This window comes from Desmodus rotundus, chromosome 8 (genome assembly GCF_022682495.2).
Source record: "Desmodus rotundus isolate HL8 chromosome 8, HLdesRot8A.1, whole genome shotgun sequence".
Lineage (NCBI taxonomy): Eukaryota > Metazoa > Chordata > Mammalia > Chiroptera > Phyllostomidae > Desmodus > Desmodus rotundus.
Genome location: NC_071394.1, coordinates 55,362,026 through 55,506,204, shown reverse-complemented (window position 1 = coordinate 55,506,204; position 144,179 = coordinate 55,362,026). Strand labels below are relative to the sequence as shown.

The 144,179-nt window shown below is 37.9% G+C and overlaps 2 pseudogenes; both read left to right on the top strand.

Annotated features, from left to right (window-relative positions):
- Nucleotides 1-68,338: 68,338 nt before the first annotated feature.
- LOC112320794 (protein FAM161A pseudogene) lies at nt 68,339-139,859 on the top strand (annotated as a pseudogene).
- Nucleotides 139,860-139,867: 8 nt separating this feature from the next.
- LOC139440256 (protein FAM161A pseudogene) lies at nt 139,868-141,085 on the top strand (annotated as a pseudogene).
- Nucleotides 141,086-144,179: the final 3,094 nt, after the last annotated feature.

Genomic DNA, 144,179 nt, shown 5'->3' with positions numbered 1-144,179 from the left:
AGGATGCCTTCTTCATCCCAGTAGATGAACAGGCTCAATCACTGTTTCCCTTTGAATGGCAGGACCCAGAAACAAAAGCCATGCTCCAACAATGCAGGACTGTGCTGCCACAAGGATTTAAGACCTCCCTGACCATATTCAGGGAAACATTGGAAAAAGACTCCAAGGAATATCCTGAAATCAGCAGTTCTTTTACAATACGTAGATGACGTATTGATAGCTAGCAGCACCTAAAAGGACTGTCTGCTCAACACTATCACAGTCTAAATCATTTGACAAAAAGGGGATGCAAATTTTCACCTCATAAGGCCCAGATTTGCAAACAGGAAATGGCAGACCTGGGATTTCAACTGAAACAGGGTACCAGGAGCTTGATGACAGATAGAAAGAAAGCCATTGCTACATTAAAAATCCTAGAGAACTGAAGGCAGCTTCATGGGTTCTAAGGGATTATGTGGTTCTGCTGAATTTGGATTCCAAACTTTGTAATTATAGCAAAACTATTGTACAATTCTTTGAAGTGTCTGCACTCTGAACCCTTCAAATGGACAGAGGATTGTCAGGTAGCATTTGATACCTTGAAGGAAAATCTAGTTTCAGCTCCTGCATTAGGATTGCCCAATTTACAGAAGCTTTTCAAATTATATGTCCATTGAAGAAAGGGTATTGGACTGGAGTTACTATCCCAGACTCTGGGAAATACTCCCCAACTCACAGAAAATCTTTCAAATAAATTGGATCATATGACAAAGGGATAGCCATCATGTATTTGAGTAGTAGCAGCTGCCCGTGACATTTTACAGGAAGCTGAGAAGTTTATTTTAGGACAGCTCACTACAGTACTGGTAATATACCAGGTCCTGACTCTATTGGAGCAAAAAGGAAGGTATTGGCTGATGACAGAGTGCATGGGGAAATACCAGGCCATTCCATTGGACAACCCAAATGTTACCTTGCAGACAACTACAACCTGAACCCAGCCAACCTACTCCCAAATATGGAGGGAGACTTAGCCCTCCAGCATGATTGGAAAACATTGACCAAGTTTATTCTAACAGGCCAGATCTGCTGGACCAGCCACTGGCAGCACCACACTGGGAGCTCTATACAGACAGGGGCAGCTTTATGGACAATGGTCAACAATGAGCTGGATACACAGCAGTCACCATAGACAAGGTAAAAGTCAAAGCCATTCTACCGGGAACCTCTGCACAAAAGGCTGAACTGATAGCCCTCACAAGAGCCTTAATACTGTCCCAGAGAAATAAGGTTAACATCTACACAGAGTCCAAATATGCCTTCATTGGAGGCCAAGCCCATGAAGCAAAATGGAGAGAGAGAGGACTCTTAACCTCGGGTAACAAGGATGTTAAACAGCAGAGGATATTTTACAATTACTAAACTCAGTAAATCTTCCATACTTGGTTGCCATAATGTACTGCCCAGGACACCAAAGGGATGGTTCCAAGACAAGCCAGGCAGCCAAAGAGCTGTCACACCCGAGGGCTTTGATCCCCTGTTTGGACTTATCAAAGTTTAAACCCCCATTTACACAGCACAGGATGAGGAATGGGTCCACAAGTAGGGGTTCATCAACATTGATCCCGATTCTATGTGGAATAGCAACACCCATGGTATGATCTTACTCCCTGAGGCTGTATATCCCATCCTCAAATACCTACATGAAGGGACCCATTATGGAAGGAATCCATTGATGGACCTCATTAGGTCACATTTAAAGGGCCCCCACTTGCAAAACAATGTTCAAAGGATCACACAATCCTGTCAAATAACTGCCAAGAACAATTCTAAAACAGAGCATGCCCCAACAAAAAAGGAAGTACAATATAAAGGGTTGTGTCCATTTGAGGACTTACAGGTGGACTTCACACACATGCATAAAACCAGGAAGAATTTCAAATTTTTGTTCATCTTTGTGGAAACATTTTCTGGATGGGTAGAGGCGTATTCCACTAGAAAAAAAAGGGAATTGAGGCGGTGAAATTTACTTAAAGAAATAATTACAAAAATGGTGACGAGATAGGTGGGAGTGGAGTCCATTTCCCCCTGCACACGGGTGAAACACCTAGCCGATCTACTGAGGAACAAAGAGAACAGCCAACAGTACCCCAGCGTTTATGAAGATAGGAGACCAAAAAGTATAGAGGACACTGAAAAAACAGACAGTAAGGGATTGCTTCAGGACAATAAGGTCCCTGGGACCAGCGCTGGGACCAGGGTGACTACAGCCCCAGGCCCGGTGGCCCCCAGGCCTGCCACAGGACTCCCCTGCCAAACCAGGTTTGAGCAGCACCAAGAGAGATCTGGTTGCTTAAAGTCCCAGGGAGGGGAATAAGGATGAAGTGGTAAACACAGGGAGACTGTGAGAGCAGGCTGGGGAGAGTTGAGACTTGGGCCGTGTAGGGCCCTGACCCGGACAGTCCCCAGTCTAGCTGGAAAGGTGGGCTGCGTGAGAGGACAGGCCCTTCCTTGTATGGAGTGGCAGGATTGAGCAGAAGGAAATTCTCAAAAAGAAAAAGTGAAAAAAAAGAGACACTCAGCGGCAGTTTCGGGAGTTGTCCTGCAGCAGCAGCTCCAGCCTCCTCTCCACCCCGCCACAGGGTGCTCCCGTGGGGGTGTGGGAGGCACCAAGCCCGCATCCGAGGCTCCAGGGAGAGAATGCACCTTGGCATTTTTGTATTTTTCTTCTTTCTGTTTAGTCTTCTTCACTTGACTGGTTAATTTGCACTGTTTGACTGGTTTCCCCTTGTTCTGTCTTCCATAGTGCATTGTTAGTTAACTGTCTTTCACTTCACTTGTGTTCCACTAGCACACTACTCTGGGACCTATACTCCCCATTCTAGATATCCAGATCTCATAGATTCCGTCATATGATTGTTGCTCCATTACTGTTGTAAATAATAGCTGTTCCATACATTTGTAATACTATACAGCACCCCTCCCAGATCTCAGCCCACTTTACTGTTTCCTGAGCTTTATTCCTGGTGTGGTTAACTCTATTCTCTCACACATTACACCTATTTTCTACCCTTTACTCTCACTTTACCTCATAATCTGACCTCCCACCAGCTCACAGCTTTTTTGATCCAACTCACAATCCTCCCCCCTCTGACCTACAACGAGAGTCTTATCTTCTTTCCACCCTTTCTAAAAAGTGGCTAGGTGGGTGAATTATCACAGTTAACACTATACATATCCAAAGGATGGCCTATCTCTTCTCTAAGGGCTGGTACTTTAAATACCATATAATACATTCCTGCTGTCTTAAGCCATTTCACCTTCCCCCTACAACCTATCACAAAAAAGAATAGGTAGAAGCTGTGAACACCAGAATACCTCCTGGAAGAGGAAACCCACCAACAAAGGAACCACCAACAGCTAAGAACAGAAGAAGGTGAAGGAGGGAGTGGAAGTCACACTAACTCAACCCAGGACCTATCTGGAAATACAATTAAACAGTGGAGAAATTACTCAGAATAAACAATGAACAAGAGTAAGAGAAAAGCCTCAAAACCTTGCACATATGGAAGAACCAGCTCCAACACAACCTGACCACAACTGCACAACAGAAAACAAGAGGTGGGGGACAGACCGACCCTCAGATAACCAGCTGGTGGGAAGCACCCACCAAAGAAAGACCCAACAACAGCCAAAACCCAAAGACATACACAGAGCCAACATAAACCACAGCCCAAAATCAGTAAGCTCAGGAGATCAAGGAGACTGTACCACTGAATCTCACAGGTATTCTACCACAGAAGTTTACACCACAAACCCAAGGGGTCAGAACAGAGCAACTTAAGAAGCAGAGGCTAACAGGAAGAGTCTCACAAACAATGGGAAGACAAAGAAATAACCCCCAAATGAAAGGAAAGGGGGAAGTCTCAGAAACAATGACAAATGAAAAAGAGGCAAGTCAACTTCCAGACGTTGAGTTCAAAGCATTGGTTATAAGGAAGCTTAATGAGCTCACACAGAATTACCAAAAACTACAGGGAAACTACAATGAACTCAATGCAAACTATATCAACATGAAAAAGGAAATAGAAACTATCAACAAGGGCCAAGAGGAAATGAAGAATACATTTTCTGAACTGAAGAACACAGTAGAAGGAATCAAAAGCAGGCTCGATGAAGCAGAGGATCAGATCAGCGAACTGGAGGACAAGGTAGAAAAAAACACCCAGAATGAGCAAGAAAAGGAAAAGAGGCTCAGAAGAATGAAGAGGGGTTAAGGGAAATGCAGGACAACATGAAACGTAATAATATCCAGATAATAGGGACACTAGAAGGAGAAGAGGAAGAAGAGCCAGGGATAGAAAACCTGTTTGAAAAAGTAATGATGGAAAATTTCCCTAATTTGATGAGACAAAAAGTCACCCAAATCCAGGAAACACAGAGAGTCCCAAGCAAGAGGAACCCAAAGAGGCCCACTGCAAGACACATCATAATTAAAATGGCAAAATTCCAACACAGAGAGAGAATCTTAAAGGCAGCAAGGGAGAAACAGGAAGTAACATACAAGGGGGCCCCGATAAGGTTAGCAGCTGACTTCTCAATGGAAATGCTCCAAGCCAGAAGAGAATGGCAAAAAATATTCCAAGTAATGAGAACCAGAGGCCTGCAACCAACACTACTTTACCCAGCAAGACTCTCATCAAGATAGAAGGCCAAATAAGGAGTTTCCCAGACAAAAGAAGTCTAAAAGAATATACCTCCACCAAACCAGCTCTGCAAGAGATGCTAAATGGACTGCTTTAAGGAAAGGAAGGAAGAGAGAGAGAGAGAGAGAGAGAGAGAGAGAGAGAAACACAGGTACAAAAAAACCAGCAATGAATAAGTACCTATCAATAATAACCTTAAATGAAAATGGATTAAATGCTCAAATCAAAAGACATAGAATAGCTGAATGGATAAGAAAGCATGACCCACACATGTGCTGCCTACAAGAGACCCACCTCAGGAAAAAAGACCTACACAGACTGAAAGTAAAGGGCTGGAAACAAATTTCCCAAGCAAATGGACAGGAAAAGAAAGCAGGGGTAGCAATACTCATATCGGACAAAATAGACTTCAAAAGAAGGGCCATAAAGAGAGACCCAGAAGGTCACTTCATAATACTCAAAGGAAGAATCCACCGAGAAGACATAAACATTGTAAATATATATGCCCCCAACATAGGAGCACCGAAATACATAAAGAAAGTCTTGGAAGACTTCAAGAAAGAAATTGACAGTAACACAATTATAGTAGGGGATTTTAACACCCCACTGTCAAAAAGGGACAGATCTTCCAAACGAAATATCAACAAAGATACTGTGCCATGGAACAATGCCCTAGATGAAATGGACTTAACTGATATATAGAGAGCCCTTCATCCCAAAGAAGCAAAATACGCATTCTTTTCTGATGCACATGGAACATTTTCAAAGATAGACCACATGATAGGGCACAAAGCAAGCCTCAACAAGTTCAAGAAAATTGAAATAATATCAAGCATTTTCTCTGACCACAAGGGACAGAAACTAGAAACAAACCTCAAGGAAAAAAAAAAAAAACATACACTCAAAAACATGGAGATTGAATAGCATGCTATCAAACAATGAATGGGTGAAGAATGAGATTAGGGAAGAAATCAAAAAGTTTCTGGAAACAAACAAAAATGAACTCAAAACAACCCAAAACTTATGGGACACAGCAGAGGCAGTCCTGAGAGGGAAGTTCATAGCGATACAGGCCTACCTAAAAAGAATAGAAACATTTCAAATAAACAACCTAACCCTACACCTACAAGAACTCGAGGAACAACAACAAAGACAACCCAGAGGAAGTACAAGGAAGGAAAGAACCAAGATCAGAGCAGAATTAAATGGCATAGAGACTAAAAGCACAATTCTAAGGATCAATGAATCCAGGAGCTGGTTCTTTGAAAAGATAAACAAAATCGACAGGCCCTTAAGCAGGCTCATCAAGAAGAAAAGAGAGAGGATCCAAATAAACACAATCAGAAATGAAAGAGGAGAGATTACAACTGATACCACAGAAATACAAAGGATTGTAAGAAATTACTATGAAGAACTGTATGCCAAGAAATTTGAAAACCTACATGAAATGGACACATTTCTAGAAAAATATAACCTTCCAAACCTGAATGAAGAAGCAGCAGAAAGCCCGAACAGACCAATAACACCTGATGGAATTGAAACGGTAATCAAAAACCTTCTGACACACAAAAGCCCTGGACCAGACAGTTTCACAGTAGAATTCTACAAAGCCTTTAAGGAAGCGGTAACCCCTATCCTCCAGAGACTATTCGAAAAAATCCAAACTGATGGAAGACTCCCAAACTCTTTTTATGAAGCCAGCATCATCCTAATCCCCAAACCAGATAAAGACACAATGAAGAAAGAAAACGTCAGGCCAATATTGCTGATGAACATATACGCTAAAATTCTCAACAAAATACTGGCAAACCGTATCCAGCAATACATTAAAAAGATCATACACCATGACCAAGTGGGATTCATCCCAGGGATGCAAGGATGGTACAATATTCGCAAATCAATAAACATAATACACCACATAAACAAAAGAAAGACAAAAATCACATGATCATATCAAAAGAAGTGGGAAAAGCATTTGATAAGGTACAGCACCCATTCATGAAAAAAACACTCAGCAAAGTGGGAATAGAGGGAGCATTCCTCAACACAATAAAGGCCATATATGAGAGACCTATAGCCAACATCATACTCAATGGACAAAAACTTGGAGCTTTCCCACTAACATCAGGAACACGACAAGGATGCCCTCTCTCACCACTCCTATTCAACATAGTATTGCAAGTCCTAGCCACAGCAATCAGACAAGGAAAAGAAATAAAAGGCATCCAAATTGGAAAGGAGAAAACAAAACTGTCATTGTTTGCAGATGACATGATAGTGTACATAGAAAATCCTCCAAAAAACTCCACCAAAAAACTACTCGACCTAATAAATGAATTTGGCAAAACAGCTGGACACAAAGTCAATACTCAGAAATCAAAGGCATTCTTGTATACCAACAATGAGACATCAGAAACAGAAATCAGGAATAAAACAATCCCATTCAATATAGCAACAAGAAAAATAAAGTACCTAGGAATAAACCTAACCAAGGAGGTAAAAGACCTGTACTCAGAAAACTACACAACATTGAAGAAAGAAATTAAGGAAGACACAAACAAATGGAAGCATGTACCATGCTCATGGATTGGAAGAAATAACATCATCAAAATGGCCACACTACCCAAAGCAATTTATAGATTCAATGAAATCCCTATTAAAGAACCAATGACATATTTCACAGATAGACAGCAAACAGTTCAGAAATTTATATGGAACCATAAATGACCCAGAATAGCTGCAACAATTTTGAGAAAGAAGAGCAAAGCAGGAGGGATCACAATACCTGATATCAAACTGTATTACAAGGCCACTGTAATCAAAACAGCCTGGTACTGGCACAGAAAACAGGCACATAGACCAATGGAACAGAACAGAGAGCCCAGAAATAAACTCAAGTCTTTATGGTCAATTAATATTTGACAAAGGAGGCAGGAGCATAAAATGGAGTAAAAACCGCCTCTTCAACAGATGGTGTTGGGAGATCTGGACAGCTACGTGCAAAAAAATGAAACTCGATCACCAACTTACACCACACACGAAAATAAACTCAAGATGGATAAAAGACTTAAATATAAGTTGTAACACCATAAAAGTCCTAGAGGAAAACATTGGCAGGAAAATCCCAGACATTCCATTCAACAACATCCTCACAGACACCTCCCATAAAGCAAGGGACATAAAGGAAAGAGTAAACAAATGGGACCTCATCAAAATAAAAAGCTTCTGCATGGCTAAAGAAAACAGCACTAAATTACAAAGAGAACCAACAGTATGGGAAAACATATTTGGCAATGATACCTCAGACAAGGGCCTGATCTCCATAATATATAAAGAACTCACACCACTCCACTCCAGGAAGACGAACCACCCAATTAAAAAATGGGCAAAGGACTTGAACAGACACTTCTCCAAGGAAGACATACAGAGGACCCAGAGACATATGACAAGATGCTCAGCATCACTAGCTATCAGAGAGATGCAAATGAAAACCACAATGAGGTACCATCTCACACCAGTCAGAGTGGCCAACATAAACAAATCCACAAACAAATGTTGGAGAGGATGGGGAGAAAAGGGAACCCTAGTGCACTGTTGGTGGGAATGTAGACTGGTGTGGCCACTGTGGAAAACAGTATGGAATTTCCTCAGAAAACTAAAAATGGAACTGCCCTTTGACCCAGCAATTCTGCTGCTGGGATTATACCCTAAGAACCCTGAAACATCAGTCCAAAAGAACCTGTTCACCCCAATGTTCATAGCAGCCCAATTTACAATAGCCAAGTACTGATAGCAACCTAAGTGCCCATCAGCAAACGAGTGGATCCAAAAACTATGGTATATTTACACAATGGAATTCTATGCAGCAGAGAGAAAGAAGGAGCTTATACCCTTTGCAAGAGCATGGATGGAACTGGAGAGCATTATGCTAAGTGAAATAATCCAGACTGTGAGGGACAAATACCATATGATCTTACCCTTAACTGGAACATAATCAATAGAAGAAAAAAGCAAACAAAATATTACCAGAGACATTGAAGTTAAGAACAATCTAACAATAGCCAGAGGGGTTGGGGGAAGGGACAGTGGGGATAGGAGTTTTCCGGAACTACTATAAAGGACACATGGACAAAACCAAGTGGGAGGGTGGAAGCAAGGGAGGGAGGTGGGTTTGGCTGGGGTTGGGTAGAGGGTGGGGAGAAAATGCAGACAACCATAATTGAACAATAAAATACTTTTAAAAAGTAAAAGAAATAATTCCTAGAGTTGTACTTTCTTGCATTATTCAAAGTGACAGTGGCCACTGTTCACTTTGGAGATCTCCCAGAAAGATGGTTAGGCACTGAAAATACAATGAAAATTGCATTTTGCAGATCTTAATCTATGGGAAAGACTGAGAAAATGAATCACACGATAAAGAAGACCCTGGCAAGAACACGCCAGGAAATGCTTTTAAAATGGGACCAGGCACTCCCCATTACTTTATTTCAAATTAAGGAGGCACCCAGAAGTGGACTTAAATTGAGCTTTTTTGAAATAGTTTATGGGAGACCCTTCCAAATCTCTGTTTTAGGAAAGCCCCCTTTAGATGTGGAGCACAAGTCAAGAATTAATCAATTTTTGCAAAATTTAGGGTGAACACTAACCATTTTGCACAAGTTTGTCCATTGCATGTCTGCCTACCCATCTGATCTGTCCCAGCACCCATTCCATCCAGGAGACTGAGTCTTTCTAAAGACCTGGAAGACTCAAGACCCTGAACAGAAGCTAGCTGAACAAGGGACTTCTCCCTATGTTGTCCTGTTGACAATGCATTCTTACCTAAAGCTGGTAGGAATCAACCCCATATCCACCACACATGGATAAAACAGGCACCACCTGAGGAGGATGCATATCCTGCTGCTGTGGTTGATGCTGAAAGGGAAAGCTGGACCTTCACTCCTGAGGGAGATTTGAAATACTTCTTCTGGAAAAGGACAGTGAACCTCAGTGCAGGGTGACATTGTTTCTTTTACTTTATTCATGTGTTGTAAATCTAGGGAGTTTCAATTGCCACATACAGAGTTTGAGTATGATCCTCCCCAGCGTGGAAAAGAACAAGGATTGCAAGTGGATTATGGCTAAATCTGAATGAGTAGAGGCATATATTGGAAGCTGTAAAAGTTTTAAACCTAGATAAAAATGAAACCTTACTCTTGGGTATGGTTGTTCTTTTCTTGCTTGGTTTCCTTGCTTGTTTTCTGACCTTATGGGGACATGGTTTGAACTTTGCTGTTTTGGGTGCATTGAGAATCCTCTGTCTCAGCTGTTTGGCTATTGGGACCTAGGATAAGTCATATGTGGAAATGGTTGGAGAGAATACCTTTGTCATTTGGGACCTGGGAAGGGTCATGTGGTGCTGATGGAATCTGGCTTGGGACAAAAGAGCATGTCTCTTCCATAAGACTGGGTAGTGAGAGGACATGCCTCTGCTAAGAGACCAGTGTACATGCTGGTAGGTGAGAGAGTTCCTCCACCAGTGAGGCTTGGGGCCATTTGGGACCTAGGAAAGGTCACTTGTGTGACCAGTTAGTGGGACCAGTGGAGAATGAGACAAGATTCTAAGGCTAGGTCTAGTCCCCTTTCTTCTTTTGGAACTCTATCCTTGCTTTGGATTTTGCTTTGTTTCTGTTTGGGAAGGAAACTGAGGTTTCCCAGGGAGAGTTAAAACTTCACACCAAGTGGGAAAGTGAACAATGGAAAGTATAAGGCATGGAGATGCAATTTTGATGGATATTAGAAGGACAAGAATTTTCCTTCACACTTTGTACTTTTCCTCCCTACCAGATCCCTCCAGAATTTGGTATTCCTAAAGAGTGAATGATGTCATAAGGTTTCTTTGCATAAAACCAGTAAGACCAGTTGCCATTGGTGGTTTCTTAACCAAGATTTTGATGGAATTTCATGACTGGGCTCTGGCTGTTATCACAAAGCCTTGAGAGACTGAGATCAACTTTCAAAGCTAACAAATCCCACTGGAGAAAAGGCCTTGTACTTTGGTTGATGATGTGATTCATGGCAGTCTTTCCAGAGAAGGAATGAAGGTTGGTTTCCTAAAAGATGGCAAGGAGGAACTTTAAGACACAATAGGAACTTCAAAGACTTCAGGGAAATGGGTGTTACAGGCAAAGCCATACGGCAGGTGTGTGGCTTGGCTTCTGTACCCTGAAGGGTGGACAAAAAGCTCAATCTAAATGTTCCCTTTGTCAGTTCCAGCAAAGAAGACTTAAAGATCCTATGTGATCAATCGTTGCTCTTGTTATGTTTATGTAAACAGACAGGCATAAATTAAAGCTGGACTTAATACAATCTCTTTAGTTACAATGAGGATAATCTTTAGGAGAAAAATTGTGGTTCAAGGAAAATCACAATGCTCACTGGTGGACATTGGTCTGGTGCAGCTAACTGTCTTCAAAGTTTGGTTTTCATTTGGAAGTTAAAACTGGGTTTGTGACATCATCAAAGATGCTCAATTTATAGACAAGATGGATTTGACAAACTGTCACTGCTTAGAGTCATTCCAGCAAAGGCCTTGCAACTGATGTCTTCCCAAAAGACAGTCTCATGGACTCAAGAGATTGATTTGCAGGCTGTTGTGTAAATTTACATGTGTGTTCTTCCTTCTGTTTTCATAGGGTGTAAGCCTATGATCTCCTTAGCTGGGTGACTGTTTACACAATATAGGCCTCACTTCAGAAGCCCATCTGTATCACCACCTCCTGAGACTCAACATTTTGGCTGAACTAAGTGGTTGAGTTTGTGAATTATAAGGTGGTCTGTAGGCTTCACTTTAAAACTTTTTCCTTTTCTCCCCTAATAGCTCTGATAGAAAGGACCCAGAGATGTTAAAGGGGTGGGGGGACCCTAGAATATTCCCCTCAGCCCAAGCTAAGTATAGTGGGCAAAATATCTTTGGAGAGCCTTGCACAACTTCCTTGCACAACTTCCACCAGAGAAGCCACCCTTTTCCTAATGTGGGGAAATGCAGAATTGGTCCCTACCTTTGTCATTTAGTGATTATGGTTTTGATTATGCCTTCTAAACCTCTTGCCAAATTTGTTGCCTCTAGAATATGACAAGGATGCTAACTTGTCCATCAGTGTCAACCTTTGGACTTTGAGCATGTATACCACTCTTCAGGGACAGCCAAACTAGGTCCTTCCCCTCGTGTGAAAGCCACCCTCCACTCCAGACCCCTACTCTGTTAGGCAGGGGTATCAAACTCATTTTCACCAGGGACCACATCAGCCTTGCAGTTGCCTACAAAGGGCCGAATATAATTTTAGAACTGTATAAATGTAACTACTCCTTAACTAAGGGCAAGGAGTTCGGTGCTGCTGCTGGGTAGAAACAAGGTGCCAGGCCAGATAAAACAAGGTGGAGGGCTGCACTTGGCCTGCAGGCCTTGAGTTTGCCACCTGTGCTCTTAGGGATCTCTGGACCTAGTGGTAGGTAGGACTACAGCCATGGCCAGCGGAAGTAGCTCCATATTACAAGGTTTTCACCCACTGTCCTTGTAAGATTACAAGGGTCCAGAGGTATTAAAGGGCAGAATATAATAGGGTATAGAATATGAGTCCCCAGAAAATAGGAAAACCCCACCATCTCCTCCAAATACTACAAAAATGCAGAGGGGGCAGGGAATGCCCACAGGGTGAAGAGTACAACACTTAAGGCACACTGCATAACACAAGCAGATTAACAGCCTGTGCCTTTCTGAAGGGACGAGCTATGGAAGGAGGTGGAAGCTGTCCTGGGAAAATTGTGTATGTGACTGTGAGAACATGCACTGGCAGAGCAATTTGGCAGAGTGACTTGTGACCTATCCAGGGTGGGAACTCATACAGCACCTGCGTGAGCTGCGTGGGGTAGATGCCCAACCTGGTTGCCTGTGTGTGGCTGGGAACTCTTGCCCTGACTAAACATGGCAGCTGAAAGAGGGTCAAAGACACTGCAGAGCTGACAAAAATGGTGGATACTAGTGCACTATATATAGTGCATTTAGCTGGGCAGAAAGTTCTTAACCAAGCATTTAAAATTGGAGTAGGCCAAGTAACACAATGTCTGCTACAAGGTTGGGAGGTCTGCCCGGAGGCCTGCCTGTTCATCAGTCTGGAGGACTGGAGGTCTGGAGGCCAGTTGGAAACATCCTCAGCACCCCTCCTGCACAAAGATGGCAGCAGAGCTTGTGGAGCTGCAGGGGACCTGCTAGGTACCTGCCTGGGCAAACACAGACTCATGAAAGATGCTTGGAGCTCAACTTTGAACAGGAATGCTGAGTTGCAGACTTCTGCATTTCTGAAGGACAGTACTTTGAGTGGCATATTCTGAAACTGGTCTGGCTTTGCTTGGCAGAGGGAGGCAGGGCTATTCGTTTTTGGATGATTTAAAGGGAGTGGGACTTAATGGCAGAAATCTGCCATTATTGTAAATCTGTATAACCTTTAGATAAACAACCCCTTTTCTTTTTACCAAACTCTTGCTTTGGGAGTCATGCTTCTTGGTGGCAAGCAATTGCATGCCATGGCTGTTCTATAACACCATTGGCTGGGTTCAGTAACAGAATTTCCTATGGAAAAATAGACATGAGGTTTTCATTGAACCCTAAGTTCTATAAAAGCCAAAGTGCAAGCAATAATCACAATAATAAGTCAAATTTTAAAAACTTGGCAAAAAATCTATCATCTTCTTTACTAATCAGGACACATTTCAGCAGCTTACTGCATTTTTGTATTATATTTTACAGGGAAAATGGCAAATTTGAGCAATATAAGGAAAGTAAGAAAGATGAAGGGTGTGAAAAATTATATCACATTTTTTAAAGTTAGAGAACTGAAGATATTCAGCCCAGCGAAGAGTCAAAGGGGTAGGGCACATAATATTGTCTTAAAGAACTGAAGTGTGGTAATATGGAAGAGTATTAAACTTCACCCAAACTGGGCTAGAGAACAGAACTATAAGAATCAGCAGGCAGTAGTCAAAGGTATATTCCACTCTGTTTAAGAACAAACTTTCTAAAAAGCACAGCTAGTTAATAGAATGGGCTGTAACAGAAAGAACTTGACTGAGATTGTCCAGCATCTATCTCTGCTGTGAAATGAAGTCACATACAGGTGGGAAGTTGGCCTTGGTAACCCATGTTTAACATTCAATGACCCCACATTTTCCAGAAGATCACAGGAATAATGACTTTCTGCATGAGAAGGGAATGTATTGAATCAGTACAATGGAGTAAAACAGAGAGATTTAGAGTCCAGAATCTTGGGTTTTAATCTTAATTCTGCCAATTGTAAGTTGTGTAACTTTACAAAACTCAGTGTTGTCATGTAAAAATGGCAATGATGGCAATGCCTATCCCTTTTTACACTCGTGGGAGGATTAGGGGAGATGATGTATGTGAAGTGCCCTGTACTACTTTTGAAGAGATGTAATATATTGCAGTTTTTATTACTAAATAACTATCAAAAATTAGTCTCAAATCTTCTCATTGAGAAATTAAAAACATTCTGTCCTCATAAACTTATATTCCAGGGAAAATATTGGTCTCTTCTGCTTAGTTCAGAACAAGCATCTTAAAACACCAAGTAACATGATTCCAAGCATTAATTAAAACCTTCTGTAAATGATTTTATTCTATAAATGATTCAGGATCTACTTCTTAACTTTGCCAATTGCTAAAAATCTTTATTTCACAGTAACTTATCAATTGCTACAAAAAGGAACAATATTTGATTATCATTATGTGCTTATGAAGAGTTTATATTGTTGGAATTTATTTTCCTATAACCAATAAGTACCATGTTTTTTCCATTTATTCAGTTTTGGCTTTGATGTTTTATAATGTGCTTATAAAGATCAGGTCTCAGACACAGTGCTGACTTGAACTTATTCTGCTTTTTCCTCTTTTCCTTAAAATTATCTTGTTGCTTTAATGTTTTCCAGATTAGTGTAGCTTTTCAAGAGATAGAGACAGAGAGACACAGCCCTGATATAGTTTGCTCATCACAGAACCTATACTAAGACAAGCTGCTGAGCCAGCCTGGGTGCCAGGACCATGATGTAAGATCTGTGCATACACTTTATCCAGAAAATGTCAAGCCTTTTTCTGTCATTTCCAGTGTCCAACCTGTTTGCCAATTATTTCTAACATACTTCTGTCTTATTTGTCTGTGAATTGAAGACAGAGCTGTATTTTAACATCAGGGGCAATGGATGACCTCAATCCTCAAAGTTAAACAATTATTTAGTCTTCTAATTGAAAGGTACAGAATAAAATGTAACTTAAGAATATGCTGTGTGTCAGAATCAACCAAATACCCATTTACATTAATGTTTACCTCTCAAGGTCCAGGGTGGCCTTTTATGTTTAGAGTCAGTCCTACAACTAGAAATAGCAAGCGGAGCAAAATTATATCCACAATACAAACTAAAGTCAAGGTGTTAGTACAAAATCTCTTTCCAGAGAGGCACAGTTAACAATTTCTTTTTATTCTGTGAACATCATTCATCATGGAGCAAAGAAAGTTTACTCTCTAAGTCCTTTCAAATATCAAGCAAGTATAATTTTTTTCAATGCAGAATTTCTTTCTTTTGAGGAATTGACTTGGTTTAACAAAAAGATGAATTAGGAGTTCATATACCTGTATTGTATTCCAAGCTCTATCAAGTCATTTGTGTAAACATGTGTAAGTAACTTGCCCTCTCCACAACTAGCTATTTCATACATAATGAGGGACTTGGTAAGTTTCCTTAGAAACTTCTCACCAGCTCAGATAGTCTAGGATCTGCTCTTTGGGGGATTCCATGGCATCTGGCTAAAGATAAAAATGTAATTATCCCAAGTTGATAACTTCTTATCTAAATAAGCCAGATTTGGGAGTAGAATAAAAACAGAGTTGTTTTGTCATTGAAACAGGTCAAAATAAAGCTAACTATATTTCATTTAAACAGAATAGGCAGCAAACCCAGTAAATTGTCTCCAATGTGCAACAGAAGCTTGTTTGTCTACCTAGGTAGATGAGATAATATGTAGTCCACAGCTCTTTCTGAGAGAACTAGATTCTTAATTGATATGGTCTGACATAATACATATATTAGCCAGTAAACTTTAAAAATAATCCTCCAAATCAGCTCTTTTTCATGCATATTATGAAAGGAAGCATCTACCAAGATTTTCCTAAGATTTCTTCATTTGTCAGCTGAGGAAATAGAGATTCAGAGCAATTAAGAACCATAGGTCATGAAAAGCAAACACTTGAAGAACCCAGAATTTCAAGCTCTTTAGAGGCTATGTTGTTTCTTTATTTCTCTCCCTTTCATTTTTTCTTCCTAATCCCCATCTCTCTCTTGTTTAAATATAATTCAGAAAATATTTATTGAGTACGTAGAAGTCAGATATTGTATTAGGTGATGATACCATGGAGTTATGGTTTAATAGTATCAGTTGGCATCAGAAAACATTTCCCTACCCCGTTCTTGATTCAGGATAAATAACTTTGCATGCCTTCTTCTTACCCACACCCATCATACATAACTCAAGAATATTATAAAAACAGTTTGCTTATATAAAATTAATTATCATATTTCATAATATATCCTCCCAGATATTTGGTTTCTTTGACCAGATATTTCAGCTCAGAGAATGGAGGCCAAAAGATCTCACAAGATCTCATCCCCAATGGTTCATACAATACCCAGCACCCTGATTTCACACCTCTGTTCAATCTACAATTATGAATTGGTTTTAGTTACATCAATAAGATATTATTTATGATTATATCATTCAGTTAAGAAAAAATTCTAAATACATGTCAGGAAAATATAACTGATATTACAGGGTAAGCACAGATATTTTTTTAATCTAGTTACTGAAGTTGAAGCCCAAGATGTTTCCTTTGCATCTGAAAATAAGTTTCTTGTACATTGTTCATTATTAATCAAATAACCACTTAAATCAAAACTGTTGAGTAATATACACTATTTTAGTGGGAAAAAATGAAAGCATTCCAAAAATATTTATTCTAGTTATATTTTGTTTCCTTTTTTCTTCTATTTATTATGTTCCAGTTAAAGGTGAGATCATATGGTATTTGTCCCTCACCATCTGGCTTATTTCACTTAGCATAATGCTCTTCAGTTCCATCCATGCTGTTACAAAGGGTATAAGCATTGAAGTTAAGAACAATCTAACAATGGTCAGGGGGGAGTGGGGAGGGGACAGTGAGGAGAGAGGATTACAGGAACTACTATAAAGGACACATGGACAAAATCAAGGGTGAGGGTGGAGGTGGGGGAAGGAGGGGGGTCGAGCTGGGGTGGGGTGGAGGGATGGGGAGAAAAGGCACACAACTGTAATTGAATAACAATAAAAAATTAAAATTACAAAAAATATTTATTCTAAAAGTACGAAACATTTTTAATAATTGGTAATCAAACAATAACTTTAAAGAATTTTTAGAGATTCTGGCTTCATCATCTTTCCATATATTTGAAGCTAGTATTACAAACAGAATTATGCTTCATGTGTATAGTATATATAGTCTTCTGGGGAAAATATAGCCCCTTGAAGAAAAAACTAAAACAGGTTATTCTCTTATCACACCCAAATGGGCTAAAAATGACCTAATTTCTCTATAAGAGAATCCAATAGTAATAATTTCCAAAATATTTTCTTGCAAAAATGAGAAGCCTCTTTTTTATTCTTCTTAGTATTATCTTTTCTGGCTATTTAAAATATAAACTGCCTTAGAGTCTACAATTTAATCTCAGGGGTTGGGAGTTTAAATAACAATACTTTTTGATACGTACATCTAGTATATTTTTCCTCTAACATCAATGCATAGTAATTTACTAAAATTGTCACATCAATGTAATTTACTAGTCTTAGGCCTAAGTTACCAAAACCAATAGCAACAAAAGTCAATTTTATCACAAATAGAACTGTTGCCACCATACGGAAGTGGTGAGCCTCAATGATAAACCATGGCTCAGTCAATACCACCTGCTTCTAGAGATTTGACAATAGAAAGTACTTTGGATTACTGATTATTTCTGAAATAAGAAGTCATCATACTGTTTAATTGTAAGCTTATCTTACAAAATTGTTAGAATACACAGTGGTAGGCTCCACCTGCCAACATGAAGGTTCATCCTGATCCTCAAGTTGTATCTGGAAAATATTTACCACCTCTTTATATGCTATTTACTTTTTACCTCCCAAACTGGACTTCTGGTAATAAGCCATGTATTTGCAATCAAAATAAAAGGTAAAAGGTTTGTTTAAAGGTAAAACAAACAAACAAGATGATACACATTCCCAAATCTCTTTAAAGAATAATATATTTGCTCCTTAAAAGAAGAAAAAGAACTCTACTACCTTATATGTTGTTATTTTATTAACGGTCTAAAGCCTGTTCTGCCCAATTTAGAAGCATTATATTGAAAAAGGACTATTTAGTCAGCCTGGATGAGGCAGTGTCATTCAATAGCCTCTGAGCAGAAGAGTCATCTCCTGATTACTGAGGTAAAAGCCAGCAACAAACAGGAAAATGAATATATTTGTGTGTGGGCTCCATTACTATGAAGCATGCAGAATTTCACCAGACTTTGAACAGGTCTGGCTCCCTTGCCAGTCATTACATGAGTCAAAGTCAAAGGCCTTTTCCAAAGTCAAAGTCAAAGCTCTAGCTATGACAGTTGGCACAGGTGGGTCTAATCAGCTCATGTTTTTGCAACTTCTAAATATAATGCCAAAACAAATAGGTATTGAAAGTGTATTTGCTTTTAAACTACTCAGAGATAGTATTTTGCTTAATCTATAAAAATATTTTAGAAGTAGGGAAAGATGGCAGCAGAGTAGGAGAATCTGTCTCTTACCACCTCCCAGAACCAAAATGGAAATTAAAAAAAAAAAAAAGGAACAGCTACCCAAAATAAACAACTGAAGACTACCTGAAGAAGATACAAAAGGGGCCAGCACTGCTCCCACAGGTAGCAGGCCGAGCTTACCACATAGCTGTGGAAGCTACCCTCTGTGAGTAGTGAAGCCTGGACCCCACACCAGGATCTGAAGCAGAGAGCCCCGTGGGCATCCAGCAGTAAAAGCCCAGGGGGCTTTTGTCTTTGGGGAGAGATGTAGCCTGCTGGAGACAAAGCCACCATTTTTTTTTCCTAAGGGGCTAAAGAACAGGTTTCTCATCAGCAGCCATTCACTTTAGGCTCAGGCAAGTCAAGAATGGGAGGACTGAGGAAAGTCAGAAGTGAGAGGCCTTGGGAGAGATGTGGGGAAATGGCTGCTGAGTTCCTGTGTGCCAGGGCCTACTTCAATATGGCAGCAGCCTTTTTTTTTTTTTTTTAAGAAGAGCAGTGCCTCCCAGGGAAAAAACAATTACCCCACCCTCTGGATTCCTGCTCACACTGTCGTCTGGAATACCACTGGCCCCACTTTCTGGAAACATGCTCACCCAAACCTGCATCGTTTTTTGTTTTACTTTTCCTCACCCTGCATCTTAACACCTGCTGAGGAGAAAGCAACATCAACAGACTTAGAGGTATCAGATACTGGCTTTGGGGAACAACTATTATTACATACACTTTCCCAGGAAAGAGACTGGTGTTTCCTCCTCCTGGAAGAGCCATAGAAACACCCTCCTGGTCTCCGGCAGACCAAAACTCTGGGCTCTGGAGGTCCCACCATCTTTCTTACTAGGACTTTCACCCTGCTAAGTTCAGGGAAACAATCTGCAACAGACTCAGATATGGACCACAGGGATGGGAGAACATACCCACCATCATCCCTAAAGTCTGAATGGCACCTCCCACAGAATATCCAGGAGTCCCATCCTCCTGATTCTGCCAGAAATCCTCTCAAAATCAGTTCAGTCAGAGGCTGGACTAAGATTGAGAGAAGGCCAGCATACAGAGGCAGGTGGAGGCAGATCCCATGGTGACTTCAGTCATTTGCTGACCCACCTCTGGGCCCTGTATTGATAAAAGACAGCCTTGCAGTGCAATGAGGCTCATCTCAGGCACAATCAAGCCTGGAGGAGATGGTCATAAACTTGAATCATTTGGAACTTTGAACAAGTTACTGAGGGCTAGACATGGGCAGCATCTGGCATTAACTTACATCAACTTCAGACTACATCAAAGCCATATCCAAAGGGAGAGTCCAGCAGGCAAGCACTAAACTCTGCTGAGACAAATTCCACTTTGTTCTTTTTCATTCTTTTTCTGTTGCATAGCTTTTTTATTATTTTTTTCATTTTCTTCAATTTTTTTCTGTTTTCTCTATATTTTTATTTTATACCTCTTATTTTACTCTTCCCATTTCTTATTCCATTTGTTCCTTCACTTTCTGTTCTTTGTTTTATTCTTTCTCTTTCTTTGCACTTTTTGGCGATTCCTTCTTTCCATTCCTACTCTTGTTTCTCTTTCTCTCCTTTCATAATCATCTTCCTTTCCTTTGGTTTTATCATATTCATTTTTTTCTTCTACTATTCTATTTATCTTTCCACTTTTATTATTCTTTGCTCTTTTGTCATTGACTTTGTTGTTGTGGGGAATTTTTTTGCTTGTTTTGTTTTTGTTTTTTGTGTTCTTTTGTTCTGTCAGCAACTGTACAATAGTGTACAAGGCATCGGGGGGCAGAGGTTGAGCCGCACAGTCAGCTAGCCAGAGGGGAAATCCAACCAATGAATGGCCCGACAACAATCAAGACCCAAAACAACAGGAGAGCCTACGCCTACATAAACCACACAAGGGGTATTCCTAGACCATCCATCTCAGGAGATTAAGGAGACTGCACCACTGAGTTCCACAGGACTCCTACCATATAAGGCCACCCCATGGAAACAAGAATTCAAACCAGATCAAATACATAGAAACAGAGAAAAAGAGTCAGCCAAATTGTGGAGATAAAGAAACAACCTCTATGTAGCACAGGAGCCTCAAATTGGGAAGCTGTTTAAATGTTCATGATATTCCAAAAAAAACCACCTGGTGGACTAACAGATGTGGACCAGTCATTTATTATTCACATTACAGGGGACAGCACTGACAGCAGCAGGTCATTGAGACAGAGACCACACACCTCGTTCAGTCTGTACCTGTGCTGACCAAGACAGCACAGGTACCCATTGCACAGCCTATGTGTGGCTTGGAGTTACATTACATCAGTGTGTATGTGCAGAGGGAAAGGGTCAAGAAGCAGTCACAGGACAAGAAGCTGCTCCCAAGAGGAAATAAGGAAGGGGTTATAATCCATTCCTTAAACAGTACATATTCCTCCCTCATCACAAGTGGTGAGAGAGCCATGTATTGACCCCATACCTCAAATGAAAGAAAGAGGAATCCCCAGAAAAAGAGCTAAATGAAATCAAGGCAAGCAATTTATCAGACATAGAGTTGAAAATAATGGTTAGAAGGATGCTCAAAAAACTTAGTGTGAACTACAAGGAATGTAGTGGGAACTACATCAGCTTGAAAAGAGACATAGAACCATAAATAAAACCAGCTGGAAATGAAGAATGCAATATCTGAAATGCAGAATACTCTAGAAGGAATTGAAAAATAGGCTAGATGAAGCAGAGGACTGAATCAGTGATTTGGAAGACAAGGTAGAAAAAACACCCAACAAGAACAACAAAAAGAAAAAAGACTTAAAAAGAATGAGGATGGTTTAAGGGAACTTTGGCATAACATGAAATGTAACATATGCATCATAGGGATTCCAGAAGGAGAAGAAAATGAGCAAGGGATAGAAAACCTGTTTTAAAAAATAATGACAGAAAATCTAACCTGGTGAAGGAAAAAGTCACACAAGCTCAGGAAGCACAGAGATTCCCAGTCAAGATGAACCCAAAGAGACCCACACCAAGACACATCATAATTAAAATGGCAAAGTTTAAAGAAAAAGAGAGAATCTTAAGGGCAGCAGGAGAGAAACAGTCAGTTACCTACAAGAGAGCTTCAATAAGACTGTCAGCTGATTTCTCAAAAGAAACACTTCAGGCCATAAGGGATTAGCATGAAGTGTTTAAAGTCATGAAAAGCAAGGATCTGCAGTCAAGACTACTCTATCCAGCAAGAATATCATTTAAAATTGAAGGTAAAATGAAGAGCTCCCCAGACAAACAAACAAAAAGACTAAAGGAGTTCAATAACACCTAGCCAGCATTGCAAGAGATGTAAAAAGGACTGTTTTAAGAAGAAAAAGTAATAGAGAGAAAGATTAACACAGGTATAAAGGAATGAAATGGAAATGAATAAGCACCTATCAAGAATAATGTTAAATGCAAATGTATTAAATGCTCCAATCAAAAGACATAGAGTAGCTGAATGGATAAGAAGACCTACATATATGCTGTCTACAAGAGACTTACCACAGAACAAAATATTTACACAGGCTGAAAGTGAAGGGATGGAAAAAATATTTCATGCAGATGGAGATGAAAAACTGCTCAAAATTGATAAAACTTTAACCAGGGGTAGCATTACCTATATGTAACAAAACAGACTTCAAAACAAAGGCCATAATAAGAGACAAAGAAAGTCACTACATAATTCTAAAGTGATCAAACTAACCAGAGGATATCACTATAACAAACATATATGCACTAATGTAGGAGCACCTAAATATATAAAGAAAATGTTGGTGGAGTTTAAGGAAGAAATAGATAGCAATACAGTCATTGTAGGGGATTTTAGCACCTCACTGTCACCAATGGATTGATCTTCCAGACAAAATATCAATGAAGAAAGAGTGACCTTAAATGATATACTAGATCAAATGGCTTAACTGATATTTACAGAATATTTAATTCCAAAGCAGCAGAATACATTCTTCTCAAGTGCTAATGGATCATTATCAAGGCTAGACCACACACTAAGATGGAAAATAATCTTAATAAATTCAAGAAAAATTAAATCATAACAGGCATTTTCTCATTACAATGGCATGAAACTAGAAATCAACCTCAATAAAAAAATACTCCAAAACATTCAAATGCATGGAGGCTAAATATCATTTTATTAAATAATGAATAGGTCATCAATGAGATCAAGGAAGAAATCAAAAACTACCTGAAAACAAATGAAAATGAACACAAATCAACCCAAAACCTATGGGACACAGCAAAAGCAGTCCTGGGACTGAAATTCATAGCATTACCAGCCTATCTCAAGAAGATTTAAAAAACCTTAAATAAACAATCTAACTCTGCACCTAAAAAACTAGAAAAACAACAACAAATAAAACCCAAGTGAATAGAAGGAAGGAAACAATCAAGATCAGAATGGAAATAAATGACATAGAGGCTAAAAAAATAATTCAAAAGATCAATTAATCCAGCAGCTGATTATTTGAAAATATAAACAAAATTGGAAAAATTTTAACCAGACTCATCAAGAAATAAAGAGGACCCAAATAAATAAAATCATAAGAGAAGTAACAAGTGATACCACAGAAATATAAAGAATTGTAAGAAATTACTATGAACAACTATACAAGGTCTGTCCAGAAGGTATCCAGCCATGTAACATGAAAAATACAGACATTTATTGAAGGAGATACAAGATACAAGAAACTTTATACAGGACAATAGGACAATGACTCCTTAGTCCCCTTCAAAGTAGCACCTTGGGACATCACACTGTTTTCCCAATAGCCATCAGCTGTCCCATTACATTTTCCTGAATCTCATCAACAGCCTGAAATTTCTTCCCTTACAAAGGCGATTTTATTTGGGGAAAAAAACAGATATTGCAGGGCACCAAGTTTGTAGGACTGTAGGGAGGCTGAATCACCTGAGTGATTTGATGTTTTCCAAAAACCTCTGCATGAGCCGTGATGCATGAAGGGGCATGTTGTCAGGATGAAGCTGCCAGTCACCAGTTGCCCATAGCTGTGGCCTTCTAAATCAACCAAATAGTTTCTGCGAAGGAATGTTCAAGCTCTATGCAAAATTCGAAACAGGTTCATTGTTCTACTCACGCAGTCTTTTTGAATGTGACAGCTACCCAGTACACATGCTCATTCAATGGCATCTACTACCCCCACTGACTAGTATAGTGAAGTCATCATTGTTCACACATGTGCAGTCCAGTCCACTCTCCTTGGCTGCCAGGTTACATCAATGTCACACAAACTGTTCTTGTTATATTAACAATGGCTAACCTTTCTCCCGGACAGACTTCGTAGGCCAAGAAATTACACAACCTGGGTGAAATAAATTTCTAGAAACACACAATGGTCTAAAACTGAATCAGAAAGAAGCAGAAAATGTGAATAGACCTATAACAACTAATGAATTTGAAGTAGTAATCAAAAAATTTCCAGCAAACAAAGATCCTGGTCCAGACGGCTTCACAAGCTAATTTTACCAATCATTCAAACAACAAACACCTTTCCTTTTCAAACTATTCCAAAAATTTCAAAAGGAAGGAAGACTTTCAAGCTCTTTTTATGAGGCCAGCATTATCTTAATTGAAAAATGAGGTTAATACACAACAAGGAAAAGAAACTATAGGCCAATATCCCTGATGAACATACACGCTAAAATTCTCAATAAAATATTAGCAAACCAACCCATCAATACATTAAAGAGATCATACACCATGATCAAATGAGATTTATTCTGGGGGTGCAAGGGTGGTACAATATTCAGAAATCAATAAATGTGATACATCACATAAACAAAATGAAAGATAAAAATCACATGATCATATCAATAGATGAAGAAAAAGCATTTGATAAAATCCAGCACCCATCTATGATAAAATAAAACTCTCAGTAAATTTGGATAGAGGGATCATTCCTTGACCTAATAAAGATCATATATGAAAAAACTATAGCCAACATCATACTCAATGGTCAAAAACTAATAGTGTTTCCCTCAAGATCAGGAACAGGACAGGAATGCCTGCTTTCACCACCCTTATTCAACATAGTACTGGAAGTCTTAGCCACAGAGATCACACAAGAAGAAGAAATAAAAGGCATCCAAATTGGAAAGAAGGAAGTAAAACTGTCATTATTTGCAGATTACTTGATATTGTACATAGTAGCAGGATACAAAAAGAGTACTCAGAAATCAATATCATTTTTATATACCAATAATGAACTATCAGAAAAAGAAACTAAGAAAACAATTCCATTTACTATTGTAACAAAAAATAACATACCTAGGAACAAATTTAACCAAGGAGGTAAAAGACCTGTACTCAGAAAACTATAAGACACTGAAGAAAGAAATTGAGGAAGATACAAATAAGTGGAAGCATATACAATGTTTATGGATTGGAAGAATTGATATCATTAAAATGTCCTTACTACCCAAAGCAACCTATAGATTCAATGTAATTCTTATTGAAATACAAATGGCATACTTCTCAGATCTAAAACAAATATTCCAAAAAATTTTTGGAACCCAGAAAGACCCCAAATAGCCTCAGCAATAGCTCCAGCAAAGTTGGAGGGAATGTAATACCTAATAACAAACTACAGTACAAGGCCACTGTAATCAAAACAGTCTGACACTGGCATAAGAACAGACAATAGATCAATGGAACACAATAGAGAGCACAGAAATAAACTCACGCCTTTATGGCCAATTAATATTTGACAAAGGAGGTAGAGCATACAATGGAGTAAAGACAGTCTCTTCAATAAATAGTTCTGGAAGAACTGGACTAGTACTTGGAGGGAAAAATGAAACTAGACCACCATTTTACACCATACACCAGAGTAAACTCAAAATGGATAAAAGACTTAAATATAAGTCACAATACCATAAAAATCCTAGAGGAAAACATAGGCAGTAAAATTTCAGATATCTCACATAGCGACATATTTGTTGACATATCTCCTAGGGCAAGGGAGAAAATAAACAAATGGAACTGCATCAAATTTAAAAGCTTCTGCACAGCCAAAGAAACCATCATCAAGATGAAAAGGGAACTGACTGTATGAGAGAACATATTGACCAGTGATATATCAGACAAAGGTGTAATCTCCAAAATATATAAAGAACACATACAAGTCAACACCAGGAAGAGAAAAAATTCAATTAAAAAATGGGAAAAGGACCTGAATAGACAATTACCCAAGAAGGACATACAGATAGCCCAGAGTCATATTTAAAAAATGCTGAAAATCACTAGCCATCAGAGAGGTACAAATTAAAACTATGATGAGATACCACCTCACACCTGCCAAAATGGCTATCAATAGTAAATCAATAAACAACAAGTGCTGGCAAGGATATAGGGAAAGGGAACCCTAGTACATGGTTTCTGGGAATGCAGACTTGTGCAGCCACTGTGCAAAACAGTATGGAGTTTCCCCAAAAAATTAAACATAGAATTGCCTTTTGACCCAGCAATTCCACTTCTGAGAATATAGTCTAAGAATCCCAAAACAACAATGTAAAAGAATACGTGTACCCCTATGTTCATAGCAGCATTATTTACAATAACCAAGATCTGGAAACAGCTAAAGTGTCCATTAGTAAATTAGTGGATAAAAGAGCTGTGGTACCTTTACACAATGGAGCACTACATGGCAGTAAAATGAAGGAATTCTTACCTCTTGCAACAGCATAGATGGAACTGGAGACTGTTATGCTAAGTGAAATAAGCCAGTCAATAAAAGACAAATACCATATGATCTCACTTATAAATGGAAAGTAATGAACAAAATAAACTAATAAGCAAAATAGAATCAGAGGTATTGAAACATGGAATAGATTGACAGATATAAGAGGGGATGGAAGTGGGGACTGGTTGAAAGAATGTGAAGGGATTAGTCAAAGAACATGGATCCACATGGACAATGTTGTTAAGATTGACTGGGAATGAGGGGAATGAGTGGTAAGCTGGGTGGAGGGGAGCAAAGGAGGGAAATTTAGACAACTGTAATAGCATAAACAATAAAATATTTAAAAGAAAAAATAAAGTTAAAAATATTTAATAATTTTTAGCATTCTCCAGTACCTTCCTCTGTTGCAGTTACATAGTCATTACAAAAATCATTATTCCATGTCATTATTGCAGTACTAAAAGTAAAAACATCTTCCAAATTGTAACTAAAACATGAGAACACAAGTGCTCTCAAGATAGTAATGTAGAAGACATTCACTCTTTGCATTGCAATAGAAATGCAGTTCATTATTTGGGGGTTTTGTTTAATTCTCAAATAATAATTGGAACATCCCAGAAATCTCTCTTTTCTCCTGTCTTCCATCTGCACTCCTCAGCACTTTGAGAGACTGGCAAGATGGGCTCCACATTCATGACATCTGCACTCTTTGACATTTGTATTCTATGAATTAGTACAATTTTAAAAATATATCTGAGATCTATGATTCTCTTTCTGTTATGCTTGCATATTTTATTTTTTAGATTTAATTATTGATATGTATTTGTTGCCTTTCTATTGTTCATATTTTTTATCTTTTTCTTCTTAAAGAAGACCCTTTAACATTTCATACAATGGGAGGCGGAGGGAGATGAGAAAAATAAGTAAAGGGAGTAGGAAGTACAAATTGGTAGTTGCTAAATAGTCATGGGGATACAGAGTACATCGCAGGGAATAGAGTAGCCAGGGAACATACATGAATGAGCCATGGACATGGACAATGGTGTAGGGGTTGCCTGAGGAAGTCGGGAGTGTTGGGTGGAGTGGGGCAAAGAAGGGAAAATGGGGACAATGTAATAGCATAAATAATAAAATATAGTTAAAAAATAAAGTATATCAGAGATTTCAAAATAAGAAAAGTATGTAAAAGAGTCTTTCTTCCTTAGCACAATGGAACGAAACCCTCTCTTTGTCCAAAAAATTCCTCAAAGTAGCTGTTAGGCTAGAATTAGTAGACTTTAAGATTCTTAAGAGCAGGCACTGTGTCTTGTCTATGTTTATGTCCCAGAGCCTAGTACAACCCTGTCACCTTATAAATATTCAAAAAAATTATTGATGTATAAATATCACTGTACTTTAATTTCAGAATATGGGGGGAAGGTGATAGCTGACCATCCCTGACATGAAATAAAGCAAATCTCAGAACTCATATGTAAAGACCATGTACATGGAGGCCAATCCTCTTCTCAGAGAGAATGTTATAGAGAAAGGAAAATTGTACTACAGGTCAGAAAACAGCGTTTTCTCTGCTTTTGTTGTGAGCCTGTGTAAATCATGTCGGCCCTCTGAGCCTTGTTTTCATCACCTATGAACTGGGAAGAACAGTAGTTTGTGAGTACCTCACAGCTGCTCCTGCGTGTCAAGCGAGACATTTGTCTGTATGAAAGGTGACAACATTGTCATGACATGTAGAGCACAGTCATGTGCATGGCCACTCTTTCTTCAGAAAGACAGTGGGGTCCTGCAGGATTCTTAAGCTATCAATTCAAGTACTTTTACTATATGCTAAGCGAATGCTAGGAATTAAAAATACTACTTTTGTAAATTTTTATCATAATGTTTGGAACAAAATATGGTTTTCTGAAATTATGAAGACCAATTCCCAGAAAGTACCATTCTAACTGTATTTATGAAGAAATTTTTTTAATGTGACTTTTACTATTTAAGTAGAAATCTAGCAAAACACTATGAGACATTAACATGATGTAGCCTGAATAAGAGGACATTTGACTATCTGAATATTTTAGCTAAAGAACACTTTACACCCAGAATCCCTGTCAGAAATGATGACTTTATATCCTGACTGGTAACTTGTTGAAATTCATGCCCACTTCCCAGTAAAGCCCACATCCAATGACTGATTGACACACAGCCCATCAAACTACCAGGGCAACTCTAAAGGATCAACTCAGCTTCAGAGCTCCCAGGGTGTTAGCGGAGGCCCCATGCGAAGGCCCCCAGCTCAGCTCCTCCCTCAGCCCAATTCTTTCTTTCCTTCCAAGGTATGGATCCCAAGATCACTCCCTAGTAAACCTCTTGCCTGCTATCTTCATCTCAGAACGCACTTCTCATGAAGCCCAACCTGCAGCAACACTCAAAATAAGCTTCGTATGTTTGCAAATAGAAACTACTGTGTATTCCCTAGACTGCACAATACTGGCACAAACACTGTCTTTCCTTGGTTTTGTGTAGCATTTTAACATCCATAAAGCATTTCACAGTCCTATCCTATAATGGTCTCTAAAACAACCCTTGGAAGAGGACAAAGCAAGTAGTATCAGTCCTGTATCAAATATGAGGAAGTGAAGATCAGAAAAGTTGACGAACTCAACCATGGTTACCCCAACATGTTAAGTGGGTAGGTGGGTAGGTAGTTGGTCATTCAGTTAGTGCCAACCCTGGAATCTAATCTTAATTGTTTGTTTTCTCATCCAGGCCTTGACCATACTCTTTTTCCTCAGGAAACCTTAATATGTGTTTGGGGTTCTTATCCTGTGTAACTATTACTTAATGACTCACCCATGGACGATTTGAGGAGTTCATTTTAAAACATCTTAAAACCTCTTATGAACCTGCCAATATCCTGAAATATCAAGAAATTTAAATTGGAAATATGTTCTTTGGTTAGAGATGACTTCTTTCCATGCTCTTTGTTGGAAAATCTTGGAGTTGTTTTACTTCCTGACTAATTCTTATTCATAAAAGTGCTTGGTACATTTAAGATATGTTTCTCAAAAAATGAAATGAAAACTAGTATTTATTTTCTTCATTTTTTGAAAGATGAAACCCAGCTCTAAATCTGTGTGTACAATTGCTTACTATTTTAGTCATACAAACTCTGCCCTAATTTCTCTCTGTCATACACACACATACACTCACAGTCACATACACACTTTTCTTTAGAGGAAATAATTGCTTCTTCAAATTTCTTTAGGGGTCTAATTCTCAATCACTTGGAGGCTTTTTGTTTGTTTTGGTTTTTTTTTTCTTTTCTTTTCTTTTTGGTCTTTGACTACCTATTAGCAGGAGGTAGCTTAAACAAATAACAAGGGTCTTTTTTTTTAGATTTTATTTATTTTTTTTTAGAGAAGGGAAGGAAGGGAGAAAGAGAGAGAGAAAAATTGATGCAAGATAGAAACATTGATTGGACACATCCTCTCAAACACATCCCAACATTCCAACTGGGGACCAAACCTGCAACCTGAGCATGTGCCCTGACTGGAAATCGAACCAGTGATATTTCACTTTGTGGGACGATGCCCGACCAACTGAACTACACCAGTCAGGGTTAAGTAACAGGGTTTTTTTTTCTTTTCTTTAAAAAGTAAACATTAATCTCAACAATGCAATAACAATGGTCTGGTCTTAAATTCTTAGCTCAGTAATGAGAATCAAAAGTGAACCATCTTCTCTGGCATATATCCTGTGGCAAGAAATTTTTTAAAGATAGAATATCCTTGTTTTTGTGAGACTCATTGGAGAATCTTTTCCAGAAATATTTTCAGATACAAAACTCTGACTTGTTTTTGAATTTCCAAAAGTCTCAATCTTTCTGTTTAATTCGATCCACAGTGGAATATCATGTACTCCTTTAGAGAGCAAAAAGTGAGAAAACAGGGCAAATAGTGGTGTGGAGAAGTAAAGCCAGTCATTGTCCTGTAATTAATTTAGCAAACATAAGTTGGAGGTGTCCAGGGAATATGAGGACACCAGCTGGCTGTTGATACGAGGGAATCTGAGGTGTTTATAGAGACCGAAGTGATGTGATCAGACTGGGATGTTCTACACCTTTTTCCAATAATGACACAATTAAAAGTTATTATAAAACTAAAACCCTGGTTTTCCAGGCAAAAATCTAATTCTCTTTGACTAAAGACATCCATTTTCAGACTCTTTTATGAGACCGAGGCAGGTAGCATCCGTCTACATAAGACATAGCTTAGAAACAAAGTTCCTTCATTGTTTCAGTGCCTACAAGTTTACTTCCAAGGAAAATATCTTACTTGAAGTGATGTCACATTACATTTAGTGCTTTGTAATCATATGCTGGAAGATCTTAGTAGAGTTAATTCCCATAATCATCTGATGTTAAGCAAGCTTTTTGTATTAATGTCAACATTCTTAAAATTACAACTGCCTGAAAGCCAAGATATTCAACAAGGTTAAAATAATTTGCCCTGTATCATGAATATCCAATAAGTACTAGGGCTTCAATGGAGACTTACAGAAGCCTAGACTTTTGTTCAGTGCAGAAGGTCTTTTCTACTCAAATCACAGTCCATGGACCAGACTCTTGACTTAGGAACTTACTAGAAATGCAGAACCTCAGGCCCCAGCCCATACTTGCTGAATTAGAGCCTTCATTTTACCAAGCTCCACAAGTGATTTGCATTCACATTCAAGACAAGAAGTCCTACAGTAGGTCATTTATTTCATCATATATATTACATATGACTTGGTCAGTGTGCACATGGTCTTTGTGTCATAAATTGATCTCCTGTAAAAGTCTGCTAAAATCACAATGTCAAATACCATGGGTGCAGCTTAATCACATATGGTCCACAAGCCTGGAACCTCAGTTAGAACTCATTGTTTGAGATAACGCTTAAGTACTACCACCTACATCTGCCCACCAGATATCCTCTCTAAAAGAATCCGAAACACAAATAGGATGTGTTACTTAAAGACTCAAAACTCTGGTCCAATATGGCTTCCCATGTTTATTCTCCATCATTTCCCCTTAAGAGTTTTATAATCTAACTACAACAGCTTTCTACCTTTCTTTTATTTTTTTTGAATGTTAATAACTTAGTTTATGTTTGGATTTTCACGTTTGTTCTTTTTCAGTACACACAGAATAACTAGGTAATAGATTAACTGAATGGTTTTCAAATTCACATACATAAAATGATTATTGGGTAGTGGCTACCAAGAGTCTGAGAAAGATGCTGAGTCTTCACAATAGGGTTTGTGATTGATTAGCAATGTCTTCCCTGGTTCAGGAATAAGAGAAACAGCACAAATGCATTCTTTGTTACTCCATATGTAACTCAAAAAGCAGATGGAATTGACTGGTTGTGAATACTATAGTTTAATTTTGATCATGACACTATACAGAATGTATTTTGGTTTTTTGTTTTGCTTTGTTTTTTTTCTTTTTTTCTTTTTTTTAATTTTTATTGTTATTCAGTTACAGTTGTCTGCATTTTCTCCCTATCCCTCCACCCCACCCCAGCCAATCCCACCTCCCTCCCTCACCTCTACCCTCCCCCTTGGTTTTGTCCATGCGTCCTTTATAGTAGCTCCTGTAAGCCCCTCTCCCCACTATCCCCTCCCCACTCCCCTCTGGTTATTGTTACATTGTTCTTAATTTCAATGTCTCTGGTTATATTTTGTTTGCTTTTTTTCTTTTGTTGATTATGTTCCAGTTAAAGGTGAGATCATATGGTATATGTCCCTCATCACCTGGCTTATTTTACTTAGCATAATGCTCTCCACTTCCATCCATGCTGTTGCAAAGGGTATAAGCTCCTTCTTTGCACCCCAGTGTTCATAAAAGCACAATTTACAATAGCCAAGTACTGGAAGCAGCTACCTTTCTTTTAAAAGGCTCCCATTACTATGCCACTGGGCCTTTGCTCATACCATATACTTCACATGGAATGACAGTATTGCTTAACAAAGTCCAATTCATCTTTTAAAGGTCAGTTTATGTATCACCTATAACATGATCCTGATGTGACCAAGTAAAATTAATCCCCCCTGTGCACTCCCATAGCAGTTTGGTTACACTGGTTATTTAAAAAATGTTCACAGTTGATTGTTTAGGTCAGTCTCTTCTTTGAAACTGCATATTTCCTAAAGACAGGGAATGTGCCTTACTTAAATTTGTAAACACAAGGACTACCTTAATCATAGATAGTTTTCAATGATTATTTGTTGAATTGACTTGAAATCTTATTATGTGAACTCAAAGGAACTGTCCAAATTCTACTGTCCTTTCAGCCCTTGGTTGCAATACATTTTTCCCAAGACCAACATAGAGCTTGTTATTAACTGAGGATTTTTAGGATTATAAGACTTTTGGAAGAGTAAATTTGACATCAAGGCATATAACAGAGACCACCAAATTTTGTACTAAAGGAAGAAACTGCATAGAGAATGGGAAAATTTCCATTCACCTTCCCTAATGAGTATTTCTGCAGTCCCCTGGAGGCATAGAAGAAGGACCATGATTTCCAATGCATTTAAAAATGAGCAAGTTATTATAAATAATTTACCAAAGCCATAGTTTTTATTTAGGAGGAAGCATGGGGTTTGGGGAATTTGAATCATGTCTGTGTCCATATTCCCAGTGACCTAGGATTCTTTTTTTTAGTATCCTCTATGACAGGAAATGGTCTAAATCATTGCACCTCCCACCTGTGTAAGCTAAAGATGATAATAATATCAGTTTCATCTATTTCATATGGATTTAAAATCAAAAAAGGCTGCATACAAAATCACTTTGGAAAAAAATAACCAACGAGTGTTTACTGACTGATTACAAAAACACAACTCTGTCCTAGGTCAAACCATGCCTATGAATGAACATTTTCCTCACTACTAATAAAGTTGTTCTCAAGTTGTTGACACAAATGGAGAAAGGAAAATGCTCTGCTAGCCTTTTTAGGCATTATCATAAAAACATATTTATCCTAGACCTGTAAAATGTTTTATGTAGTCAAATATTTTAAATGCATACCCAAGTACTTACTGGCTTTCAAGAAAGGTAGTTTGAACAAAGCCTGCAAAGTACACCAGTCTATTCATTGAGCACTTATTGTGTGCCAAGCTCCAGGAATATAGCAGTGAACAAGATAATTCGCTTCCTGTCTTCATGAAGTTTTACAGAATAATGGGGATACACACAAGTAAACAGAATTCTTAAATATCTATACAGTTACTCCTCATTTAACACTACTGATAGGTTCTGTGACTTTAAGCAAACTGATGTATAGTAAAACCAATTTTACCATAGGCTATTTGTTAGAAACAAGAGTTAAGTTCCTAGGGCATCTCATTAACATTATAATGAAATGATGTTGAACAAAACAGTATTATTTGAGGAACTGCTGCATGGTGTATTCTTATTTTAATTTTACTAGAAAAGAAAAAGTGATTAAATATTGATACTCCATAAATTTCTAAATTGATAATTAAGATGCACCAAAGAAAAATATATCAGTGATGGTATCAGAATTATAATAGTTGTCCAAAGGAAAATTTGGAGAAGATCAAGGTCAGCCAAAGGTGGCCATTGCTGGTTTTGAGTGCCTATGGCATAGTGAGAAAACTCTGTACATCATACAACCTTGTCTGCCTTCTTTTTCACCTGCTTTATGAATGGTTTTCACTCAATATGTTTATTTGGAAAGACACACACACACACACACACAAAAGAAAAAACAGGAAGGAGAGCCCACTGCAAATCACATAACTTTTCGGACCCTTAGTTTGCTCTCTGAAAAATAGGAATTTTTCTTTAATAAAGTATTATGCCCCTCGTGGTTCTAATGTTCACTTATCTCTCTCTGTCATTTAAATAGGAAGTTGGTATAGAAGAATTTGAAGAAAAAAATTAAAGTACTACAGGAAATAAAAGGTATGGGAGGCCTAGAACTGCTCAAAGTAAACTCCTTTTAATACCATTATCACAAAGATAAATAAACTGTTTCTTGGACTTCTGACCAAGATGGAGGCATAGGTAGATACACTTTGCCTCCTCACATAATCAAAAGAAGGACAAAAACAAATTTAAAAACAAAAAACAACCAGAACTGACAGAAAATTGAACTGTATGGAAGTCTGACAACCAAGGAGTTAAAGAAGAAACATTCATCCAGACAGGTAGGAGGGGCAGAGAGGGGCAGCAGGGATGGAGAGGACTCACAACAAGGCGGTAGCCAAGGACCAGGTTGAACAGGTAGCAGTTGGTGGAACAGGCAGTCCCACATTTGCGTGTGGATAAACCAGGAGGAACAACTGGAAAAGCAAGACAGACCGAACAGGATTCCAGTGTGGGGAAATAAAGCCTCAAAACCTCTGACTGAAAAAAGCTGTGGAGGTTGAGGTGGCAGAAGAAACTCCCAGCTTCACAGGAGAGTTTTTTGGAGAGCCCACAGGGTCCTACAACTTACACAAAACCACCTACCTGGGAAATTAGCACCACAAGGGCCCAATTTGTTTGTGGGTAGCAGGGGAAGTGACTGAAGCCTACCAAGAGCTGAGCAAGCTGCATTGTTCCCTCTTGACCCCTCCCCCACTTACTGGACCACAACACAGTGAAGTGGGTTGTCCTGCCCTGGTAATTACTTAAGGCTGTGGCCCTTGCTACATAACAGGCACACTGAGACAAAAAATATGGCCCAAATGAAAGAACAGTTCAAAACTCCAAACAAAGAATGAAGCGATGAAGGGATAGGCAACCTATCAGATGCAGAGGTCAAAACACTGGTAATCAGGATGCTCACAAAAATGGTTGAGTATGGTTGCAAAATAGGAAAAAGTGAAGGCTATGGAAAGTGGAATAAAGGAAAATGTACAAGGAGCAAATAGTGAAGGGAAGGAAACTGGGACTGAAATCAACAGTTTGGAGCAGAAGGAAGAAATAGACATTCAATCAGAACAGAATGAAGAAACAAGAATTCAAAAAAATGAGGAGAAGCTGAGGAACCTTCGAGACAACTTTAAACATTCCAACAGTGGAATAATAAGGGTGCCAGAAGGAGGAGAGGAAGAGCAAGAAATTGAAAACATAATGGAGAACTTCCCTATTCTGGCAAAGGAAATAGACTTCCAGGAAGTCCAGGAAACTCAGAGAGTTCCAAAGAAGTTGGATCCAAGGAAACACACACCAAGGCACATCAAAATTACATTAGCCAAGATTAAAGGTAAGGAGAGAATCTTAGAAGCAGCAAGAGAAAAGGACACAGTTACCTACAAAGGGGTTCCCATAAGATTACCAGCTGATTTCTCCAAAGAAACCTTGAAGGCAAGAAGGGGCTGGGATGAAAGTATTCCAAGTCATGAAAGGCAAGGACCTACATCCAAGATTACTCTATCCAGCAAAGCTTTCATTTAGAATGAAAGGGCAGATAAAGTTCTTCCCAGATAAGATCAAGTCAGAGGAGTTCATCATCACCAACCCTTTATTATATGAAATGTTAGAGACTTATCTAAGAAAAAGAAATAGATCAAAAATATGAACAGTAAAATGACAACAAACTCACAATTATCAACAACTAAACCTAAAAAAAACAAAAACAAAATGAACTAAGCAAACAACTAGAACAGGAACAGATTCACAGAAATAGAGATCACATGGAGGGTTATCAGTGGGAGGATGAGGGGGGAGAACAGGGGAAAAGGTACAGGGAATAAGATGCATAAATGGTAGGTACAAAATCAGGGAAGGTTAGGAAAAGTATGGGAAATGGAGAGGCCGAAGAACTTACATGTATGATCCATGGACATGAACTAAGGTAGGAGAATGATGGTGGGAGGCGGGGTACAGGGCAGAGGGTAATAAAGGGCAGAAAAATATGGGACAACTGTAACAACATAATCAATAAAATATATTAAATACATATTAAAAATTGTTTCTCATAAAGTATATTTATCACCCTCCATTTTTATCATTATTACCAAAAGTAGTACATTTATGGATCCCCACCATACCACCTCCAACAACATGTACATAATTTCCTAGATAACATTAAAAAATGTTTTTCATCCTTTTTCTAGGACTCTAAGGATAAGGTTAATTAATACAAAATATTTTCAAATAGCTTAGTTCAAAATAAGTTAAAGTAAATAGATATAAGCAGAGCCTGAAGGGGCCTGGCAGTCCTGACCATTGAGACACCCACTTTCTTCCAGTCAAGGAAACTGTGTATTTTCCAGACAACATGGAAGAGGGAGACCTGGTACCTACTGCTGTTCACAACCCATTTTTTTCTACAAAATCTTTTCAGTTGACTTTCTTTTTCCCTAAGACATAAGTGCTAGCATCTCTTGGGATGAATACTTGATTCCAATGCTACTTGGTTCCTGGTGAGCTCTTGTACTCGCACATGCTGAGAGCTCGCAGATAAACAGGAAAACCCTCTTGGAACCTGCTTCCTGTCCACCACAATTAACATTTCTTCCCTGCTTCTTTCACCATATCTGCCTGCCCATGTGCTTTGGGGAAACCCACAGCCACTGGTCACTAACCACGCACAGGCCAGGGGAAAACTGTATCTTGTGGACATAAGAGGGTGAAACTGCTCTAACCCCCATGTGAACCAGGTTGTTTGGTTGAAAGTTTGCCTAAACTAATGGGTAGTTCATTGTAAAGAAGTTGGAAGTCTATAACTAGACACATTTGGAAACTGAGGCTGACTTGGGACCTGCTCTTCCATGGTCCAGCCATTGCAGTAACCAGGGGCCAAATGCAGAATTCTGACTAGGAAGTCTTGACTCAACTTCAAAAAGTTACTTTATAAGTAATTCAGATGAAATGAAGCCATGTTTTACCAGGGTTTCTTTTGCTCAGAATAATGTGTTCTGCTTTCCCAGTGACTAGCCCCTTCTACCATTAAAACTCCCATAAAATTGGTAGAACACATTTAAAAGCACATTTGACTGCTGGGGCAATTCTCTTAGTATCAATAAATCTCATTTTCCCTCTCTGTCTACAAGGGCTAGAAAATATCTCCTCCAAAACCTTTATAAAAGAAAGTGTGAGAAATAAATTTTATTTATATATATATATGATAAGTGACAATATATATATAATAAAAACTGTGAACCATAAATCATAACAAACATAAACTAGTCACATCTATCACCTCACTTTAATTATGCTTGAAAGATTAAAGTAGTTCAAAAAGGAAATCATAACTTCTACTTTCTTAAAAATTTGGAACCACTGATTGCTAAATGGGTTGCTCCCAATGGGCAAGGAGGAGAGGTGGGGAGCTGTTTAATGAATTTTCTAAGATGTCTCCAGGAAGGATGACAACTAAAAGTGTTAGGCATCCTGCTTCCTTAGCCCTGTGTCTAAGTTGGAGTTCAGAGATGGGGCAGCTTCTTTGATAGCATTTACTGATCAGTGTGTCATGGTCCCGTTGCAGGTGGACAATGACCAACACTCCTCAGGAGCACTTAGTTCTGCTTCAGTTTCTTCCAAGAACTGCTAAAGCACTCCATCTACTGAGGGTGCAGCCAGGGCTGTGAACCACTGGCTCAGAGTGGCCATTGCACAGGCCACGCTTTTATGTGTATTAATAAGAAACAGTGGGAAGAATAAGAGGCAAGGGGCTGGAAGATGTTTCCTATAAATGAATCAGTAATCCACCTGTGTACATATGTGCAATTCATTGGCTACTTAGAAATAACTCTTTGCCCAGAGTAACAGTTTAAAATCATGGAAATGTGACTACAACATGAAACATTAAAAGCACATGAGGAAAAGACTGTTTTCACAGGCTTTGGGGTGAGTCCCAGTTGAACTTGACTTTGGCCTTCCCACACTCCAAACGTATCCACTCTTTTCAGAGTCTTGGCCCTGAGAACAGCTGATGAAGAAAGAATTCATTGAACTCAAAACAGTCCTTCAGAATGGAATAATCTGAATGCCTAGGATAATCAACCACCTTCCATAATTTTGTTCTTAATAACTAAATGAGGTGGAGCATGTAGCAATTCAAGTGACTGCTCAGTAAGTCTGGAAACCAGCTTGCTGCCATCTACAACGTGGCTTTGTGCATCCAAAGGTCAGCTAGCTTATAGAAGACAGGAAAAAATGGCAGTTTTAAGGGGATTAAATTTGATCACTACTGATCATTATTTAAACAAGGTCCTGCTGTTACTTGTTAGGCAAGGAAAGGTTTGGAAGCTTCCGCTTGTTAATGCCATTCAAACATCTGCTACAGACATTTTACCAATCAGGCTATGAACCAGAGAACCAACTTGTGAACGCTGGTAACACTCAAAGGGGCCCAGTAAATCGCCCGCAGGAAATGTCTTGACACAAACCTCTGCAGTTTTTCTTCAGTTGGAAGTTCGTTCGGTATTGCTGGGTCCTGCTCAGCCAGTGCTCCACAGCCTAGGCTCTACCTTGGAATCATGCAGGAGCTTTAAAAAAAATACAAATGTCCATCTCACCCCCAACCCCCAGAAACTCTCATTTAATTCTTCTGGAGTGTGCACTGACCATCGTGATTTTTAGCCACCCCTGTTCACCCACAATGATGCTAATCTTCAGTCTTAAGAACTCCTGTTCTAAACTCTACGGACTTGGTTAGCTGGAAGATGAGAACCTGGAGCCTCCCATATAATTTAATTAGCAGAGCAGATTCAGGTTTAATGGTTCTGGTGAGTTCAGGCAGTTCTCTGGGCAGTGGAAAATTTCTCACCACTTCACTGACCTTTTGCCTCCAGCCTACTGGTTCCAACATTTCATTCTCTTTTGTTACATACAGTGCCTTTCTGTAAATGCAAAGGTTCTTTTTAAAGTTTTGGTGGGGGGGAATTTCATCATATTTGATCTCATTTCCTTCACATTCTATTTCAGCTTCATTGATATTTATTCATTTCCTTGAGAAGTGTTTCAAGATTGTCTCATTCTCCTGCTAGATCCACATCATTTGCAAATGCTTCACGGTGTCACCTTGGGAAGAAGAATGGCAGGGGGCGTAGAGAACTTTTATTTTTCCCATAGCCCCACACCTCCTAGGGTCACTGACTCTTCTTTGTAACCTTCAGATGTAAAAATCATGACTGCATTGTGCAGGGAGGTGAGCATTGTGGCCTCCCTGTTTTCTCCCAGCTGTCCACTGAGCATGCACAGTGTGTATGTACCACACGAGATATTATCTAGACCTTGGTGTGTTACTTGGCAAAAAAGGAGGCACATATGATTTGTTGATAATAATCTGGCAAGAAGTACATAAAAAGTCAACGAGGAAGTTAATACCCCAGATTCTAGTGCCAGCTATAAATATACCCAATGTCCTGATGGAGCACATGCTTGGTATCCACAGCTCCCTCTCCTGGTGTCTCATTGGCCTTTCTGCAAAGGAGGTGGGGAGCAATGGTTGGTTTCAGACCAATAATTGCATGTATAGACCAACAAGCTCAGGACCAGGGTCCCAGCAAGGAAATAACAAGGAGAGATTAGGCATTAGATGCAGGAAGGGGCACTTTTTCTGCTGTGTTTACATTCACTTGAACCTGAACAAAAGTTGTTTATTGTTTTAATAAAACTACATTCACAAATGTTGCCATGGCATGGATTCTGTCAGCATTTCCATTGTAACCTTTGCTTTCAGGGGGTTTTAACTTAGCCGTAAAAGTTCCTCTGAGTTAAACTCTGGCACCAAAAATAACTTGGAATCTCTAAGTCTCAGCCATGAAGGAAATACTTGTGCATGAGTGTGTGTTTATGTACCTTTAAAAATAAATTAATTCAATGACTCTTAAAGAAACACCATAAAATATTTCCCCCTTATTTTTTAAGTGTTAAGTTTTTAATTCAAAATTTCATCTGCACTCCATTAAAGGTGACTTCATTTAAAACACTTTACCTATTCAACAAAAGATAGATGTATCTTTTTCTTTACCTATTTATTTCTCTGCTTACCTCTCAATAAATGCACTTATAGAGTAAAAAAGATTGTTAATTTCCTTGTGGTTAAATAAATCCATTCTCACAGATTATTCATGTTTATGTAGCACAAACTATGTCTGTATCTACTATGTATCCACAGCACAGTCTAGGAAATGGCATTGGCTTTTGAAATCTACCACCTGTTCATCTTTTCTCTCTCTCTTTTTTTTTTTTGGCCAGGATTCTTTTATTAAGTGAAATACAACTAACTAGTTTAGGCCAAGAGGGCTACTTCCTGGCCAATGTGCAAAGCCTGTAGGAAGGACAGTCTTAAAGATGACTGGGACCTGGAACTCGACTCCCAGAAAGCTCTCAACCTCTCTTCTCTGTAAGTCAACTTTAACCTATCTTTTTTTAAAATTTTTTTATTGTAGTTCAATTACAGTTGTCTTCATTTTCTCCCCACTCCTCCAACCCTCCCCTGCCTCCACCCTCCCCCTTGGTTTTGTCCAGGAACTACTATAAAGGACACATGGACACCTTTTCTCTCAATCATCTGTAGAAGGTATGAATTAGATCAACGAAGGGAAAGTCCTCACCATATTCAAAGGATGGCGCAGAGTGGGAATTGGAAATAATTTGAGATTTTCGTCTTATCTCTCCCTACTAACTTTATATGAAAACTCTAGCAAGCTTATAACATCCCTGGAAATTATGTTTCATTTATCAAAAGTATACATTTGGACTACATGGCCCCTTGTTGCCCATCCTAAGATTTGAGAATGTAATAACATTGGCCATTTGGGGCTGTCCAATACCAACATCCAAATGCCCCTCTTGTGGGGAATTCCAAGGAAGGTGGGAAGCAGGACCATACCTTGAAGGGAGGCAGTTCCAGCAATTAGGGGACGGATTGTCCTTCAGCAGAGTGAACCAGTGTCTCAAGCCTATGACTCTGACTTCTTCAGAGAATGATGCAAAGTTTAAAAGTTTAAGGCCAAAGATTATTTGCCACACTTATGGCAGCCAAGAATCCAACACTTTACTGGGTAGGGTCTTACAAAGCTGGTGCTAGTGGTATAGTCCTAAGCAACTCTTCCTGAGATGATCTTGGCCATGCCTTCTCTTTTGTCCTGATCACTTTCTTGAATATGGTTCCCAGCATCCCCATCAATGCTGTGAACCAGCTGATATCCTTCTAATATATTTCTTTGTCACTTAACATTACCAGAGTTACTTTAGCTTTTTTTGCGTGTGATGAAGCACCATACAACATATAACCAAAATAAACATAAACTTTTTCAGATCAAATTATTTTCTTTAGAAGGCATGTAAGATCTTGCAGGCAGAACTCAGATATTATTTATATTTGTATCCTAGACGCTAAAGAGAAATCCAATTTTTTAATACATTGCTTTAGAATTTACAAATTATTCTCATATATGGTATCTTTTAAAAAACATTTTCATTTATTTATGTTATTTTATATCCCTGCCCAGGTTACATTCTTTTTCTGGTACTTCTACTGTTTTTCGAAAGGATTAAGTAGCAAAGAGTCCAAGAAATCACCGGTGGCGTCCATAACTGAAAGTGCCAGGATTCTCACAGAGCAGGTCAGGGAGGAGCCAAAGAAATGCAGATTTGTGAGGCTCTTGTTATCATCCCCTGTGTAACCTGGGAAATGTGTATGCCATCTCCTTAAGACTTAATAACTCTGATTAAACTAGGTATTACCACCCCACTTTAAAGATGAGAAAACTGAAAATCAGGGAGATTTGTGTGTGTTACCTCATCAACCAGGTAATTCCTATATCCTGGTCTTTGGGCCACACGTCCATCTCTGTCCTGCTATGCAAGCCCTCCAAAAGAAGGTGTGGAACAGGAGCTCAGCAAATAGCAACAGAGGCTTTTTGAACATGGAGAGTTCCTAATTCAATGTTCTTAATACGCCATCATTTTATACAGTGTCTTGGTAGAAAGAACAGATGATTTGGAGTCAAAAAACTTGAGTCTTATCATTACCAAAATCACTAATTGTTTGTGTAACTAATAGTCCATCTTCTTGTAAGTTGACATTTTTTAATCTATGAAAGGAAGATGAGCATCACAGATATAGGGCTTTTATAAAAAGTGCTTGCAAAAAGGTAACAACTACATAAATTTCACTGCAGCACCATTATCAATAGTCAGGGCTGATTAGCACACCTTAACACCCATCTGTGACTTGCAGTTACAAACGAGAAATGCCTCTTAAACTTTGCCATCTGGGAACACAGAAGAGAGGGAAGACTTCTGAGCTAGTCCCATCGCCAGAGTTCTTAAATGATCTGCCTTTACTGTGTAAAGTTTCCAAAATGTGTCAATTTTCTGTCTGTTCTATCAGTTAATGAAAGAGCTCTGTTAAAATCAGCTGCTATGATTGTGGATTTGTCTACTCTTTTCCATCTGTCAGCTTGTGCTACATGTATTTTGAAGCTATGTTATTAGAATTTCGAACTGCTAGATTTTCCTAGTGGAGTAAACATTTCATCATTATGAAATGACTTTCATTATCTCTGGTAATATCTTTGGCTTGAAGTCTACTTGTCTGATATTAATTTATTTCTGCCAGCACTTTTTAATCTTTACATAGTCAATGTTTTTTCCACCTTTCATTTGTAAGCTTTTCTGTGTGCCTATATATACTTTTTAAATCCAGGCTAACAATCTTTATCTCTAATTCATTTAGTGTAATGACGGGTATATTTTGTCTTAGATATACCATCCCACTATTTGTTTCTATTTGTCCCCCCTTTTTCAGGTTTCTTTATCGCTTGCCTTATATTTTATTGTTTTATATATATATTATTTTGGTTCAAGTCAGATCTTATTACTTTAATATATTTTCTATTAACTTAGTAATTACTTTACTTTCTCTGTGTGTGTTTTTATTCTGAAATTACCCTGTCAAATAACAGCCATTAGCCACCTGTGGCTACTTAATTTAAATTAAAGGATGTTCTATTTGCAACACCATAGAGATTAAGAACATCCATTCTTAACTAAGATAAATTAGTAATTTTATCACTTTGTCATTCTATTTACTCTTCTCCAAATCATTGACTATTATTGTTGGTCATTTTAATTTATATATTTTTAAGCCCCACAAGATATTATTAGGGTTTTATACAGCCAATATTTATTCAGATTTACCTGTATATCTACCCTTTCCATTGCTCTTTTTTTTTTTCACCATCTCTGAGTTTTCATCTATTTTCCTCCTGCCTGAAGAATAATATTCCTAAGTGTTTCCTTTAGGGTGAGTGTGTTGCTAAGAAATAATCTTGTTTTGTTTGTCTGGAAATGTCTTTATTTCTCTTCTTTGGAAATTTTGCTGGGTATAGATTCTAGTTGGCAGTCATTTTCTTTCAGTACTTTGAAGATATTTCATTATCTTCTGGCTTCCACTTTCTGTCTATTGAGTGAGCTCTCGGGTCTTATTGTTGATCCTTTGAAGGTAGTCTGTTTTTTTCCCAGGTCTGCTTTTAAGGTTTCTTTACTTTATATTTTTAGACAGTTTAGTGTGCTGTACCCAGGTGTAATTTTTTATTTAACTACTTTGATAGAGCTTTCTAACTCTTCTTAAATATATAGATTTTTGTTTTTTATTAGTTCTGAAACACCCTCATTCTTTACCTCTTCAAATATTGCATCTACCTTACTTTTTCTCTCATTTTAACTTCTGCAACTCCCATTTCATGTATGTAAGATTTTTTTCTCAATATCCCTTTAGTATCTAATGCTCTTTTTGTATTTGCTACATATTTTTTTTATCTCTACTTCAGTCTAAATTTTTTCAGGTTTATCTTCTAATACTCTAATTCCCTCTTCAACTCGAATATGCTGTTATACCCATCCTATAAGATCTTAATTTAAGTTATTGAATATTTTTTCATTCTGAAGTTTTTATTAGCTTTTTCTAATACTTTTTAATCTTTTGCTGAAATTTTCAATTTTGTTTTTTTATTTCCTTGAACATGCTAAACATAGTTATTTCAAAGTCCAGTTCTGTTAACTGTCATCGATTTGTCTTGTGAATCTTATTATTAGGAGTTATTTTTCTTGGTTTTGAATTATATCTTGTCATTTCATTTGATCATATAATCACCTGAACTCACTACACAAAAGTCTATCAAAGTAAATATAAGTAAAACTGGAATTTATTCATAAAAAAATAGTGTACTTATTCTTACATGTTTAAACTTCAGTGACCTTCAAAGTACTCTTCATTTGATGCAATACACCTATCGAGACATTTTTGTCCCTGCTCAAAACAGTTTTTGAATTCATTGATTTTGATGCCTTTTAGTTCTTCTGTTGTTTTTTGTTTCACCTCCTCTATATCACCAAAACGTTTCCCTTTGAGGACTTTTTTTCATACAATGAAACAAAAAAGAAAGGTCACTTGGGGCAAGACTGAGTGAATAGGGAGGGTGGGGCATGAAGGTCATGTTGTTTTTGGTCAGAAACTGTTGAACACTCAGCGCAGTGCGGGCAGGTGTGCTCATAAATCATCCATCATGAAATGGCCAAACATGTTGAAAGAATCTTCAACAAAAATTCACTAAAGCCAGATGTAGCCTCTCACGACAATGCCAGTTGGTACACTGATACAGATGGGTTCCTAGAATACTCACCTAGCAGGGGAAGCTTGTACCACAAAGGGCCCACCCTCCAGAAGATAATTGTTTTTTGGTGAGCCTCCTTTGTATATGTCCTTTCTCATTTATGTTCTCATTGCCAATAACTGGGGGAAAAGAGCAAATACTTTGCAAGTATTTCTTTCTCTGTTCAAATGGGTGTGACATTAGCATTATTTGCTACCACTGTACATGTGTTTCCAAGTAATTTGTCTAGTTTTTTAATTTTAGATTCTATCCTATTTTTTTTTCTTAACAAATACAAATATCTGCCTTCTGAACAGCCCAAACATTATAGTGAACAGAAAAGGACCTACAGTTTGTGTTAAGGTAGGTCTTCACCTTGGGATAAGATATTTTAATTTTCTTTAATGATTCCCTCTTAGGTAAATTATTATTAACTTTAGATATCTCACTCACTTTTTTATTGCTTGTAAAATAGAGAAAATATATAGCAAGAACCTTTTCTTGAGGGAAAAAAAAGGAAATTTTCCAATGTGATTCCTTTAGCACACAAAGTCTACTACATAGTACATAATCAGACTTTCTATAATTACTTACCATTCCTCTTTGAACAACTTAGCTTTGCTCTTTGAAAGTCCCTGGGAAAATTAAAAAATACAAGGAGGGACCATCACTGAACATCAAGTCCTCCTCTGGCTCACTCACTTTTTTTTTCCCCATTTAATCTCTGTCTCCAACTTCCTCTTCTTTCTTTCCAATTTTGCCTCACATCTGCAAAATCCCTTAGTGCAAAGATCAGGTTTTCTCAGTTTAGGGTTTCTCACTTTACTCAGACTTTCATATACGCTGTCCTCATTATGAAAGGAGAGTGAAACGGGCCACTTGTTGGGATTTTTTGTCTTTAGGTAAACAGCCACGAGTAGTAAGCTTTGCCCTGGAGCTCTTTACAGCCCTTTATAGAGGAAGAGACAGCCTGAGGCATCCTCATCTTTGCATTTTCCTCCTCTTCCTGCAGTCAAATTCTTTTCTTTTCTCCATTGTTCCTGCCACCACCTTAAGTTGCTTTCACACTGTTTCTTCCATGTCACATTGTCACTCTTTCAAGTTCACACTTTTATCTTCAACTCATGTGATAAGTCTTCTTTCCCATTGTATGTATATTCCCTCAGCTATCTTTCCCTTCAAAGGGTCTGTGCAGATAATCAGAAAACTATTTTGATTATTTCTGCTTCCTGAAACTTCTTTCTTCCTGCCTATCCAGTTCTAAATCTAGCTAATTAGAGAAAGTATCACCTCCCTTATAAAATTTCCCAGCATATTTAAATTCTACCTACATACATGTCTCATTAGATGTTTTTCTAGAGCCAACATATTAACAAATTTGAGGTGAAGAGCTTAATAAATATGCATTGACTATATAATATATTTTTACTTATAACAGGTATGTGACTGTCTCTACTGCCCAAGTAAAGTATTCTAGACAAAAACAAAGGATTTGGACCTAGTCCTTCTAACTTTCTCAAATTTACCTTCACACCTAAAATTTGCCAATATATTACTCAACTAAATTGTAATACTGCATTCTTCTTTTAGCTAAGCCATCTCAAACAGCCATTGAACTTCTGGATGAAGCAAGTTTCCTCCCTTGGCCTGCACAGAGGTATTCTTTCAAAGGAAGCCATCTGTTCTCAATTCTTTTCCACATATTTTTTTTCCATATGCAGCTTTCATTGCCCACTCTTAAAGTTTACATCATTTACTTCATTCCTGACATTTGCCTCTTCTGAAGTCATCCCTATGAATCTCATTTGGCTAGCGAGTCAAACCTCATAGGGTTCCAATATTTTCTTTTTACCTGTAACTATTCTAGAAGGTCTATTCTTCTTTGAAACTCCCTTTACTTTTTCTGATCACTTAAAACAATGAGGTAAATAACCAGGTCCTGAAATGTTCCTTCTCACCTATGACTTTAATTCTAATCCAGTGGGAGCCCATATGCCTCAACTAAGAACAAATGAGAAATATATGTAGTAGAACAATTAACTGTAATATGCTACACAACAAGTTGTAATTCTTACCTGTTGATAAGAAACCAAAACTCAGGACTGCAGGACTTTCTTCAGGAACCACAGCAGAAGTCCTGTTTCCTCTAACACATTAGCATCAGGAATATTCACTACAATTATCTGTTATCTAATTGAGAGCAAGAACTTCACATAATCTACCATTTGCTAAGTGACTACTAGTGTCAGGCACTCTTAATTCCTGACGCGTGTGTATGTGAGGGCGTGTATAAACTTGTTTATTCCTCACAAAAAAACCCTAAAATTTAAGTATAGTCTTCATTTTATAGTTAAGTAAACTGAGGATTAGAGAAGTTAAGTGACTGCCTAACATCCTAGAACTGTTACATGATGAGATTGAAATTTACACCCAGGTCCATCTCAAAATATCATAATTATTAACCTATACTGTTAATTACTATGCTATACTATTTCAAGGAAATTAAACACATATTGGTTAAATTTTAGAAGAGTAAAAAACAATGGATTATCCTGAGGAGTAGGGCAAGCTTACACAGACTTGGAAGACTTGATACACACAATACTCATTTTTTTTTATTTTGAGATATCAAACAAAAACTATACCTCTAAAACTAAAACAGCATCGTTGTCTTCTGTTTTGTGTTCATAGGCAATATAGATGGAGAGAAGGGAGACATCTCATAGGATAATGAAACACTTTTTTGATGGAGTTCTCATTAGATGTAAAAAACACAATGAATGTGCAATATTATGTACTCACAAGTTGGCTAGAGTATAAAATTTTATATGGGGAAGGAAATACCAATAAAATCTTATCTTCAAATGGCTAAAACAACAGAAAATTGTTGTTCTCACAATATTTTTCCACAGTTTCGCTATGAAATAAGAGGCAATGTCTGGATTTCAAAGTAGAAATTCAAGCTCTGACTCAAAAATAATTAACTTTGTCTTGCCTCTAGTAACTACTTACCATATAGATACTTCATTGTAGTCCAACTTTATACATTTTGAGCAGACAGGGCTCTGAGGACAGTAAAGGTATATTGCTTTTGGCTAAGCATATGTAATTCCTGCTGCAATAAATTCTCATCCAACCACAAAAGCAGCATGAGTAACTTTGTAATGGAGACTGCAAGGAATACTTTATGCCAAGGTTTAATATTATCTTCGAATTTATTAACATAGAAACCTTCAACCTATGTGAAATTCCAATTCACAATTAATTTGGAAAGCAACGATTTAGCTTAAAATTTTTTTCCAGAGTCATCAACCTTGCAAGCATAATTTCCAAAAGTTAAAACAATCTCCACATTGTGGGAACAATAGTTCATTTTTTTGAGGAAAATTGACTCTGTCCTTTAGCATTTTAATTATTTAACACTTCTACTCATATTGACCAGGGGAACATGTCTATTTTCTAGTGGAATTCTTTAGTTTTATCTTGCAAAATAAAAGAAGTATTTTGAACAAACTGGACCAACTAAATAAATTTTCAAGGAAATTATTATGCCCTTGCAGTGTTTTAAAACAAGGCAACCCAAATATAAGAGGACTGGCTGGACACTAGTCCCTGAAGTGCAGTAGACACAACTTCCATTTTAATTATCATAAGCACAAACTTTATTTTTTATGCGTTCTTCTCTCTCCACCTAAGAATCTACAACTTTAAAATGAGCAACCAAAGACTTTTGATTTGTTTTGTTATTGTTTATTTTCCTTAGCGGCTTCTTGTGTTTCAATTCCTTGGCAACCTTTCAAAAACAGTTGTTAAAAATCTACTTACTAAATTACACAATGTTATTTTATACTTTTCCACTTAGGGTAATAATCCTTAGAAATTAAATTTTATGTAAAAATTGGCCTTCCCCATGAAGAATGACATATTATGATATAGCTGAAGCACATTTTAAAATAGCCTTCTTTTTAAAATTGCTTCTTTAGCTGTCTTTAGCTGTGTTTAGTGGAAGAAATGGAATCCCCACGTACTCATATAACTAGACAAACACAAATTTCTGCCCAGAGCCCAGAACAGTCACTTTTCTTTCAATCATGTCCACACAGAATTAGCACACCTGAATTATGCCATCTCTCCGTAGATCCTTCCTTTTTCTATTACCTCTACCATTGAAGCAGGTCAATAATCTTGAAGGGGCAAAAAATTACATCTTTGTGTTCAGTACCTTCTAACTGAAATTTAACATTTCCTTGAATATTGAATGTAACCAACATAGTAGAAGTGTCTTTGACTTCATCACTGTTAGAAATTATAGATCTTTTCATACTCTCTGCTACTTTAGCTATGATGGAATAATGTTTGTTGATCACTACTTTGAAGTTACAGTGGTTATTGGACCCACTACTAATTTTTATTATTTAATATATGACCAAAGCTGCACAAATATTATTTCATGAATTTTTAAAAATATTTTGGCAACTATATTTTAATACAAGTGGTTCCCTTTGCATTCCTTTCCATGGTATGTTATGCATTTTTAAACCATTATTCTAAAAGAGGTTTATAAGCCTCACCAGACTGCCAAACGGGGAAAGAACTATCTTGAATGACAACCTTTCTCCCCATCTCCATGCAGTCCAGCAGGACACAGTCATCTCCAGCCTGCATCACTAGCTGTGGCTGGGTTCTCTGCTTCCACTCTTGCTCTCCTAACATCCGTTTTCCACAGAACAAACAGAGTCACATTCTAAAAAACATATTGGATGGCATCACTCCTTTAAAAAAGTTTTAAATGGCTTCCCAATGCAATTGAGAAAAAAAAAAAATCTTACAATGATCTCCAGGTCCAGCCCTGCTTGCCTCTTCCACTTAATTTCAGCCTATTCTTTGTCATTCATTGTGTTCCAGTCACTCAAACATCACCTTTTTGGAAGGTCTTCCTTGAACTCCCAAACCCCAATGGCTCATGCCACCCCCCTCAGAGCTGTGGCCTCTCTTCTGTCCCATTCTCTTCTGCAGAATGCTTGTCCCCACCAGAAATCACACTCACCTGTTTTAGGTTGGGCACCCCCAGCAGCCTGTAACCACCATGAAGGTAGATTTTCTGTCACTCTGCCTTGTCTCTTGCTGTAGCTAACATAGTGTGAATTTCATGCGTGGGTGTGCGCGCGCATGTAAATTGTAAGAACAAAATGAGTATATCCTGCCTGTAAACCTTTAGAAGAGGTACAGCACTCCAGAACAACAACTTCACAGAGCAAACTGTGTCTGTAAGACACTAGAAGGCAGGCATCTGAAATATAACCTGTGTGTCTTTGTTTGTATGCTTTCCTTCTAATGATACCCGCTTTTACTCTGAAAGTGAGTGGCCCTCCTTTGTAAGGCTCCTCTTGGGACTTGAGTGTTGGTGCACCAAGGGCATCAACCAGCAGAGGGCGAGAGAGGACAGGCTGCAGTTCGGAAAATAAAAAGCTGTCTATGGGAAAAGACCAGCTCTGTGTAAGCTTGGCTAAAATTCATAGCAAACGGAATTGCTAAAATAAATCCATAATATTTATTCTTATGTTGTATATTATATGATTAATTTTCATTTAACTCATTTAAACTGTGTCTTTGTACTTTTCAAAGTATTTTTATAATGAGTGAATGTATGAGATATCTTTGCACACATCAATTTTACAACATAAGTGCTACATACAAATTAAACAGATATTTATCAGTTGTCTACAGTAATTTGTCTACAGACAACATTTAAACCTTTAAATGCATGAAATATTGTGTAAAGATTTATTTTCCCAAGATAATTCCATTTAAAACCAATATAAAATGTTATTATATCTCCAAGCACACATGGGTACTGGCTGGGGAAGAAGGCAGGCAGCTACATAACTTCAGATAAAGTGCTAGATTTTCACTGATAATTTTTAATTTAATTCTCAAAAATCCATAGAAGATAGGAACCTATTTTATAAATGATTAAACTGAGACTCGTGGAAATTAATAACTTGCTCATGCTAATACTAGTCCTTCAGGAAGCTGGAATTCAGATCTGGCCTACCTGTTCTTTCCACTGCAGCACACAAGAACACTGAAACCCACTGGATTTCAGACCCACAGAAACACTGGCTAGCTGTAGTAACATAATCATTGAAATGATTGGGAAGGATGTGGCTTATGGTTGATCTAAGCCAGAGACTGCAAATAAATGGCACAAATATTCTCCCTTTTCCATGCCTTTTTCAAACACGGCTAATCATTCACAACACTTCCCCCATCACCATCCCCACCATGAAATCCAGATACAGCCTCAAAATCTCCCAGAATATATAGCATGCAAAGTAACTCATTACCAATCACTTGAAGGTAACAAAGAAAACCAAAATATTTACCATTTGTCTTTTAGCCAGCAGTATATGTAACTGAGTAAAATTGAAGTGCAACTGATCTAAGATTACCTGTTTCCCAAAACAAAAATTAAACATACATCAGACACATAATGGAACTCACCACCATTTCATCCATGCTATTTCCCAACGGCACGTTAAATATTTTAGCTTACTTAACTTGCAATAAAGTTCCAAATTTAATAATTAATTGAATAATTTAATTATCAACTTAATTAAATTGATTTATAATTAAACCATTTTGTACATGTAAAGTTAAATTAATTGTCTTTCTTTTAAATGCATACTACTTTTTATTACCAATATAAATAATCAAATAATCTAGCATTCCTGAGGATTTAGGCCAATGTTTAATTTGTTTTGAAAGACACTGTTATAAAATGTATTATACTTCTCCAACTTATTTAACAGAATGTACTGAACATACTTTGTGTCCTTCGGGATGACTCTGAGTCAATATTATAAACTACATAGTTTATACATTCTTATGCACAACATTGTTTAATGTTCTTGCCATTTATCCATTAGCTATCAGGTCCACTATGGTTTCTATTTCTACCTCCTCTAGATGACTGCCTCTAACTGTTTATTAAAAACTGTATAGGTAACACTCTATATTACTGGTTTTAAAAAGTTTAATTTACAGTTGGTGTACTCAAAGGAAAAGAAAGCCATGTATTAGAAGGTTTTTAGTGGTTTGAATTACCCTCCAAGGAAGCCCAGGAATGGGAAGATTATGAGAGGGCATGGGAGAGGGGAGCAGTTAGAATTGACTTCTAGCTCCACTACCAACCATTAGAATGACCTTGATTAGAATCCCTCTGGTCTGCTGTTTTCTCATATCTAGAGAGTCAGGCTGTATATCCTCCAAGTCCCTTCCAACTCTAACATGTTGGAACCTATAGGAAGTAAATTTAGACTACGTGTTTCTTTTTTTTATTCTTTTTTTATTTAGCTTTTTCTGACTGACATCATTTTTTTTATTGTCGTTCAAGTACAGTTGTCTCCATTTTCTCCTCCACCACCACTCTCACCTTTACGTGGAACCTAATCAACAAAACAAAAAAGCAAGCAAAATATAACCAGAGACATTGAAATTAGGAACAAACTGACAGTAACCAGAGGGGAGGTGGGAGGGGATAACGGGAGGAAGGGTTTTCAGGAACTATAAATGACACATAGACAGACTATAAGTCTCTTACTACTTCCCATTCAGAGACTCTTACCAATTCTAAATTTGATAAAATCTGGCTCCAATCACCTAACACTTAAATTCCTCCCTCTCCATCTATCAGAATGTACCTTGAATAATGTGCTTATCCAGACATAAAAATCTCCATTTTGCTCAAAGCTGCCAGCAATAAAGCAAACATCCTGGAATGCTGTGTTCTTGGTGGCCTCTATGGTGCACCTATTCAACCAGGATTGTTTGGAACAAAAGCAGAGAAAATTATAGGCTACAAGACACTCAGATTAAATCTCCCTGGGTCATTATCTACCCCAAGTAAAGTCAACTGACCAGCAATTAATCCATAGATTCCATTTAAGAATTAAAATATGTTTTTAATTCTCAAAAAAAGAAAAAATAATTTAAAATTCACTTTGTGTGCAGGGATACATATATATCAGATGTAGCATCAACCCATTCAGAATATTTTGAAAATTTGACCTGAGGCCAATTGGAGCTTTCTTCATATCAAAAAAAAGGGGGGGGGGGCTTGCTGAGAATATGAATGATATAGTGGAATATAATTGCAAGGACAATGTTTAACCTAATCAAGAAAATAAACCTCAAATATTTTAGAATATTAACTTTAATTGCAAATGGAAGGTTAATAATGAAAGAAGACTTTCATCCCAAAACACCATTTCAAAAGAGTATATGCACCCCTATGTTCATAGCAACACTATTTAAAATAGCCATATTTGGAAAGAGTCTAAGTGCCCAACAGTAGATAAATGTATAAAAAAAAAAAAGTGGTGCATTTACACAATGGAATACTAAGCAGCAGTAAAAAGGAAGGAATTCTTTTTTTTAATATATTTTATTGATTATGCTATTACAGTTGTCCCATTTCCCCCCTCCCTTATTCCCCTCTGCCCTGCACACCCCCTCCCACCTGCATTCCCTCTTTTTAGTTCATGTCCATGGGTCTTATATATAAGTTTTTTGGCTTCTACATTTCCTACATTATTCTTAATCTCCCCCTGTCTATTTTCTATCTACCATTTATGCTACTTATTCCCTGTACCTTTTCTCCCTCTCTCCCTGTCCCACTCCCCAACTGATAACCCTCCATGTGATCTCCATTTCTGTGATTCTGTTCCCGTTCTAGTTGTTTGCTTAGTTTGTTTTTATTTTTGTTTTAGGTTTGATTGTTAATAACTGTAAGTTTATTGTCATTTTACTGTTCATATTTTTTATCTTCTTTTTCTTAGATAAGTCCCTTTAACATTTCATATAACAAGGGCTTGGTGATGATAAATTCCTTTAACTTGATCTTATCTGGGAAGCAGTTTATCTGCCCTTCCATTCTAAATGATAGTTTTGCTGGATACAGTAATCTTGGATGTAGGCCCTTGCCTTTCATGCTTGGAATACTTCTTGCCAGCCCCTTCTTGCCTATAAGGTTTCTTTGGAGAAATCAGCTGGTAGTCCTATGGGAACTACTTTGTAGGTAACTGTCTCCTTTTCTCTTGCTGCTTCTAAGATTCTCTCCTTCTGTTTCATCTTGGGTAATGTAATTATGATGTGCCTTGCTGTGTTCCTCCTTGGGTCCAGCTTCTTTGGGGCTGTCTGAGCTTCCTGGACTTCCTGGAAGTCTATTTCCTTTGCCAGATTAGGGAAGTTCTCCTTCATTATTTGTTCAAATAAGTTTTCAATTTTTTGTTCTTCCTCTTCTCCTTGTGGCACCCCTAGGATTCGGATGTTGGAACATTTAATGAAGTCCTGTAGGTTCCTAAGCTTCTCCTCATTTTTTTGAATTCTTGTTTCTTCATTCTGTTCTGGTTGAATGATTCTTTCTTCCTTCATGTCCACACCATTGATTTGAGTCACAGTTTCCTTCCCTTCACTGTTGGTTCCCTGTACATTTTCCTTTATTTCACAGCCTTCATTTTTTCCTCTAAGTTGCAAACATATTCAACCAATTCTGTGAACATCCTGATACCAGTGTTTTGATTTGAACTGTGCTTCTGATAGATTCACTATCTCTTTCGTTGCTTAGTTGTATTTTTTCTAGAGCTTTGCTCTATTCTTTCATTTGGGCCATTTTTTTTTTGTCTTGGCGCTCCTATTATGTAGTGAGGGCTGGAGCCTTAGGTGTTCACTAGGGTATTATACTTCTCCAAATTATTTAACAGAATGTACTGAACATACTTTGTGTCCTTTGTGAGGGTGTCCATACTTTGTGAGGGTGGGGCAACCCACATCACTACCTTGTGATGCTGTAGGTGAGGGAGGGGTCCGAGAGGGAACAATGGCACTTGCTCGGCTTTCAGCTGGCTTTCAGTCACTTCCCCCACTACCCACAATCAAATTGGGCTCTTCTGGTGCTGATTACCAGGTGGGTGGGTTTGTGTACATTCTAGGACCCTGTGGGTCTCTCCAACAAACTCTTCTGTCAGGCTGGGAGTTTCTCCTGCTGCTGCCTCATCCCCCACAGGTGTTTTCAGTCAGAGGCTTTGATGCTTTATTTCCCAGTGCTGGAACCCTGGGTTGCACAGTCTGTCTTGCTCCCCAGTTTTTCCTCCCAGTTATCTGCACAAGAATGTGGGACCGCCCTATCTGCCAGTTGCTGCCTGGCCGTGAGTCCTCTCTGCCCAACTGCCCATCTCTGCCCCTCCTACAGGTCTGGATGAATGTTTCTTCTTTAACTCCTTGGTTGTCGGACTTCCACACAGTTTGATTTTCTGTCAGTTCTGGTTGTTTTTTGCTTTTAAATTTGTTGTTGTCCTTCCTTTGGTTGTGGGAGGAGGCACAGTATGTCTACCTATGCCTCCATCTTGGCCATAAGTCCAAAAAAAAGAAGCAATTCTTACCTTTTATGACAGCATGGATGGAACTGGAAAGTATTATGCTAAGTGAAAAAAGCTAGTCAGTGAAAGAAAAATACCATATGATCTCACTTATAAATAGAATCTAATGAACAAAATAAACTAATGAGGAAATAGAATCAGAGGCATAGAAACATAGACTGACAACTCTAGTAGGGGAAAGGGGAGGTGGGGACTGGTTGAGAGAAAGTGAAGGGATTAGTCCAAGAACATATATGTATGACCCATGGACATGGACAATGGTGGTGATTGACTGTGGGAATGCGGAGGCACACTGGGTTGGGGGAGTAAAGAGAGGAAAATTGGGACAACTGTAGTAGCATAAACCATAAAATATTTTTTTGTTTTTTTAAATATATTTATTGATTATGCTATTACAGTTGTCCCATTCCCCCCCCCACTCCACTCCATCCTGCCCACCCCCCTCCCTCCCACATTCCCCCCCCATAGTTCATGTCCATGGGTCATACTTATAAGTTCTTTGGCTTCTACATTTCCTACACTATTTTTACCCTCCCCCTGTCTATTTTCCACCTATCATCTATGCTACTTATTCTCTGTAGCTTTACCCCCCTCTCCCCCTCCCACTCCCTTATTGACAACCCTCATGTTCTAGTTGTTTGCCTAGTTTGCTCCCGTTTTTGTTTTATGTGTGGTCGTTAATAACTGTGAGTTTGCTATCATTTTTACTGTTCCTATTTTTGATCTTCTTTTTCTTAGGTAACTCCCTTTAACATTTCATATAATAAGGGCTTGGTGATGATGAGCTTTTTTTACTTGACCTTATCTGAGAAGCACTTTATCTTCCCTTCCATTCTAAATGATAGCTTTGCTGGATACAGTAATCTTGGATGTAGGTCCTTGCGTTTAATCTTGGGTAATGTAATTATGATGTGCCTTGTTGTGTTCCTCCTTGAGTCCAGCTTCTTTGGGACTCTCTGAGCTTTCTGGACTTCCTGGAAGTCTATTTTCCTTTGCCAGACTGGGGAAGTTCTCCTTCATTATTTGTTCAAATAAGTTTTCAATTTTCTGTTCTTCCCCTTCTCCTTCTGGCACCCCTATAATTCGGATGTTGGAACGTTTCAAGGTGTCCTGGAGGTTCCTAAGCCTCTCCTCATTTTTCCAAGTTCTTGTTTCTTCATTCTTTTCTGGTTGGATGTTTGTTTCTTCTTTCTGGTCCATACCATTGATTTGAGTCCCAGTTTCCTTCTCATCACTATTGGTTCCCTGTACATTTTCCTTTGTTTCTCTTAGCATAGGCTTCATTTTTTCATCTGTTTTTCGAACAGATTCAACCAAGTCTGTGAGCATCTTGATAACCAGTGCTTTGAACTGTGCATCCAGATAGGTTGGCTATCTCTTCCTCACTTAGTTGTATTTTTTCTGGAGCTTTGAAGTGTTCTGTCATTTGGGCCATTTTTGTTTGTTTGTTTGTTTGTCTTGGCGCGTCTGTTACTTTAAGGGGCGGAGCCTTAGGTGTTCACTGGGGCGGGGTAATGCTGGTTGCTGCGCTGTGACGCTGTACGTGGGGGAGGGGCCAAGTGGGAGCAATGGCGCCCGCCTCACTCTCCTCTGGATTTCAATCTTTCACTCTGATACCCACAATCAAACTGGGCCACTCTGGTGCTGGTTCCTGAGTAAGTGGGCCTGTGCACACTCTAGGCCCCTGTGGGTCTCTCCAACAACCTCTCCTGTGAGGCTGGGAGTCTCTCCTGCTGCCACCCCAACCCCCAGGGGTGCTTTCAATCAGAGGTTTGAGGCTTTATTTCCCCGAGCTGGAACCCTGGGTTGCGTGGTCTGCTTCGCTGCCCGCTGTTCGTCTGGTTTATCTGTGGGCGAATGTGGTGCTGCAGGGTGCTACCCGCCACTCTGCCTGCCCCACTCTCTGCCACTCTGATTCCGGCCCTCTGGGTTTATCTGTGCAAACCGCAGGGTCTGCTAGTGCTAGGACTGCCTGCGCCATTTGTCCCACACTCCGCCAGTCTCAGTCCTGCCACAGCCACGCGAGTCCTCTCCACCCCGGTGCCCGTCTACGCCCCTCCTACCAGTCTGGATGAATGTTTATTTTCTATTTCCTTGGTGTAGCTCCCCCTTGCTGTTCAATTCTCTGTCAGTTCTGGTTGTGCGAGGAGGCGCAGTGTGTCTACCTACACCGCCATCTTGGTTCCTCCAGCCATAAAATATTTTTAAAAGAAAGAAAAAAGACTTTGATCTATTTCTTAAAGTGGCCCTTTATATGAAATTACTTGATTATTCATTACTTTGAATGACTATTTTTCTTTGTCATGGATAATCCTAGGTTTCTTATAATAATTTAAATGTTTTTATTTTCAGCTACTTGAATCTAATAAAATATGGGAAATTTAGAAATTATATATGCAGATTCTATTAGGAAGTGGTTAAGATCAGAGTGTTTTCTGCTGGAAATATTAAATGCCAGGAAGTTTTATATCTTATTTTTTCAAATTTTTACAATACAGGTATAAAACAGTGTCTAGTACATAATAGGTCATTAATAAATATTTATTGAATAAATGAATTCCCTGTGATCATGTACAAGCTTTTAATAACAATCTTAAATAAATAATTTTATCCCGCTAAGTAAAATAAGCCAGTGAGAGAAAGACAAATACCATATGATTTCACTTATATGTGAAATCTACTGAACAAAATAAACTGACGAACAAAATAGAAATAGAGGCATGGACACATGGAACACATTGACAGCTGTCAGAGAGGAGAGGTGAGACTGGATGAAAGAACATGAGAGAATTAACCAAAGAACATATGTTCATAACTTATAGAAACAGACAACAGTGTGGTGATGGCCAGAGGTAAGGACTTGTGGGGCTGGGTGGAGGTAGGCAAAGAGGGGAAAAATGAGGACATCTATAGTAGTGTCAAAATAAAAATAGGCTCTAAGTCTTGTTTAGAGTTGATGGCAAATTGTTTACCATTTCTGCATTTTGTAGAATGGTTTTCATCTACAGCAAAATTTGATTTATTTTCTCACATCCCATTCCTTCCACTTGAAATGCAGTTTTGACACTAACCTACTCCCAGGACCAATCTGGAATTGCAACTAAATTGTGGAGAGATCATCTTGAGTGACCAAATGACCACTGGCTGGAGAGAATTCTGCCTTATGACCCTGGACAGACAGAAGAAAATACTTCAGCACAAAATGATTGGTAAGGAATGCAGAAGAGACACAAGAGAGTTGGCTGGGCTTCCAGGGACAGCAGCTGAAGTTCTGGAGGGAGTGTGTGGTCTAAATCCCAAGCTGAACTCCCCAGCCTACAGCACCAGAGCAGAAGGGAACCCAGATAACATAAATCTGTGAAAAGAAGCAGCTCTGTTGGCCAGGGAGAGACAGTTGAAAAAGCAGAGAGCCTTTCAAAGAGCCAAAACACACAATTTTGTTTGCAGTCGCTTTCCTTGGGAGTCAGCAAAGGGAAGACACAGTGGACTAGAGATGCTTGAGGAGAGGTGGGTGGCTCTGGAGAGAAAACTGAGGGAACAGACACCAGGATCCCTGTGCTGAGTCATTCCCCAAACTGCAGGAGCTCTCTCTCTCTCAGACAAAGCACTCCTCTTTGAATGGTATCAGCCTGAGGGGAAGCAATAGCCCCACCTGCAGGAATTACTCTGCCCCACCACGTGGTGCTTAAACCTAACTGCTGATTGCAGATGGATTAGATCAACAACTGATTGGTTTAAAGCTGATTAGTTTAACATCTAAGGCAGAAAACTCAAAGAAGCAGCCAAAATGGGAAGACAAAGAAATAGACCCCAAATGAAAGAATGAGAGAATTCTCCAAAAGAACTAGATGAAATGGAAGTAAGCAATTTATCAGATAGAGAGTTTAGAGTAATGATTATAAGGATACTCAATGATTATAAGGATACTCAACTGAAATAAGGAAACATTTCAGTCCAGAAAGGAGAGGGGTAAAATATTCAAGGTGATGAAAAGCAAGGACCTGTAACCAAGGCTACTTTACCCAACGAGGCTATCATTTAAAATCAAAGGAGAAATAAGGAGCTTCCCATACATATGTAGAAACTATAAAAAAAGGATGAGTCAGAAATAAAGAATGCAATATCTGACATAAATAATACACTGGAAGTAATAAACAGTAGGCTAGATGAATTAGAGGATCAAATCAGTGTTTTGGAAGACAAGGTAGGAAATAACAATCAGGCAGAGCAGCAAAAAGAAAAAAGAATTTAAAAATTGAGAAGAGTTTAAGAAATATCTTGGACAGCATGAAGTGTAACAATATCTGCATCATGGGAATATCAAAAGGAGAAGAGAGTGAGCAAGGGATCAAGAACCTATCTGAAGAAATGATAACAAAAACTTCCCTAATCTAGTGAAGGAAAAAGTCATACAAGTCCAGGAAACTCAGAGAGTCCCAAACAATTTGGACCCAAAGAGGCCTACACTGAGACATATAATAATTAAAATGACAAGGCTTAAAGATAAAGACAGAATCCCAACAGCTGCGAAGAAAAGCAGGTAGTTACCTACAAGAGAGCACCAATTAGTCTGTCATGTGATTACTCATCAGAAACATTTCAGTCCAGAGGGGAGAGGTATAAAATATTCAAGGTGATGAAAAGCAAGGACCTGTAACCAAGGCTACTTTACCCAACAAGGCTATCATTTAAAATCAAAGGAGATATAAGAAGCTTCCCAGACAAGAAAAGCTAAAGGAGTTTGTTTACACAAAACCAGTACTGCAACAATGTTAAAGGGCTTGCTTTAAGAAGAAGAAGAAACAGATAAAGGAGGGGGGAAAACCCCAGAGGAAAACAGTGTAACAGTAAAATGTCACTACATATGTATCTATTAATAATCGCCTTAAATGTAAATGACTTAAATGCTCTAACCAAAAGACAGAGGGTAGCTGAATGGATAAGAAAACAAGATCCATATATATGCTGCCTCCAAGAGACCCATCTCAGATCAAAATATACAAACTAAATATAAAGGAATGGAAAAAGATATTTCATACAAATGGAAAAGAAAAAAAAGCTGTGCGAGTAGTACTTATATCCAATCAAATGGACTTTAAAACCAAGGCTATAGTAAAAGACAAAGAAGGATACTACATAATCATAAAGGAAACAATCTAACAAGAGGATATAACTCTAATAAACTTTTACATAGCCAATATAAGAGCACCTAAATATGTAAAGCAAATCTTGATGGACATAAAAGGAGAAATCGACAAAAATACAGTCATAGTTGGGGATTTTAATATCCTATTGACTACAACAGAGATATTCAGGGCAGAAAGTCAGCAGACAGCAGCCTTAACAATACACTAGATCAAATGGATTTAATTGATATTTTCAGAGCATTTCATCACAAAGCAGCAGAATATACATACTTTTCAAGTTCACATGGAACATTTTGTAGAACAGAACACATGCTAGGACACAAAACAAGTCTCAGTAAATTTTTTTTTTTGCTTTTTTTTTTAATTTTTATTGTTATTCAATTACAGTTGTATGCCTTTTCTCCCCATCCCTCCACCCCACCCCAGGTGAACCCACCTCCCTCCCCCACCTCCACCCTCCCCCTTGGTTTTGTCCATGTGTCCTTTATAGTAGTTCCTGTAATCCCCTCTTCCCACTGTCCCCAGCCCCCCCCCCCCCCCCCCCGCCCTGGCTATTGTTAGATTGTTCTTAACTTCAATGTCTCTGGTTATATTTTGTTTGACAAGTCTCAGTAAATTTAAGAAGATTAAATTCACATCAAGCATCTTTGACTACAGCGCTATGAAAGTAGAAATCAATCACAAGAACACTGAAAAACACACAAAGGCATGGAAGCTGAATAACATGTTATTAAACAATGAGATCAAGGAAGAAATCAGAAAATACCTTGAAACAAATGAAAATGCTGACACAACAACACAAAATCAGTGGGAAACTGGGAAAGCAATCCTAAGAGGGAAATTCATAGCATTACAGGCCTATCTCAACAAACAAGAAAAAGTTCAGATAAACAATCTGACCTCACACTTAAAAGCACTTGAAAAAGAATAACAAGCAAAGCCCAATGTGAGGAGATGGAAGGAAATAAGAGCAGAGCAGAAATAAATGAAATAAAGTAAAAAAAAAAATCAATGCATCCAAGATCTGGGTCTTTGAAAAGACAAACAAGATTGACAAACCTTTAACCAGACTCATCAAGAAAAAAAGAGAAAATAAATAAAATCAGAAATGAAAGAGGAGAAATAACTACTGACACCAAAGAAATACAAAAGATTGTAAGAAAATATTATGAACAATTAAATGCCAATAAACTGGACACTGGATGAAATGGATAAATTCCTAGAAACATATAACCTTCTAAAAATAAATCAGGAAGAATCAGAAAATCTGAATAGATGGATTACACCTAACCAACACAAGTCCTGGACCAGATGGTTTCACAGGTGAATTTTACCTAACATTCCTAGAAGAGCTAACATCTCTCCTTCTCAAACTATTTCATGAAATTCAAGAGGAAGGAAAGCTCCTAAACTTTTTATGAGGCCAGCATTATCCTAATTCCAAAGCCAGATAAAGACACAACAAAGCAAGAAAATTATAGGCCAATATAATTGATGAACAGAGATATTCAAATCCTTGACAAAATATACAGCAAACTGAGTACTGCAATGCATCACAAAGATTATATGCAATGATCAAATGGGATTTATTCTGGGAATGCAGGGATGGTACAACATGCACAAATCAATAAGTGTGATTCACCACATGAAGGATTCACCACAACAAAATGAAGGACAAAAATCATATCACTAGATGCAGAAAAATCTTTTGATAGAATCCAGCACCCATTTATAATAAAAATTCTCAGCAAAGTGAGAATAGAGGGAACATACCTAAACATAACAAAGGCCATATATGACAAACCCACTGAGAGCATCATACTCAATGGGCAAAAACTACAAGCATTCCCCTTTTAGATTAGGAACAAGACAGGGATGTCTGCTTTCCCCTCTCTTATTCAACATAGTACTGGAAGGCTTAGCCACAGCTATCAGACAAAAAGAATTAATAAAGGGCATCCGAATTGGAAAGGAAGATATAAAACTGTCTTTATTTACAGATGACATGATAATGTACATAGAGAACCCCAAAGATTCCACCAAGAAACTACTAGAACTGATAAATGAATTCAGCAAAGTAGCCAGATACAAAATTAACATCCAGAAATCAGTTGCATTTTTACATTCCAATAACAAACTAACAGAAAAGGAAATTAAAAAAACAATCCCACTCACAATTGAGGATGTAAAAGACCTCTACTTGGAAAATTATAAGACACTGAAGAAAGAAATTGAAGAAGATACAAGTAAGTGGAAGCATGTACCATATTTATGGATAGGACGAAGTAACATTATTAAAATGTCCATACTACTGCCCAAGTAATCTATATATTCAATGTGACTCCTATCAGGATTCCAATAATGTATTTCACAGAACTAGAACAAATATTTCAAAAATGTATATGGAACCACAAAAGGCTCCACATAGCAATAGCGATCCTGAGAAAGAAGCACAAAGTTGGAGAAATCACACTACCTTATATTAAATTATACTAAAAGTCCAGAGTAATCAAAATAGCCTGGTACTGGCATAAAAACACACACATAGATCAGTGCAATAGAATGGAGAACCCAGAAATAAACCCACACTTTATAGTCAATTAATATTTGACATAGGAAGCAAGCACGTACAATGGGCTAAAGATAGTTTATTCAATAAATCGTGTTGGGAAAATTGGACTGATACATGCATAGAAATAAAACTAGACTACCTTCTTACATACACACAGAAGAAATTCAAAATGGATCAAACACTTAAATGTTAGACCCAAAACCATAAAAATCATAGAAGAAAACATAGGCAACAAAATCTTGGAAATTGCTCATAGAAATTTTTTTGGATATATCTCCCCAGGCAAGGGAAACAAAAGAAAAAATAAGCAAGTGGGACTTTATCAAACTAAAAAGGTTTTGCACATCAAAGGAAAACTTCAACAAAATAAAAAGACAACCCCTAGAATGGGAGAATATATTTGTCGATACATCTGATACAAGGGGTTAATATCCAAAATTTATAAAGAACTTGCAAAACTCAATGCCAAAAAACCAAACAACCCAGTTAAAAATGGGCAAAGGACCTGAGTAGACACTTCTCCAAAGAGGACATAAAGTGGGCCAAAACACATATGAAAAGATGTTCAACATCACTAATCATCAGAGAAATGCAAATTAAAACCACACTGAGATACCATCTCATACCAGTCAGAATGGCTATCATCAATAAATCAACAAACAGGTGCTGGTGAGGATGTGGAGAAAGGGAACCCTTTTGCACTGTTGGTGGGAATGCAGACTGGTGCAGCCACTGTGGAAAGCAGTATGGAGATACCTCAAAAAATTAAAAATGGATCTGCCTTTTCGCCCAGCAATCCCACTTCTGGTAATATATCCAAAGGAAACCAAAACAGTAATTCAAAAGAACGTAAGCACCCCTGTGTTCATTGCAGCATTATTTACAATCTCCAAGATATGAAAGCAGCCAAAGTGTCCATCAGTAGATGAATGGATAAAACAACTATGGGACATTTACACAATGGAATTCTACTCGGCCATAAAAAGTAAGAAAATTTTACCCTTTTTGTCAGTATGGAAGGACCTGGAGAACATTATGCTAAGTGAAATAAACCAGTCAGAGAAAGACAAAAAAGACAAATACCATATGATTTCCATCATAAGTGGAATCTAATGAACAAATTGAACTAACAAGCAAAACAGAGACAGACTCATAGGTGGAGAATAGATGACAGCTAGTGTGGAGAGGAGAAGTTAGGGGGTGAAGGAATTGAGCAAAAAGAAAAAACAACTCATAGACATGGACAAGAGTGTGCAGATGATTGGGGGAAGGGTAATATATGGGAACTAAATGGTAATGGAAAAAATATATAATAATGATTATATTAAAAATTTAAAAAGTTAAAATGTTTTAAATAATAATAATAATTTGAAATGTCCCATCCAGAGGATTGGTATGACTGTATCAGTTGTACCTTATGGTGGTGACATAGAACTATTTTTTATTGAGACATAAGACTAATGGAACAATACAATAATAGAATTTGCAAATTGCACTCATACAGTTATTATAGAAGAGGTGAAATTACTTGATATTTAAAAGAGTATATACTCTGGAATTAAAAACAACTGAGTTTAAATCCTGATCCAATTAGTTTTTAACTGTGTGACTTGACCAAGGAAATTAACCCCTGAATGACATTTTCTAAAATAAATTGACAATAAAAATATCCTCTATCCCATAATATTATTATAAAGATCTTAAAATAAATCTAGTGAATATCTTCAATGAAAGCAATGAATAAATGGTTCTGTAGCATGCAATGAATATTTGCCTCTAGAATTTAAAATTAGTATAATGCAATATTATTATTATATTACTATATTTTACTCAGCACTGTGGGCCCTCTAATATTAGTGGAGAAGAATAATTTATACATGACATTAAACATATGCAGTTAAAACAATAAAAACTACTGTTGTTACAACCACAACTGTGGCAAAAAGTGAATTTTTCTATTTGCTACTAAAGTTTTTTGAAAAAAATAATTAACAGAGTACATAATGCTAGAGTGATGACTTCAGATACAAGGAAATTCTGATTTTATTTTTTTTAATTAATTAATTTATTTTTATTCAGTTACAATTGTCTGCATTTTCTCCCCTTCCACCCCACCTCAGCCAGTCCCACCTCCCTCCCCCACCTCTACCCTCCCCCTTGATTTTGTCCTTGTGTCCTTTATAGTGGCTCCTGTAAACCCCTCTCCCCACTATCCCCTCCCCACTCCCCTGTGGCTATTGTTACAATGTTCTTAATTTCAATGTCTCTGGTTATATTTTGTCTGCTTTTTTCTTTTGTTATGTTCCAGTTAAAGGTGAGATCATATGGATTTTAAAAAACATATTTATAGTTTCTTCTTTATAGATTTTTCTTTTAAGTTTTCAAAATTTTGCTCTGTTTTGTGTATATTATTTTCTATTACTAAGCTACATGGATCACCTTTATTGTCCTCGTATAAGTTCCACAACAGTGTTTGCTGGTATAGCCCCTGTGCCTAGCAGAGTCACTGGCACACCCAAGTACACAAGAAAGATCTATTAACTAGATGGCAGGAAATAAGGTAATCTTACACATTCATAGGTATATCGTTCATAAATGCCTAAAATGTGTTTCCATGTATACACAGACATTAAGTATTAGTGTCTTTTCAGTAGATTTTTATGTTAATCAGAAAAACCTAGATTTAGGTGGTATCTAGACATGTACAGAGTGGGACAAAGGTAGATTTACCGTTCTTCACATAGAATATGCACAATAATTAATAAATAATAATACAAGGATAAACTCTGTTTCCAATACTCACAACTGTAAACCTAGTTTTGCCCACACTGTATAATTACCTAAAGCTAATTGGACAAAAGAAAGTAATTTGTCCCAGTAGAAGCAGTTTAATGGTTCCTTCCATTCAACTGTTCATTTCAGAATGCACCTTATATGGCCACAAACCTAAGCTCTTCCTGTGGGATTCTTCCAGGTTATCGTTTCTTCACCTACTTTCACTGCCAAAGTCTGTCCAGCCATTTACAATGGCCGTCTGGTTTCTGACTGTTTTCCCTGGCTCTGATTAATCAATATTTGGAGACACTGTTTCCAGGATTTACCCTTTAGTTTGCAGAACCACAACCCAAGTAGGAGGTGTCTACTAAATGCCACAGTTCAGGAATTCAGTGTTAAACTTCCCTCCCATTTCTACTGTGTGGTTGGTTAAAACATATGAATGTGGATGCTCCCTTTAACATCCCTGGGCTAATTTTCTTATCTGAAAACAATGGTAATAAATAATTATCTTACCTAACCCAAATTAGTGTGGGAACAGTAAATAATTTGAGATGCATTAAAATATTTTGCAAACAATTAATTATTATACCAATATCAAACAATGTTATTGTGTATAGAAACAAAATGATAGGGACATGTTGGAGAGAATTGCTTACTACATATCTACTAAAACGGTTATGTAAGGCATCTCATTTAATATTCATTACAGCCCTGAAGTAGTCATTCTCTTCATCTAATTAACTATGAAGGTTTAAGCTTCAGAAAGATTAAATATCCTATGTAAGACCATGTAAGCTAATGATCAGTGTTGCACTGAAAGCTAAAAGATTCATGTGATGTGAACCTCTTTGGTGAAAATAAGGAGCAAAGGGAAATAGAGAAACTGTCAGTCAAGATTTAAAGGAATAAAATTCAGGAAGTGAACAGGGTTGTGGCAAACACAGAAAAATGCAGGGTGATTCCTCAGGGCCTCCAGAAAAGGAATAAAGAACTCAGTAGGACCAGCACAGGACCTGCAGGGGATGGACTGTCCCAGACCTGCAGACATTGTAGTTTCCAACCAATGGAAACTTCAGTTAAGCCAATCTCTAAATACCATGACTTTTAATATTAGAATTTTTGCCTCTATGGTATGGAAAATTGAGCAACATTTCTCTGGATTTGGTCAGTCTAGGAAATCACTGGTATTCAAGTCAAAATGTCTGGGCTTTTGCCCAACATTTAATGTAAATGTTCTGTATAATTGCACTAATTCTTTATTTAATTCTCCTGCACACAGACAGACACTAGTGTCTGGGAACAGTTTATATATGAATATTGAAAAAGCATAAAGAGTATGTGGATAGTCCTGTTGGGAGAGTGGAGTTTTGGAAATCAAGTCTCTTCTTATGGTAAAACTGGTAATTTAACTTGAATTGACACAGAAACATTTTAAAGAGTAGTTTTATAGGGTAAGTGATTTTCCCAATGTGAAAGCTGGATAAGAAGTGCATTTTACAGAGGGGAAATTTTTGATAGAACCTTGAGTTTAATCAAAAGTAATAAAATTAGTGAGTGAAGAACTTACTTTTCTTTCTGGAGAATTTGGCAAAAGAATGTATTTGCAATGCAGTCTTACAAGTAGTAAGAGAAAAGTTGGTGTATTGTTTCCAAACAAAACTTTAAATCTTAACACAAAACACCTTTATTGTTTTTGATCCAACTAGTAAATTGCACAGTAGACAGATTTAGAACATTAACATGAGTCAATAATAGGTCATCTGGAAACCCTTCGAAGGCCAGTGGAGTAACAGAAGCCTTTAAAGGAAACCAGGAATCCATAAACACTTCAAATTCTATGAGGGAACATTGAATCCATAGGAGCAGTGGATTGAAAAAACTAATTGTGTTGTCCACAGCTATACTGTCTAGGGCTGGGTTCTTTTGCCAAAATTTCTTTTTATAAAGCAAATCAAAAGACAAAATGGATTTCCAATGAATGGACTGATTTATAGACTGTAACTACTCCACTTGTAGTAATTTTGGGCATAACTCTGTGTTTTCCTATAAGGAATGCTATTAAATTAAAGTCTAACCCAAAACCAAGAAAAGGAAAGGATTACCAAGTAGAGTTATGCATTCAAATAAAGATATTTTCTTAATTCTTATACATGCAAATATATACCTGGTGTCCTGGAAGATATTGCCTCATCCCCACATACTGTGCCTGCAATTTGGTGTTCCAGCTGCTTTTTCACCAAAACATCCAAATCTCTGAAATGTTGACAGCTTCTTGGTGGTGCAGTACATGATGTCATGAGTGAATCTTGTGGTCACAAGTCCCCTTCTCTACCTGTTTTTTTGTAACGTGGGACCCCGGTCCAATGCAATGTAGGATCCCATGCTGGTAGATAAGCACTCTGTAAATTAATGGTTCACAGAAGAGTCATCCACACCTGAATGTGTGTCTGCTCCTGTGAGAACAAATCACTAATGGAGCCAGGATGAAAGCCTCCATTGCAGTCAACTTGTCATCAGTTGTCAGTCAGTCTCCTCAAGGAGTGCTGCCATCCTTGGAGGTACGGAAGTTCTCTGTTGCTGGTAAATTGGACATTGGACAAAGGCAGTCCCTACATCAGCCTTGGTGATTAGAAAGTACCTGCTTATGGGACCATGTGTAGGCTCATCTCTGCCATCGCAGCCACTTCTTTCATGAGCCCATCAAACCAGCTCTAGGGTAGCCAATGACAAACGCTAGCAAATGTCAATCAGCCAGATCATTTTGTCTACTTGAATGTTTACTGCCTCTTCCAAGAAGGAAGTTCCCTGGTGGGTGAACGTGTACAAAGATCTCTGACTTTGGGTCCGCTCCCACATTTTAATATTTGGACCTCCTTGATCATAATCTTCTCTCTTTTTCCCTCCAAGATTTTTACCTGGAGGTCTATATATCTTCAAAGCTCCAACCATTTCTCTCTCCACACAAAATGGTTCATCAGGAGGATTTTCCCTACTACCATCTTTCTAGACTACACCTAAGTCCTTAGTACAGCTGCCATCCATGTGCACCTTGTGCCCACAGGCCAACCCAGTCCATCTGTGACATTAAGCTCATGCTCTTTACTCCTGTATCTATTGGTCATACAATACTCCCCACAGGACCACAGGCACAAACTGAAGAAGGGGCACTGGTCCAACCATGGCAGATAACATCTGGGCTACCTTCTCACACAGTTTGCTTATGACCCAACAGAGTTTTTACCTTCTTCTTTGTGTTAGGAGGAGCAAGGGGCACCAATTTGTCTTTCATTTCAAAGGGGATAACCTGGCATGATGTCTTACTACAGATCTTCAAACATTTTTCAGATATGAAATGTCCCTGAAACTTGGCAAAATTAAACTCCTAGTAGATAATATAAAAGAAAATCTAGGTGATCTTGGATATGACAATGACTTTTTAGATAAAACACTGAAGGTACAAGCATGGAAGAATTGATAAGCTGAACTTCATTAAAAATTAAAAGTTTCCACTCTACAAAAGACAAAGTCAAGAGAATTAGAAGACAAGCCACAGACTGGGAGAAAATGTTTGCAAAAGACACAACTTATAAAGAACTATTATTCAAAACATACATAGAGTTCTTAAATCTCAACAATAAGAAGCTAACAACCTGAAAAACAAGTGGGATGAACTGACACTCTTCAAAAAAGTTAACTCAAATGGATCATGAACCTAAAAGTAAAATGCAAAATTATAACACTACTCCTAGAAAATAATGTAGGAAAAAACCTAAATCACCTTGAATATTGTAATGCCTTTTTAGATCAACACCAAAGATATGATTCATAAAAGAAGTAAGCAATAAGCTGAACTTTATTAAAATTAAAAGCCTCTGTGAAAAACAATATCAAGAGAATGAGAAGACAAGCCACAGATTAAGAGAAATTATTTGCAAAAGGTATGTCTGATAAAAACTATAATCTGAAATATACAAAGTACTCTTGAAACTCAGCAATAAGAAAACAACTTGACCTAAAATAAAAATGGGCCAAATACATTAACAGACACCTCACCAAAAAAAATATACAGATGGCAAAAAGCATAAGAAAAGATGCTACATGTCATATGTCATAAGAAAAATGCAAAGTAAAATAATGAGATACCACTATGCACCTATTAGAATGGCCAAATTTCAGAACACTGACAACACCAAATGCTAGTGAAGGCATGAGCAGTGGGAACTCCCATTCACTGCTGGTGGGAATGCAAAATGGTACAACCACTTTGGAATACAGTTTGGCAGCTTCTTACAAAACTACACATACTTTTTCACACACTTCAGCAATCACGTTCCATACTATTTACCAAGAGGATTTGAAAACATATGTTCATACCCAAACCTGCACACAGATGTTTACAGCAGCCTGATTCACAGTTGCCAAAACTTACAAGTAACCAAGATGTCCTTCAGTGGGTGAATGGATAAATGAACTGTGGTACATTCAGACCATTCAATATATAATTCAGTCCTAAAAAATAAAATAAAAGAAGCTAATGAGCTGTGAAAAAATATGGAGGAAACTTAAGTGCATATCACTAAGTGAAAGAAGCTGACCTGAAAAGGCTACATACTGTATGGTTACAACTATATGACATTCTGGAAAAGAAAAACCATGGAAACAATAAAAGGATCAGTGGTTGCTGGTGAGAGTGGGCAAGGATTAGGGAAAGGAAGGATGGTTAGGTGGAGCACAAAGGATTTTTAGATCAGTGAAACTATCCTTTATAATAGTATATTCCTGACTCTCACTATTTCCTTAAAAGTGAACCAAAACAAAGAGGAATACTGTTGACCACCAACCATTATCTGGAAATAAAATGGATAGGCATTTAAGAAGAACTCACTTGTATTTTTTCCCAAGGTATAATTGACCTACATTACATTAGTTTCGGGTGTACAACATCACTGATATTTGTATATATTATGAAATGATAACCACAATAATTCTCCTTCACAACTATCAACATGCATAGTTACAGAATATTTTTTGTGATGAGAACTTTTAAATCTATTCTCTTAGCAACTTTCAAACATGCATAGAGTATCAGCTACAGTCACTATGTAGTGCATGACACCCTCAGCACTTGTTTTATAACTGAAAGTTGTACATTTTAACCCCCTTCACTATCTTACCCACCCACACCTCCACCCATGGCAACCACCTATCTGTGCTCATATATACGAGCTTGTTTTTGTAACTTTTACATATAAGTGAAACCGTACAGTATTTATACACATTGTTTCTGTCTGACTTATTCCACCTGATATAATGCCCTCAAGATCCATCTATGTTGTCAAAAATGGCAAGATTTCATTCTTTTTATGGCTAAATAATATTCCATTTCACATATGTAACACTTTTCCTCTATCCATTCATCCACTGGTAAAACAGGTGTTTTCCACGTCTTTGAGAGTGTATATAATACTGAGATAAACATGACGTTCAGATAGTTTTTTCATGTTAGTGGGGTCTTTTTTCGATGACTACCCAGAAGTGAAACTGCTAGATCATGTGGCATTTCTGTTTTTAATTTTTTTAGGAAACTCCATATTGTTTTTCACAGTGGCTGCGCCAGTCAGTTTACATTCCCACCAACTACACAATGGTTCCCTTTTCTCCACATTCTCACCAACACTTGTTATTTTTTGTCTTCTTCATAACAGCTATTCTTTTTTTTTTCTTTTTTTCTTTTTTTTAATATATTTATTGATTATGTTATTACAGTTGTCCCATTTCCCGCCCCCCTCACTCGACTCCATCCTGCCTACCCCCTCCCTCCCACATTCCCCCCCTATAGTTCATGTCCATGGATCATACTTATAAGTTCTTTGGCTTCTACATTTCCTACACTATTCTTACCCTCCCCCTGTCTATTTTCCACCTATCATCTATGCTACTTATTCTCTGTACCTTCCCCCCCTCCCCCTCCCATGCCCCTATTGACAACCCTCCATATGATCTCCATCTCTATGGTTCTGTTCCTGTTCTAGTTGTTTGCCTAGTTTGCTCCTGTTTTTGTTTTAGGTGTGGTCATGAATAACTGTGAGTTTCCTGTCATTTTCACTGTTCATATTTTTGATCTTCTTTTTCTTAGGTAAGTCCCTTTAACATTTCATATAATAAGGGCTTGGTGATGATGAACTCCTTTAACTTGACCTTATCTGAGAAGCACTTTATCTGCCCTTCCATTCTAAATGATAGCTTTACTGGATACAGTAATCTTGAATGTAGGTCCTTGCGTTTAATCTTGGGTAATGTAATTATGATGTGCCTTGGTGTGTTCCTCCTTGGGTCCAGCTTCTTTGGGACTCTCTGAGCTTCCTGGACTTCCTGGAAGTCTATTTCCTTTGCCAGACTGGGGAAGTTCTCCTTCATTATTTGTTCAAATAAGTTTTCAATTTTTTGTTCTTCCCCTTCTCCTTCTGGCACCCCTATAATTCGGATGTTGGAACGTTTCAAGATGTCCTGGAGGTTCCTAAGCCTCTCCTCATTTTTCTGAATTCTTGTTTCTTCATTCTATTCTGGTTGGATGTTTCTTTCTTCCTTCTGGTCCACACCGTTGATTTGAGTCCCAGTTTCCTTCCCATCACTATTGGTTCCCTGTACATTTTCCTTTGTTTCTGTCAGCATAGGCTTCATTTTTTCATCTGGTTTTCGAACAGATTCAACCACGTCTGTGAGTATCTTGATAACCAGTGTTTTGAACTGTGCATCCGATAGGTTGGCTATCTCTTCCTCGCTTAGTTGTATTTTTTCTGGAGCTTTGAAGTGTTCTGTCATTTGAGCCTTTTTTTTTTTTTTTTGTCTTGGCGCATCTGTTACTTTAAGGGGCGGAGCCTTAGGTGTTCCCAGGGTGGGGCGGGGTAATGCTGGTTGCTGCCCTGTGACACTGTACGTGGGGGAGGGGCCAAGAGGGGACAATGGCGCCCACTCCCTTCTCCACCAGATTTCAGTCTTTCACTCCAATACCCACAATCAAACTGGGCCCCTCTGGTGCTGGTTCCCGAGTGGGTGGGCTTGTGCACGCCCTAGGCCCCTGTGGGTCTCTCCAACGACCTCTCCTGTGAGGCTGGGAGTCTCTCCTGCTGCCGCCCCAACCCCCACGGGTGTTTTCAATCAGAGGTTTCAGGCTTTATTTCCCCACGCTGGAGCCCTGGGTTGTGTGGTCTGCTTCGATCCCCGCTGTGTGTCCGGTTTATCTGTGCGTGAATGTGGTGCCACAGGGTGCTACCCGCCGCTCTGCCTGCCCCATTCTCCACCACTCTGAGTCCGGCCCTCTGGGCCTATCTGCGCGAATGTGGGGCCGCAGGGTCTGCTAGTGGTCAGACTACCTGCCCCGTTCGTCCCACACTCCGCCAGTCTCGGTCCCGCCACGGCTGCCCGTCTCCGCCCCTCCTACCGGTCTGGATGAATGTTTATTTTTTATTTCCTTGGTGTCGGACTTCCTTGCTGTTAGATTTTCTATCAGTTCTGGTTGTGTGAGGAGGCGCAGTGTGTCTACCTACGCCGCCATCTTGGTTCTCCCATAACAGCTATTCTAATAGATGTGAGGTGGTATCTCATTGTGGTCTTGATTTATACTTGTAAGACCCATAGGTCTGTGGCACATTCCTGAAGATTAGTGATGTTAAACACCTCTTCATTTACCTGTTGTCTATCTTTATGTCTACTCTGGAAAAATATCTATTTAGATCCTCTGAAAATATTTAGTAAAAGAGTTTTTTCTATGAGCTATATGAGCCCTTCATATATTTTAGATATTAAGCCCTTATCAGATATATGATTTGTGAGTATTTTTCCCATTCACTAGTAGATTGCCTTTTTATTTTGTTGTTTCCTTTGCTGTGCAGACGCTTTTTAGTTTGATGTTGTACCACTTACTTATTTTTGCATTGGTTGCTTTTTCTTTTGCTGTCAAATCCAAAAATATATATTTATCCCTAACACTGATGTCAAGGAGCTCGCTGCCTATGTTTTCTTGTGGCCGTTTTGTGGTTTCAGGTCTGACATTCAAGTCTTTAATCCATTTTGTGTTAGTTTTTTGTAAGGTGTAAGACTGGTCAAATTTCATTCTTTTGCATGTGGTTTTCCAGTTTTCCCAGCACTGTACAGTCTGTTTATTAAAGAGAATGTCTTTCCCCACTACATATATTCCTGGCTCCTTTGTCATAAATTAATTGAGAATATGTGTGTGGGTTTATTTCTGGATCCTCTTCTTTTCCATTGATCTATGTCTGTTTTTATGACAATCTCAGTATGCCACAGACCTTGGGTCTTGTGGCCTTTGGTCTTCAAGCCAGATATTTCAAGGGCCTGTGTCTCAGGGCTGGGTGCCTGATGTGGGGTATGAATTCCTCACTCCTTAGGAAAGCTCCAGGTTTTGAGTTCCCTCCTGATTGTGGTCACCATGCTGGGGTGGGGTTTGTGGTGAGAAGGCGTCTCAGCCTTTCCTGCCCACTTTGGTGTGGTTTCCCTCTCATTTGCCCAATGTGAAGAGGTCACTCTGCCAGTTTTTAATTTTTCTTCAGCAGAAATTGTTCCATATGCAGCTGTAGATTGAGTGTGTGTGTGGGAAGAGTGAGTTCAGGACTTCCCTATGTTACCACCTTGAACTGGAACCAGAATTTTCTTATTAATCTGTTCCCTGATGCAATGGGCCACTCCATTACTGCTGATCCCACTACACCCTTTCCAACATGGATCACCAAACAATGTTTAACTTAGAAAATCTCAACTGTGAGAGAGGTTTTCAGTGAAGAAGAGACAGAAAATCATCAGGACTTCTCCTTCACGTGCAAGAGATAATTCGCGCTGAGCATGCCAGCACCTGCTGCCACACACCTGGCTCTCCAGACCACACTGCTGACATTAAGCGATATCTAACTGTGTCATTTGATAAGACTTTCCCAGCTCCTTTCTTGCTTTCTCTCCAATCATAGAAGCTAGCATTAACTTTGTAGCAAGTTTTTACATTTTTCTCATAAATAATATAATTTATATTTGGTTTTGCCATAGTAAATGCGACAGTAGCTAGCTGCAAGTTTGGGACTCATCACTACTTTGAGCAAGAAAATTCACACATCTATACTGCAAATTACTGATTTGTATTTGTTTTAAATCCCTTCTACCTGGCTTATGTAATTATGCAAAGATTCCAAGGCCTTATTCCTTTTTTGACAAAAGTTTATAACACCAATCAGAACAAGCAACAAATGGAACTCTGCACAACAATATCCCATTTTCAGGTGTTTCCCATGCATCCTATTTACATTTTTTTTTCTTGTGCAAAACAGCAACACCTATAGATTTACTTGCTCAACACGTATATATTCCTATTCAGTACTGATGATGAAATTTATTTACTATTTAAGTTTATAAGTTATTAACCATAGGAGTTATTTTACTATTTTTATCACTACTTTTTAATGCCTTAATGAACAACTTTTGTGCTACCAATTCATTTTTGTGGATAAGGACTATTACAAAAACAATAGTAAAACAGTATAATTGCAACTGTAACTAATAAAAATGATCATAGTACATATATTACATGAAAATATTAGGCAAGATAAAGTGACCAATACAATATTCATGGTAGATGGGCATCTTCAAAATGAAATGATTAAGCTATTACAGAAATTCTAGGGAAAACCCAATTCTCACATTTTAAATATGGGAAACATATGTGACTAAAATTATATAATCACCTTTTGCTCTAAAACTACCAAATTTCCCACAGAACTTATGGTACATAAATCACAGCCAGGAGCCTCAGTAGTATCAAGGCCACACTTTGAGCAACACAGTGTCAGCACACAGAGGAGGAGATAATAAAAAAAACAAACAAACAAACACTACAGTGTCTATTTAAAAGGATCTCTGCTGTTGAATTTAAGAAACTGTTTAGTAGTGACAGTATTTCTGTGATAGTATTTTTGAATTTCTGTGATTCAAAAATTTACATTCATCTGAAAAACACAAACTCAGACTTCATGCTGTGCCAGACAGTGAGTGGGATTGGAGGTGAATGTATAACATTATTACTTATTAAGACAACAAGTACAGAAATCAATGGTTTGACTGAATATACTTCTGTGGAAATTATGGTTTGGAAATTGGATCTTATTTTAGATTCAAACCAAATAGAGATTATTTAGTGTTTATGCTTATAGGACTCAAAAATCTTCAGAACTTTCAAAGATAACTTGGAGATCTCTAGCAAAAACTCTGTGGCTTCTACATCCACATATCTATGCTCTTCTGGCATACCTCACAAGTAATAGTGAAGACATCTCCTGAGGCAACCTGGTGAAGTTTTGGACTAGTTTTCAGAAAATAAAATTGTATATCCATGTCACCCAGTATAACTATAAAGGTGTTTTTATATAGAGATATATATATCATTCTCTACTTCCAATCACACCCCAACACTCAAGTGCATTGCTGGATACATCTGTTCTACTTTCTACATGGCAGCCCTTGAAATATTTAAAAACAATGATGATATGTGCCTTTAGTCCTTCTATCTGCTGGCTTGTCATAGTTTCCCAGCCTTTCTCAACTAGTCCTGTCCTCTAAATACATTCTAGTCTGTCAATATCCCACCTAAGTCATTACATCAGAAGTAAGCCCCAGATCCAGGTGTGGTTTTAGCAATACTTAGTAAAGTGGAAGCATCATTTGCCTTTTTTCTGGACAAAAACAATCTTTCCATTAATCTGTTTAATCTGCATTGCTCTGGGGCAGCCACATCATATTGGTGACTCTCACTGAGTCCTCAGCTATTGAATAACTGTAACTGTAAACTTTTCCACATATGAGGCTATAAGCCACTTCTTCTCCATCCTAAACATGTGCAGTGATGTTTTGGACATACATGTTTTCTTTCTGCATGAGTGGAGAAGAATACAGATTTCCTCTTTAAATGTAATGCTAATAATTTCACCCCATCCCTCCATCCTTGCAAGACTTGTCAGGATCCTGATTCCGGCATTGACTGGGAGTCATGCCCAATTTCATGTCTTCTGCATATTTTGTAAAAGACCCCTTCTTTTATACTATACACTTCACTAATAAAAAAATAATAATGAACATGATATGTGAAATATGCCACAATAATGTTATAGAGTATATATATAAAATTGTAACGGGATGCAGCCAAGACTGCCCCAAACGGGTTCGTAATAGGGTCCAGAACTCAGGGTGTCCAGGAAATATAAAAATATAGGATATCCTCACCCCCACAAGACTGAACTGGGGGATGGGACACAGGGGGTAGCGCCATTGAGAGTTATTTTGCATATCAACAATTTGCCAGGTTCAGACCTGATGTGCAAAAATGGTTATATTCATATCTATAACAGCTGGCCTGCTTCACAGATATGTTATGTAGCTGTGGCCATGCTTTTAGCCAGGGAGATGGGAGTGACTTTGACCCATGATGTAACTGGGAGGCTGCTCCCCTTACAGTACCTGTGTGAAAGCTTGGAGATAATTCGCTCCATGCCACAGGGCCACACCTGCCCTGACTAACTACAGCAGCCCAGAAAGGCTGGAAAAATACAGGAGTTCTGGCAGATGTAGTAGATCGTGGGAGGAGTCAGAGATGGGGCTGCAGAGGAAGATTCCCATTGGGATTTAAACCCAGGCACAGCAAACATGCGGGTGGGAACCAGAGTTTTGGGGGCAGGGAGAGGGCACACTATCTTTTGTAACAGTGTCCAGTGCCCTACACAGGTCAATTCTGTAACATAATGACTATCACAGCACTAAGGAAAAGAGAGGTCATTTTGCAACATATAAAAATATTGAATCATTATTTTGTATACCTGAAACTAATATGATGTTATATATCAATTTCATCTCAATTTAAAAAATTGAGACATGCAGGTTAAAAAAAAAGACCAAAAACCTTCCTCTCAGGTAACAATTTATCAGAGCAGCTATTCAGTAGATACCAATGTGCCTCACTATCCCATCATCCAGTTGTTTCTGGCCCCAAAAGAGACAGTGAGAGATGCTGCGATAGTCTTGCAAAGTCCAGCTGCTCTGAGTCTACTACATTTCTTGACACAGTGAACTGGTAACACTGGTGAAAATATGGCTTCCTAGATTGTAGAAAGACAAAGTTCTCCACTAAGACAAAAAAGAGCTTGAGTAAGACTTGGGAGTATCTGAAAAGTATAATTTAGAAGCAAAGCTTATTTCATTAAAATAAAACAAAGAGATTTAAGAATCCAGTTAAAGAATTCATTGAACCTGTGGTTTCTCTAGCAAGCCATGACCTGAGGGGATATGGATGCAGCTGGCTTTTCTTTTACTTAAAATAAACAATTGGCCCAAGTTTGGAGGTTTATGTGAAACAAAGCAGACAGTTTATCAGTCTGAAAGACTGCTTTGTATTCCTCTCAGGTAGGCATGAGAGGGGTATTCAAGCTATAATGAAGACAGCATCCTGTCTCTTGAATGGCTCACATTCTTGTCACCCAATCTAACCTTTAGTTGACTCCTATAGCCCCTACATTTGTACATCAAAACTCACCCTAACCACTAATCCAAAAGAACCTGTGCACCCCAATGTTCATAGCAGCACAATTTACAATAGCCAAGTACTGGAAGCAACCTAAGTGCCCATCAGCAAATGAGTGGATCCAAAAACTATGGTATATTTACACAATGGAATTCTACGCAGCAGAGAGAAAGAAGGAGCTTATACCCTTTGCAACAGCATGGATGAAACTGGAGAGCATTATGCTAAGTGAAATAAGCCAGGCGGTGAGGGACAAATACCATATGATCTCACCTTTAACTGGAACATAATAAATAGAAGAAAAAAGCAAACAAAATATAACCAGAGACATTGAAGTTAAGAACAATCTAACAATAGCCGGGGGGGGGGGGGGACAGTGAGAAGAGGGGATTACAGGAACTACTGTAAAGGACACATGGACAAAACCAAGGGGGAGGGTGAAGGTGGGGGAGGGAGGTGGGTTCAGCTGGGGTGGGGTGGAGGGATGGGGAGAAAAGGCATACAACTGTAATTGAATAACAATAAAAATTAAAAAAAAAAAAACCTCAACCTAACCTTTGGCATAGGTCTCTGAGTTTAAAATGTTTAACCATGGAGAGTGATCTTCATTAGACAGAAGGAAGACCATAGGGAGGAGCTCATGCATTTTTTCCCCAGTCACCAAGATGCACACAGAAGAGAGCTTTAAGAAGCTGCTAGGAATCACAAGCTCACATTACAAGCAGATGACAAATTTAGGGAAGCCAGCAGGTTGGGACATTGGAGAATGAAAGCCCCATCTAAACAGGACAGCAGTTACCCAGTTGCAGCCAACTAGTGCTACATAAGATCACAGGCTCAGAATTCTTAAGTTTTCTGATAATTTTTAAGAGAAGCGAGAAATCTATGTTTTTGTATACTTGATACCCTTGAGCACCTAGAAGAGTAGCAGACACAGCATCAGAGAAAGGAAGCGGGCAGCTGGTTGCTGAGGGATTTGCTCTAAACTGTAGGTGATAGGAAACTAAATTCCTGCATTGCTGACCTTGCTATTGACTAACTGTCCAGGCTAGGAGGAAGCACACACTCTGACTATTACTGCAGCACATGTGATTGCAGTGTCCTCAGGCTGTATACCCTGAAAACATAATCAAATGCTCAAAGGAGACCCACACCACTGGAAAATGGTTGGCATTCCTCTCCCATTAACCTAATAATAGAGAAGATCTCTTAGATGCCAGGCTTTCTTGCCTCCCTTGTTAGTGAAGGAGTGGACACAGGGTACTTTCTACTTCAAAGGCGAGAGTGTGGCCACCTCCCCCAAGAAGTGAAGTTTGGAAGTGAACTTAGAGATTCAATACCCTAACCCTTTGCATTAAAAAAGAAGTTTTTAAAAGAATATCAATAAATATAATTGTCTTAAAGTATATCTTTCAATTAATCAATTTGTGTTAGGTCCTGAAGTAGACTTTAGGGACATAATTATCATTGTAATTTGTGTTCTACCAAAGGAAGACTCTGAAGCAAGTGTTAATGTTTGAGCAATTTATTTGGATGAGAAGTGAGTGAGTGAGAGGAGAAGGCAGCCAATAAAAACAAGGGGGCACTACTGTGGGTGACTAGGAGTTAGACCCGGGGAGCCTCCAAGAAACCTACACCCAGGAATTCCACAGCCTGAGAAGTGAGGGAGCTGAGATAGCCATACACTAATATTGTTATTTTTGGTGGAGGGGTTTTAATTTCTCTGCATGAGTAAAGTGACTTTCTTCAGCTTAAAAATAAAAATCTTAGGCAAAGAGGTGGAAGTCAGCTGGCATGCCTTGAAGGAGTATCTGAAATAGGGATGCAGTACCAACACTGCTCCACTCTTGAATAAGTAAGTGAAAGTCCTACCTTCCAAGCTTATAGATTAATAAGAAGATGTTAGGAAAAAACACAACAAAATATGAATAATGACACATGTGCACATGTATTTGGAAATTAAATTTTCTGAGTGATTTTTGAGTATCAGAATTCAGTATTCATTTAAAAGTGATCGTGCTGAAAGCATAGATAGTATTGAGTACTGATTAAGCAATTTACTCGGTCCTAGCCTTCTCCTCTAAAGTATTAAATTCATAGTGTTTTTCTTTCTTCCTATTATTAATATCCTTTTATCCCTCACTAGTTTCTAATTGTTTACTGTATTTTCTGTGTCATTACAAGCCACCATAAATCCTATTCTGAAACAAAGAGAAAGGAAGAGATTGCAAAAGAGAGCAAATGAGAGAGGAGAGGAGTAAAAGGAAGGAAAATGAGATAATAGAAAGAATAAAGCACAAGTCTTTTTATTTCATGCAGTGGTCCTTTGAGAAGCAAAGTGGGTTTGATAAAATTTGCCTATTTTTCCACTTATATTAATGTGTGGTTTCCTGAATTAAGATTTTAGAAGATTCTTCTTGCAGGGAAATATTTATTCTCCTTTAGAGAGATCCTATTAAATAAGTAAATAAAAAGTAGACAGCTATGTTAGAAGAGTTGATGAAAAAGTTCATACTGGACAGAAAGGATTTAGAAAAGTCTACACAGCTGATCAAATGAACAAGTATCCTAGATCATTTATCTCAAATGATCTGGTTAGAAGAACTATATAAAAATAAAAATGCCTTGAGGAGTGTTGAATTGTTCTTATGAACCCAGAAGGCATGATGATTTAAATAATAACAGACTTGGAAGAAGCACTATGTACTCTTCCCAGAATTGTTTTGATATATGAGGAGATCTGCAAGGGATTTTAATGAGATATGAGGTTTCCATATGGAGGACATTGGCAGGACTGATTCAAAACATGTGCCTATTTGTCAACAGTGGTGTAACTTTTATAAACATTTATGGAGCTGTCAGTGAAGACAAACACTAGTGATTACAAAGAGAGACAGAACTGTAGAGTGAATACAGCATACTAGTTCAGTAAAGACTTGGGTTCAAATCCAGCACTACTGCCTAACACTAGCTGGTTGACTTTGGGCAAGTCATTTAACTTTTCTAAGCTTTATTTCCTAATGTTTAATATGGGGCTAACAACAACACCTAGAATTAGTAGATATTAGTAGTAGAGGATGGCTACCACAATCAAATGAGATGAAAGCTATGCAAGTATTATAAATAATAGTTGTTAACATATTTCTACACTGTCAAATTAATCTAAAAGGTGTTTTGTCTAAGGTCTTAACATAGTTGCTATCAGACAATTTAGGAAGATCTTGAATTATAATCTACATTTTTATACTGTTCCTGTCACAATTCTATGTCTATTGAAACTATACTGTTTCTTTCCTGTCAGCTGCACAAATAAACAATTTTGTGTTTTCTGCATTTGCCATACACAAGGTGTGTAAGACCCTAACTGTACCTCAAACAAGATGCTTGGTATGGCATAGCGTTATAAATTCCCAAAGTCTCTGTGATTGCATGTGCTTATACATGCCAGGGCAATACATCACTGACTATATATGGGCCTCAATTCAAAAGCAATCTATCTGGTTAATATCCCTTGAGTTATACATATACTACCATTACTCCAGAGCCAAGCTGCTTCAGTTTGAACTTATCATATATTTCATAAGTACTAATAACTGAGGTTTTTATGAGCTTATTGGCTTCCTACTCAACTTTAAAAACACATCCATAACCCTCTCTCTATAATCCTGGTATGGTTTGAGTCAATTGTGAAGATTTATGGACTACTTTACTTTGAAAACTAATGTGGGACCAGAAAGGCTGGAAAATTTCCACACAATGCTGATTATATAAAATAAGATAGCAAGCGGCAGAGGAAAGCTCCAAATCTGTTTATTCATCGCTGGCTAATAAAATTTTAATAATGGATTTGCTGAAATGAACCCAACTGTCAGGTGCCAGATCAGCTCTGTTGATACACTGTCTAGGCAGCCAGCTCTGCCAAGTCCTATGTTATCTTTGGCACCAGGTGAGGTATTCTTACATTGGTACACTGGATGTAAGCTAGAAATAGAAAGCAAATAAACCCATTGGTAATTGCATCAAAATGAATCATGATCTTCAAACACCTAATTAGATAGATACTTTATAAGAACACATTAACCAAAATGAGTCTTAATGCATATGTGAAGATAATATTTGTGTCAGTAGTGGCTAACGCAGTCTATCCATGAGATTGCCATTACAGACCACAAACATAGTTAGTTACTTTATTAGAGTCCATGAAATGTTCTTCTTTTGCCCAAGTATGATTAGAGAGTTACACCAAAAATGGATGAGTACAGGACACTTCCCAAACTCCAGTGGGGAGAAAAAAAATTCCTAGGAACTATATTTCTTAATAGTATGATAAAAATCCAACAGTGATATAACAGTACTCATATGTATCTTTTACAGATGCCTTAAGAGTTAAAATCATATATTCTTTACCAATCACTTCCATAGAAAGGTAAAATCTTTTCTGATTATTAACTATTCAAGATGTTTGTGGAAAAAGTTACAGGAATTAATTAAGGAGGTTTTACTTATTTTTTAAGTGGTTTTTACATAGCAATTAGATTCTAATGGTTGTTTTTCTAATAATTTATCAATGGAGTCACTAGAATATATGAGAAATGGAGTGTAAGTTGAAAACTTGCAGCAAAAGCAGCCCATTTCAGAGGAGCAGTCTCTCTGTGCCAGTGTAGAGAAGAGAATGACCCAAGTACAAAAATGGCCTATTCAGAGTTCATTGATTTGGATGTGGTATTTGGCATACAATCCTCCATTCTTATTCAAGTGTTTGGATCAACATGTAACTTCTTAGAAGTGTCCTAGGCAAGCATGTCTTTTTCAACCTAATTCCTCCTAATCTCTAGCCCACTTCCTTCAGACAACAGGATGCCTTTCCTCTCAATGCATCTTAAATCTCGGTCCATACTTGATTCTTAGATTCTAAGATTAAGTTAGAAGCAAATGTAACATAGACTCTTGGGCCTAAATGACCTAATTTACCTCTCTACCACTCAAATTCCCTAGGAAATAGTTCATAACTGCACTACTTCCCAATCCTGCTGGAAAAGCAAAAAGGACCAAGGGAACACATGAATCTCACATTTGGCTTTGGCTGGCCATGTCTGTCCCTGCCAAACCTACATTTTCACTGAGTGGTGAATATTCACAGTTTCCCCTTTTCTCACTTAGTTAGGCCAGACAGCTGTCTAGGTCTAGTTATTATTAGATAAAAGAAGGCTAGCTAACATTGCCAACCTAGACAAAGAAGTCCTAATTCCCTTTAACAAGGCGTATATCCTGACTTCATGAGACATGGGGAACCAGGATGAGGAAAAAGCAGAACTGAGAATTAATTAGAGAAATATATTAGTTTTCCTGTCTCCCCTCACTCTTGATTTTACACTCACTTTCTGTGAGGTGTATTTTTGTTTATATACTTTCATTCATTTTCACAGCCACATATCAAAACTGCTATTTCTAGGATAACTGAAAGATACTCTTTGGGAAGAGCCTATTTTCATACATAATGTGAACAACAGCTAATATTATTTGAGAACTAACCATGTGCCAGGCACTGTACAACATTGTATTTTCAAGCTTCATTGAGATATAATTGATATATGACAACATAAGTTTAAGGTATACACATGATGATATGATATACGTATATATTGTGAAAGGATTACCACAACAATGTTAGTTAACACATCTATCAGCTCACAGAGTTACCATTTGTGTGTGTGGTGAGAACTTTAAGATCTACTCTCTTATCAACTTTTAAGAACACAATACAGTATTGTTAGCTATAGTCACCATGCTGTATATTATTCATCTTATAACTGGAAATTTGTACCATTTGACCATCTTCACCCATTTTCCCTACCCTCTGACTCTGCCTCTGGCAACCAATAATCTACTATCCACTTCTATGGGTTTGGCTATTTTTTAGGTTCCACATATAAGTGAGACCATGCAATATTTGTCTTTCTCTGTCTACCTAATTTCCCATAGTATAATGCCCTCACGGTTCATTCATGTTGTCACATGGCAAGATTTCCCTATTTAATGGCTGAATAATATTCTATTATATATATATACATATCTATACATATACATGCATATATATATAAATAAAATGTGTTTTTATCCAGTCATCTTTTGATAAGCATGTTTCTTCCATATCTTCGCTGTTGTAAATAATGCTTCAGTGAACATGAGGGTACAGATATTTCTTCAAGATAATGCTTTTCTTTACTTTGGACATATACCTAGAAATGGAGTTATAAGGTTATAAGGTAGTTCTATTTTTTGAGGAACCTCCATACTGTTTTCCATAGTGGCTATACTGAACCACCAGCACTTGTTGTTTGTTGGTTTGTTGATAGTAATACTAACAGATATGATATCTCAGTGTGATATTAATTTACAATTTCCTCATAATTAGTGATGTTGACCATCTTTTCTTATATGTATTGGCCATCTGCATATCCTCTTTAGAGAAATGTCTATTAGGGCCCTTGGCCTATTTTGTCATTGGATTGGATTTTTTCCAGTGTTGAATTGTATAAGATTTTTATACATTTTGAATATTAACCCTTTATCACATGGATTATTTGAGAGTATTTTCTCCCATTCAGTAGTCTTTTATTTGTTGTTATGTTTCCTTTACTGTGCAAAACTTTTCAGTTTGATGTAGTCCCATTTTTTTTTCTTTTTCTATTTTTCCTGACTGAGAAGACATACCCAAAAGTATACTGGTAAGAGCTATATCAAAAAGTTTACTGTCTATTTTTCTTCTGAAAGCTTTTTGTTTCAGGTCTTACATTCAAATCTTTAATCCATGTTGAGGTATTTTTGTATACGGTCCAATTTCTTTTTACATGTTTTTGTCTTCTCCCCAGCACCACTTATTAATGAGACTGTCTGTAGTTTATTATAAAGTCTTGCATCCTTTGTCATAGATTAATTTACTGTACAAGCAAGGATATATTTTTGGGCTCTCTATTCTATACCATTGAGCTACATATCTTGTTTTGTTATTGCAGCTGCACACTATAATCTGATATCGGGGAGCATAATACTTCCCACTTTGTTCTTTCTCAAAATTTCTTTGTCATCATGTTCTCTCCACACCAAACTTCTTTAGAAGGACTATTCTGAATTCAGCTGGTTTATAAATCTCTATTTATTTAAGGTCAGCTATTGGAGCCTTCTTAATTTCCTCTAGTAATGTTGTGTTTACCTGATCCTTCATGATAGCTGCATGTTTGAATAAGTGATCTCTTCTTCCTTACATTACAGTTTCGTCATGGTGGGAAAGACCACCAGTGGGCTCAGCTTGGAGTACTATATGGATCTACTGTACATCCACAAGTAGGCAGAGCTTCATATCACAGTCTTTGGTTGACTGATGCCACTGCTCTGAGGTTGAGGGTTTGTGATGGTGCTACTGTCTGGGCTTCATATTCAAGCTGGGCCACTGGGCAGGCTCTCTGGTGGGTAAGGGTGCTTACTGTACTCTACAGTCAGGTAGGGCCCTTAGTTGGACTCTGCATTTATCTGTGGTTGGACAAGGTTGCAGACTGTGTTCCCTGGCAGGATGGTGCCTCTGGCTGAACTCCATGTTCAGACAGGGTCGTAGGCAGGTCTCCATGGTCAGACAGGGTGTGCTCTGTTATCAGACAAAGCCATAGGCTCTGGCCCAGAGTTGGGCAGGGCCTCATGCTGGGATTTGCAATGAGGTAGTCTTCTATCCATGCTCTGCTCTTGGGCAAGGTCCCTGGCCAGGCTCTCAGATTAGATAGGGCCTCCAGCTATGTCCCATAGTTGGGTGAGACTGGAGACTGAGCTCCACGATCAGGCAGGGTCACTGTTCAGACTCCTTGGTCAGGTGAGACTGCAAGCTATGTTCCATGACTGAGTGGGATCACTGGCTGGGCTCCTTGCCTGGTGAAGCTGTAGGCTATGTTCAGCAATTGAGCAAGGTTAGCCTCTACTCCTGGGTGGTATAAGCTGAGCTCCAAAGCTGCCCATGGTTACACTTTAGTTCCTCTGGTTATGTGGGGCTGGAGGCTGAACTTAACAGTTGGACAGGGTTGGTGGTATGGATCCCTGGCCTAGCAAGAAAGATGAGCACCACAGATGCCCAGGCTCTGTGGCCAGGCTTCCTTGCCACACAGGATTGGAGGTTATGTTCCAGAGTTGGGCAGGGCCATAGAATGGGCTTCACTGCCAACCAAGCTCCCTGGATGGATGGGTTGCCAATTCAGCTCTGCAGCTGAGAGCCACTGCCTGAGAATTCTACTTGGGAGCCCCTGCAAACAGAATGGGTCCACCAGGACATGGTTGTTGGTTGCTGGGGGAGTGAGATGTCCACTTCAGGCTCTCTTTTCCCCCTGGAGAAACTGTGGGGGGAGGTGGTCAGGGAAGGGGATGTCAGTGTAGCACTGCACCAGCCTGGAGGAGGGGTGATGTGGTCAAAGTGAGATTAGATGGGTAAGACTCTTACCCATCTAATACAGTCCTTCTCAGTGTCTGAATGCCAGGGGGTGTTTCAATCTCACACTCGGGTAATTGGATCTTCACAGTGGTGCCTTATCTAAACATAGTCATTAGTTTGTCTTTTGGGGGGCAAGGTGGGTGGAATCTGAAGTAGGGAACAAACTATGTCACCATCTTCGTGATATCATTTTCTTGCAATTTTTTAAAATACACATCTCATTTAATAATCACAACAACTTTATAAATTACGTTCTCTTATTATCCCCATTTTACAGAGCAAAAATGGAGGGTTTTGAATAATCATGCAGCTGGCTAGTGAGATAGAATATTTATAAGCTAGGGCCATCTGACTCCAAAACCCATCAGTTCTCTAATGACTGTGGTCCTGCTGTTGCAATTAACAATGAAAAGCAATAAGGGAATGTTATAAAGGACAGATTCTGTACCTAAATTTTAATATTTATTGACTGCTGATTTAGGTAATATTAAAAACTAATATTACCAGAAAAGTAAAATACATTAACATCCAAACAGGGAATATCATATGTCTTCTTGGTTGAGAAGAGAGACATCTGGCTATCATCCTCAAGGTAATAATTTGATGAATGGTTAAATCCAGAACAAAAATCACAAGAGCCTTCACTAAGCAGTGAAGCCAATCATACTTCCCGACTCTGCTTAGCCCTCAAGAATCACAGCACATTCTTTTCCTGGTTTTCTGAGGAAAAACTAAATCATCAAAAGCAGAAATTCCAGCATCATCTGATTAGTCACTAATTTACTCATGGACTGCATTATACAAAGCACTGAAGATAGAAGATTATTAAAATGAGACCCTACTACCCAAAATTTTCAGGGGGGTTGGCAAGCTAGAAGAATAAAAGAAACATTTGCTTTGTGTGTGGTAACTGTGCAAAGAATAGTAGGAACAGGACAATAGACTGATCACCTGTGAGTGAATTGTAAAACACGGCAGTAAGCCATGTGGTATGCATCACTGTGTTTTTATTTCTATCCCCTCTAAATAAACAAGTAAAAATAATAATAACCTTATGGATTTCTTGACACAAAAAAGAGACATGTCATCTTATATTAAATGTTTTTCTTCAGAAAATTATTTCCTGTCACATTGGTCCCATGACATGAGTAGCTTCAGTCTGTACTGTGTAACTGTATCGCATGGGATGACAGAAGCCTACCTACCAGAACATTGCTAACATGGATTTCCCCTTCAATGGAATTCACTTAAGTATGGCTCTGTAATGGGAGAATTTCTGCACCTGAGTTCAGGACCTCCACTTTTCCTTACACACAGGGCAAGTGCTCATCTCCTATTCACCACTCTTGGATCAGTTTTCCAAATCATCACTGTTGCCATGTTTCTTCATTATGATGTGCTTGGTGTCAAGGGATTGTCTTCATTCCAGTTGATATCCTGAGTGGGACACACAAATGTCATGCATATACCCACCCCTACGACTTTTTCCTGCTGCCTCCCTCACATCGTTGGTCAGCTCCTGTTCTCTCTATCCAGCCTTCATGTGCTTGCCATTTAAATTCTTTTCTACTGACTTCAACTCCCTTACTGTCCCTCCTGAACATGACACGTTGGGCTCTACCAGAAAATTACACGCTTGATTGCATCAATTCTTTTCTTACTCTCCAATAATTTCCTGTGTACATGTCCAAATGGCACCTTTATAACAGTAAGAATGATGGGAGGGGGCACCTAATTTATTATCCAACCTGAGAGTGAAAAGGGAGTGTTAATAATTACCCTGATATTTCAGACAAAAACAGGAAATGTTCCAGGCAAGCCACAACTGATGCTCACCCTATATTATTTGCATCTGCCACAGTCCCTAGTGTAGAACTCACATGGTCAATAGTTACTTATTAATTTAATTGCTGGAATTCTAAAAGACAAACAGAAATTTATCTATAGATTTTAGAGTAAATATATTTTGGTTCCATAGTTTTATCACAAGGTTGCTGTCAGTTTTGTATAAGCACAGAAAACCAAAAGGAAGGAATTATGAAGGACAATGCATATTAAAAAGTGTAACTTTATAAAGCAGGTTGTGTAGTACTATTGATCACTTTTAAGTAGTGTGGTGACTTGATCAGCTTGTGTATAAAAATATGTGTTTAGAATGGTAAAAGATAAACTTGGAAAGTTGGAGAATGGAATCAAGGAGACATTAGGCAACTTCTATTACGATAATCTAGAAATGACAAGGGTTTGAACTTGATCAGTGAAGATGGGAGGTGATACAGATTTCATAGATTTTTTAACTTATTGCCTAAGTGTCAAAAGAGAAAGAATCAATATGACTAAGTTTTTGGACTTTAAGGAAAGTCAATGGATATATTCAGAAAATAAAGTTTGCCTTGCAGAAATAATGAGCAAAATGCAGAAGAAGTAGGTATCTACAGCCTCTGTGGGTAGTCTTCTTAACAAGCTCATTTGGCTAGTCCCTACTGTGTATGAATGGGTCTACAGACTCCTACCCCTGGAATCAAGTTTAGGGATAACATCTAGTCCTCTCAAAAAAACTGGGAGCAGGAATGTGGATGTAGTATCAGGTATTTCCTAACACCACCCACTAATGGACCTGGTTCTTCTGGAATGGGAAAAGCGTATTCCATTTCATGATCCAGGCTCATTTCGTGGTTAACTTTGCTTATTCAAGTTAAGCAGCAATCTGTTCCCTTTTTTTTTTACAACTACATATGACTATTGCAGAATCGGTAATGTGATCTGTGATGCTTAGTTGTCATTCTTTTCTAATGTCTTTAATATAAAGAATTTATACATAATAAAATGCTTTTAAATGCATAAGGTCTACTATAGTGGCTGGCCCTAAATGAATGAATGACTATTCAGTCCCTTAAAGAACTTAATATATATCTTAACTGACTATTGTCAATACAACCTAACAATGTCTTCCAGTGAGCATTCAAAATTCAATCTGAATTTAGTTGGAATGTTCAGCTTATGGTATAATTCTAGGTGACCTGACTTCATGTTTTAGAATCTTCCGCTTTTATAAACTGATTCTATAGAAACTGATTTCCTATCAAGTTATAATTTTAATCAGTAATTTTTAAATATTGATGCATATTTCAAATATTATTTTGCAAAATTGCATATTGACCTCAATTTCCTCTTCCCTCCAATGAAAAAGGGACAGCATAGATATGCCTGGGCATTTGTGAGCAGAGTCACACACTTCTCACAATATTCATTCCAAGTTACTTCATCCTGTTGAAATCTGTGACCACTGGGAAGAAAAGAAATCCTTCTATTCCTTAATGTGGCCTAGGACAAACACCTCACAGCAGAAGGGAAAATGGCTACATTTCAAGAAAAGCCAGACTCTGGTTCAGCAAAAAAGAAGTATTAGCTCACTAACTTCTGCTAAGTGGAAGCTATTCTTCCAATATGACTGGAGTTAAACATGTCCTCTGTGGTCTGACAAAATACATAACTAATATGTATTGTCATTTCAGGAGTTCTGGGGAGATCCTTCTGCCCAAAAATAATCTTCATCCATTGCTCAGTCTGTAATGCCTCTAAGAGTATGAAGTTTCTTATAATATAACTAATGACAATGTTTTGCATGTGTATAACTCTGTAAAAGATGACCTAAAATGCATATTAATATACACATGGTTTATACAATACTCTTCTAGAGAGTAGACTTTAATAAAGAGGAAAAAGAAATGCCTTCCTATCTAAAGGGCACCCTTGTTTCAATACTCAGCTAGATGTCTAGATTCTGTGTACAGCCTACTTCTGAAGAATTATGGCTCATATGTCTACCCTCATCATGTATTTCCTACTGTTATTGTGTGTTTATCTTACCCTTTCTGTAAGAATATAAACTCTGAATGTTTGATGGGATATTAAAATTTTTATATTTCCCATGGCACTAGCTCAGTGTCTTATAGATCTAGTTAATGTCCAATGATGATAACTAACATTTATAGAGTTGTAATTGTCTGTCCAGCAGAGTGCTAGCACTGTGGTCTCACTTATATATTTTTATCAGTAATGAACTCATAAAGTAGGACTATTTTTACTTTCATTTTAAGATGCCAAGACTCAGGGCAGGGAAGAGATGTGTTCAAGTCATGCAGCCAGCAAGCAACACAACCAGAATTCAAGACCAGGCACACTGGCTCCCAAGTCCACATGTGTAAGGATGACACTGTGCCACCTCTCAGTATTTGTTAAACCACAGGAAAGAGCACAAGAGCATTGGGTTCTTATGGTCACAGGGGGTGTAAGAAGGCAGCTGATGGTGATGAAAACTGGATCATTTCACTCCAAAGTTCTATTAAGAGTTGGCCCTGTTCAGTGGCATGGGCCCAAAGATTTCCCTCTGTCCTATCAAGGCTTCTTGTATAGGATGAGGACAGGGAGGCAATCATATGCCATGTGTTGTAAAGAAAGAAATCTTGACACAGTGCTTCTGAATGAGCAACTTCTTAAAGAAGGAGGAAAAATTGGTCCCAGAAGAAAATTTGGTTCCAGAAGGAAAAGCCAGTCCAGGTAGTCTTTTTGGATCTGGACAAAATAAAAGAATACTCACTCATCTAAATGATTTTGTTTTCATTTTTGAACCACGCCACATACATTTTCTTACACAAGTAGCTGATGCTCTGCCCATCCGTAGACACAGAACCTGGAATACAGTGTGAAAACTCAGTAAATGAGACAAATACCCAGAGACTCCTCATGCACAGAAGAGTAAATGGGGAGGCAGAGGGGAATGCCACTAGAAAGCTTTTTGGATCATTTGCTAACATATTCATGTGGGCCATACCTCAGGGAACTCCTCCTTATCAGGTCAACCTGCCACATTTGCTTTCAGAGATCCCAGATCTACAGGTATGATGCAACTGCTGAGAACACCATAAAAATATAGGTATACTTTCAAAAATATAACTAAGAAAATAGTATTATATAACTTGTTTCTGGAAGAAAGATTATTCCCTTTTCTGATGAAAAGTCCTTCTACCTTTACCCTTATCCTTCTTTACTGCCCTCTTACCTCCTCATACACAAAATCTAACCTGTATAACGCCAAAGTCCTTTTCTAGACTCCCATGATAAAGAGCAGTCTCCTGTGGTTAGATCCCTATTGTTTGATTGCTGTTTCTAGTGGGAATCAAATGATGGCAAGTTAGGTAATCAGTTTCCATCACCAAACATAACAAACAAAAGGTTGGGGATTTTCCCAGTAGTTCTCAAGCTTGCCCTTTCCTCTTCTCCTTAGTGTGCACTCATGTTTTGCATTATTGATAGGAAAATTATTCAAAAGAAGAAAAGCTTGTTTTATTTAATAGTGCACTGTGGAGCCAATTCTTAGTTTTTGCCTCCAGAGTAATGAGCAAATCTGAACTGTGGCCTAAATCTAGTCAGACCAAAAAAAGCCACAAGGTAAACTTATCGGAAAGGGAGGTGTTGTTACCCAAGTAAATATTTCTTTGGAGAGCAGCAACACCAAAAAAAATTTTAAATAGAGATATGAAGAGAGAAATTCATTAAACCAAAGCAGGTGAATAATCATAGATTTATTTTTAGTTAAAAGAGAAAAATATCTATAAAAAGACTTGAACTTCACCAGGTAAGGCTGACACAGTCAAAGAGCAGATTTAAAACTAGAATATCAGATTGTCTGTACTAGTAGTAACACTTTACAGGTGTCAACACTGTAGCTGGTTCTGGTGTCACCAGAGGGGAAGTAGGGCTCACTTGACTTAATCCCACCCTTGCCTGAGATATTCTGAGAACAGAAACCATTTTTTCTAATTCTGCCTCATTTCTACTACAGCCCCAACCCTCTTGGAATAGCATGTGAATCCCAAGAGAAAGGCAGCTAGTCAACGGTAGAGCTAAAATTCAAACCTATTGTGACTGCAGAGCTCACCAACTTGGCAAACTGTGTCTTAATTTCTTCAACTGTTAAATGAAAATGATAATGATGATTTATTAGCTCTCTAAATGGATTATTATCAGGCTTAAATTACTTAAAATGCAAGAAGCACCTTGAATGATGTCAGACATATTATAAGTGTTCAATGAATACCAACTGCTAGTCTCGTCCCAGGACAAAAGTAAGAAAAAAGAATGCTTTATTTCAGTCAAGGTGCTCAGTCCTAAATTCCCAGGTCATATATTGGATGCAGGATGAATCTCATTACCTGAAAGACTTTAAATAAATGTAGGGTAAAAGTTCCATCCTGTCTACTTCTGCCACAATGCCAAATATACTAGACCAATGGAAGAATGACCACAGGCACCAGCAAGAGACAAACAACAGTGTAAAACTTACATGTCTCACTAAGAGCCAACCTCTAGAAATGTTACTCGATTAAGTGATTTCAAATTTGATCAATCCATAGACATGCTCTGTTCCATAAGAATAAAAGAAGAGAGTGAGGGAGGGGGAGCTATGAGCTTCCATCAGGCAACACACTCCTTCTTGTGACTGACTGTGGGTTTACCATTCACACAGCATCCAAGGAACAAATTACAGATCAAAGAGTCTTCAGTTCCTCACTCCCCCTCACTTTTTACTTCCAACTGATCCATCTACTTCCTGAACACTTGACTGGTCATCCTGAAAACAATCTCTATTCTCCAATTCAACCATTCGAGTGACAGCATCGTTAATGTGTTTCTGGAAAAACTTGCCACAATACATTGCAGTTCCTCCCATCAAGAGACAGAGTCTGTCTCTCCACTCTGGAATAGCATATGAATCTTGAATAACTAGATAATTGCTCTGACCAATAGGAAGTGGCAGGAGTGACAGAGTCCCAGGCCTAGGTCTCAAGAAGCTGTGCAGCCTCTGCTTCACTGCTCTTAGAACCCCGTGCCCACCACATAAAGAAACTCAGGATGGCCTGCTGTCCATGAAGTATGCATAGCCCAGTCACCCTGACACTGACTGACAGCTGTACTATCACTCCAGATGCTTCAGCTGCCCTACAATCTGTCAGCTGGCCGTAGCTGCCTGACATGCCCAGCAGGGGCAGCTTAACTGGCCCAGAAAAGACACATTGACCAACTGACCCACAGAACACAGAACAAAATCAATAGTTGTTATTTTAAGACACTAGCTTTTGAGGTAGTTTGCAACCCAACAAAAGACAACAGACATTCCATGTAATACTTTAAAAATTGCAGATAAGAGTATCAACTTACAGAGAGGCAACATTCATAAAGGAAAAATTTTAAAGGATACAAAGATAAGTGGAAACACTTATAAACAGAAAATTTTAATTACCCTTTGTCTGTCCATGAAACCTAAGTGGGAGAAACATACAGATATAAAATATCTAAAAAATATACAACTATAAGGTAAAGTTGATTGCAATTTATTGAACTATCCTTCTTAAAAATAGAGAATATAACTTTTTTCAAATGCAATAAAAGTAGAAAGAAAATATGATATAAAATAATAGAAGGCTTTTCCACCTGGAATTTAAAAACTCATAATCAGAATCTCTAGAAAGCAATAATAACAAAAACACTACAAATTCAGTCTATAAAATGCAACTAAAACACTGTTTAAAGGAAATTTTTGGCATTAAAATTTATATCAATAAAAAATAAAAATCTGACTCAAAAATTTTTTTAAAAAATCAAATAAACCAAAAATAAAACATAAGTAAGAAATTAATTAAAGTAAAAGAAGGATTTGCTCTGAGCTAGAAAACAGAAAAAATAGTAAAATAAAAGTCAATTGATTAATCTTTTAAATATGAATAAAATTAATGAACCACTGGCAAAATTAACTTTTCTTAAAAAAGGAATGACCTAAAAAACAAAGAAAAGGAATAACCTGAAAATAATTTTAAATGAAATTACAAAGAGTAAATCCATGAAATGCAGAGGAAATAAAAATACTGATAAGAAAGTACTTTGCTCAACAACAGGCAAATATACATGAAAACTTGGATACAGTGAATAATTTTCCAAAGAAACATAATTTATTCATAACTCAAGAAAGAAACTTAAACAGAGCAATGTCTATAAAACAAATGAAGATAAGATCTATCTCCCAACCCCCCAAATAAATCTTCAAGTTCAAATCTTTTCCAAGAGAAGTTAACAAATCATTAAAGACCAAATAATTCTAAGGACATATAAACTGTTCCAGAGTTCAAAAAGAAGAAAATTACAGTTTTTCTTTTTTACTTATGAGAAAATATAACATTGATACCAAAACCTGGGACACTCAAAAAAATCTACAAACCAATCTTCTTTTTGAATATAATAAAATGACCTATGTAAAAATTAGTACATAAAAGCAGTACATTCAAAAGAATGGCCCACCAGGACCAAGTGAGGTTTATATCAATAATTCAAGAATGCTTCAAAATTACAGAATTTGTTGTATAGATGAGAAAATATTCTTTACCTAAACCCAGCATTATGCTTAACTGAAGAATTCCCACTAAGAACAAGAGAAATATTATCAGTACCTCTACTATTCTTTGGCATTGTACTTGAGTTAGCAGCTAATCAGTGATTTTCACATATATGAAAGCCTACCAATTAAAAGATACAATCAAAGGAAAGGCCACATTTCTATTAGCAATAAAAAATATATAAATTAGTCATTATAAATTTATTAGGCAATAGACTAAAACTAATGTACTTCTAAAGGGTACCATGGGACATGCCTTAAATGAGAAGTCAAAATCAAAAAATGTCAATTATACTTAATATATAGGTACAACACAACTGAAATTAAAATGTAAATAGTTTATTAATAGATTCCAAAATATATGGAAATATGTATGTAAGAATAGGCAACAAACCACTGAAAGAGAAAGGCAATGAGAGTAGATTAAACTCAACAAATATTAAACATATAAGATCTCACTAATTTAAAGAGTTTGGTATTTGTATATAAATAGACAGACAAAAAATAATAAGTCCAAAAGTAAGCCCAAATACATATGTAATTTTAATGTATAATAAGGGTGTTATCGAATCTGTGGTAAAAAGACTGTTCAATAAATGAGTTTTCCCTCTGTCTGGATGAATTTACATATAATTTATATGTAAGCATGCTGTTATATCTCATGAAACTCCACTATTTAACATACTCCCTTGGAAATCTCATCTAGTCTCCTACCTATAGATATATGATGATGATTCACAAACATTTATTTCTAGATCAGAACTCTTCCCTGAGCCCCAGACTCTAATTTCCTATTCAACTTCTGTGCTTGGGTAAATATTGGGCATCTCAAGTTAGTATATAGAAAACTGACTTCCTTATCTTCTTCTACCCCCATTAAGATTGCTAGTCTATTCTTTCAGTTACTATTAGGTCAATAAACATGGAATTAGCCTTGACTCCTCTCTTTAATCCCTAGCTAGAATCAAATTTATCAGCACATCTTGTAAAGTTTTACCTTAAATATATCTGAACAGCCCTCCTTCTCATAACCTCCACAATTACCACACCATTAGCTCCCTGTAGTAGGCCAACTGATCATGTTTCTCCCTTTGCTGTTTCAATATTTTCTTCAGAGTAGCCAAAGTGATCCTGTTAAAATCTAAGTAAGATCAAGTCACTCTTCCGTGCAAACCCTCCAGAAATCATGGTTCTCAGACTGTGTGCCAAGGGACCCTGGGGAACCACAGTGAACTAACAGGGTGCTATGAGATATCTTAAATTTTTGAGAGAGAAACACAGAGATACTCAGTACCTTTGGGATACAAAGTGAAAGACTAACTCTAGACTGTTGACAATTTCAATGTTAGATCACACTACATTCCTTTTCATGATGTGGTATCTTTGTAAAACAGATTTACAAAAGTTTTAGAAGTTGCTGCAATAAAAAGTGAGTACCACATAAAAACCAATGAGCAACAGAAATGAGTGTGGCAATATCCAATCTGATTTCAAAGTTAGAGAATTTGTGCTGTGAGCAAGTGGTTCACACAGCCCACTCATAAGTAACGGGTTAAAAATAAAATTTTTTTAAAATTTTCACCTTACATGTATTTTCAAAATAGCTACTAAGTTGTTAACACATAAATACTTATTAAGTTATTTGGCCATAATTATTTAATAAATGAACTTGTTAGGTCTTCCTTTCAGCCCAGAAGAGGATACAATGGCCTTAAGCTAAGAAAAAAATACTGGTGCATGTGATTAAAGAACTAAAGATTATAAGGTGAGCATGCGAAGGAAGGATCAAAAACACCTTGGAGGGCAGAGGCCAGGTAATATAGAACATCATAGCCCAGAATGAGAAACTTAACTTTGTGCTAAGAGCAATGAAAGATCTCTGAAGTTATTTTAGGATGAGTAATTCATCTGATTTACAATTTTTAGTAATTAAGCTGCTCCATGGAGAATGGGTTGGGAAAGGAAGAGAAGAAGTGGAGAACCTGGTAGGCAGTCATCCCAGAGAACATGGTGGGTTGGACCAGACAGTGGCCACAGACATGGAAGTGTACAGAGAGCAGCAGCATTTAGTAGGTAAATCAACAAGATTTGGTGATGGATTGAATTAAAGGGCAAGAGAGATGGGAGCATCGAGGATGACTCTTAAATTGCTGGCCTAAGCACCTACATGCTTGTACCTAAATAGAAAGGAAGGCATTTGGGGGAGAAGATCAAAGCTTAGGTTTAGACATTTTAAACTTAAGATACTTACGAAACAACCTACAGATGACAGTCAGCAGGCATTTGGGTTTGAATACGAAATCAAGAGCCCTTTCCCCAAATATGGCCTGATTCTTCATTCCTTGTTTTACTTTCTTCTTCTTGCAACCACCAAACACCCTTAAGTATGTACAATCTCATCCAAACTCAACTCAGATGCATCCTGCCAAGGCAGGCAGCACTTTTGGGTCTCTGTCTGTCAGTGTGCACAAAATGGATCTTCGCTGTAGTAAAACCACGTTCCGGGTGCTTATATAGAAGCAAAAGGGATTCTATTTTCTTTGGTCTCCATTCCCTTGAAAACAAATTTGCTTCAGCTGGTAGTTAACAGTCTTCCTACTTCCTTCCAATTTCTCCTTCTTTAGGGTTGCATGTTGCCCTTATTCTAATAGCCAAAACCGCCAGAACATGAAGCTGCCATTCCATGACTTTGAACTTTACTGCAGCCTGGGTCTCTCTGCTATGATGGTACAGCTTATCAAACCAGATCACACCATGGATCTCAGCATCTTAAATTGAACTGAAGTTTGCTCCCCTTCTATCATCACTTTATTTTTGAGTATCTACCACTTTATGGGGGCCAGTTTTTTCTACTGTCACCTCTCATCCCACACACAGGGTTCCAGAGCATTTCATCCAAGCCTGATTTGTTGATCAAAGTTTCCATGCCGTTGTACCAGTCCATCCTCTTCCTCCCTGGAAACGTATTTATTCTTTAAAATCTAACTCAGGTACCACATTAATTTATTCTTCTTGAGATTGTCCTTGTTAAATTGCACAGTAAAACTAAATTCTGCTTTATGTTGCCTTTTGTTGTTCTATAATATTTCTCTCATTGTAGTAGGATACATAAATATTTAAGAATTTTTATCCTCTTTACACTAGATCTTACAATAATTGGTCTCTATAGACTGAGTCAAACTGTCACATTTGACCATTTGTATTGATTTGTACCTATGTACACACACCCACTTCTATTTGTTCAAGTAATAAAGCACAGAAAGGTTTTGATTACTATTACAATTACTGCAGTGGTTTCTTGTCATTGTAATAGTGACGATTTTAATGTTGATGTTCCTATTTCTACATTTGTTTAGTCCCCTTTTTGGAACCACATTTTTCTTATGCTTATTTTTATTAACTTGGAGAGTTGGAGTGGGGGCACTCTCACTGCTTTATTAAAACTATACATTAGCAGCATATACTTTTCTTCGGCAAGGATATGTTGACCACTGTGAGCACCTCTCTGTATGTGTAACAGTTCTCTCTGAAAACACTGTTAACGTCATGCTTACTGTACTACATTAATTTGTTTCAGCCCGCACTTGAGGATTAATCTAAACAATGCTATTAACTCACTTACCACAATTTATTGCCTACATTATATGTCTTGTGATTACCATAGTTTGTCCGCTCTAAAGTAAGGTCCTCACATGTTATTGCACAGTTCCTTTCCTCAGTTTATTTGAACACATCAGTATTTATAGATGTTTCCCTTTGCACTTGATCTTTTAATGATATGATCTCTTCTGAATGAATAAATATATCAGGTCATATCATTTGTATTGATCTTCATTTATACTATTATTACTATTATTTCTTGCTAGGTTACTAGAATTCTTGAAGGCTTATTTTAATGTGGACATATGCTTTCAAATTTTTCAAACATAAAAGGAATCCTATAATCTTTATTCCCTGCTTTTGTTTTGCTCTATTTTCTCCTGAATGGTTTCTGTGTCCAATAGAAGCAGGAAGAATTAAATTTCTTTAAATGATCTTTAATTTCTATTTTTTATTAAGAATGTTATTAACTATTTTACATCTCTGAGTCTCAAAATATTGATAATTAATTTCTACTTGGTGGGAACTATTTCTTCCCCAAAGAATTATTTTTATCAAATTTCTTGTTTCAGCCCAATATTCTCTAACTTGTAGTCAAGTGAAGATTAGACTTTTATCCTGTTCAGCTCTAAGTGTGCCATGATCCTGGGGCAGGTGCTATTCAAATGGGAATAACTCAGTCAATATTTGTTGAGTTAAGTCATTAGACATATTGAAGGAAAGGCTTACAGGCCCAAGCCTCTTAGATTAATGTAAATATCTCATCTGTGGTTGTTCTCTGGACCCTAAGTGGATCTATTTTCCCAGTTTTCTATTGTAACTTCATATAGAACACATGATCAATTTAAAATTAATAGCACAGCCCATCTGGGAAATGAGGGACAAAAAAATAACTCTAAGCAAACAGAATTCAAGGAATCCTTATATGTAGTGAAAATTACCTACCTTCTAAATCTTGGTGTATTAAAATAAGAAAGTGTGTTTAGATACAACTTAAATGGAAATCCTTTGTTAAAAATCTCATCCCCTAGTTCTGCCTTAGAAGAAGGAAAACAGTCAAGTTTTTGATGTTTATTCTGAGACTTGGTAATACTATGATTTCATATATTTTTTTATTGTTCATTTGCTGGAATAAAGAGAGGAAAATTTTATTCCTTGGGATGAAATGCTTTCGGCTGGAACAGAATTATTTTTCTCATTCAAATCTTTTTGTACTTTATGAGATTTAAAAGCAATAAAATATCAGCACCTGCATTTTTGTGGGACTAGAAAACATGAGTGAAACTGAACTGTGTTCATGGGGGTCAAGTGGGAAAAATCCACCTGACACCATTAGCCTTGGGGTCCCGAGTGAACACATAAAACACACTGTACTTCCCTATCTTAAAACATATCCGAATCTATTTATACAATGCCAAACATGTGGAATATGAACAACCCAATCAATTAGTCACCTAACGGTCTGCATGATGCCAAACATCTGGATATTTAGAAACTTCTAGATGAATGAGTGAATTTTTCACTTTTCTTCTGAATTGTTTTGGCAGCACATGAACACGGCCAAATGTGGCACTTTTGATTGTGTTGTTACTTTCAGACATCAGGTTCCAGAATATCTTGAGTCCTAGCCCTTGAATATCCAAAGAAAACTCATTTAGAATGCAGCATTTCAAGATTCATTGTGATTAAGAATTTATATTGAACACTTACGATGGCAAAAGTCAGGGCCATTAAATAAATTTGTATCTTCATTTAATAGATTTTAGAGAGCAGAGCATTAATGTTCTGATTTCTAGGGAAAATATTTATATTGTAATCATCTGCCTTAAGCTTCTTATGTACCCCATTTTTAACTCATTAAGTTATTGTGTCCATCCTCTAAGCCTTTCCTTGCTGGCTGAGAGTTTTCTCCATGAGGAATGTGGGATAGAAAAGACTTTGTGGTTGGTGGCAGAAAAATGAAGAAGGGAAGGGTCTGGCATGCAGAGGCCAAAATGGGACAAAGCTTTGGCAACAGCCTTAGTTGCAGAGGGAACATTAATTGACATCCAAATGCACTTAGGAGATGTTCCTTTGTGGAAATCCAACAAGATGGAAGGTACCCTCCCCCATACAAGGACAACACAGAAACCCTGTGGGAATTTAAACCAACTCCAAGGAAGAGGAAAAAACTAGGGTCTGTGACTAGAAATTTCAAAACTGCTACCCTAATTCTCTTTCTGCTCTTCCTCCTCCTCCTCTTTTCTTCCCTCCTTCACTACCCTCTTCTCTGTATATTCATACCTCAGACTTAAAAGTGCAATCCACAAGCTCCACAAATAGAACCCTTTCATGTGTTCCTGTTCCTGTTTCTAACCACCATTCCATCTTTCTTTCTTCCCAGCTAAATTCCTCTGAACTCTCAGGCTCCTAGAAACACTCGTTGCCTATCCACCAGACATTCCTTTACTCCCTGTAGGTCAACTTCCGTTATTCAGTGTCAAATTTACCATTAAACTAATTAAGCTGATGCTTCAGGACCCCTCTCTTCAATAGCCCTGGGAGTGGTCCTAGTAAAGTGTTCACATAGACATACATTTTGGTAAAATTTACAACGTGACTTGAAGTTGCAGGCCACAGTTTGTATCTTATAGACTCTAGCACCAGAAATGTATTGATATGGAGGAGAAGCAAGGATCAAATGGTACAGAGCCAGAAACTAGTCTGTGGAAAGTCATAAATGGAAGATCTTAATCCCACTGATGATTAGTCAAAATGAATGTTCTCTCTTACCAACAGAGAGACATATAATTATAAATGCACTATACATTTTTTCCTTTTTAATGAGATCATTATAAATGAAATGAATCCGAATTCCCATTTGTAGGGTACACATCTATGACAGGGCTACAAATAGCTAATATGTCCCGGTTGAATTAACATTATTTATGCATCTGAATTTGTTAGATGGCATCTTAGCATACCTGATACATCTTGTCCTGACAAAAAACTAGAGGTTCCACTCAAAGCTACACACCAAATTTCCACCAAGACAGAGAAATTGAGTAAAGAAACAAATGTCCTAATGAAAAATTTCCTATGTATGTTCATTAGTAAGTCATCCAATGGTAGTATAACAGTAATTTATCACAATCATATGGCTTAATATAATGTGAGTATAATTTTAATATAAGTTTAAATGCATTTGATTGAGCATGCCTTAATCTCAGATTAATTTTGTACATTTTTCAGAATTATTGATAATATTAAAATCAATATGTTCTGAACAAGTATGCCAGTGGAAGCCAGACACGTAAATGGAAAGAAATCTGGTAGGAGATTTAAACTATCTTTACTGTTTGAAGTAATTACAATATTTTAACTTTTCTAATTAGTTTTTATTTCTTTTCTAATGCTAAGTAAACATCCACTTTGTTCCTAATTTTGTATTAAAATTTTGTATTCATCTTCTTAGAAAAAGTTCCCAAATCATATTATTCTCAGGTTTCACAAACCCTAGATTTACCCCTGACCTCACCATTATAGCAGCATTTCGCAAGTTAAAATCCAAGAAGCTCCTGCCTCAAAATCACCTGGGATGCTTGTCAAAATGTAGAGTCCTGGACCCATGCAACATCTACAGAATGAGCTCCTCCATTGGTAGCTCTGGGGCTGGCATTTTTAACAAGCTCTGTGTGTGATTCTATGCATATTTAAGATTGAGAGGTGCTGCTCCTTTAGAAACGTTTTCTTGAAAATGTCTAATAATCTACTTCTTGCCAACCCAATTTTTCTAGTTCTCACCCTCATAATCTCTGTGATGTTTGATAGTGTTGAAGCTCTCTTTTTCTCGAAAAGTGAAGCATGAGTTAGTTCTGTTATTTTCCTGATTTTTTTTTCTCCTACCTCTTTTGGACTTCCATCCTCTAAGTTTGGCACATCACACAAGGTTCTGATCTCAACATTACTATTCCATTAATGAATCAATTCACTATCAGACCCAATTATCACTTGGATTAGTTTCCTAGGGCTGCCATAACAAATTGCTACAACAGGGTGGCTTAAAACAACTGGAATTTATTCTCTCATAGTTCTGAAGGACAAAAGTCTGAAATCAATGTGTCAGCAAGGTTTCTGGAGGCTTTGCAAACTTTGCTCAGTGCCTCTCTTTTAAATTCTGGTGGCTCCCAGTGCTCTCTGGTATTTCTTGGTTAGTAGACTCATTACTCCAATCTCTGCCTTTGTTTTTATATAGCATTCTCCCCTGAGTGTGTGTGTCTAAATTTCCCTCTTTTAATTAGAACTCCACTTATATTGGATTTAGGACCATCCTAATGCATAAAGACCTCATCTATACTTGCTTATATCTGAAAAGACCTTATTTTGAAATCAAATATTTACAACTTGCAGGTAGACATGAGTTGTATAGGAAGACACTGCTCAACCCAATACATAACTTCTGTACAAATGGCTTCCCGCAACTTGAAAGCTAGTCTTTGAAATGTCCCAATAACTCATTAAATTCCAATGAACCAAACTCAATTCTTCAAACTATCTTCTCTTTTCCATTCACCTATAAAACAATTTCCTGAAGAGTGGACAGAACTTGAGGTCCTCCTCACTTAGATCCTGTCTGTCCCAGTATGGTCAGATCAAATCAGGACACCTATTCCACCATACTAGCAAAATGTGTCCATGTAACTGTGTCATGGAGCCGACCATGGTAAACACTGTTCTCACTTCACATTTATCATTTATAATGGCTTCACAAAGTTAGATTGAATGCTGTGGCCTTGCAATGATTTAGTCATTGTCACTTACTCTTAGCCTAAAGAAAACTAATATTTCAATACCATCTCAGTGAACAGTTTGCAATGAGTTAATAAAATTATTTTAAGAAAAATAGGAACACACTATTCATGTCTGTATTGTATTTATCATATCTTCCTAAAACTGTGGAAATATCCTCAACACCATGTTTTGGAGTAATAATACCTGCCCATTTAGGGACAATGAACTCTTTCAAAATTAAAAATGAATGCTATCATTTGAAGAAGGAATTGTTGTAATTTAAATAAGTAGTATCCTACTTCTAAGAACTACAAAGGATTTTACAAATAATCTGGCAGTGATCATAATCACATGTTTGGAAAAATAAATACTCAGAGACTGATAGCTCAAGATATTTGTTTCTAATCATTGAGTTCTAGTGCCTTGTAGCTAAAACACTACTCAGAATCAAAGTGAATCTGGGTAATTGTGGTCATTCTCTAAACATTTTTGCCAATTGCCAAGTAGTCATAAATTTCCCGAGTCTACTTTAGAAATGGGACAAAATTGAAATCTTTATAAAACTCTTTAACTCTTCTTTGTTTAAAAAAAACACAGATGTTTAATATTTATTTACATATTTTCCTGTTTCTATCAAGCAGAATATTATAACTACCTCCTTAATTATTACACCTGTTGAAGTCAATGATTATTCTGCCTGAATGAATTGTATAATGTGATAAATTGCTTGAAACAATATGATAACATTCTGAAATCATGTTTTTCCTTTGCTCTATACAAATAGAAAAATAAAAATTTAAAGGAAAACTGGAATTATCCAAGGTTGCATGGCTGAATTTTAGTTCAAAATTCAAAATACTCAGGCCTTTAATTTTGCAGTCAAATAGATGTCCTTATAAAGCATTCTTTATCTAAGCAGCAATATTCCAAGCAATTACACAGTTACAAGGTCATTTATTGCTCACAATATTAAAAATGGAATAGTTGCACAGGTAATTAAAATGGATTGTGGACTCATCAAAGGTTATTTTGAAATGGTCTGTGGAAAGGGCACAGTTTTCTGTCACTCACTTAGAGAGAAATTATCCTCTCTAAAACATGCCAGTTGGTTTTTTTAAAGGGCCATTCAAGAGCCAGAAAGGGGTCTTGATTATAATTTTAAGACACAAAGAAAAATTGCAACATAGGTTTACAATGAACAAATTGTCCCAGGCTCCTAAATGGTGCTATTTGTAGTTTGAACACAGAAGCAGGGGGTAGCCATATGGCATGGGCTACCCTTCTCCAATACAAAAAGTTATTAAATCTCCTGGAGTTGGCTAAAGTAAACTATAATTATTTTCAAATAGAAAAAAAAGCCACAAATTTCCTTTCCCTCTCCTTACAGACCAATTTCTTATCCCAAGTTACATATTTTCAACTTCATCACACAACAGAATGGTAGGTCAAACCCCCATCTTCAGCACATTAAAATTCTTTCCTACCCCTGAACCTGTGGCACCAACATGACTGCTATTTCGGTATCATGATTACTTTATAATTGTTCTGTGGTTTTCCTATCAGTTGTTTTTCGGGGTCAATATACACAATTGAGAGCAAATATACTATTCATTATAACTGTCTTCAAGAACCAGCTAAAGCTATGTTTCCTATTTTATCTACTAGCACTTCCACAAAGCATCATTAGTGTTTCTTCACTATCGCCAATGAAGTGTCATTACCATCCAAAGAAGACACTGAGAAGAGAAAGGATCAAAGTGAGTTTTTCTACTGAGAGCCATGACCCAATTTTCTCAATCCAGATCTTTATTTCATTTCCCCTAAACCTTACTGCTTCTCTGTTCATGTACAATGAAAACTAAGCATTGGCAAAATATAAAAACTGATCAAAAGTTATTTTATGTTTCTGGTAGAGAAATTTTCCTAATTTAATGAAACACTAAAACAGAATTTACTAGACTATGGGCTTTTCAGGTACAAGGAAAACTGCTTTACAAAAAAAAATTCAAAATTCAACATAATATTGTATGTCAACTGTAATTTAAAAATTTGTAATTATTTTTTTAAAATCCTAAATTGCCTATCTACTGTCCCTCAGTGACAAATTATCAAACACTTCAAGTTAGTTTCTTTATATTTTGCAACACCCAAAATTGCAATTGTACTAAGTAGGGTATTTCAGCATCAATGCAAAGTCTAAAAAATATCTGGCACTGGGTAAAATGCTAAATACTGAAAGAGGAGTTGATCTTTGGAAAGAGATTGCCTTGTTTTCTAAGGAATGTAACAGAGTAATTTCAGCAACTCTCTTTAAGAAATGCTTAGGGAAATATTTAGGGTGAGCAGAAAACTTTCCTATTTATGGTGCCTAAATATATCCCCTGCTACTCTTCAGCTTATCAGGAACACCTCCATCCTTGTGAACTGAATGCATCTAGCAGCCCGCAGGCCCCTCCCCAAAGTATAGAAGCATGTCACACTTGTGATGGTGGTTATTCAGTCAGCTGGTCATCCACTGAGCTACGAATGTTTGAGGCTGTGGAATGCTTTGCACAGCCCTAGTGCTTAGCACAGCCAAACATAGTTCTCAGATGAAAAATGTCTAAAAACTGATCACTTGAAACACTTAAAAATTTTGAGAAATGCTGTACTGGAAAAAGAATGAAGAACATAAGACATAATTTCACACATTACTCAGAAACTCCTCAAAGCCTGGAGTCAGATACATTGTGTCAATGACAAAATACTCAGAAGAATTCTTATAATCATTAATAATGTGTTAAACAAATGAATATTCTTTATATGAGTCATATACTATATTTCATAGATTTCTAGGGTCACATCTCTTCACATATTAGCAATTCTTACGTGAGTGTGCATCTTTTGTTGCAATAGATAATGACATGGTGTTTTATGTTTTCTATCTTAGTTGAAGCTAAAAGAATAGATTGTCTTACAATCAATAGAGGTTCAGTTTTGAGGGTGTATATTTCTTTTTTTTTAAAGTTCACACTACACTCTTTTTTAAAAATATTTTATTTATTTATTTTTAGAGAGAGGGGAAGGGAGGGAGAAGGAGAGGGATAGAAAAATCTATGTGTGGTTGCCTCTCACTTGGTCCCCACTGGGGACCTGGCCTGCAAACCAGGCATGTGCCCTGACTGGAATCAAACAGGCAACCCTTTGGTTCACAGCCCGTGCTCAATTCACTGAGCTACACCAGCCAGGGCTTGAGGGTGTATATTTCTATTTCAATTTTTAAATGCCCTTAGGCTGTTCTGAGAAGTTGTACCTTGAATTTGAATTTGAATGTCATGGACTCATTTTTAATGGAAAGATTTATGTAAGGTTTGGTCAAATTTAATTTTGCCAAGAAGGGTGATAAAAAATACATGTGCCAAAAAATAAATAAAAATTAAAATAAACACATGTAGCATACTATCTGTTTCAAAAGGGATATTCTAAAAACAAAAATATAGGGAAAACTTTACCTCAAAATTAGGGCAAATCCTTTACATTTGATTATATTAGCTCTATTAAAAAACTCATATTGTACTTATTTTTCTTTTTTTTAATTATTTTATTGTTGTTCAATTACACTTGTGTGCATTCCTCTCCCCTCTACTCCCCCCACCCAAGCCAAACCCACTTCCCTCCCTTGCTTCCACCTTTCCCCTTGGTTCTGTCCATGAGTCCTTTACAGTAGTTCCTAAAAACCCTTCCCCTCATTGTCCCCTCCCCTCTGGTTATTGTTAGATTGTTCTTAACTTCAATGTCTCTGGTTATATTTTGTTTGCTTTTTTCTTTTGTTGATTATGTTCCAGTTAAAGGTGAGGTCATATGGTATTTGTCCCTCACCACCTGGCTTACTTCACTTATCATAATGCTCTCCAGTTCCATCCATGCTGTCTCAAAGGGTAGGAGTTCCTTCTTTCTTGGAAGACAAAAAACCCAATTAAAAAATGGGCAAAAAGGTGAATAGATACTTCTCCAAGGAGGACATACAAGAGGGCCCAAGAGGGCCCAGAGACACATGTCCTTATTTTTCTTTCCCCTTTTACTATGTGGACTTGCACCAATTGATGGTCTAGCATATTGCAAACACTCCTCTGGGATATTATGATACAAATACTCAAACACACATTCATAGCCCTATTCCTATAGACAAGGAACATTCAGAGCAAAGCATGGCAACCACACTATTGAGAGAACATGGAGATGGAGACATTTCCAGAACACTTTTCTCTTGATGTCAAAAATCAAAATACCTTTTATCCCAGCTTCTTTTAAAGAGGAAGAAGTATTTTATTTCATGTTAATAGTATCTATTTGAACTAAATTTATTAATATCACTATTTTAGGGTCTAGACCAATGGCTGAACAGTGGCCTTTTGTTGAGGTCAGTTTCATATCTAATCTTCTCTTTGAACTGGCAGGGTAATTGTTTTGGTAATTTTATCCTGTGAATCTTTTCTCTCTCTAAGGTCTCAAATCTAAAATTAGCTTGCTTCTGGCTTTAAATCTTCACTTTTGGCCCCTTCTCTTCAACCTGGCCCCTCACACCCACCGCCAATGAAAGCCAAACCCAAGTTATTCATGCTTCTGATCCACAAAGCAACTCCCATTTCTGAGCTACCCACCCCTAGCATCCCTTCCTTTTTCACTACTCTGAACTCCTCCCAGGTAATCACATTTGGAAAGTATTTAGATTCATTTCTGTAGTTGATATTTTGGCAAATCGTTTCCCTGGTCCAACTCTTATAAAAAGAAGTTCAACCGCAGCTTCAAATACCAAGTAAATATTTGTTAAATAACAGGACAAAAACAGAATTAACTGATTAGCTCCAGTAATTCTTACTCACATACTGTACTTAATAACTATCTTGATTCCCAGTTTTGGCTGTAGAAGGAATTTTCCCTTAGGTCTTCAGAATATTTTCTTAGGCATGTGTTTTCTTTCTATGGGTAAATAATGAGAAAACAAAGACTGTCAACAAAAGAATGACCAGTATACTTTTGATTTAGTTTCTCAATTAGCATCTTGGTGGGGCTGTGGAGGTAAAAATTGTGGCTAGGTGGGACTTCCTCAACTTTTAGGAAAAAATCAGATCCCATTCACCTATCGCAAAACTCTCATTTTACATATGGGAGACTGAAGAAGAAAGAGTGGACATGATTTGTCCCAAAATATATGAGGAGAGGAGAAAATGGCAAACTTGGAATTAAAACATCTCTTGCCTCTAAGTTAGCTTGCTATGGGAAAGTAAATACAAAAATTTTCCTCAGTCATATGGAATAGTTAATACAAATGTAAAAAATTAAGAGATTAAATGGACAAAAGATTCACAACCAGATTTGATATTTAATCACTTCTTCCTCAGTAATTAGTAGAATATCAAGAAAATAATAAGAAATATAAAATATTTGGGATGTGATGGTGGTGAGATAGGTGGGAGCAGAGTCCACGTCCCCTCAGCACCAGTGAAATGCCTAGCTGATCTGAGGAACAAAGCAAACAGCCAACAGTATTCCAGCATATGTGAAGATTGGAAACCAAAGACAGAGGACATTGAAAGGTCAGACGGTAAGAAGAGAGCTTAAGAACAATAAGGTCCCTGGGACCAGGGCAGGGACCAGGGCAGCGGGAAGCCCCCGCCGGGTCGCAGGGTCTGCTGCTGCAGGATTCTTGGGAGAGAGCCAGGTGGGGCTGTGTGAGAAGCCAGGTGCTTGTTTGGAAGTGGGGGGGTGAGGGGCCGGGCTTGAATAGGAGGAATTTCTTGAAAAGAGAAAATAGAGGCACTCAGCAGCTGCTTAGAGAATTCACCACAGTGGCCGTGGCTTCTGGCGCCCCCACCCCTCAGCCCCTGGACTGTGAACACTGGATAATCAGCCCCAGCACACACCTAAAGCCCAGTTGGTGAGCACCCAGATCAGTGGCCTGGGCGCCCACACCGGAAACCCCAGGTGGGCGCACACTCTGATCAGCTGCCCAGCTGCCCAGGGTGCACAGGCTCAAAGCCAGGGATCAGTGTGCACCCAGATTAGTGACCCAGCTGCCTACACACAGACCCAAAGCGGCCAGGTGGGTACCGTTCCCCAACCAGCGGCCTGCACGCCCACACATGAAACCTCCAGTGGTGCACACTCTGATCAGCGGCCTGGCTGCCTGTGGGCGACCACGCCTGAAGCACGTGGGACTGAACATATCCTACCTAGCCCCTGCGCATAGAGCCCTGCAGGGCCTACTCATCCTCTAGGAGGAAGGCAGAACGCCCAGCAGAGGGGAGCTGCAGGGCTAGGGGAGACTGCAGTCCCCAGAAAGACTTGACCCAGTAGGGGGCTGAACTACCCTGAAGGAGCACCGAGATCCCCTAGCATCTAGGACAGCAAAGAGCAAGAAGGGGGAGTGTGAGTTGCCCCTAATTTGTGCACCGCAAGGACAGCACAACTGGTGGACTAAAGGCCTAGGGGGGAGCAGAATGGCACTGAGGAACTGGATTGGAGGCTGAAAACAGTGAAGAGTGTGGCTCAGGAAGGAAGAAAAGTGAAACCAATCCCTCCACCAACCCCCTCCCGTTCCACAGACAGGAAGACCAACAGAACTGACCTGACTGGTTTAAAGCCAGCAGAAGACTTTTTTTTTCTTTCCCCCTAAATTCCTTCTTTGTTTCTGTACTTCTTTCTTTTTTTATTCCTTCTTCCTTCCTTTCTTTACTTTCTCATTCCTCATGCCTGCCTTCTTTTATTTATTTTTTTATTTTATTTTTTGTTAAAATTCCTTCTTATTTTTCCTCCGATCTTTTTTATTCCTTCTTCCTTCCTTCCTTCCTTCCTTCCTTCCTTCCTTCCTTCCTTCCTTCCTTCATTTCTTTTGCTATTCCTTTTTCCTTCCATTTCTTCTCCTTATACTTTTTTCTTCTTTCTCCTTTTCCCACAGGTGAGACAATAAAACCTGGACCTCTAAAAAACCAGACATAGACCCTGATAGACCCATAAATGACAGCCCAAGACCAGTAAGCTGAGGAGATTAAGGAGACAGCACCACTGAATCCCATTGGCATTCTCCACAATAAACCCAAGGAGTCAGAATAGATCAATATAAGAAACAGAGACTAACAAGAAGAGTCTCACAAAAAAATGGGAAGACAAAGAAACAATCCCCAAATGAAAAGAAAGGAGGAAGCCTCAGAAAGAATGCTAACTGAAAAAGAGGCAAGTCAACTATCAGATACTGAGTTTAAAGCAATGGTTATCAGGAAGCTCACTGAGCTCACAGAGAACTACCAGAAACCACAGGGAAACTACAATGAACTCACTGCAAACTATATCAACATGAAAAAGGAAATAGAAACTATCAACAAGGGCCAAGAGGAAATGAAGAATACAATTTCTGAATTGAAAAAACACACTAGAAGGAATGAAAAGCAGACTTGATGAAGCAGAGGATAGGATCAGCGAGCTGGAGGACAAAGTAGAAAAAAACACCCAGAAAGAGCAAGAAAGGAAAAGAGGCTCAGAAAGAATGAAGAGGAATTAAGGGAAATGCAGGACAACATGAAACATGAAACAACATGTAATAATATCCATATAATAGAGATACCAGAAGGAGAAGAAGATATAGAAAACCTGTTTGAAAAAGTAATGATGGAAAATTTCCCTAATCTGATGAGACGAAAAGTCACCTAAATCCAGAAAACACAGAGAGTCCCAATCAAGAGAAACACAAACAGGCCCACTGCAAGACACATCATAATTAAAATGGCAAAATCCTAAGACAAATAAAGGATCTTAAAAGCAGCAAAGGAGAAACAGGAAGTAACATACAAGGGAGCCCCAATAAGGTTAGCAACTGACTTCTCAATGGAAACTCTCCAAGCCACAAGAGAATGGCAAAAAAATATTCCAAGTAACTAGAACCAGAGGCCTGCAATCAAGGCTACTTTACCCAGCAAGGCTATCAATCAAGATAGAAGGCCAAATAAAGAGCTTCCCAGACAAAAGGAGTCTAAAACAATACACCTCAACCAAACCAGCTCTGCAAGAGATGCTAAAGGGACTGCTTTAAGGAAAGGAAGGAAAAGAGAGAGAGGAACACAGGTATGAAAAAACAGCAATGAATAAGTACCTATCAATAATAACCTTAAATGTAAATGGATTAAATGCTCCAATCAAAAGACATAGAATAGCTGAATGGATAAGAAAACATGACCTACACATATGCGACCTACAAGAGACCCACCTCAGGACAAAAGACCTACACAGACTGAAAGCGAAGGGCTGGAAACAAATTTTCCAAGCAAATGGACAGGGAAAAAAAGCAGGGGTAGCAATAATCATATCAGACAAAATAGACTTCAAAAGAAGGGCCATAAAGAGAGACCCAGAAGGTCATCATAATACGCAAGGGAAGAATCCACCAAGAAGACATAAACATTGTAAATATATAGGCTCCCAACATTGAAGCACCCAAAAACATAAAGAAAATCTTGGAGGACTTCAAGAAAGATATTGACAGCAACACAATTATAGTAGGGGACTTTAACACCCCACTGTCAAAAATGGTCAGATCTTCCAAAAAAAATATCAACAATGATATTGTGTCACTTAATAATACCCTAGATGAACCAAGATGACAGCATAGGTAGACACACTGCGCCTCCTCGCACAACTAGAACTGACAGAAAATCGAATAGCAAGGAAGTCCGACATCAAGGAAATAAAAAAATGAACCTTCATTCAGACCGGTAGGAGGGGCTGAGAAGGGCAGCCAGGGCGGAGAGGACTCGAGTTGCCGTGGAGGGACCAAGACGGGTGGAGTGTGGGACAAAAGCGGCAGGCAGTCTGACCACTGGCAGACCCTGCGGCCCCACATTAGCACAGATAAACCAAGAGGGCCAGACTCAGAGTTGCGGAGAATGGGGCAGGCAGAGCAACGGGTAGCACCCCATGGCACCACATTCGCGCACAGATAAACTAGACAAACGGTGGGGAGCAAAGCAGACTGCGCAACCCAGGACTCCAGCGCCAGGAAATAAACCCTCAAACTTCTGATTGAAAATGCCCCTGGGGGTTGGGGAGGCAGCAGGAGAGAGTGCCAGCCTCACAGGAGAGGTCGTTGGAGAGACCCACAGGGGCCTATGGCATGCAAAAGCCCACCCACTCGGGAAGCAAGCACCAGAGGGGCCCAGTTTAATTGTGGGTAGCGGAGTGAAAGATTGAGGTCCAGTGGAAAGTGGAGCGGGCGCCATTGTTCCCTCTCGGCCCCTCCCCCATGTACAGCATCACAGCTCAGCAACCAGTGTTACCCCGCCCCCGGGGAACACCTAAGGCTCTGCCCCTTTAAGTAACAAATGCGCCAAGACCAAAAAAAAAAAAAAAATGGCCCAAATGACAGAACGAACACTTCAAAGCTCCAGAAAAAAAATACAACTAAGTGAAGAAGAGATAGCCAACTATTGGGATGCACAGTTCAAAACACTAGTTATCAAGACGCTCACAGAATTGGTTGAATTTGTTCGAAAACCAGATGAAAAAATGAAGCCTATGCTAAGAGAAACAAAGGAAAATGTACAGGGAACCAATAGTGATGGGAAGGAAACTGGGACTCAAATCAATGGTGTGGACCACAAGGAAGAAAGAAACATTCAACTAGAAAAGAATGAAGAAACAAGAATTCGGAAAAATGAGGAGAGCCTTGGGAACCTCCAGGACATCTTGAAACGTTCCAACATCCGAATTATAGGGGTGCCAGAAGGAGAAGAGGAAGAACAAAAACTTGAAAACTTATTTGAACAAATAATGAAGGAGAACTTCCCCAGTCTGGCAAAGGAAATAGACTTCCGGGAAGTCCAGGAAGCTCAGAGAGTCCCAAAGAAGCTGGACCCAAGGAGGAACACACCAAGGCACATCATAATTACATTACCCAAGATTAAACAGGAGACAATCTTAGAAGCAGCAAGAGAAAAGAACACAGTTACCTACAAAGGGGTTCCCATTAAGACTGTCAGCTGATTTCTCCAAAGAGACCTTACAGGCAAGAAGGGGCCGGCAAGAAGTATTCCAAGTCATGAGAGGCAAGGGCCTACATCCAAGATTACTGTATCCAGCAAAGCTATCATTTAGAATGCAAGACAAGATAAAGTGCTTCTCAGATAAGGTCAAGTTAAAGGAGTTCATCATCACCAAGCCCTTATTATATGAAATGTTAAAGGAACTTATATAAGAAAGAGAAGATAAAAAATATGAACAGTAAAAATGACAGCAAACTCACAGTTACTAACAACCACATCTAAAACAAAAACAACAGCAAACTAAGCCAACACTAGAACAGGAACAGAACCACAGAAATGGAGATCACATGGAGGGTTATCAATAGGGGAGCAGGAGGGGGAGACTGTGGGGAAAGGTACAGAGAATAAGTAGCATAGATTATAGGTGGAAAATAGACAGGGGGAGGATAAGAATAGTGTAGGAAATGTAGAAGCCAAAGAACTTATAAGTATGACCCATGGACATGAACTATAGGGGGGGACTGTGGGAGGGAGGGGGTGGACAGGATGGAGTGGAATGAGGGGGAATGGGACAACTGTAATAGCATAATCAATAAATATATTTTTTAAAATAATAATAATACCCTAGATGAAATGGACTTAACTGATATATATAGAGCTTTTCATACCAAAGAAGCAAAATACACAATGTTTTCATGTATACATGGAACACTTTCAAAGATAGACCACATGATAGGACACAAAGCAAGCCTCAACAAATTCAAGAAAATTGAAATCATATCAAGCATTTTCTCTGACCACAAGGGACTGAAACTAGAAACCAACCCCAAAGGAAAAAACCCAAAACATTCGAAATCGTGGAGAGTGAATAGCATGCTATTAAACAATGAATGGGTCAAGAATGAGATTAGGGAAGAAATCAAAAACTTTCTGGAAACAAATGAAATTGAACTCACAACAACCCAAAACCTATGGGACAAGCAAATGCAGTCCTGAGAGGGAAGTTCATAGCAATATAGGCGTACCTTAAAAAGACAGAAACATTTCAAACAAACAACCTAACCCTACGCCTACAAGAACTGGAGGAACAACAACAAAGACAGCCCAGAGCAAGCAAAAGGAAGGAAATAACCAAGATCAGAGCAGAGTTAAATGACATAGAGATTAAAAGCACAATTCAAAGGATCAATGATTCCAGGAGCTGGTTCTTTGAAAAGATAAACAAAATCAACAAGCCTTTAAGTAGGCTCATCAAGAAAAAAAGAGAGAGGACCCAAATAAACACAATTAGAAATGAAAGAGGAGAGATTACAACTGATACCACAGAAATACAAAGGGTTGTAAGAAATTACTATGAAGAACTGTATGCCAAGAAATTTGAAACCTAGATGAAATGGACACATTTCTAGAAAAATAATCTTCCAAAATTGAATGAAGAAGAAGCAGAAAACCTGAACAGACCAATAACAGCAGAGGAAATTAAAGCAGTCATCAAAAAACTCCCAACACACAAAGGCCCTGGACCAGATGGTTTCACAGGAGAATTCTACAAAGCATTTAAGGAAGAGCTAACCCCTATCCTTCACAGACTATTCAAAAAAACCCAAACTGATGGAAGACTCCCAAACTCTTTTTTTGAAGCCAGCATCATCCTAATCCCAAAACCAGATAAAGACACAACGAAGAAGGAAAACTTCAGGCCAATATCGCTGATGAACAAAGACGCTAAAATTCTCAACAAAATATTGGCAAACCGCATCCAGCAATACATTAAAAAGATCATACACCATGACCAAGTGGGATTCATCCCAGGGATGCAAGGATGGGACAATATTCACAAATCAATAAACATAATACATCACATAAACAACAGCAAAGACAAAAATCACATGATCATATCCATAGATGCAGAAAAAGCATTTGATAAGATATAGCACCCATTTCTGATAAAAAACCTCAACAAAGTGGGAATAGAGGGAGCATTCCTCAACATAATAAAGGCCATATATGAGAGACCTACAGCCAACATCATACTCAATGGACAGAAACTTACAGCTTTCCCACTAAGATCAGGAACAAGACAAGGATGCCCTCTCTCACCACTCCTATTCAACATAGTATTGGAAGTCCTAGCCACAGCAATCAGACAAGAAAAGGCAATAAAAGGCATCCAAATTGGAAAGGAGGAAATGAAACTGTCACTGTTTGCAGATGACATGATAGTGTACATGGAAAATCCTATAGACCCCACCAAAAAACTACTTGACCTGATAAATGAATTTGGCAAAACAGCTGGATACAAAGTCAATACTCAGAAATCAAAGGCATTCCTGTACACCAACAATGAAACTACAGAAACAGAAATCAGGAAAAAAAATCCCATTTGATATAGCAACAAGAAAAATAAAGTACCTAGGAATAAACCTAACCAAGGAGGTAAGAGACCTGTACTCAGAAAACTACACAACATTGAAGAAAGAAATTAAGGAAGACACAAACAAATGGAAGCATGTACCATGCTCATGGATTGGAAGAATTAATATCATCAAAATGGCCATACTACCCAAAGTGATTTATAGATTCAACGAAATCATTATTAAAGTACCCATGACATATTTCACAGATGTAGAACAAACATTTCAGAAATTTATATGGAACCATAAATGACCCCGAATAGCTGCAGCAATTTTGAGAAAGAAGAGCAAAGCAGGAGGGATCACAATACCTGATATCAAACTGTATTGCGAGGCCACTATAATCAAAACAACCTGGCGCTGGCATAAAAACAGGCACATAGACCAATGGAACAGAACAGAGAGCCCAGAAATAAGCCCAAGTCTTTACAGTCAATTAAATTTGACAAAAGAGGCAGGAGCATAAAATGGAGCAAAAATAGCTTCTTCAACAAATGATCTTGGGAGATCTGGACACCTACGTGCAAAAAAATGAAACTCGATCACCAACTTACACCATACGCAAAAATAAATTCAAGGTGGATAAAAGACTTAAATATAAGTCATAACACCATAAAAATCCTAGAGGAAAACATTGGCAGGAAAATCTCAGACATTCCATGCAGCAACATCCTCACAGACACCTCCCCTAAAGCAAGGGACGTAAAGGAAAGAGTAAAGAACTGGGACGTTATCAAAATAAAAAAGCTTTTATATGGCTAAAGAAAACAGCATTAAAATAAAAAGAGAACCAACAGTATGGGAAAACATATTTGCCAATGATACCTCAGACACGGGTCTGATCTCCAAAATGTATAAAGAACTCACATGACTCCACTCCAGGAAGACAAACAACCCAATTAAAAAATGGGCAAAGGACTTGAACAGACACTTCTCCAGGGAAGACATACAGAGGGCCCAGAGACATATGAAAAGATGCTCAGCATCACTAGCCATCGGAGAGATACAAATTAAAACTACAATGAGGTACCATCTCACACCAGTCAGAGTGGCCAGCATAAACAAATCCACAAACAAATGTTGGAGAGGATGGGGAGAAAAGGTAACCCTAGTGCACTGTTGGTGGGAATGCAGACTGGTGAGGCCACTGTGGAAAACAGTATGGAATTTCCTCACAAAACTAAAATGGAACTGCCCTCTGACCCAGCAATTCCGCTGCTGGGATTATACCCTAAGAACCCTGAAACACCAATCCAAAAGAACCTATGCACCCCAATGTTCATAGCAGCATAATTTACAATAGCCAAGTGCTGGCAGCAACCTAAGTGCCCATCAGTAAACGAGTGGATCCAAAAACTATGGTATATTTACACAATGGAATTCTATGCAGCAGAGAGAAAGAAGGACTTATACCCTTTGCAACAGCATGGATGGAACTGGAGAGCAATATGTTAAGTGAAATAAGCCAGATGGTGAGGGACAAATACCATATGATCTCACCTTTAACTGGAACATAGTCAACAAAGGAAAAAAGGAAACAAAATGTAACCAGCAACATTGAAGTTAACAACAATCTGACAATAACCAGAGGGGAGTGGGGAGGGGACAGTGGGGAGAGGAGTTTATAGGAAGTACTATAAAGGACACATGGACAAAATCAAGGGGGAGGGTGGAGGTTGGGGAGGGAGGTGGTTTGGCTAGGGTGGGGCGTTGAGGGATGGGAAGAAAAGGCAGACAACTGTAATTGAATAACAATAAAAATTTTTTAAAAGGAAATACAAATATTTGAACAATACTATAAATAACCTTAATCTAATTATCATTTATAGAATAGTAAAACTACAAGGCAAAATATACACATTCTTTTTGAGTACTTATTCTTTTTGAAGTATTGGTTGTGACAAAATAAAGTTGTCCCTTTATTTTCCTCCCCTTTATTGCTCTCTGCCCCACAACCCCACCTCCTACTGTTGTATCCGGAACGCGATCAGAAAATTAAATGGAGACGTGTGGAGTGCACTTAGGTGGTACTTTATTTTTACCTGCGCAGGGGCGAACTCCCAGGGTGCCCGTTAAGGCTGCAAAGGGGAGTCACGCCGAAAGCTCACAGGCTAGCTCTTTTATATGCGGGAGAAGCAAGCAAGCAAGTTACAAAAGCGGGAGTTGCGGTTATCTCTGCATAGCCCTTGGGTCAGGAGGAACCTTAGCTCTGGGGTCAGGAGGAACTGTCTGTCTCCTGTTGATAAGAACTATCCGTCTGTCTCCTGTTGATAAGCTTATTTCAGGATGATGATTTGTTTCTCTTCCTTATCCATTCTTGTGACCTTCAAGAGGTTTTCTGCTTAGCAATCTAGCTCTCTTGCCTAGCCCTCAACACTACCAGCATTCCCTCCCCCTTAGTTCATGTCCATGGGTCATACTTATAAGTTCTTTGGCTTCTCCATTTCCTATACTATTCTTAACCTCCCCCTGTCTATTTTCTACCTACCATTTATACTTCTTCTTCCCTGTACCTTTTCCCTCATTCTCCCCCTCCTCCTCCTGGCTGATAATCCTCCATGTGATCTCTATTTGTGTGATTCTGTTCCAGTCCTAGTTATTTGCTTAGTTTGCTTTTGTTTTTGCTTTTTAGGTTCAGGTGTTGATATTTGTGAGTTTGACATCAAACTTGAGTATTTCTTGAAAGTCTCCAGGACTTTGGTGTTGCAATCATCTCTCTTAATCCATGGCTTGGATCTATAGTCTTGCGACAGTAAATGAGCTATCCAGGGTGGGAATGGCAGGAGGCTTATTTTGGTCATCTGAGTCAGGAGAGTATTTTAATTTTGTTGGACAGATTTATTTGAAATGTGCAGTTTTCTTGAATCTAAAGACCAGCATCTTTCTTCAGAAGGGTAACTGGTTGAAAATCCCTTTTAAAATATTTCCTAGCAACTTTGCATCACTCAACATGAATGAATGTAGCACTCATCTGTAGATGCCACATTGAAAAGAATATGATAGCACAAGACTGTATGCAATTCAGAATAGAATCTGATTTGATGTTTTCTCAAATGACAATCTGTAGTAACTATAAAGTATTTTGATTTCCTGGTATAATGTTCAATTTCCAAGGATTATATCAAGTGATATGTTTTCTTAGCTATATCTTTTTCCTTTTATTTAATTTATTTGGGTGACATTGGTCAATAGGGTCACATAGGTTTCAAGTGTACATTACAGTGATACATAAACTATATATTGTGTTGTGTACCCACCACCCATAGTCAAATCAGCTTCCATCATCATATACTTGCCTCCCTTTACCCTCTACCACTGCCCCACTTCCTTCCCTCTGGTCACCACCATACTGTTGTCTGTCTGTATCTCAGAGTTTCAGTTTTATATCCCACATATGAATGAAACCATATGGTTCTTAGCTTTTTCTGACTGACTTATTTCACTTACCATAATATTCTCAAGGTCCATCCATCCATGTTGTCACAAATGGCAGTATTTCACCTTTTCTTTTGGCTGAGTAGTATTCTAATGTATTTATGTACCAAATCTTCTTTACTTAGCCCTCCATGAAAGGACACCTTTGTTGTCTCCATGTCTTGGCCACTGTGAATAATGCTGCAATGAACTAGGGGTATACATATCTTTGCAAATAAATGATTTCAAGTTTTGGGGGTAGATTCCCAGAAGAGGGACTATCGGGTCATATGATAACTCTATTTTTATTTAAAGACATGTTTTCTATTGACTAAAATAATGGAGAAAATTTTACTAGTCTTATTTTAAGTGGTGTATAAATTAGCATGTGTGTACAGGATAAAAACCTGAAAGAAAATTGAAATGATCTAGGAAACCTGGTTGTATACAGGTAAGAAAATGGATTATTCAGCCACAGCCATGGTAACATGGATGCTAATGCCATTGGCTAAGATAACACTAGGACATTGTGAAATTGACTACTAAAAAATTCCCAAGACATGTTGATCAATGGAAGAGAATAGAGCAGAAGTAAACCCACAACTTTATAGTCAATTAATATTTGGCAGAGGGAGCAAACACATACAAAGAGCTAAAGATAATTTATTCAATAAATGGTGTTGGAAAAATTGGGCAGATACATGCAGAAAATGAAATTAGACCATATTTTTATGCCACACACAAGAACAAACTCAAAATGGACCAAAGACTTAAATGTTAGACCAAAACCACAAAAGTCATAGAAGAAAACATAGGCAGCAAAATCTCAGACATTGTTCATAGCCAAGATTGGATATGAACAATGTCCATATTGTTTTGGATATCTCTTTTATTGGATATCTCTCCCCAAGCAAGGGAAACAAAAGAAATAAACAAATGGGACTACATCAAACTAAAAAGTTTTTGCACAGCAAAGGAAATCATCAACAAAATAAAAAGACAACCCACAAAATGGGAGAACATATTCGCTGATACATCTGATAAGAGGTTACTACCCCAAATTTGTAAAGAATTCACAAAACTCAACACCATAAAAACAGCCCAATTAAAAAGATGGGCATAGGACCTGAATAGACACTTCTCCAAAGAGGACATACAAATGGCCAATAGACATATGAAAAGATACTCAACATCACTAATCATCAGAGAAATGCAAATTAAAACCACAATGAGACACCATCTCACACCTGTCACAATAGCTATCATCAATTAATCAACAAAAAGTTTTGGTGAGGATATGGAGAATGGGGAACCCTTTTGCACTGTTGATGAAAATGCAGAGTGGTGCATCCACAGTGGAAAGCAGGATGGAGATACATCAAAAAATTAAAAATGGATCTGCATTTTGACCCAGGAATATCACTTCTAGGAATACATACAAAGGAACCCAAAACACTAATTCAAAAGAACCTAAGCACCTCTATGTTTACTGCAGCATTATTTACAATCACCAAGATATGGAAGCAGCCCAAGGATCCACCAGTAGATGAGTAGATAAAACAACTATGGCACATTTACACAATGGAAGACTACTCAACCATAAAAGAGAAGAAAATCTTACCCTTTGTGACAGTGTGGTTGGACCTAGAGAACATTATGCTAAGTGAAATAAGGCAGTCAGAGAAAGACAAATACCTTATGATTTCACTTATATGTGGAATATAATGACCAAACTGAACAACAAGGAAAATAGGGACAGATTCATAGATGGGTAGAAGGATGACAGCTAGTGGGGAAGCAGTGTAGATGAGGGGGTGGAGGGATTGAGAGCAAAGGAAAAAGCACTCATAGACATGGACAACAGTGTGGTGATTGTTGGGGGAGGGCAGTATAAAGGAACTAAATGGTAAGGGAAAAAAATACAATAAAGGTTAAATCTATTTTAAAAATTCCCAACCTATATATACTAGTTCTTAATAGACTTATCCAATTTGCCAGAGAAACAAAGCAAACAACCTCATCTGTTATTGATCTTGATTTAGTTAACAAGGTTATAAGAGATAGAACAGTACCAAGAATAAATTTGTAGTATTTCATTCATATATTCTAAAGTATTTTATCCTTTCAGATTTTAGAAGTATTGTGAGGCATAATTCTGTTATCTTACCTGGAATCAGAACATAGGATTAGATTACTTTTGGATGCCCTTGTAACTCTGATTCATTGCAACTTAATGTGGATCCCCAAAAGACTTGCTTGTTGTCTAAGACCTTGAACTTGACAGCCCCAAAATACACAAAGACTAAAGAAAATTTTTTATGACACAAGAGAAAAATTTTGCCAAACTATATCAGCTCACTGGAAAATCCAGGAATCCCAAAATCAGATTGACAGATTTATTATTTCTTAACTAGAAATAGCAAACTATGCTTTCTGATAAAAGTGAGTAATTGAAGGCTTTAAAACACAGAGGAAATTGAATATAATCATATATTTATCCTTTAAAGGTGTTCTCAGAGATTTCTAATTATTATCACTCACCTAATTTAAACTGATTTAATTATTTTCCTACTTTGAGTCTTGCAGAAGAAATGTGATTTACCTAAAATAAACTGTTTAATCCTTGCAGGGTGGCTCAGTTGGTTAGAGCATCATCCTTTACACCAAAATTTTCCAATTTCGATCTCTGGTCAGGGCACATACAGGAAGCATTAGATTAATCTCTCTCTCTCTCTCTCTCTCTCTCTCTCTCTCACTCTCTCTCTTCCTTTCTCTCTCTTTCAAATCAATAAACATATCCTCAAAAGAGAATAAAAAATTAATTAATTAATTAAAATAAAATAAACTGTTTAGCACTTTTATATCTTATACTAAACCAACATATGTTCTGTTTCTTGTTCTTTTTTGCCCTTCAATTTTGGCTGACTTTTTCTCATATTAGGTACAACTGGAAATTGTACAGAACTTTAATTGAAATAAATGTGACCAAAATTCAAGTCTGAAGTTATTTGGTTGTATAATCATCATTCTCTAATTCTTCTGTTTAATTTTTACCCCATTATCTGACCACAGCTGTTGGTATTGGCTCATTAATAACTCTTTCTGAATTTCTAATACCCTAGAACTCAAAGGAGTAGCTCAACAAGTACTGACAATCCAGAGTTTTGAGGGGGGTTTTTTCAACTTAAAATAAATTTATTTCAAGTGTTAGCATTTTTTAAAATCTGGAATTACATATGTAAACTATCACTGTAACCTTTCAGTGTTTAGGGTCTCTGAAGGTTTCTTTCTTTTTTTAAATTGAATTTATTAGGGTCACATAGACAACCCAAAGTTTTCATGTAGGTTTGATCCCTAATCTCAGAACATTTCCTGGCAATTTTATGGAAAGTCTGGACTATGCCAAATGCCACATGTTCTCTCTGTGTTTAATGTGTCTTCACTTAAAGATGAAAATGTGTCAGCAGAGGGCAGAAGGGTGTAGGTGTGTGTATGTGTGTTAGGTAAAAATCTCTGGCTATAAACTCAAGAATGCAAGAAATGTACATTTCTTTATTTTTCTGTAATTAAATTTTATTTCACTTTTAAGGTCCCTTTCCCCAGGTAGAGGAAACTAAATCTTGATCATTTCAAGGTCCAGTTCCCTAATGAACCCCTAAATTATCTGGACTTTAGTCTCTTCATTGAAACATAAGAGGGTTTGACTCATTCTTAAAGGGTTCTTCTAGGTCAGGCATGCTAACATAATGTCAGAGATGGCCATAGGAGCCCTCTCTGGGGCTGAGGACAGGGTGTTTTCCATGGACACTGCCACTATGATTACATAGACATATAAAATTATCTAAAGTCACTTTACTTGTAGCCTTCATGAAAAGTAACAGTTTCTTGCCTTGGATGTAAAATGATTCTAAATTCAACAATCTAATGGAAAGTATGAAAGAATGGCAAATCCATCATTTCATTTAGTTGGACCAAAAGGGTTATTTTAATTTTTCCTTTTTTTAAACTTTATTTCTTATTAAATTTATTGGGAAGACATTGCCTTTAAAAATTATGTTTCAAGTGTACAATTCAAGTGTATCAATATACATCATCTGTGTATTGATTGTGTGCCCACCATCCAAAATCAAATCTCTATTACCATACAGTCCTTACTTCTTAATATACTTTCTTCACTTGGCTTCTAGGATATCTCACTCTTTTCTCCCTCTAAATCACCAGTGATTTCTCCTTAGTTTTCTTTGATGGTTCCTCTTCCCCATGACTTCATATTGAAGGTTCCCAATTACCAGTTTTGGGGCCTCTTCTCTCTGTAGCTTAAATGGAAACCTGGTGGCATCCAAACTTAAATCTCTTAGACCTTTCTTTTGAACTTCAGATTCATATACCTTAATTGTAAAAGAGCAATATCTCTCCCTGGCTGGGGTGGTTCAGTGGATTGAGTGCCAGCCTGCAAACCACAAGGTTGCTGGTTCAATTCCTAGCCAGGTCACATGTCTGGGTTATGAGCCAAGTCGCCAGTAGGTGGAGCATGAGAAGCAACCACACATTGATGTTTCTCTCCCTCTCTCCTTCCCTTCCTCTCTAAAATAAGTAAATAAAATATTTTAATAAATAAGTAAATAAAAGGCACTTGACTTTAAAGATTAAAAGGACATCATATATGTGGAGGGGGGAAGAAAAGGAAACAGCCATGTGAAGGACTATTTTACATAGATGCGGAAATCTGAGAAGTGGAAGAGATGCAAGAGAAAAATCTAAGTATGGAATGGTAAAAATCAAGGGGTGAGGGGGAAGTTCAAATAGAAAAGAGTAATTAACTGTGGCAAATAGTCTATGAGGTCAAATAAGATGAAGAGACAAATGCCCATGTGTGATTTTGGTGACCATGGTTTTAATGGTGGGAGGCAAATGCAAGGCTGAAATGAGTAAAGGAAACTTGTGAGTGAAGGCAAGGAGAGGAAGACACTTGAATGTACCAAGACTGAGACAGAACAACAGCTGAAGGAAAACTTAATGGCTGAAATGTGGAAGGAGAGGGGATATTGTGAAAGCAGCCATGAAGAACAGAACTATGAGGAGAGAAGTCCAGGATATCAAGACAAGAATGATTGAGGAAGCTTCCCAGCTTGCAGGAGCAATTACAGCACATGTCCTGAGGCTGGGGTGCTGACAGGTGGATCTTGGAATAGGATGATATGTCTTAGGTGTTTGAATTTCACAGACCAACCAATAAAAAAGAAATAAATAGTCCAGATAGAGTTGCCAACTTTTTTAATTTCTCAAAGACAAAACTTGTTTTACTGCATAAAATATTCTTGGTTGGCAGCTTCTTTCTTTCAGCAATTTAACTTTACTATCCCATTATCTCCCAGACTGCAGTGTCTACTGAGAAATCCACTGATAGCTTTATGGGAGTTCCCTTGAATAAAAAAAATTTTGTCTCTTGCTGCTTTGTCTTTGAATTCTCTTTGTCTTTGATTTTAGACAATATTATTATAATGTCTTGGATACAGTTTTGAAGGCTGGCATCTTGCACTCACACAGAGGCCTGAGCTGGCTTCAGGGGAGAAAGTGAGGAGAGACTCAAATGGCCAGCATCGGTGAACATACATAGCTCTGGGCCAAAGCTGGTGAAAGCTTCAAGGAGTCTGAAGCAGCTATGCAGACCATTAGTTCTTCAGTGATGAAATCTTCTGAGTTTGTAGAGCAGGTCACTGTGAAATGTAAGTGTTCCCACTGTGTAGCCACTATTGGGGTAGCCCCTGCTTTTCCTCCTCATTTCAAGCTGCCTTCATACAAAGCTCTGCCAGTTTGGGTGGGGTAAAAAATTGAACAAGACTTCATCCAGTGCCCCAAACATGCTCACCCCACTCTTCCTTCCTGGTGAGGGGAACTCTTTCTAGCTGGGAAGTTCCATCTTGGCACTGAGCAATGCTGGCTTGGAAGCTGAAGTGAATGCAAAATGAATCTGTCTCACCCCTCTTCTTGTGCAGTTATTCTTTGTTTTGTTTTGTTTTGTTTTATTCCAGTGTGTTTCCAAAAGTGGACTTCAGAATTCTCCCAGAATTGTTGTTATTCATGGATTGCTGTCTAATTATTGATCTTGGTGGTGAGTGGTGAGACAAATGTTGGGGTCTCCTAGATCACCATTTTGATGATGTCACTTTCCTCAAAGACGTTTTTTAAAAACTACCCATCGCCACCAATATTTTTAAAAGAGAAAGGAAGTAATCTCAAAAAATGACAGTTCCTTTATTAAATGTGACCAAGTTCATTTTATGAAACTCTCAGTGCATTGTCTTTTTTAATTATTATTTTGTACTGGACTAACAGAAAGTTTATTATAATCTGCCCTTGACCCCAAAAAACAGCATTTGGGAATCAAGATCCAGATCAAGCAGTTCTACTTGGTCAACAGTCCTCTCAATGTACTGGGCCTGTTCTGCACTTGACAGGCCAGGACTCTAGCCTCAGTGGGCTCTTCCCTCTTTCCAATACTACTAAGCCCCTCCCTGGCCCCTGGCCCCTGGCCCCCTGGTCCACATAGGGAATAACGTAGTTTCTCTTTAAATGACTCCATCTCTGATTCCACATTTTAAATTTGTCTCTAAGACCTTTGAGAGCAAGGATTGCCATTCATTTTAATGTCTAGCATAGTGTCCAGCTCAAATGTTGTGTTCAGTTTGTTTCAATGGATGAATGGATAAATGGAAGGAAGGAAGGAAGGAAGGAAGGAAGGAAGGAAGGAAGGAAGGAAGAATCTGGAATTTTGATGACTGCCTGATAATTGGAACCCCATACAACATTGTTCTTGAACATTCTGGAAAATTCACACATTTTGAACCTTTAATTCTACATGTTTGCACACAACCTTCCTTTGTTATTGCTCCTCCAATAGCTTTGTATTCTTCTTTCCATATTCACACTTTACAATTGCTCTCCTGTGCTGATGCCTGCTCTGTCCCAACCTTGAATGTTTCTGTTATAATCACTGGAGAACTTACTGTTTCAAAAAAGTAGCTTCCATGTTTTTCTCTCAATGAATAAATATCTCCAAAGGTTTCGGGATTTTTTTTTTTAAATCTGCATTTCCTTAGTCAGCATCAGAGACTCCTTGAAATGCTAGATGTAGAGAAGGACCTGTTAAAAGAAAAAATAAAGGAAGCTTTGACTCAGCAGTCTCAAGAACAGAAGGAAATATTAGAAAGGTGTTTGGAGGAAGAAAGGCAAAGAAATAAAGAGACATTAGTATCTGCTGCAAAGCTTGAGAAAGAAGCAATGAAGGATGAAGTTTTAAAAGCCTTAAAAGAAGAAAGAAATTAGAAACAGCTCATGCTGAAGAACGGGAGTTATGGAAGACTGAGCATGCAAAAGATTAAGAAAAAGTATCTCAGGCAATTCAAGAAGCTATACAAGAACAAAGGAAAATTAGTCAGCATCTGAGGCTCCTTAAATCTGCATTTCCACACATTGAAATTATGTAAAGATGTATTAGAGATTTATAAATAAAATTATGTTTCAATTCCAAAATCAGTTAGTGAAAGGTTTTGAACCTTAATCAAACTGTGGCCTTGGAAATGGAGTGGTAACCCAAACATAAAACCAGAAAAACAGTAGAAATGTTGAAGTTCAATATTGAACTACCATTGGAATTGAAGAAATGAAAGAAAAATCTAAAGGTGAAGCTCTGCACATCAGTGAACTACTCTCAGTAGAGTGAAGGGGGAGGGATGGAGAAGGCTCCATGGTATAAGACACATGGGGAAGCCTGAGAGTAAACATGGGTACCACGAGAAGAACTAGGTTTTGAAAAGCCAACATGTGCACCCTGGCCAGAAAGGTGGTGGGTTCAATTTCTGAGATCAGGGCACATACCTAGGTGGCAGGTTCCATCCACCAATCCACGTGCATATGATCCCCTAGCCAAGTGCTTTTCTCCCTTTGCTCTCTTCCACTCATCCCACTCCTGATCCCACAGTCAATTTCCACATTGTTGTTTATGTCCGTGGTCATTCATACATGTTATCTAGTCCCTTCCCCTTATTTCCACCATTATCTCCTTCCCCCAACCCTCTGTTCACTTTCAGTCTGTTCCATGTTACCATGCCTGTGGTTCTATTTTGTTCATTAGTTTACTGTTCATTACATTCCTCTTATAGGTGAGATCATATGGTATTTGTCTTTCACTGACTGGCTTATTTCACTAAGCATAATACTATCCAGTTCCATCCATGCTGTCACAAAAGGTAGGAGTTCCTTCTTTCATTCTGCTGTGTAGTATTCCATTGTGTAAATGTACCCCAGTTTTTTAATCCACTCGTTTACTCATGGGCACTTAGATTGTTTCTAGCACTTAGCTACTATAAATAGCACTACTATGAACATAGTGGTGCATAAGCTCTTTTGAATTGATGACTCAGGATTCTTAGGGTATATTCCCAGCAGTGGAATGACTGGGTCAAAACGCAGTTCCATTTTCACTTTCTTGAGGAAATTCCATACTGTTTTCCACAGTGGATGCACTAGACTGCATTCCCACCAACAATGCACTAGGGTTCCCTTTTCTCCATATCCTCACCAGAACTTATTTGTAGATTTATTAGTGGTGGCCATTCTGACCTCTGTGAGGTGATATCTTATTGTGGTTTTAATTTGTTTCTCTCTGATGGCATCTTTTTATTTTTTTGATATATTTATTGATTATGCTATTACAGTTGTCCCTTTCCCCCCCTTCACTCAACTCCATCCTGCCCACCCCCTCCCTCCCACATTCCCCCTCTATAGTTCATGTCCATGGGTCATACTTACAGTTCTTTGGCTTCTACATTTCCTACACTATTCTTACCCTCTTCCTGTCTATTTTCCACCTATCATTTATGCTATTTATTCCCTGTACCTTTCCCCCCTCTCTCCCCCTCCCAATCCCCTATTGATAACCCTCCATGTGATCTCCATTTCTGTGGTTCTGTTTCTATTCTACTTGTCTGCTTAATTTTCTTTTGTTTTGGTTTTAGGTGTGGTTGTTAATAACTGTGAGTTTGCTGTCATTTTTCCTGTTCATATTTTTTATCTTCTTTTTCTTAGGTAACTCCCTTTAACATTTCATATAATAATGGCTTGGTGATGATGAACTCCTTTAACTTGACCTTATCTGAGAAGCACTTTATCTGCCCTTCCATTCTAAATGATAGCTTTGCAGGATAGAGCAATCTTGGATGTAGGTCCTTGGCTTTCATGACTTGGAATACTTCTTGCCAGCCCCTTCTTGCCTGTAAGGTCTCTTTGGAGAAATCAGCTGACAGTCTTATGGGAACTCCTTTGTAGGCAACTGTCTCCTTTTCTCTTGCTGCTTCTAAGATTCTCTCCTTCTGTTTCATCTTGGCTAATGTAATTATGATGTGCCTTGGTGTGTTCCTCCTTGGGTCCAGCTTCTTTGGGACTCTCTGAGCTTCCTGGACTTCCTGGAAGTCTGTTTCCTTTGCCAGACTGGGAAAGTTCTCCTTCATTATTTGTTCAAATAAGTTTTCAATTTTTTGTTCTTCCTCTTCTCCTTCTGACACCCCTATAATTTGGATGTTGGAACGTTTCAAGATGTCCTAGAGGTTCCTAAGCCTCTCCTCATTTTTCCGAGTTCTTGTTTCTTCATTCTTTTCTGGTTGGATGTTTCTTTCTTCCTTCTGGTCCACACCATTGATTTGAGTCCCAGTTTCCTTCCCATCACTATTGGTTCCCTGTACATTTTCCTTTGTTTCTCTTAGCATAGCCTTCATTTTTTCATCTAGTTTTTGACCAAATTCAACCAATTCTGTGAGCATCTTAATAACCAGTGTTTTGAACTGTGCATCCGATAGGTTAGCTATCTCTTCCTCACTTAGTTGTATTTTTTCTGGAGCTTTGAAGTGTTCTGTCATTTGGGCCATTTTTTTTTTTGTCTTGGCGTCTGTTACTTAAAGGGGCGGAGCCTTAGGTGTTCACCAGGGCGGGGTAAGGCTGGTTGTTGCCGTGTGATGCTGTACATGGGGGAGAGTCCAAGAGGGAGCAATGGTGTTTGCTCCACTCTCTGCCGTATTTCAGTCACTCCCTCTGCTACCCACAATAAAATGGGGCCCCTCTGGTGCTGGTTCCCAGATAGGTGGGCTTGTGCACACTCTAGGCCCCTGTGGGTCTCTGCAACAATCTCTCCTGTGAGTCTGGGAGTCTCTCCTGCTGCCACCCCAACCCCCACGGGTGTTTTCAATCAGAGGTTTGAGGCTTTATTTCCCCACGCTGGAGCCCTGGGTTGTGCAGTCTGCTTCGCTCCCCTGCCATTCGTCCTGGTTTATCTGTGCGCGAATGTGGGGCCGCAGTGTCTGCTAGTGGTCAGACTGCCTGCCCCTTTTGTCCCACACTCCGCCAGTCTCGGTCCCGCCATAGCCACGCGAGTCCTCTCCACCCAGGTTCCTGTCTCCACCCCTCCTACGGGTCTGGATGAATGTTTATTTTTTATCTACTTGGTGTCGGACTTCCTTGTCGTTCGATTTTCTGTCAGTTCTGGTTGTGCGAGGAGGCGCAGTGTGTCTACCTACGCCACCATCTTGATTCTCTGATGGCATCTTTTTATATGTCTCTGGGCTATCTGTATGTCCTCCTTGGAGAAGTGTCTATTCAGATCCTTCATCCCCTTTTTTATTGGATTGTATGTCTTCCTGGTGTTGTGTCATATGAGTTTTTTATATATTTTGGAGATCACACCCTTGTCTAATGTATCATTGGCAAATATGTTCTCCTATACATTCAGTTCTCTTTTCATTTTGATGATGGTTTCTTTAGCTGTGCAGAAGATTTTTAGTTTGATGTAGTCCCATTTTTTATTTTTCCTTTATTTCTCTTGCCCTAGGAGATATATCAGCAAAAATATTGCTCTGTGGGATATCTGAAATTTTCCTGCCTATGTTTTCCACTAAGAGTTTTATGGTATCATGACTTGTATTTAAGTCTTAGCCACTTTGTGTTTATTCTGGTGTATGGTGTAAGTTGGTAGTCTAGTTTTATTTTTTTGCATGTGCCAGTCCCGTTCTCCCAATACCATTTATTTAAGAGGCTGCTTTACTCCATTATATGTTCATGCCCCTTTGTCAAATAATAATTGACCATAGAAACTTGGGTTTATTTCTGGACTCTCTATTCTGTTCCCTTGATCTATGTGTCTATTGTTATGCCTGTACCTGACTATTTTGATTAAAGTGGCCTTGTAGTATAGTTTGATTTCAGATATTGTGATCCCTCCTACTTTGTTTTCCTTTCTTAAGATTGTTGAGACTATCTGGGGTCTTTTGAGTTCCATATAAATTTTTGAAATATTTTCTCTAGACCTGCAAAATATGCCATTGGTGTTTTAACAAGAATTGTGTCAAATCTATAGATTACTTTGGGTAGTATGGACAATTTGATGATGTTAATTCTTCTGACCTATGAGCACTGTAAAAGCTCCCATTTATTTTTGTATTCCTTAATTTCTTTCTTCACTGTTCTATAGTTTTCCAAGTACCGGTCTTTTACCTCCTTGGTTATATTTATTCCTAGGTACTTTATTTTTCTTGTTGCTATAGTAAATGGGATTTTTTCCTAGTATCGATATTTCATTGTTGGTGTACAAAAATGCCATCAACTTCTGAATATTGTGTTTGTATCCCACTATTTTGCTGAATTCACTTATTAGGTCAAGTAGTTTTTTGGTGGAGACTATAGGGAAGGCAGGTCAAACTTATTTCCACTGGGGACCACATGAGCCTCACAGTTGCTTTCAAAGGGCCTAATATAATTTTAAGACTGTATAAATGTAACTACTCCTTAACAGTTAAGGGAGAGCTCGGCACTGCTGCTGGGTAGAAACAAGGTACCAGGCTGGATAAAACAAGGTGGACAGCCAGATTCAGTCTGTGGGCCTTGTGTTTGCCTCCTGTGCTATAGGGTTTCCTATATACACTATCATGTCATCTGCAATTAATGACTGTTTTGCTTCCTCCTTTTCAATCTGGATGACTTTCATTTCTTTTTCTTATCTGATCACTGTGGCTAGACCTTCCAGTACTATGTTGAATAAAAGTGATGAAAGCAGACACCCTTGTCTTATTCCTGATCTTAAGGAGAAAACTTAGTTTTTGCCCATTGAGTATAATGTCTGTAGATTCCTCATAAATGGCTTTCATTATGTTGAGGTATGTTTCCTCCATTCCCACTGTATTGACTGTTTTTATCATAAATGGGTGCTGGATTTTATCAAATGCTTTTTCAACATCTATTGATATAATCATATATTTGTGTCCTTCATTTTCTTTATGTGGTAGATTATGTTTATTGATTTGCAAATATTGTACCATGCTTGTATCCCTGGGATGAATCTCACTTAATCATGGTGTGTGATCTTTTTAATATATTGCTAAATCTCTAATGCCAGTATTGTGTTGAGGATTTTAATATCTATGTTCATCAATGATATTGGCCTGTACTTTCCTTTCTTTGTTGTGTCTTTACCTATTCTTAGAATTTGGGTGATACTGGCCTTGTAAAAAGAGTTTAGGAGTCTTACCTCTTCTTGAATTTTTTGGAAGAGTTTGAGAAGGATAGGAGTTAGTTCTTCCTTAAATGTCTGGTATAATTCATCTGTGAAGCCATCCAGTCCAGGGCTTTTGTGTGCTGGCAATTTTTTATTACTGCTTCAATTTCACTCATTGTTATTGGTCTCTTCAGGTTTTCTGCTTCTTCTTGATTCAGTTTTGGCAGATTGTATGTTCCTAGAAACTTGTCCATTTGCCCAGGTTGTCCAATTTCCTCACATACAGTTATTCATAGTAATCTCTTACAATCCTTTGTATTTCTGTGGTGTTGATTATAACTTTTCTTTCATTTCTGATTTTATTTATTTGGGTCCCCTCTCTTTTTTTCTTAATGACTCTGATCAAAAGTTTATCAATTTTATTTACCTTTTCAGAGAACCAGGCTCCTGGATTTATTGGTCCTTTGAATTGTTCTTTTAGTCTCAATGTCATTTAATTCTACCTTGTTCTTGATTATTTATTTCCTTCTACTTGCTCTGGGCATTATTTGTTATTGTTCCTCCAGTACTTGTACATGTATGTTTAGTATGTTTATTTGAGATTCTTCTATATTCTTTAGGTAGGCCTGTATTGCTATGAACTTCCCTCTCCGCAGCGCCTTCACTGTGTCCCATGAGTTTTGGACTGTTGGGTGTTCATTTTCATTTTTCTAGATACTTTTTTTATTTCTTCCTTGGTCTTGTTGTTGATCCATTAATTATTTAATAACATGTTATTCAGTCTACATGTATTTGATCATTTTTGAGTTTTTTCCTTGAGATTGGTTTCTAGTTTCAACCCATTTTGATCTGACCACATGCTTGATATGATTTCAATTTTCTTGAATTTGTTGGGTTTTGTTTTGTGTCCTATCTGGTGGTTCTATGTGCTTTTGAAAAGAATGTATATTTTGCTTCTTTGTGGTTAAAGGTTCTGCATATATCAATTAAGACCATTTGATCTAGAATGTTATCAGTATCACAATATCCTTGCTGATTCATTTGGAAGATCTATACATTGTTGACAATACAGTGTTAAAATCCCCTATGATGACTCTGTTGTTGTCAATATCTTTCTTGAAGTCTTCCAAGATTTTCTTTATATATTTATGTTGAAATATATTTACCCTATTTTTTTATTGGAACATTTAATCCATTTACATTTAAGGTTATTATTGATGCTTTTTCATTGTCATTTTTTCCATATTTCTCTCTCTTCTTCTTCTTCTTCTTTTCATAACAGTCCCTTTAGCATCTCTTGCAGTCCTGGCTTAGTGGAGATGTACAGTTTCAGCCTTTTTTTTTTGGCTGGGAAGCTTTTTATTTCACCTTCCATTTTAAGTGAGAGCCTTTCTATATAGAGTAGTCTTGGTTGTAGATCCTTGTTTTTCATTACCTGAAATATTTCATGCCAGTCTCTTCTGGCTTATAGTGTTTATATCAATCCTTATTGGAGCTCCCTTGTATGTTACCTGCTGTTTCTCCCCTACTGCCTTTAAGATTCTTTGTCTTTAAATTTTGCCATTTTAATTATGATGTGTCTTGGAGTAGGTCTCTTTGGGGTCATTTTGATGGGGACCTTCTGTGCTTCCTGCACTTGCATGACTTTTTCTCTCACCAAGTTAAGAAAGTTTTCTGCCATTATTTTTTCAAATGGATTTTCTATCCTTTGCTCCTTTTTTTCTCCTTCTGCTGTTCTTATTATGCTAATGTTCTTATGTTTCATGTTGTCCTGAAGTTCCCTGAAACTATCCCCATTCTTTCTGAGTCTTTTTTTGTTTTGTTTCTCTGACTTGGTATTTCTTTTTACCTTCCAGCTGCTGATATGGTCCTCTGCTTCATCTAGTCTGCTTTTAACTCTTTCTAGTGTATTTTTCACTTCAGATATTGTATTCTTCATTTCTTCCTGGTTCCTGTTCATAGTTTTTATGTCCTTTTTCATGCTGCTGTAGTTCCCACTAAGTTCCTTGTAGTTCTCACTGAGTTCTTTGAACATCCTTACAACCATTATTTTGAATTCTTTATCTGATAGAGTCCTTGCCTCAATTTCATTTAGCTCTTTTTCTGGGGATTTCTCCATTCCTTTCAACTGGGGGTTCTTTCTTTGTCTCCCCACTTTAGGTGCTTCTTTTTGTTTGTTTCTTCATCTCATGTTACTCTATTTTACCTGCCTGTCTTTATGGGGTGTACTTGTGTGGTAGGAGTTCTGTGGGATTCAGTGGTGCAGTTTCTTTGATCTCCTGATCTGGATGCTCTTGAGTTGCCCTTTATTCACTTTATGTGGGCTCTATTATTGTACCTGGGCTTTGATTATTGGTGGCTCATTCATTGATGGGTTCTACCATCCAGCTGGCTGACTGGGAGTCATAACTTCTGCCACATCTTGTATGCTATTGTACAGGTGCTGGTTAACAAAGCAATATTACCAGGAAACTAAACCCATGCCAGCAAAAATACACCCTACCACATCAGCAATATCAACAGCAATTGAGCAAAGATTAATAAAGGTGGAGAGAGATTAAGAATTTCATGAGATAGAACAAAAGGGAATATGATATGACTAAAGGAGGGAAAAATTATTTTGAGTGGGAAGAGGGAGGAAAAATAATAAGACTAGGGAATAAAAACAAGGCAAAGAAAGGAAGATAATAAAATTTAAAACATAGTAAAACAGAGAAGGTGATAGCAAAATGGAGTAAAAAAAGGGAAGAGTATACTATGAGGTTTGAGATGAAATTTAAAAGATAGTGAATTAAAAGGAACAAAATTGTAGAAAAACCACAGCAGGGTCAATAACAACAGTTGGGCAAAGATTGGTAAAGGTGAAAAGGGAATAAGAATATTATACAAAGGAGAAAAGAGAATATGAGTTGTGTATAGTAAAGAAAAGTGATTTTGAGAGGAAAGAAGGAGGAAAAATAGTAAGAGTAAGGAATAGAATCCAGAATAATAAAAGGCAAAAAAAATAAATTTCCTACTTCAAATAAGCAAGGGCAGGAAGGAGGCAAAGGAGTAAGGCAGGGAGAGATAACCTATTAAATTTGAAGTACTAAAATATAGAGAACAAGTAGGAATACTGTTGAAGAAGAACTGAAATAACCATAATTCCCATGCCAAAGAAACCACAATTTATAAAGTTTGGAAGGAAATGAGATTGTAAGAGGGGGATAAAAAATGTGAACTGACTAAAGGAAGGAGGAATGCTTGTGAGAGGATAGAAGGGGGAGAAATACTGAGTAAGGAATAGGAAAAAAGCATAGAGTGGGAGAAAATGAAATTTACAACAAAAACAAAAAAAAGGGCAGGAAGAAGGCAAAATCAAGTAAAACAAGGGAAAGGTGCTTTGTGAGATTTCAAATAACAATAAAGTAAAAAATAAGAAAAATCTGAATAAAAAGAATAAAATAAAAGATAAAGAGTAGTGAATTAATTGGAATACAATTGAAGCAAAAGAAGAAATATTAAAAGTCTATGTGAAAGGAAGAAAAAACACAAATTCTGAAGTAAAGCAAGGTGAAATTTGTCCCAGCCATTTGGTGTTCACCTTCTGACTTCTCTTTCTGGATCCTCTGGGTTTTTTTTTTTTTTTTATCAGCTTAAGGTCCCAAAATTTGGTCACCCAACTTGGTGCAACACCGCCGATACCCGCCGATATCACCTTCACCTTCCTCTAGAGGGAGTTTCTGTTGTGATCAGGAAGGCGGGACCCCTAGATCTCTCCTGGGAGGCACTATTTAGTGTTCTGTGAAAATTGTGGGTGTGTTCCTCCTGTCCCTGCACTACCCATCTTAGTCTGTCCCAGCTTATTTTCCATAATGTATAGTTTCTGATTAATTAGCTGTCCATTTCATAGGGTGTGGGGTAGCTCTCTTCTGCTTGGTGTTGATGGCAGCTCTGTGTGTAAGCCAAGGCTGGACAGGGCCCTGATTCCCTCTTGCTATACCACTTTCTGAACTCCCTGCTTTGTTGACTTCAGTGAAATAGGGCCCTAAGAACCAGTGTATTTTGTCTCCCTAGGAGAAATTCAAAATGGGCCCTTTAGACATACCTCTTGCTGCCTTTCTCTTGGGGAAATGCACCCTGCAAGGTTCTTGACCCTGACCTTCCTGTTTTGCAGATCCCTGCTCCAGCAGGGGCTGGGTGTGACCTTCTCTTCCCATAGGTTCTATCTCTACCTCAAGGGAAGGGAACTTTGTCTGGCTTTAAATGATCTCAGGTGCACACCTTCTGCCCTTCCAGCTCCCATCCCACTGCCCTCAGAGCAGACAGAAGCCACACTCTCCACTCTGTGCTGCCTCCACCCCCTTGCCAGCTGCACCAGGCTGGGGCTGAGAAATCCCCTCACTTTGCACCTTTCTGATCAATCTACCCAGCTGCACTGGGAGGGAGCAAACCACACCCTCAATCTTTTCCCCTTGCTAGCAGGGCAGCTGCATGTGGGGTCTCTGCACAACACTCCTCAACTGCCCTTTTACAAAGTCTCTCTGGGTGTTCCCACTGCAGCACTGAGTCACTGTCCAGCTTTCCATACATGCCACCTCTCCATAAAGCCAAGAGTCTCTTACCTCCTCCACCTAACCCAGGTGCCAACAGAATCCCTCTCTCTCTCTCTCTGGCACTCTCCCAGTTGTCATTTGTTGCTGCAGCTAAGGATGTGCTGCTCACTGTGTGTGTGTAGCCTGCATCTCCCAAACTTAGTGTATCCAAGTCACTCCCAGCCCAGGTCTGGGGATTCCCTGCCCTGGGAGTGGAGGGAGCTTCAAAGCTGGGATCTCTGAACAGGCTCTTTGTGGCTATAGGTGCCTGGCATAGGACATTTCTCCTTCCAACTATAAAATCTCCTTACAACCCATTGTGAAGCATCTTCTGTACTCCTTGGTTTCCAAACTTCACATTAGCTAAGATTCTGTTGAATTTTCAGTTTATTTTTTGGAAGATCAGCCAAGTGTCCAAAGTTGGGTGCAAGAGCAAGTGGACTCAGCTTCCACCTACTTGGCCACCATTTTTGTTCTACCTAAAATTTAAGTTAGGAGCCCTGGCCAGATAGTTTGGTTAGTTGGAGTGTCATCCCATACACTGAAATGTTGTGGGTTCAATCCCCAGTCAAGACGCATGCAGGAGGAAACTGATCGATGTTTCTCTCTCTCTCTCTCTTCCTCTCTCTCTCTCAAATCAATGAACATACCTCAGGTGAGGATTAAAAATATTTAAGTTAGGAATACCTAAAAACTGTAACATTAAGGATCATTCCAACTTGAAGCTAAAATAACACGATGTGGAAATTGTGATGACTGGTGGCTCAAAAGGAAACATTTAGAGTAAGGACTATTGCAAAGTTTATGCCAACTTTGTTTCATATAATAGCACCATCTCATTAATCTTTTCAAAATTTCTCAATACATGAGAATATGGCTATAGATCTTCATTCAGTCTTTTTTTATATTATCTTCTAGTAGTTCAAAGGTTAGAAAAAAAGGAAACTAAAACTCAATCAGCCTCTTTATAAGCTGCTAAATCCATATGCTTTTCATCAACTGTTTGATATCTGTGGTACACTCTTATTAAACAAAACTCATGATGTACTTATGAAACCATAAATCTGTATATTCATGAATCTGCCTCATACATAACAATATAGAAGTAAATAAAATGCACATGTCCAGGAGGCAAGTTGACTAAGTTTGCCATTATTCCATTATTTTTAATTCATTACATATCTAAGAGATCTTGTATCAAGTACCCTACCCACTGAGTGTAAATCCTGAACTTTTCAGAAAACACAAACTGATTGACTTGAACTCTGGTAAAATATGAATTTGAAGTTGAAACAATACCATCAGGATACTTTCAGATTACTAATTTCCTTTAAAGAATGGCTAATTGGAGTTTGTAATGGGCAGATATTAACACAGATTTGCAGATGTTTTGAAGCATCCTCTTAAAAAGTATATCAGAACCTAATATTTTATGAAAAGAGAAATATGTGTGCTTTCAATGACTTCATCTATCAACTTATTGACGTGAGTTTGCGATGTATATTTCTAAATACAGCTACCTTCTGCTCTAGTTGGCAAAGTAACTCTTAGAACTTTAAATATTTTATGAAATAGATTTTTTCCTATAGAAAATGATGCTGCTTTGGGTTATAATTTTATTGAGCTCTAACTCACATGCTACAGTTTAATATTGACTTTTATTCCAGCCATCATTTTGAAGAGATGAATAGCTCCCACTACAAATATCTAGAAACATAACAAATATACTTTTACATGTAAACTCCAATTTAGTAGCAATTTTTTTAAAGACAATCCCAAAGGGATAATGAGCAGAAACAGTAAATAAGAACAGTAAGTGTGCAAACATCTAGGATAGCCCTGGGTATATACTGATCTCAATAATATAAGGGACTTGGGTTTTATTGCTTAAGCAAGGACAAGAAACAAGAACTTAGAAAATGAGGAATTGATGTTGATGTCCTTCATATAAACCAGGGACTGTGCAAGAGATACACCTTCAAAGAAAATATGAACAAGAAGAAAAACACTGACACAAGGAGAAAATAGGATGACTTGGTGTTGATTTGGGTGAGGATAGAAAAGATTTCTACTAAAAGTTATTACCATTGACCTGTCCCATTGTGGACTTACGTTTAAATTTATACTGTCCATGTGTGGCCAGGGAAGGATCCTCCAACCTTAGTCATGAATACAAAAATGTCTTCAAACCCATTCTAACCAGGTGTGCTAGGTAAAACCAAATATAAAATTATTGTAGTAGAAGATGTTCTCAGTCCAGGCCATGAAGAATTCTCATAAGAAAAATTCACTAAAAAGGTACTTACAATCCAGGTTTTAAAACAGAGGAGGCAGGTACCAGCTTCCCTGGCCCTGGGCCAGTGTGAGCACTTGGGCCGTGGCAGCACGGTGCTGGTAAAGCTGGTGGCCTCCAGTCTGCACACCTAGGTAAATCCCAGCGCCAAAGCAGGAGTCACCAAGTATGAACACTAAGACTCCTTAGAGGCCCTGGCAGCAGCCTTGCAGGAAGAGGAATAAGAAGGGAAGAAGGTGGTGCCAGCAGCTGGTGTGGGCAGTGGCTGATTTTAACACCGGGTTTTCTGGAGTGGATGAGCATACATGTATAACCTATGAGACTCTGTGGACTTTTCTGATATTTACCACTCTAATGAAGCAAGAATAGCTGAAAACTGCCCATAAGGAAACTATGGCAAAGTTAGAGAACATGTTGGAGAATAAATTAAATTTAAAGGAAGTTCAGCCAGTAATCATCAGGAAAGACATTCCTAGTGTCTCTGGCAGATCTGTATCAGAAAAGCACTCCTATCACCCTTTCTTGTTAATAACATCATATGCAGAGCCTGATTTGAATAAGTCTTCCTCCTTGTATATGCCTTCTTCTGAAGATGAGTAGCCCAACTTAGAAAAAGAACATCCTGAGAAAAATAGATGATGACTTATGCCAAGGAGCTCATCAATAGCAACAGGTGGACAAACTTTTCTGTGGAAGAGTACATTCAGTGTGAAGATGAAGACATTCCAGCAGTTGAAAAAAAGGGTAGAAACCAAAAGAGTGAGTGCCAATGATCACAGTACCTGAGCTTTTTCAAATGATGATTACAGAGCAGAAGAAAAAAGTGGAGAACATGGAATCTAAATCAGATATTGAAATTGTACACAAACTGCTCATAAAAATAAGAATGCTGTATGCCTGAAACAGTTGATGTTGTATGTCAATTGCATCTCAATTTTTAAAAATAAATAAATATATACATTTTCAAAAAGAAGAAGATTCTGGCCCTAGCTGAGTAGCTCAGTTAGTTAGAGTGTCATCCCAGTTCACCAGGTTGCAGGTCTGATCCCCAGTCAGAGCACAGACAAGAATCAACCAATGAATGCATAAATTAGTGGAACAACAAATTGATGTTTCTCTCCTCTCTTCTCTCTCTCTGTCTCTCTCTCTGTCTCTCTCACTCTCTTCCTAGAAAGAAAGAAAGGTTCTGAGTGTAAGAAGAAATTATGAGCCAATCTAATTTCTGAATTGTCTTTCCCCTCAACATGATTTAGTCAAGCAACAGAAAGAACTGAGGAGATCTATAAATTAGGTGCCAGGCTGCTGATTTTTTGAAGAATCTCTTCAAGGGATACCAGGAACACCTTTCAGAATGCAAGTGTCCAAAACTCTTAAATTCATGAATCGTTTAGTCTCCATGCAGTCTCACATTTATTCACTAAAGTAAAAAATTTTGGCAGACATTGAAGTGGAAGAAGAAAGCCTAAAAGAAACACGTATCTACTTCCAAGGCACAAGTCACCAGTAAGAAGTGCAAGTGTGAAGCCCATGCCTTGTAACTGCAGCTCTCCAGCACCCACAGTACCTTCCAGAGAAAGGGAATATGCCACAAGGAGTCATCTGAGGAAAATACAATGTTACAAGAGAGAAACTGGATACTAACTAAACAGAAGCAAAGAATGAAAGAATCACAGAAACTTCTGACACGTCAGACTAGGCTTTTATGACTTACATCAGAGTTTAGCTCAAATTTCTAAGTCCAGAGTAAAATCGCTCAGAAAGAATGAAAAAGGAAAGATGAAAAATATCAATGAGAACTAGAAGAAATTGAAGAAAACTTTTAAAAGCGTCTGTTACTATTTAAAAGAGTTGCTCAGAAAAATGCAAGAATGGCAACAAAAAAAGTATTGTTCTGACACCCGTAAAGCACTAAGAATATCTGGTGAGTTTGTTTCAAAGAAAGACCAAAGTGGAAAAGTATCTGGGTATTTCAGGAATCAAGAAATGAAAAGTTCCACTGAAGATAAAGCTTTAATGAAGAAGAAAGAATTGGAGGGAAAATCATTTTGTTGATACCACAGCCAGGATTCTTGCAAGGAAAAAGATGAAGCATATGAAGAGAGTGAAGAGAAATCTGTTGAAGAATAAAATGGAATCAGCAGTGTTCTCTCTGTGCCCATGTTTTTTGCAGCATCTGGTGTCAGCAACAGCACTTGTACTAGGAACTTCAATGGCAGCCCCTCCATTAATGTGTAAGGCTCCTGAGCAAAGTCATCTGTAACCTGAAAAGGCTGATTCCATCTGATTGGTCATTAGGCCATTAGAATAAGGCTTTACCTATTCAAGTTTTATAATTGCTGCATATAGTCTGTTTGATCTTACTTATATTTCTAAAAAGCATTTGAGAATCACAGCTGTGACAAACTGATTAACTGTAAAAATATACATTGCTTCATTATTTTGGGTGAGGAAAAATGGCTTAGCATTGAGAGCAGAGAGGAAACTTGGATTTTTGGTAATTTGTTTAAAAAAGGTTCTTCTGGAAAGCATGAATCAATAAATATTTTAAATTAAAAAAACAGATGAGACAGAAAAATCTATAATGAAGACAAGTCACCAGGTACAGTAAATAATATTCTAGGCTACTTCATAGAGACTTGAAAATAAACATATTAAAAATAAACATTTAAAAACATAAAAGAAGACAAAACTCTGGAATTTTCAGAGCTTTTCAAATGGCAAAATAAGATTTCTAAAAAAATTTAAATGACATTCTTATAATACAAAGTTAAATTTAGACTTTAAAGAGGGCAATAGTAAAAACAATGGGGGAAGCATGATTTGAAACATATGGGTAAGAATTCTTTGTAATTAATGAAAGATAAGTTTTCAGGTTCAGTAAGCATAGTAAGTCACAGACAAAATAAATTTAAAAGAATCTAACATAGCTAGATTTTATTAAAAACTATTGAATACTAATAACAAAAAGAAAAATTTAATAGAGCCAGAGAGTCAAGGAAAAACAATTAAGTTGAAAACAGATTTCCTAATAACAATAGAAGTCAGAACACAAAGGATTAATTAATTTAAATTAACAAAAGAAAATCATTGGCATTCTAGAATTTTATAATGAACTCAAAAATCATCTAAGAGTAAGGGCAATATAAACCCATTTTCTAACAGACAAAATAGGAAAATATTAACTACTCATTTATTAAATGATCAAATTAAGTAAGTAAAAAGCTGAACCCACAAGAAAGATCATAATGAAAAATGATGGACAAAGAAATTGGTAAACATGCTGTTAAATATGAGTAAAACCAAAATATTGATTTGGCACAATGACTGTTAATATCAATGACAGTGTGTGTAAAATGGAAAATCAGAAATATGAAATATGACTAAAATATGGGACAAGAATAACACATGAAAATAAAACAGGAAAGATCATTGTAGTTAAAATGTCTAAAGTCTCTGTTTTATTTGGTCAAAGGAAGGTGACTGGTTAATTTTACATCTTGTTAATTCAACTGTCTTTTTTAGGGTAACATTAAAATGAAGAGAAATAGAATGTGAAATATCCAAAACAAGAGAGGGAATGAAATAAAGAAAATTTAATCAATCTAAATGAACTTAGAAAAAGAGAAAGAAAAAGAAACAGAAAAAGCAGGATAAGGAGAAATTACAGAATAAAATGATAAGAAGTTACTCAATTCCAAAGAAAGAAATCAAAAGATCTCTGTATATTTTGACAACCTCTGTCTTTTAAACTATGATTTGAGTCCACTTTTTATTGTGTTTAATAGGAGAGAGAGAGACGGGACGATAACAGTAAGATATTTGAGACATACCTAAACCAGGATACACTGAAAGATTAAAAATGAAAGAAAAAATCTAGAGAAATACTGAAAAAAAGAAATTAACCATGAGGAAGACATTATGAATATGTTTGCTGTAGTTAACATGGCCTGATAATTTATAAACAAATATTTATGGAATTAGCAGGAGATAAAAATAATCTACAATCATAATAGAAGATATCAGTTTTTAAAAACTAGGAGAGATCTAAATTAAAATAAAACATTAATACGCTTGATCTGAAGAACAATATATCATATATACAAGCACATACTAATTAGAAGATTGACCTCATTTCAAATACACATGGAACAGTTACCAAAACTTGCCATGTTCTAACTACTAAGTCAATTTCAACAAATACTAAGGATTTGATTTCATTTAGAATTTCCCTATCCACAATGCAATTATTTAAAAAAACAGTAATAAGAAGAGGACTTATTTTGAAAGCTACACGGCATATTTATAAATAACTCATGATTCAAAGAAAAGATCATAATGGAAATTTTAAAACAATTAAAATTAACTGAAAATGTAAATAAAATTGACAAGCCTTTAAGCAGACTCATCAAGAAAAAAAGAAAGAGGACTCAAAAATATTAAAGTGGAAATGAAAGAGGAGAGATTACAACTGATATCACTGAAATACAAGGATTGTAAGAAATTACAAAAAAACTATATGCCAAGAAATTTGGAAACCTCAGTGAAATGGACAATTTCTAGAAAAATATAATCTTTCAAAATGGAATAACGAAGAAGCAGAAAGCCTGAGCAGACAAATAACAGCTGATGAAATTGAAGCAGTAATCAAAAAACTCCCAACACACAAAAGCCCTGAACCAGATGGTTTCACAGGAGAATTCTAAAGAGCATAGCAGGAAGAGCTAACCCCTATCCTTCCCAAATTATTCCAAAATATCCAAGAAGACAGAGGACTCCCAGACACTTTTTATGAAGCAAGCATCATCCTAATCCCAAAACCAGATAAAGACACAACAAAGAAAGAAAACTTCAGACCAATATCACCGATGAACATAGACGTTAAAATTCTCAACAACACATTGGCAAACTGCATCCAGCAATACATTAATAAGATCATACACCATGATCAAGGGGGGTTCATCCCAGGGATGCAAGGATGGGACAATATTCACAAATCAATAAACATAATACATCACATCAACAACAGCAAAGACAAAAATCACATGATCATATCAATAGATGCAGAAAAAGCATTTGATAAGATACAGCACCCATTTCTGATAGAAACACTCAGCAAAGTGGGAATAGAGGGAACATTCCTTAGCATAATAAAGGCCATGTATGAGAGACCTACAGCCAACATCATACCCTATGGGAAAAACTAAAATCTTTCCCCCCAAGA